This window comes from Castor canadensis, chromosome 5 (assembly GCF_047511655.1).
Source record: "Castor canadensis chromosome 5, mCasCan1.hap1v2, whole genome shotgun sequence".
NCBI lineage: Eukaryota > Metazoa > Chordata > Mammalia > Rodentia > Castoridae > Castor > Castor canadensis.
Window position 1 is genome coordinate 91373449 of NC_133390.1, and position 121896 is coordinate 91495344.

The 121896-nt window shown below is 36.4% G+C and overlaps 1 long non-coding RNA gene across 1 annotated transcript; it reads right to left on the bottom strand.

Moving 5' to 3' along the window:
* Positions 1-34447: 34447 nt before the first annotated feature.
* On the bottom strand, positions 34448-115017 carry LOC141423084 (uncharacterized). The gene is made up of 3 exons (XR_012447739.1): positions 114870-115017; positions 69211-69335; positions 34448-35451 (listed from the first exon to the last, which is right to left on the bottom strand). It is a non-coding gene; the product is annotated as an uncharacterized lncRNA (long non-coding RNA).
* Positions 115018-121896: the final 6879 nt, after the last annotated feature.

A 121896-nucleotide genomic window follows, 5' to 3' on the forward strand; every position in this document is an offset into this window, starting at 1 on the left:
ATAACACTTTGTATTTTCCTCAGGTTATAGACAAATGAACTATTTGCCCAAAGTGCTGCACATGTGTAATGCATCACCAGAGGAGTGCTACATGACGAGAACTGTGTGATCAATAAGAACAGTACTGTTGGTTAATGCCTTGATTGAGCCCAGAATTTCATCCAGTGAAATATCCCATATTGTTGACAGGGCATTTGGTTCAAATTGTCAATATTAACCACCTAAGCTTTCTTTCAAAAGATTAGTCCACACTTTCAAAGGTTGGGAAGTCACCTGGGAGAAGAAGAAAAAAGTTTGATGATGTGTCCTATTTTAGATCTTAGAGAGATGCTAAAAGAATAAGTGCTTATGCAGAGCAGACAAAAGTCATGGAGGCTGATGAAGGGGAAAAAAAAGGAGTCCTAGAGACGTTAGGGAAACGTGAGTACAGCAAGGGTGGACAGTGAATGACAAACATCCAGGAGTCACAGTACACCAGGAGATGCTCAGGTAGGAGACTATAGTAAAAACCCAAAGCAGCAAATGTATAACCAGGTGTACTCAGAGATGGGAGAGACTGTTTCAAGAACATTTTCTCACTTATACTTTTCTATGAAGGAATAATATTAGAGAAAATTAGGTGTTGAATATTCAGGAAGTGAACTGTGACTATCATTTTAGGAAATAATCAAGAAGGTTTGTAAATAATTTTTTTTAAAAAAGAAACTTTCCAACATAAGAATAAAACATAGACATTCAAACAGCATGCTATGAAGTAGAAAGTTTCATTTGAGTCATTGTATATTATTTATTCCAAACATTTATCATAGCCCTAATGATTGTCAGACCCTGCTCTAAATATTAAGGATACAGCAAAAGTGAAGGCAAATTCATCAGTTTTTTGGTGGTGGTAATCCAATGAGGCAAGAAAGAGAGTACACTCAAATACAAATCCATAATTATATACAGTGAAGCTGTAATAGCAATAAAAAATGGTTTAATGTGCTGGAGATGGTGTGTGAGAGAGGGTTTGGGTAAGCATTCTCTGAGCTGGGATGATGAGGAAAAGCCCTCTGAGGAGAAGGTAGCACTGGGCTGAGATCTGAATTACTCATAAGAAGGGACCAGCTATGCCAGGAGCTGAGGGAAAAGCATTCTTGGCAAATGAAAAAGCATTATCTGAACAAAAAAGGTCGACATGGCCACAGGATGTAAAGACTGTTGATCTGAAGTGTCATAACCAGGGTCAGAGTGGCAAGAAATCTGGAGAGGGTAGATGTTGTATAACCTTGTAGGCCACCATAAGGAGCTCAGCCTTGGGACACTAATAGAGGGTTTTTAACAGAAAAGACATAAAATCTGACTTACGTTTCAAAAGAATCATATCAATACGGGGATGTCAGAGAGGGATAAAGACAGGAAGCAAGGAGAATGTTTAGAAACAGTTGGATTAGTTTGGATGTATCTTTCATTAAGATAGGTGCAGTAGATTTAGTGGAAGTGTTCCATTTTGTAAGGTAAAGGTCTATGTAAGACTTGCTCATAAATTGGATATCATTGTTTTTTGCTCTAAGAAACTGGGTGAATGATTTGGAATAAGTTTAGAGTTGAAGTCAAATACTAAACTGTGTAGGTTTATCTTTGGGAAGTGTAAGTCCAAATTCAGAAGAGATGTAAGTTGAACATAGACAATTAGGATGCAATAACTGGTTGATATTTAACGGCACAGGACAGAATGAGTTTATCTAAGGAAAGAGACAGTTAAAGAACAAGACCAAGGATCAAATGTGGGCTTTTTGAGCCCACATTTTGGGATAGGTAAAAAGAGAAAGGATGTGCACTCAGAGTGAGTAAATTAAGAGGAAAAGTAGGAGGATTTGACCAACTGTGTCAATGCTGCTAAAAGGCTAAGCCATGATGAAGTCAAAGAATAAAGGACAAGATTCTACTAAGGTTGAGGTCATTGCTGTTGATCTTAATGAAAGCTATTTTGGGGGCTGTACTGCACATGCAAACCCTAGTAAAATGGGCGTGGAAACAAGAAGTAGAAAGAGGGGGTATAGATAATTGTTTCCAGGACTACGGCTTTAAAAGCAAAGAAAAAAATAGGTCAGTTAGATGGAGGGTGGAAGATATAATGTCAAGAGACCATTTTTTATTTGTTTTATTGTTTCCTTTAAGATGGCCAATATTAAGCCATGTGCATTTATCAAAGAGAGGGAGTGACCCTGAAGTAAGGAAGAATTTAATTCTGCAGGAGAGGGAATAATTGTAGAAGCAAAGACCTTGAGGTACTAAGAAAAGATGACCCTAATTTCCTCAGTGATGCACTAAGTATTTGTTTACTGTAAGTCTTAGCTAAGCTATTGAATAAATTGATTCTAATTTAATTGTTCTGGGCTGTGTCTTAGGCATCAATATATTTTAAAAGCTCCCCAGTTACTTCTAACATGCATTCAGGGTTGAGAAGAGGTAATCAAAACAGTAGTGCTTCATGTTTATCATCCCTTGGCTTTTCTTACAGTTTTTCAACATATATGTCCCAGAACTTTGCTGTTTGGTTTGCATGAATTTATGCAAACAGATTCACATTGCATTTATTCATGTATCTTGTCTTGATTTTACATCGCATTTTTTAGATTCATACATGATGATATGTGCTACCTAGGGCACCCATTTTCACTTCTCTACTGTTCCAGTATGAAAACGTACAATTAATCTATTTTCCTGTTGAATCTGAAAGAATTTTTTTCCAGTGTTTAACTATTGCAAATCATGCTGCAATGAAGACTCTTAAATATGTAATTGATTCATTATTGCAATTGTTTCTTGGGAAGTAAGAATACAAATTGTATCACTAATTTGGAAAAAATTTTGACATGTTTGCTTTTCAAAAATGGTAATTATACTTTATGTTCAGTTCTATAATTGCTGCTTATAATATATTATATTTTGAAATTATTTAGAAAAGCAAATGGTTTACACTTGGTTGCAGATCAATTTGGTATTTCTTTTCATTTTTTTTATTATACTATGCTTAGAAAAATCTTCAGCATTTAATCAGTTTAAAATGTACTTAGGGCTTTCTTGGTTCCATTTATTTTACAGTTAGCCTCAATATTTTTAAAAATTTTATCAAATAATATTAAAAGATAAATTATAAATTGGTGAAAATTTTGTGAGAAAAAATATTGACATATATGGGGTCAATGGGATGGAAATTTACCAAGAAAAATGAGTCAAGAAATGAACAGTGAATTTATAAAAAAGGGGCATAATTGCTAGTAAATGTAGGCCATGTTCAACTTCAGTAACTAGAGAAATAAAATATAAAAATATTAATGCAATAGTTTTCACGTGTCACAAGTGTAAGTCAGTCATTCTTGGTACAAGTATTTATTAATACCAAATTCTTGCAAAAATAATTTCATAATATGTATCAAAAACTGTTTAAGAAGCCATAATTAATATGCTTAGAACTCTATTAAAAGGAACATGTAGATGAGCATATTAACTGGTATCCACTGAAGTATTACTTATAATAATAAAAAGAAAAATGTTTAAAAAATGTAAATGACTCCAACTAGGGCAATCATTATATTTTTGCTGTCATAGTAGAATATTGTCATTAGAAATATATTTTCAGAAAACATGACATGAAAAAATGCTCACAACTAAAAGGAAACATATTAGTTATATAATTATATATGATCTCTATTTTCTTTTCTCCTTTTTAATTTTAACGTTTTTACATTTACTTACATGCGTATACATTGTTTATGCCACCTCTTCCCCTTCCCCCCCAACCACTTCAGGGCAGAACCTGCCCCACTCTCTTCTCTGATTTTGTTGAAGAGAAAATGTAAGAGATAGTAAGAAAGACACATCGTTTTTTGCTAGTTTGAGATAAAGACAGCTACATGCTTGATTCCTAGTGTTGCTTCCATGCACTTGTGTATTGCAACCCACATTGGTTGTCTCTACCAGATCTCCTCACTGCTTCCTGACCCCTCCCCATAGTGGCTTCTGCCAATTTAAGATTACTTTATTCACTCCTCAACAGGGAGTACATCAACCACATTCAAGTTTTAGGTTTCCTTTCACTATTTCTCCCATGCATGTTCTCCCCTTAGCGTGTGCCCCATATGCGATAACATTACTGCATTTTTGGGGGGGTCTATAATCTACATATGAGAGAGAACATGTAATTTTTGGCCTTTTAGCCTGACTAACTTCCCTTAAGATGATGTTCTCTAGTTCCAATCATTTACATGCGAATGACAAAACTTCATTCTTCTTTGTGGCTAAGTAAAATTCCATTGTGCATAAATACCACATTTTTTAAATCCATTCATCAGTAGTGGATCATCTTGGCTGTTTCCATAGCTTGACTATTGTAAATAGCACTGCAATAAACATGCATGTGCAGGTGCTTTTGTAATAACTTGAGTCTCATTCCTTCAGGTATATCCCTAGGAGTGGTATTGCAGGATAATATGGCAGATTTATGTTTATTTTTTTTAAGGAGCCTCCATATTGTTTTCCATAGTGGTTGTACTAGCTTGCATTCCCACCAGCAGTGTATGAGGGTTCCGTTTGCCCTGTATCCTCACCAGCATTTGTTATTGGTGGTGTTCTTGATGAAGGCCACTCTAACAGGGGTGACATGGAATCTTAGTGTGGTTTTGATTTGCATTTCCTTTATGGCCAGGGATGGTGAGTATTTTTTCATGTGTTTTTGACCATTTGGACTCCTTCCTTTGAAAAAGTTCAAGTCAGTTTAGTTCAGTTGCCCACTTTTTTTATTGGTTCATTAATTTTGGGGGTGTTAAGTTTTTTGAGCTCTCTGTATATTCTGGTTATCAGTCCTTTGTCTGATGTATAGCTAGCAAATATTTTCTCCCACTCTGTGGGTGGTCTCTTCAGTTTAGAAACCATTTTCTTTTGTTGTACAGAAGCTTTTTAACTTCATGTAGTCCCATTTGTCCATCCTTTTTCTTTGTTGCTGTGCTGATGGAGTTCTACTGAGGAAGTCCTTGCCTTTACCTTTTCCAGGGTATTCCCTGCTCCTTCTTGTACTAAGTGCAAGGTTTTGGGTCTGATATTAAGGTTCTTAATCAACTTTGAGTTGATACTATTACAGGGTGACAGGATTGACCTAGTTTTAGTTTTCTGCAGGCAGATAGCCACTTTTCCCAGCAATATTTGTTGAAAAGACTATCTTTTCTCCAAAATATGTTTTTGGCACCTTTGTCAAAATTAAGGTGGGCATAGCTGTGTGGATTCATATCTGGGTCCTCTATTTTGTTCCACTGGTCTTCCTATCTGTTTTTGTGCCAGTACCATGCTGCTTTTATTGCTATGGCTCTGTAGTATAGTTTGAAGTCAGGTATTGTGATACCTCCAGAATTGCTCTTTTTGCTCAGTATTGCCTTGGCTATTCACAGTCTTGTGTTTTCAAATGAACTTTAGGATAGATGTTTCAATCTCTGTGATGAATGTCACTGGAATGTTTTGGAGTATTGAGTTGAACATGTAGATTACCTTTGGTAGTATAGCCATTTTTACTATGTTGACTCTGCCAATCCATGAACATGGGAGATCTTTCCATATTCTGTAGTCTTCCTCCATCTTTCTTCAGTGGTTTACAGTTCTCCTTGTAGGGGTCTTTTACATTCTTCATTAAGTTTACTTTTTGATTTTTTTTGAGGCTATTATAAATTGAATTTATATATAAATAATATTTTTTGTCAATTTGTCCATCTTGGTATATAGAAAGGCTACTGATTTTTGTAAGTTGATTTTGTATCATACTACATTTCTGAAGCTGTTTATGGTGCCTTGAAGTTTTGGGGTACAGTTTTTTGGATCTTTGAGGTATAGGATCATGTCATATGCAAATAGGAATATTTTGACTGTTTCTTTATCTATTTGTATTCCTTTTATTTCTTCTTCTTGCCTTATTGCTCTGGCAAGGAATTCTAAGACTATGTTGATAGGAGTGGGGAGAGAGTTGGCACCCTTGTCTCATTCATGAGTTTAGGGGGAATGGTTTCAGTCTTTCCCCATTAAGTATGATGTTGGCTATAGGTTTGTCATATATAGCCTTTATAATGTTGAGGTACATTCCTTCTATTCCTAGTTTTCTTAGAGATTTTACCATGAAGTGTGTTGAATCTTATCAAAGGCTTTTTCTGCATCTATTGAGATGATCTCTACTTCCTACCAGAAGCACTAGTTCTCTTTCTCTTTCTTTCCATAAATATATGTATGCAATAAAAGTGACTGTCATTGGATGTAAGAAATGGAGATAAACTGGTAAATTTATTTTTTCTTTATAATTTGATTTTATATAGTTTTTTAAATACTGTAAAGATGCTTTCTGTGCTTTAACATAGTTGAAAAGTGTTTGATCTGCTTTAGAGTTGGGAATAGAACTCTCCTGATGGAGACTCAGTCAGTGTTACTCTATAAACACTGTAAATGCACATCTCTTTCTGAGCATTTGGGTCTGTCAAGACACCCTTTTTCACTCATTACCTGTTTTAATTTTTTCTTATTTCAAGCCTTCTATTCACCTCTCCAACTACCACTACAAGCTATTTGATCAGGCCTATGGGGCTGATCACCACTTTGGACATACCTACTAATCTCAAACCAAGTGAAGCAAAAAAGACTTAAAGAAAAGCAAGGCAGTTGTAGCCACACTGAGCACAAGCTTTGAGAATGCTGGGGCTATGTAAATGAGTGAACTGAAGAGACTCTGGAGTGTGTTGGGAAAACCCATAGATCCTGCAAAAAAATTTCTAATTAGTGTTGACTTTGGAGGGTCTCTTTGAGACCTCTTCATCTGTCAAATGGGGGATGGTACAACTTCCCTTTCAGGGTTTGTATGGAATTAAATAAGAGTAACTTAACCATATACCTGTTCAGGGGAGTTAATGAGTGAATGTTGCTACCACTACTTACATCACTTCAAGTCTTTATGTAGAAAATTCAAAGTGTGTCTCCTGATTAGACAGTTTAGACCTTTTAGCTAATACATTATAAATGGTGAGATAAAGTCACTGTTGACTTCACAGAACATATCAATCCTGTCTTGTAATAACATTCTTTTTTGCAATAACTTTATTTTTATGCCACATTATTGACCCTTTTTATGCCACAAAATTGACAGATTTTTATGAGATGAATATTGACATTACAGATCCTTTTCCAATATTTTATGTGTAACTATCCATTTTATTTTAATCTGGATGCATTCAAGATATTATTAAGTGTTGGTAACATGGGAGGAGACAAGGCAAGATGGCAAATTGTTGACATCCCTAAACCCGTTTGTAGACAAACTACCCCAAAGAAGAAGACACTGGGGACCCCAAAGGATGCCCAGGAGGTCCCATAACCATCATGAAGCAGAGCTGTCTTTGAATACACACATGGAGAAACAACTAACTACAGGAAAAAAGGGCTCACACATTAGCACTCCCAATCCCCTGCCTCTGAAGGCTCTGTGTGGTTTGACCCTCCACAGTAAGTCCCACTTCCCAGCACACAGAGGGACCCTGAGTTCTACACTTCCTCTGCTCCACTACCCCATGCCCTGAAATGCCAAAGAAATCTGCATCCCTGCACAAGCAGGCCTAGGGCCCCATTTTTCCATGGGTGCCAGAAGGCACGAGACTGTCAGCTTCATTCTCCCTTGCCTGCAGTGGCTGCTATGCTCAGTTCCTAGAAGCCCATGCCCCTGGACAAGCAGGCATTGGGAACCCCAAGTGCCAGAAGCCACAAATCTGCCAGATTTGTTGCCCCATGGTCACCATCAACTTGCTACTTAGCACTGGGAACCCACTGCCACATGCACAAGTGGACCAAGGTAGCTCCATGCTCCACTACTCTGCCAGTGCAGGGAGGTCTGCCTCCTCATGGTGTACAGAGGCTCAGCACTCCCCACTGTGCCTGCCTGCAGGAGAGCTCCTACTTTCCCTTCAAAGAGCAAGAACTCCAGTTCCTCCACTGAGCATTAATCTGTGGGTGCCAGGACACTTGCTTCTCTAAGGTACACAGAGGCCCAGTGCTCCCCACCACACTCAACTTTGGGAAAGTCTCTATCTCCCATCAGAGTGAGAATCCAAACTCCACTATTGAGCAGTAATCTGCTACTCTGTGGGCAGCACCAGGAGGCCTGATTCCCCATGGTGTACAGAGGCCCAGCACTCCCTACCATGCCTGACTACAGAAGAATCCTGCTCCCCAGTCAAAGAACCCAGCTCCTCCACTGACTGGCAAACTGCTACTCTGTGCTAGGAGGCCTGCCTTCTCACAGTGCACAGAGGCCCAGTGCTTCCCACCTGCTTCCATAAGGTGCACCCAGTGGTCCCCACTACATTCCCCTGCAGGACAACAAGACTCTCCCATCATAGACTGGGAACCCCAGCTTCCTCACTGAGGGGAAGAAAGAAGTAATTTGCACCACTACAACAACCTTGTCCTGGCACATGTAGTTTAAGTGTTCCAGCATGCCTTTCTCTGAGGAAAACTCTTGGAACCCCAGGAGAAAAAGCTCAAAACCCCAACTACAGGGCACAAGGTATTGAAACCCCAAACCCAAAACAATTCCAGATGCATAAATCTCAACACAGAATGAAACATAAAGACAACTGCTCTTCCTCAAAAGCCAACTATACCACTAAGGATTTAAACAACTGCATAGAGGAAGAAATATCAAATATTGAATTAAAAAAAATAGTAAGAATGACTAATGAGCTCAAAGAAGAGACACAAAAGATAGTTTCTAATATCAAAGAGGATGTGAATAAACAGTTAAATTAGCTCAAAGAGAATACAAACAAACAGATGAATGAAATTAGGAAGACCATGCAGGATATTAAAGAGGAAATCAATAAAGATATGGAAACCCTGAAAAATAATCAACCTGAAATAATCATCCCAATATCCCTAATAAAAATATAAATCAAAAACTTGGCAAACAGAGTGGAGCAAGTTGAAAATAGAGTATCAGGAACAGAAGACAAAGTAGAGGAATTAGATTAAACAGTAAAATATCATGAAAAAATGCTAAGAAAATATGAATGGAACATGCAAGACATCTGAGACACCATGGAAAGACCAAACCTATGAATCAAGGGTATAGAAGAATGAGAAGAGATACAGACTAAATGCATAGACAAACTATTCAATAGAATAATAGTTGAAAATTTCCTTAACCTCTAGAAAGAGTTATCCAGGTGCAGGAAATTTACAGAACACTAAACCATCAGACCACCTAAAAAAACACCCCCAGACATATCATAATCAAAACACTCAACACACAGAACAAAGAAAGAATACTGAAGCTGAAAAAGAGAAAAAACAAGTCAGGTATAAAGGCAAATCCATTTGAATAACAGCAGATTTCTCAACACAAACTTTAAATGCAAGAAGATCATGGAAAGACATAATTCAGGCCTTGAAAGAAAGCAGCTGTCAACCTAGTCTATCCAGCAAAACTATCCTTCCTAATTGAAGGATAAATTAAAACCTTCCACAACAAGGAAAAAACTAAAGGAAATCACAACCACCAAGCCATCACTGCAGAAAATACTTAAAGGACTTTTACGCACAGAAGAAGAAACCAGAATGAGAGAGAAAGATTCAAGAAAGAATAAACCTTTTTGACTAAGTAACCCAGTAAACAAGGAATAGGTAAAAAGTAATCAACAGGGGAATAAAAATGACTGGGAGCACTATGCACCTCTCAATAATAACAGTGAATGTAAATGGCCTCAACACCCTAATCAAAAGACATAGAATAGTAAAGTAGGTTAAAAAAAAAAAAAAAAAAAACAAGACCCAACCATGTGTTACTTACAAGAAACTCATCTCACTAAAAAAAAAAAAAAAAAAAAAATTAAAAATGGCTTATAGTCAAAAGGTGGAAAAATGTTTTCCAAGCAAATGGACCCCATAAACAGGTACTAGTAGCTATACTAATATCTGCAAAGTAGACTTAAAATTGAAATCAGTCAGAAGAGACAATTAAGATCACTTCATGTTAATCAAAGGAACAATTCATCAAGAGGAAATATCAATTCTTAACATATATGCCCCAAACATAGGGGCATTCATCTATATTAAAAAACAAAAATAAAATCTCTAATGAACCTAAGAGCACAGATAGATCCTAACACAGTGACAGTGGGAGACCTGAATGCCCCAAAAAGATCAACAAAGAAACTTCAGAGCTTCTTTACACATTAGACCAAATGGACATATTAGCTATCTAAAGAGTATTTCACCAAACAACCAGACAATACACATTCTTTTCTGCAGCACATGGAATTTTTCTTTGTGTATTTTAGGACACAAAGTAAGTCTCAAAAATTTCAAGAAAATTTAAATAACCCCCTGTATCATATCAGATTACAACAGAATAAAACTAGACCCCAACAACAAAAGAAACCATAAAAAATATCCAAACACATGGAGACTGAACAACACACTGCTGAAACATCAGTGGTGACTGAAGAAATAGGGAAGAAATTAAAAAGTTCCTAGAATCTAATGAAAATGAAAATACAACCTACCAGAATTTGTTTGACATAGCAAGACTGGGGACAGTATATAGCTATAAGTGCCTGCATTAAAAAAAACACAGACTTCACAAATAAATGACCTAATGAAAAAGAAGAACAAACCAAACCCCAAACCAGCAGACAATGAAAAACAATAAAGGTCAGGACTGAGATCAATGAGATGCAGACCAAAAACTATACAAAGAATCAATGTACCAATAATTTTGTTATTTGAATAGATTAACACATCAACAAACCCTTAGCCAACATGACAAAACAAAGGAGGGAAAAGACCCAAATTAATAAAATTAGAGATGAAAAAGAGGACCTAACTACAAATAATGACAAAATCCAGAGGATCATTAGAGAGTACTTTCAAAACTTATATTCAAATAAACTGGAAAATCTAGATGAAGTGAATACATTTCTAGATGCATATAACCAACCAAAATTGAACCAAGAAGATATTAACCACCTAAATAGATCTATTACAAGCAATAAAATGGAAGCAGTAATAAATAGCCTCCTTACAGAAAAGAGCCCAGGGTCTGACAGATTCATGACTGAATTTTACTAAATCTTTAAAGAACTAATACCAATACTCCTTCAAGCCTTTTTAGGAAATAGAAAGAGAAGGAACACTACCAAACTCTTTCTATGAAGCCAGCATCATACTCATTCCAAAACTCAATAAAGATGCAACAAAAAAAAAAGGTAACTATAGACCAATCCTCTCCAACAAATGTTGCTGGGAAAACTGGATATTCACATGTAGAAGACTGAAACTAAGTCCTGTTTTACACCCTGAACGAAAATCAGCTCAAAGTATATCAAAGAACTTAATATAAAGCCTGAAACTTTTAAATACCTCTAGGAAGTAATCGTAAATACACTAAAACATATAGGTACAGCAACAACTTCCTAAGTAGAATACAAAAGGCTCAGCATCTAAGAGAAAGAATGAACAAATGAGACTACATCAAGCTGAAGAGCTTATGCACAGCAAAAGAAATAGTCACTAGACTCAAGTGAGAGCCCTCAGAATTGGAGAAAATCATTGCCAGCTACTCATCTGATAAGGGACTAATATTTGGAATCTATGGGGAACTTGAAAAACAACCCCCAAAGAATCAACACTCTAATGAAGAAATGGACATGTGAATTAAACAGGAAATTCTCAAAGGAAGAGTTACAAATGGCCAGTAAACACATGAAGAAGTGTTCAACTTCCCTGCTTATAAAAGAGATATAAATCCAAATAACACTTAGATTTCATCTCACCCTAGTTAGAATGGCCATATTCAAGGCAAAACAACAACAAATGCTGGGAAGGATGCAGCAAAACAGGACTCTTTATACACTGTTGGAGGGAATGCAAATTAGTACAACCATTATGGAAAGCACTATGGAGATTCCTCAAGAAGCTAAAGATAAAACTGCCATATGATCCAGTGATACCACTCCTTGGCATCTACTCAAAGGATCATAAGTCAGGATACAATAGAGATACCTGTACACTGATATTCTTCACAGCACTATTCACAATAGCCAAGTTCTGGAAACAACCCAGGTACCCTACAACTGATGAATGGATCAAGAAAATGTGGTATATATACACAACGGTGTATTGCTTAGCCATAAGGAATAATGACAAGTGGTTTGAAGGTAAATGGATGCAATTACAGGACATCATGTTAAGTGAAGTAAGACAGGCTCAGAAAGACAAAGGCCACATGTTTTCTCTCATACATGGAAGATAGATCTAAAAGATAAACATATACACAAAAACAATAATAATCATATACAAACTCATATGTAGAACTGTGGAGAGCAGAGTACATAAGCACAGGTGTATCAAATAAACTGCCAGCTTGAATTGGCATAGCCTCAGCTGCAGAAGTGGGCAAGATGCAGTACAGCTGTTTTTCCTAAGATGTTTACGTTTAGAGAGGAGCAGTTACAGGTTCCTCCTGTTGCTGAGATTACAATGTCACGCCTCCTTCCCCAAGAACTGCCTCTCTACCTCGTTTTGCCATTGTATATAATAAAATCACTGGAGGTGGAGGCCGCTGGTGCGTCTCCATCTGAGCACCCAGCCTACATGGCCCCAGCTTTATGCATGTTTGGCCTTCTGTCTGTTGTCTTTTTTCTGTATCTCCCATCAGCCTCAGTTAGGTTTCTAGGACAAGTTCATGGGGACAAGTACATGAGACAGAACACCCTTGTAATAGTGGAACTTGGGGAAAGGAAAAGAGAATGGTAAAGAATCAGTAAATCATAACATCTGTAAGGGTAAAGAATGTAAGAATGTGTATTGAAAGCTATTGAAAAATGGGTGGTGGGAGGTAAAGGGGTAAGGGAAAGTAACAGAAGGGGTTGATCGGACTAAAGTAAAGCTTACCTGAGAAACCCCTTTGATCATCAACTTAAATATTAACAACAAAAAAACAGGACTGTAAAGCAAATGCAGTGTGTATATGGGCAGGTACTACTGGGAAGGGGGAGGACAAATGAAGGAGATTAAGGTGAGGTTATATGGTAGATAGACTTCGCCTATATAAAATAGAACAAAGCAACCTCTTGCAATTGCTTTAAGTGGAGTGGGGAGCTGGTTGGGGGGAGAGACAATGGGGGCAATGTAGCTAAAATATAATATAAGTGAAGTAAGGCAGGCTCAGAAAGACAAAGGCCACATGTTTTCTCTCATACATGGAAGACAGATCTACAAGATAAACATATACAAAAAAAATCATAATCATATAAAACTCATATGTAGCACTGTGGAGAGTGGAGTACATTAGCACAGGTGTATCAAATAAACTGCGGGTTTCAGTTTGGCACAGCCAAACTCACTGTGAACACCCCCCATATAAAAATATATCCTGATAAAAAATTATAATAAATAAATTAACTAAAATAAAATAAAAAACCCAAAAAGAAGTGCTGTTAACATATAGTGCTTTTCTCTGGAGCATGGAAAAAATTAACCTATACCAAGCAATTTTTTTGAGGTTCATGGAGAAGCGTGTGGGTGGAACTGCAAGCTCTTTTCTCCTCTTAGCACATAGGAGAAAACCTTAGTCCTTATAATTGTATTGGCAAAAGATTGAAGCTGATTTTGTTTCATAGAGGAGGGATGTTTCACAGAAATAAGTAGTAGACTAAGTCAGACTTTCATAGACCCAAGGAGGAAGAGAGAACTGAAGGTATTGGGCAAAGCAAAGCTGCAATGGGTCATGGTTGACTACAGAAATGTCTACAGACTATGTTAATCACAACAGGAAGTATGGATAAGATGCATGAGTGAGGAGAATTCACCCCTTTGGAGCTGGCAGTGATGACCAGAAAGGCCAATCCTGGGGGAAGTTACACACCTAAGATCTCTGTCCAGTGTGCAATGATGACATAGCCTCTGTTGATAGTCTGAGGCCACATTTCTGCAGAAGTTGCTCTGCTCATGCTAGGACAATGTTCTTTGTACAGCATTTGAGAGTCTACCTCAAGGAAAAGAACCTAAGAGGTGAAACCTATCCCCACCTATATGATGCCTTTCGGTCCTTCTGTTTCTGTTCTGAGATGCTTGCATCTTATCTTCCTTCTAATCAGAGTACCCACCCTATCTGCATAAAACATAAGCTTAGAGGGGTTGGGCTCTTGCCTAGCATGACTGGAGCCCTGGGTTCAATCTTCAGCACCACAAAAGGGGGACAGTTCAGAAAAGGAGCACCATATATCCATTCTTATTTCCTTCCTGTTAAAGATGTCAAAGTTTCATTACCCAATTAGAGAGATCAGAAATAACTTGGGAATACAGACAATCTATACCTTGTAAGATAGCCACTAGAATCCCAGTTATAATTTAAAGAGTTTTATAAAAACTCCCCTTCTCTGCTGCCCATTGGTCCCCAAGTGTCTTATCCCCTCTTGGTTGAAGACACTGAATTTCCCAGAAAATAGCACATTAAGGTGGCAATCACTCAGAACCACCTTAGCATGAAGTATTTGATGACCACTTTGTTAAATTCAGAGCCAGTGGAGAGAGCTGTGGCAGTAAAAGTGTGGAAAGAGAGACCCAGAACCATGGTTTCCACCTCTGCTATCTGATGAAATTCCCTGGGAAGGAGTAAAAAAGTGCTACTTCATGTCTCCATTCCAGACCTACCAAATCACAGTCTTATTTTTGGTGGGCCCTTCGCATGGTAATTTGATACACAGTTCAGTTTGGGGAATTCACCATGAGACAAAAGACCTTGAGTAGAAATTGTAGCAGCTAGAAAATCACTAGCTATTGATCTCTAAGTCAACCCGAGCCAAGCTATTTTCATTGCCTGACAGTTAGAGCAAGACCTCCTGACGTGTCCTGCCAGCACAAGTGGTTCTGAGCATCTCAGGACGTCCTGGGTACCCTACCCCATCTTCCCTGGAAATAGGCAAAAAAAAAAAAAAAAAAAAAGAAATCAAACAAAACTACCTAAAGACCTTGTAATGGGGGGACATTGATGAATCTGTGGTATTTCCATACAATGTAAATAATTTTAAGTGATAGTGAGTGAATACACTCATGTACTAAAAAGATGTCATAGTATACTGTACATGAAAAATTAAGTAATGAGTATTACATAAATTTTATATATCTAACATTACTAATATTTGCTTACCATTATACATATATACAAACTTACCAATATAACTGAAAAGATTACAAATAATTTTTTTAATATTTAGAAATATTCTTTTGGTTATTTCTCAGTAAGGAGAGTAAAGGTGATTTTTGTTTCTTCTTTTTCATTATTTTCCAACATACTTGCAAGGAACCTTTTTTATTTGTTGAGTTAGAAAAAAGAAAGTAGCACAACATTGTAAAGCCTCTGCAACGAGTTCTGACTCTCAGAATTTCTCACTTCAATGATCACAATAGCTTTCCCTGGAGTCCCTTTTGAGTTTTCTGTATAATTTTGCCCATATCTTAAAAAGCAAGTCAAGTGGCATCCATCCTCTTCAACCTCAATGACTTCGCATTAGCTGCAGAACAAAGTGTAGTTCTTTCATAGGTCATTTCGGTTTTTCATGATCTTTTTTCAATTCTGTTTCTCACTTTCATTGCTCCATCCCTTCATTTCTCTAGGGCTTTAATCTCATTAGAATATTCCTTGCACTTGACCCAATTTTTATATATATATACATACATATATACCTATATATATACATACATACATATATATATACACACATACATACATATACACATATATGTATATATATATTTTTTTTTTTTTCTGTTTTGGGTAAGGGTTGAACTCAGGGCCTCTTGCTTTCTTGACAGGTGCATTACTACTTGAGCCACTCTACCAGCCTTTTTTATATTGGTTATTAATATTTTTTTACATTGGTTATTTTTGAGATAGGGTCTCACTGTGCCCAGGTTAGCCTGGACCACAATCTTCCTATTTGTGCTTCCCTGCAGAGCTAGAAGGACAGGTGCACAGCACTGGGCCCAGACACTGATTGAGATGGAGGTCTCATGAACTTTTTTCCTTGGTTGGCCACAAACCACAATTCTCCTGATCTCTGCTTCACAATTAGCTAGGATTATAGAGTTGAGCCACCACACTCAGACTATGTTTAGTGCCATATACCTTCCACTTTTTCTATTTTTATTTATTTATTATTTTTAAAACTATGTCTTCCAATACTGGGCCTCTCTGGCAACACTCTTCAGAATGTTTTAATTTTATTTTAAAAGTTGTATTGACTATTGATAAATTATAATTTCACATACTGATGATGTATAGCAAGCATGTGCTGCAACATTTGTATGCAACATGGAATGACTGAATCAAGCTGATGAACATACCAGTCATCTCAAATACTTATCTCCCCTGCCCTTACACTGAACACTGATTAAATGTGCAGGTACCATCTACTTGCATTCTTCCTTGTTCATTATTCACAGTTCTGTTTCCACTGAGAGATAGGATTCTAAAACAAAATGATCTTTCTGTTCACCTTTTCACCTTCCATAGTTCCCAACTGAATGTACTGAAAGTTATACTCAATTAAAAAAAAAACTCATTGTATGAATTGGCCTAAAAGATTAAAATGTTAGTAGCCCAAATAATAACTTTCTTCCTTCACATATGCTTTTCAAAATCTCCAGAGATGGAGAAACTAAGTCATGCATACATTGACAAGCCAACGGAAAATTGTTAGGCCACTTTAGAAAATAGCTTGACAATTTAATATAAACCTAAACATAATCTGCCATTTGACCCAGCAATTGTACTCCTGGGCATTTATCCCAGAAAACAAAAATTGAAGTTCACACAAAAACCTTGTATTGACCACGTTTTCTGGTTTCTGTTTCTGTTGTTTTGACATCTGGGTCTGGCTGCTTAAGGAGAGGACTGTTTCTCCCCCAAGTAAGAAGTTAGGGTCCCCAAAGTTTGCAAAGGACTCTCAGACTCACAAGACTGTGCCTTTTATATACAAAATAACTATCTAAAACCCACACCCATATCTAGCCTGACTTACCTGGAGCCCTTTCACTTGTAAAGATGCTATTGCCCTGCCCTAATCATCCTACCTGTACACACTGAAGCATGGTGAAATTATTCAAATCAGCAAATTTTAAACTTGCTTAGGTCTTTTGCCCATTTCTTCCTAAAAAAAGCCACAATAAAGGATAACTTTAAGCAGTTATCCCTTGCTTTCTATCTCTCTGCATATGCCCATCTCCGTGTTATCTCTTGCACCTTGTCTAGTCTGGCATTCACCTCTCCTTGGGGAGCTATGAATTATACACTGTTTTTTCAATGACAACATCTCCCTGATATATTGGCCTCATCTTATCTTGAGTACATTTTAATACAAATCTGTGCACAGAAATTCATAGAAGCTATTATAATAGCCAAAACTGGAAATAATCCTTCAAATTGAGAATGAATAAGCAAACTACAATATCTAACCATGGATTATTTCTAAAAAATAAGAAGGAACAACTGTTGACACATACAACAATTTGGATGAATTTCCAGGGAATTATACTGACTGCAAAAAGCTAATTTAAAATGTTATGCACTTTATGATCCTATTTATTGTACATAACATCCTTGAAGGGACAAATTTATAAAAATAAACAAATTAGCAACAGTTGCCAGGGGTTAGGGGAATGGACAGGGACAGAGAGGAAGTTGATGTGGATATGAAGAGCAACATGAGGGACTCTTATGGTGGTGAAACTGTTCTGTATCTTGACTGTACCAATGTCATTCCACTTGTACTGTGTTTGTGACTTATCAGTGTATTTTACTAAGCATGATCTTATATCTAATATCACTCATCTCACAGATAAATTCTGCTCCTGATTATTCAGAAATGATAGCTGTGTAATCAAAACCCACATATAGATAAGCACATACACACATACGCACACACTATGCAATAGGTCTTCATAGGGAAAAGAGAAGAAAATGATAAAAATCATCTACAAATTATATCATAACATCTGATCCTGAGGAAAACTTAAGAAGAATAATACATAAAAGTGACTGATGGTATCAAAGTGATTATTTATTATACATTTATTATAGAAAAATCATTAAGATTAGACTAGTAGATCCAATCAAAGATTTTAAATACAAAGGGATGTAATTACCATAACTGTATAATCAAGAGACCAAGAAAGGCTCTGATAGAGTAGGGAACAACAGTCAAGGGCAAAATTATGTACAGACAGACTGTGTTTACACACTGAACAGTCCATCAGAGTCAGGTTCAAAGCACAATATGTGCTTGTACATTCCAATCAAAAATAAAACCCGAGATAATACTAGAGGCTTAAAAAATGAAACAGGAGCAATGAAAGATAGTTGTAGAAAGTGACAGTGAGTCTACCAAACAATATGTAGTACAGGAAATAAATAAGTAGAGCGACCTGGGGGTGGATTACTGTGTCACTTGGCCCTCTGTAATAGGGAAAATGAAGGCCTTGAGAGTCCTTTCATAGGTTTTGAGGAAATTCCATGGAAATCAGTAGAAAACATTGAACAAAAATGTAGGGACCACTTATTGGCAATGGGAGTTGGGTGCAGGGCAAGATAGAAAAGGTGGGTTGGGTGCAGGGTAAGTGCCAGGAAGCAGGTTCAGTGACAGCTGCTGCAGTTGTTACCCATTCTCTAAAAGGAGGGGCTTCTCATCAATCTGGTAGTCAGCATCTTGCACCCCACTGCAAGATTCTACCCCCTTCTGATGTCTGCTACAAAGACATAGACCACACTGCATATACAGGGAAGAGCAGTTGTGACTGGTTGGGGCAGAAGTCAGGAAAATTACTAGAAACTTGGCAGGTTCACCAGGACAATGACAGAGCTGGGGTGTGTAATATCTCTTAAAGCTAAATTCTCTCCTAAAGTCTGCGTCAGCTTTAGGTTTATTTAGACATAAGAGTAAAAGATCTCAGTTTGGTTTTTATTGTTTTGCAGTGGCACTTGACTTCTGAAAGAGAAAGTGGACCTCCTAGGATGATTTTTCTGGAGAATGTCAACTCCCATGACATGTTAGTTTGCAAGAGCTGCTATAGCAAAGTGACACAAGCAGGGCTGCTTAAACCACCTAAACTTGTTGTCTTATGGTTGTAGAAGCTAGAAGTCCCAAATCAAGGCATTATCAAAGTGATAATACCGTGTGAGGGCTGGGAGAGAAAGATCTGTTCCAGGCCTCGCTCCTTGGCCTATAGAGGGCTGTCTTCCCATCTCCTCCTCCTCCTCCTCCTCTTCTTCCTCCTTCTCTTCTCTTTCTTCATCTGGGGATTGAACCCAAGGCCTTAGCACTCTACCAATTGAGACACATTCCCAGCCTTCCCCCACTCTTTTTCTGAGACAGATCTTGCTAGGTAGCAAGACTGGCCTCAAACTCATGATCCTCCTGCCTCCATCTCCCAAGTAGCTGAGATTACAAGAATGTACCAGTACACCAACTTTTATGTCTCTTTCATATCATCTTTCCTCTATATATATTTGTCTCTGTGTCTAAATTTCCCTTAGTTTCACTAGTCATATTGGATTGGACCCTACCCTAATAATCTAATTTTAACTTACCTCTTTAAACACCTATCCCCAGATAAGATCATATTCCGAGGTACAGGGGGATTAGGATGTGAATTTTGAAGTACACATTTCAAACCATAAGACATGGGAAGCCATAGATGAGGCACTGGCAATTATTTAGGCACTTACTGTCCCAGATTACATTTATAATGTAATGATTTTGACCTACTAGATAAAAAGAAACTGGTCCAGAGATGGGTGAGAGCCTCAAACTATTTTGACTCAATGGGAGATAGGCAACCAAATTACTGTCCTACCAGACCACTGGAAAAGAATGCCCCCTAGACTCAGTGAAAGGGATTTGGGCAGGCAGAGTTCACAGTGCAAAAGAGAAGCTCTACCCTTGTGGGTAGAGCTTTTTAAGTGCTTTAATGCACAGTTGTTTTTCTGCTACATTTGACTCTGGAAGAATCAATGCATTACATGCTTTGTTACCTCATAAGTGCCAAAGAAGGTTCTCCATTTTAGGAAGAATCACAGGCAGAGATGTAGCAGCGCAACATACATATATGCTTACAGAGTAAGTACATATATGCTTACAGAGTAAAGTTTATGGAGACGATAGGGATAGAATTACAATTCTAATGCCTCTGAGAGTCAAGGAAAATTTGTTCTTTCTTCAAACCTCAATCATAAAAAATGAAGCAGAGCACCTTATTGTACTTATTGGGTACTGAATGCAGTGTATGTCTCACCTGGACATGAAAATGCATGAGGCTTTGTGGGAGGTTAGCTGTGATACATTTTATTCCTTTGAGGACTCACATCTCCAATGACCCCTTTAAGTTAAAAGTCTCTGTGATTAGGGGATTGGACTTTGATCACATGATGAGTGAGGATGGAGCACACAAGGGAGGTATGAGGATAGGCAATAAACCCAAAAAAACAAGATAGCATTTGATGTCCTCAATGTAAAGGAAATAATCCAGAAACTTTAAAGTGACAGAGGCCACTAGGAGAAGGGGACCAGGAACTAGAGAAAAGGTTAGTTGGAGAAGAATTAATTTAGAACGTAACACATATGTAACAGGAAAGCAATGCGAGTAAACTCCCTGTATAGCTATCCTTATCTCAACTAGCAAAAACCCTTGGTCCTTCCTACAAAAGTAGAGATAAGGGCAAAATAGTTTCTGCCTGGTAGCAAGGGGGTAGGGGAGAGGGAAGAGGTGGTGGGGGTGGGGTGGGGGGGAGGGGGTGGGGGGAGAGGGGAGAAATGACCCAAACATTGCATGCGTATATAAATAAAAGAAATTTTTAAAAAGTCTCTGTGATTGATGATTTCACCAACTTAAGCCTCAGGTGAAAGGAGGCAGCCACTGTCTGAAGGAGGCTGCCTTTTTTAATAAACAAATATTAAGTTGCATTTGGAGTTTTCTGGACATCTGACCAACTGACCAATAGAGACCTATGACCAGTCTGGTATTCCCCATTTGGCATGATTGAACATAATAACAAACAAGGTGGGAGGAACTTAATTAAAATAGTACTAGTGATATCTTGGATTTACATGAAAAAGTGGCACCTGTCTTTTTTAGGGGAAGAAGTTTTTCTAAAAACTTGGGTCTATCCACTTATGGTTCAGGTAAGCTAAAACTCAATAGTATCCCCTGACCTGCTCCAATTACTCAATCTCAGCACAACTCTGCAGAACTGAAAATGAAACTCCACTCAGTGCGTGAAACTCAAAGCCATTCTCTGAACTCTAAACATACTCCCCCTTGATGAACCTCATTATGTTTTTACGGACTCTTGTTTTGTTGCCAGTAGCCTAACTATTTCACCTGGCACTTGGAAAACTAAGTCTGGCAGATTAGGAATACCTCTGTTTGGGGCTAAGAACAGTGTACGTGAATCACTGCTGCTGATAGACTGTGTGGGTCATTCATGTGGGTGCCCACAGTCAATGCTTTTGCTCTTGGATGAGACTACCTGGAATCATACTGCTGATTAAGCCAGTACCACCCCACTGCTTCAGTTGCTACCTGATCATATCCTAATAGGCACAGAAATACATGCATCACCACAGAGAGCCACAAAGTAGAGAACCCAATGTTTCTGAAACAGAGGCTGCTACTGCATGTAGGACTTGGGACTGCTTTCAAAACTGATCAGTTTGCCTTGGGGCAAGGGAGACCACATGGCATGAAATATCATATCTGTCTGCTTCTGGTCATTGGACAACAAGGGACATGGGATGCATCATCACTCTTGACATTTTTTCTCAGTCTGTGGCTTGCCTTTCACACTCTTAATGGAATTTTTTTGATTAATAGAACTGCTTAAATTTGATGAAATCCAATTTACTAATTTTCTACGGTCAGCACATTTGCATGTTATTTATTCAATCACTTTTTAACTATGAAGTCAGCCATTTTGCATGGTTCAAACTAATGCATACATTAATTTATTTAATTTTCAAAACAAACCTAAAAGTTAGGCACCCTATTTTACAGATGATGAAATTAAGGAAAAGATATAAAGTAACTTCAGTAGACCACAGAGTTAATAAGTGAAAAAGTAGGATTCGGACACAAGAACTCTGTCTCTGAAGTCTGTGCCTAACCCCAGTTCTACGTTGCACATCACACCTGGTACTGAAGTACCAATTGATAAGGCTCCCCCTTTAGCCTTCAAGTTCCATGAGGGCAAAACTGCATTCCTGTCTTTGTAACCCTTATACCCACATCAGTACTTTGTACACAGTAGACAGAAACTGAGGAATGAGTAGGGGAATGAATAAGGAAGTATCCACCATCTCTGCCATCAGGGAATTCTAAGTTGACATTGCAGGGACAATGGTCGTGTGTTTTCAGCCTGGGTACATTTGATAATATACCTGCTGACCTTTGAAAATATATCACATTTTCTGGAACTTTTCCATTTCAGAGACTTCCTCATACATTAAAGCATCAACTATTGTAATATAAATATTCATAAGTATATGGTTACTGGATGTGGGAATCTCAGACCTATAGGGATGAAGAAAATCACATTGCATTTTTAATACTCTGTGTATTAAAATATTATCCCAAGGATAGAAAAATGTTGCATATGAAAGATTACAAAACTTAAATCTTATTCTCCCAATTGCACTTGAGGATCATTTCTACTTCTTAAAAATACCTGTATATCCTGTCTACTGTTATATCTAGCCATATCCATTACATCTAGAAAATATTGTTATGTGCATAAATGGAGTACAATCAAGCCAAAAAGAAATTAGTTTGTGACATATTAGTAATATTATTATTATCATCAAATTCATTAAATAGATTTGGAAGAATATTACCTTCTCCTTTTATTTCTAAAAAACTAGTCTTATTCACTCTCGATATTGCTGCGTGCTACACTGTTGTATTTATTTACGTGAGAAATGTTGTGAGTTTCTCTAAGCAGTTCAGTGACAACGCATATGAGTTATGTTATAATTTTGTATGATTAGCATTCATAAAAACAGGAACATAATTTCCATACAGGCAATGTGTAAAACTCCTCAGATTTAAAACCACTAAATAAATCACTTCTCCTTTGTGTCTTATAGTTGAATGCCATTGTGATTTACCAATTCTTATTTATGTCAGTCTGGGTGCTGAGGATACTCTGCAGAAACTTTAGCTTTGCAGCCTAACTTACATATCATTGTAAGTGGGGTTTACTAAAACCAGATGTGATTATTGTATAATAAACATAATTTTATTTGATCTTAGTAATGCGTGTCAAAGTATTTTACAGTTATTTGATTTGACATAAAGTCTTACCCTAATTTTCTAATTTGTATTCACCTTTGAGAGAACAATTTCCTTACCACACAGGTAGCTTGTAGGTGAATACATGTTTCATTTAAGTAAATGGTGGGAGTTCAATAGAAAAATACCCAGAAACATTTTTCATAATATTTTAGTTATTTAGAGAAAGATGCCTTGAAAATTCCAGATGTTGCAATCATTATTACTGTTGTCATTTAAATTGTTATTAGCAATATAGCATATTAATTACTCTTAATTGGGATAATAAATAAATAATAATAATGAAAAATAATTGCCCCTCATGAAGTGAGTTGCATTTTGTAATGTTTCTGGACAGGTACAGTTTAGTAGCATGATAAATTTTTCCAACATGCAATACAAAATGTAGATTAGAATATTAGGAAGTCCTATAAAAATTTCAAATGCATAATGCACCCTCAGCCAAATTCAAGGGCAATATCCTATGATTAGCTCTGCTCAGGAGAAATGCACAAATAGTGTGCTATATTATGCTTTCCTCCAGAAGTTAAGATACTAATGAAAATGACCAGAAATGTCAGTTGTCAAATATCAAAGACTTGATTGTCCACTTATTTTTTAAATGGAACTTCCTGGACTTTAGCCTTAGAGATTCTGATTCAGTGGGCCTGAATGGAAGCTCATTATCTGCAGTTTTCTGAGGTAACTGGGAGGACTCTGTTGAAGGATGTTCCATACCATACTGAGAAACGTGACCTGGAAAGACCAAAATATCAGGCAGGATGCCACAAGAGAGACTAACACAGCGCAAAGCTGCAACCTAGTTATCAGAGTCAGGTCACAGCGTCAGGGCCATGCTAGAGATTGGGCCCACTGCAGAGACTGGGCAAGGTTCCATCCTGATTCATGTCCCAGGTTAGATTTGTCTTAAAGAGTCAAATGGGGCTGAAGCTACAGGCAAGGAGATTATAAGCAGTCCTAGCTGAGGACAGAAAAAAGCCCAGTGGCTAGGAGACAAATCCTACTGCTCAGTGTGTCTATCTCTGCCAGGTGGGGATTTTCAGTCTAAGTGGAGTGCAGCTGTCTCCTCTCAAATCAGCCCAGACATTGAGTGTAGGAGGAGCTATTCTCTCTCTTCTCAAATTTGCTAGGGTGACCCTGACTCAGAATATTTTTTTGAAAAGGTGTCAAGTGCAAACAAAGAAGAATGCTGGAGGAAGAAGAACCCGGGGCTGGGATTATAGAGACACACTGATGGGTATACGTGTATATAAGTTGATTTCTGCTCTGTTGTTTCACATCTGTGAACAAAATGACTTCCCAGAATTCTCAGAAAGCAATGAAAACTAAACTAGTTTAGTGAAACATCAGAATCATCTGGGAAGCATTAAAATCCCTGCCCCAAATATCTCAGTTTAAGGATCTGTTTTTAAATAATGTCACAGCTAATTGCTATTTTCAGCCAGAATGAGAACCACTGTAGTAAAGCATATCAGAGAGTTGGCACATGACTGAACAGTAGCTTTGGTTTATCAACAGTTTATAGCTCTAAAATTCTAATAATTAATTCTATGCTTTTTAATTCATAAAACCAAGTACACAGTTTTTAGTGATATTTGAAATGTTGCTTAGTATTTTCATGTCTCAAATCATAATTCCAGTTAAGATGTTTTAACTACAGTCCATCAACAATCATTAAATTACTGTTTTGTGGTTATGTTGCTACTTCTGTTTTGCCTAATGATCTGTGGAAGACAACTAGAGTGTGACTGAAATTTTCATATCAGATGATAGTTCTCAGAAAGGGAAAGGTTGATATTGCATTTAAACATGCAAGATCAAAAGCAAGAAGCCCTGATATTCCCAAGACCCAGTTAAAGCCTAATCTTTAGCAAAATGCCAAATTGTAAAATGTAGATTTTGTATAATATATTCTTTTTTGGGATAATGAAGCATTCATTAGGAAGGGGAGCTGAGCATAGAGTGATATAGTGTAATTATATAATTATGATAGGCTGTGACCCTTACATGAGCAAATAGTGTCAAGACTGACATCAAGTAATGACCACCAGATTTATTTAGAATTTTTCCTCAATTAAGGGATAATGGTAAAGCAGATGGAAAGAGAGACAGCCAGGAAATTGGGTTTTGTTTTTCTGTCTAAAAAGAAAAAAAATGCTTGCTGAGGAAGCTATGTTCTTGAGCTAATTATGAGTGCTGAAGAAACAAAAAAAAACATTTCACTTTCAAAAGCAAGATATATGTTTAAAAGTTCATTTAGCAGAGTTTTAAGGCAAAATAACATCAAACAATAGATTTTTGGTCACTTTTGGCATGGACTGGAAAAGCCTATGATTCTTAAGAAAATCATGACACAAGCAATTTAGAGGAGAGTGCCATAGAGAACTATTGCAGAGGGTGCAGAATCTCCCTTTGGGAAGCACCTCATATTTTTCTGGAAACTAGTATCTACTCTCCAACCTCCCAAATCCATGCAAATCTATACAGTTAGTATAGTGCTCCCTTGATATTAAAATGTTACCCCATCTATTAATTACAGTTGATTACTCCTAAAGTGGGCATCTGATCCAAACACCTGAGCAAATCACTATTATCTTAGAATTTGGAATGAGGCTAAGAGATTTCTGTTTGTTTGGGCTGGACTTTTGAAAAGAAGTGATGAATTTCTCAGAAATAAATATAGAATTAACTTTCTCTCATAACAACTATAAAACAACAGCAAAAAAAAATCAAGTCTACAATATTATAGAAGGAATGTGCCAAAAGAGAAATCAAGACACAGAAAAAATGGCAGTGGCATCTTACATCTCTGTACCAGCCTCTCACTCCTCAGGTCTGGAAGCAGTCTCTCTGCTCCACACTGGTCTAAATCAATGTTCCTTATTACAAGCCAAAGATTTTAACATGATGTAGAGAGAGAAAGCATTAGGGATAGACAAAAAGGACCCAGTCCAAATACACAGAAAACAAAGGAATTTGTAATTACTAAAAAACTATACTCCCAGGCTGGGTGCCAGTGGTTTACCCCTATAATCCTAGCTACTCAGGAAGCAGAGATCAGGAAGATTGCAGTTTGAAGCCAGCTTAGGCAAATAGTTCATGAGACCCTATTTCAAAAATACCCATCATAAAAAAGGGCTGGCAGAATGACTCAAGTATAGGAAACCTGCCTAACAAGTATGAGGCCCTGAGTTCAAACACTATTACAGACAAAAAAATAAAAAATTGTATTCCCAAATAAAATGAACTGGCTGGCAGGGCTGAAATCAATTTGTGAGTAAAGATATTGCCAGAAAATATAAAGGAATAATCAGGCTATCAGGCTTAAACTACGATCACAAAGGTAAGGTGATGATGGCTGATACCTAATGTACTACTGGATTGGCCAAACTGCAAAGGCTTAACATAGCTATAGTTGAATGAGGTAGGCTGGTTCAGCATCCCTAGCTGAAAATCAATTTTCAGCTTCTGACTGGGACAGAGGAAGAAGTGCTGTGTTCACTTTTTAGAAGATCTTGATTCTAGGAGAGTTAAAACGAGAGACATTTCATGTTGAGCTTTGGTGCTATCTTTGCTTGTTATGACTGGTTTTCTTGCAATTCTTCTATCTCTTTTAAATATTATTTTTTCCATATGCACCTGAAGAATATGTGTCTAATTGTATCGTGTGTGTTAATCTCTTAATGATCTCTGTTTTCTAAGACTGAGTCAAGTCTAATCACTAAACAAGGTAATACCTAAATTATGAGAACTATAAAAGTGTCGGAGTTACAAAAAACTTCCTAAAGATGGGTCTTCAAAATTCAATGAGCTTATTGATAAGATATGTCATAGATTGTTCAGTTTGCCTCTTGTCCTATAAATTTATCTAGTGTTACACTTACCAAAGAGGTTCTGTGGGTTGTGGCAAATTTTAATAATCTTTATTCCTTCAAATTATTATTATTCTAATCCTTAAACTGATGTGTTAATAATACTTAAAGGGAAGTGGAGAGAGGAGAACTATGGTTCTAGGACAGCCTGGGCAAAATTAGTAAGTAAAAAAGAAACTATAAGCAAAAAGGTCTAGGGGTATAGCATAAGCAGAGAAGTGCTTGCCTAGCAAGCACAAGGCCCTGAATTCAATCCCACTACTGAAAAAAGAAGAAAACAACCTGAAGAGGTAAATTGTCCTGAGAAGTTACTAAACTATTTAAACTTAGAGAAATGGATTTTAGTATATTGATGGACATAAATATCACTTAGATTTTGAGTGCAGTAGGATGACCAGATAATCCAATAGTGTTTAATTCTATATACTTGATTTCTAAGACAACTGAGAAAAATATCCTAAGGCAATGACAATATGTGTAAAATTTTATAGGGTAAAAGAACAGTGAATTTGGAGTATGAAGAATAGTACAAAGAACTGTTTCAGTCAGTAAATTTGAGCTTCTCAGCCTATGAACTTCAATTATTTAAAAAATGAAACCATGTTAACATTCTGTTTCCTGCCCTCTTCATGGATGGCAGTGAGGAAGCCAAATAACACTGAGAAAAGATTCTTACAAAAAAAAAAAAAGAAAGAAAAGGAGGAGGAGGAGAACAAGGAGGAAGAGAGAAAGAGAACGAAAAATGAAAATAAAAAGAAAGACAAGTGAAAGAAACAAAAAAAGATACACCCACACACACATTTTCACCCACTCTGTCTCCTAAACTATCATTAAGTTTCTAGCTAATAACCAAGAATGAAACTGTGGGAAAATGAGGGTAGAAATTTTTTAAAAGTTAAGACTACCATAAATGTATTTAGAAGTAGGTAGAGGGGAAGGCGCTTTTGTGATATTAAATCAAATGTACCAAAATAGCTTCTCTTACTAAAAACAAAAATAAGAAAACACTGATCTTTTTGTCTTACTTTCTAATGCCCCAAAGTTCCCAAGATGAAATTAATATACTTTTTATTGGGGGGGAGGTATTAGCTCAGGGCATCACACTTGCTAGGCAGGAGCTCTACCACTTAAGCCTCACCCTCAGCAAATTTTCCTCTAGTTATTTTTCAGATAGGGTATTGTGTTTTTGCTTGGGGTCGGCCTCAAACTGCAATCATCCTACCTATGGTCTCCCACAGTAGCTAGAATGACAGGCATGACCACCACACCTGATTTGTTGGTTGAAATAGAATCTCACTAACCTTTTTTGGCCTCAAACTATGATCCTTCCAATATTGACCTCCTGAGTAACTAGGATTACGTGTTTGCACTACCACACCTGGCCCCAAATCTTTATTCCTAAGAGTATAAAGTTTAGTCTGGGAAATCTATACTTGTTAAAATTTGTTACCATTCAAAAAGATGACTTTTTATCTCACTTAAAGTAAAGCATACTCATTATAACTTGGTTTAATTAAGTTAGCACATGTTGAGTACCTACTGTGTGCCAAGAACATAGCTAAACTATGAAGAGCCAAAAATAATAAATGCAGTTCTTACTTTCAATATCAAATTTGTATCTGAAAATTGTGATATATAATGTAGCTAACTCTGTTATAGACAAACCCCAATGAGAACTAAGAGAAAGAAGATGGAGTTGGGAAAGGGTTTCTTAAAACCAGGCTTTTCTAGTTGAAGATGAGAAGAAAGAATTAGCATAAGGAGAGCCATGCCTCAGAAAAGAATCTATAAAATGCAGGATAATCACAGACATGAAAATCTTTGGGGAAAAAATGCTTTGCACTGTCGCCAGTAATATGATAAGGAATTTGGGCAGAGAGTCTTATTACCACCTAATCAGTCACAAAAGAAAATAATGAGCCAGGCGCCAGAGGCTCACGCCTGTAACCCTAGCTACTCAGGAAGCAAAGATCGGGAGGATCATGGTTCAAATTGAGCCCAAGCAAATAGTTCACAAGACCCTATCTTGAAAAAACCCTTCACAAAAAATGGCTGATAGAGTGGCTCAAGTGTAGGTCTTGAGTTCAAGCCCCAGTACCACAAAAAAAAAGAATGGCCAAAGAAGATTCCAAGAGGGGAGAAGAAATTGCGAATGACTGTCTTTCATGAAAGCTGAAAGTCTTAGTTGAAATAAAGAATACCAAGAGGATAGGCACTGACCAGCCAGGAAAGGACAGGAATCTCACACCATTCTAATGGTAAGATAAAAGATCCTATGCCCTTTGGGTGATTTCATATGCCGAGATCTTTTTTGTTTTAAATTCTCCTAAGTATATATTGTCAGAGCAGGAAAATAATATTCTCTAAACTAAAAATAATATGCTCACAAACACCTTTATAGGAAATTACTTTTCTTGACTAACAGTAACTGGCCTAATTTCTGTTTGGCAGTTGGTCAAATGTAGTCTTATCACTATCCCTGACTAGCTGAAAACTCATGAAACTTCTCCTTAGTGGCCCAAATGTAAATGTCCCAATTCCTGGCTTTTTATAATCACTTATTTGATGAGTTGTCAGATTTTTATACCTTATTGCTTTTTAATTTCATATACAATTTTTCTTAGATAGAAGAGGAAAGCCCTAAAGGATTTTTCCTTATTCTTTACTGCTCCAAGAAAATAACATTTAAAAAGAGCTATAGTTTTCCCAATGGAATAAAGGATGTATAACTTACAAATGGTTACAGCTCTTCCAAACGTTCTAGCAATGTCCTATATGCACTCAAGTTAAAAAAAAAATTACAGAACAAATAGAACTTAGATCCATCTGAAGTAAAACATTTCATTATATTTTATTATCCCCAAATCAATTCCTAAAGTAATGTGTGAATTAAAATGTTTTATCCAGCGTTTTCAAGAAACCAATTTAAAATTACACAGCTTATAACAAATTGCCAGAAAAATTGTAAGCAGCCATTAATTTACTACAAACCAATTAAATTCTACATTAATTCATGCAGTAATACACATCCACTTGTTCCTAATTTCCTTTTGTAATTAAGCATACAAAATATAGCCTTACTTGACAAAGAATTTTAATTCTCTTGTTTGATGACTTCCTTGTCTTCTCTGGCCCCCTATTAACAAGTGGCAAAAGTCACTTCATCTAGTATTACCCTTCTTTTTTCACTTATAGAAACAATTTCTTTAAAGCTCTCATGTATACTGTATAATATGTTTCTAAGCATCCTGAAATTGCCTGTTTTTTGGGACATATTCCTTCCTCAAGTCTATGGGGAGAAACTCCCAGAGGTTAATGGAACATAACCTTACATGTAATCATACCTGTAAGTGTTCCAGGACTTAATGTCAATAATTTGGGGAAAATGAATGGAAATTGCACTAGTTCTCAGTCAAGATCAGTTAATATACCATTCTTCGCTTTACATTTTCCATTGTAGGTAGAAATTGACCTGACCTTCAGTCCTGGATATTTAATATCATTCTGAAATCCATCCAAATATAGAGATTATTGGCCAATTATGGGATAATTATCATACCAATCATTAATTTCTAAACATCCAATAGAAATTGTTATGTGAGTAAAAAGTAAGGATATAAGGCTTTATAAAAATGAATCAAATTGAACAAAATTGCTTAACCCTTGGCAGTCGCAGGTATTTAGTACAGGAAAAGGGATTGCTATTGAATTCCCACTATGTCCTAGACTATGAACAACCTTGCTTATTCTCTCTCTCTCTCTCTCTTCCTTTCTTCCTCTCTCTCCTACACACACACACAGACATGCATACACACACACACACACACACACACACAATTTATCCAATAAAGAAATGGATAATTTGCCAGTGTCACACAGTTTGTGGAAGAATTATAATTAAAATCTAGCTATAACCTCAAGCTTGTTTTCTTTATACAATGTAAACACTTTACCAATGAAGTAACTCTTTCCATTTGGGGAAAGTTACTTCCGCATACATATGAACATTGCACTCACTTGAGTACAAGTATTGCATTCTGCTTTTTTTATTCACTTGACATTATGGCAAAAACAATTTTCCATGCATGTAGGTAAGTTCTAAAATGCTAAATGTCAACAGTTTTTTAATGTATTTCCTTGCTAGTATAATTTTTAAGCATTTGCATAATATTAAGCATCAAAACTATATCCAATTTCTTTTTATAATAGATAATGAACACATAAAGATATTTATTCTGTAAGATTTTTTTCTATAGAACTATTTCTTTAACCTACATTTTAGTTGTGAAATTCATAGGTCTAAAGAATATGAACATCTATATAGATCTTGCTACATTCTTACTTCTTTTTCCCCAGATGCGCTAATTTAAAATGAAATACTGCTACTTTAAAAGGGAGGTATTGTCAACACTTACATTCTACAACAGGAAGAACACCAAGGTTCAGGGATTTATTATGCACAATGTTGTTGTGGGGTGCCCTTGAAAAAGATAGTGAAAGATCTCCTCCCCTCCCTTAAATTAATGGTCATTAATTTTTTATTTTTAATATTATCTCTTCTGAATTTTCTTTTATATATTCTTGTAGGGTTGAAGTCCTAGCAATTCTGAAAGATCCCCAGGCATCTATAGTGAGCCTAGAAAATGTGAATCAGCTTTTAAGTTCCTGGAGGAGGATAGGTACCAAAAATAAGGGCAGTTATTAAATTACCTATAACATCACTTCTAATCATAAACGTAACCCTAGTGTTTTCTGTTCAGACAGTATTTTTCCCATATGTTTGATCCTAGAGAGGGAAAGTAGATTACACTGCTTCTGAGATGTAGAGAATTATGTACCAGCTATAAAGGTAATATCTCTGTCCTTGCCATAAAGCTAACAGTTTTGTTGGGTTAAAAAGGCATAATTACTTTAAAAATTAACTATCCCCAAAAGAGCAATATTAAATTCCTTATACATATAACAAATGTGTAAGAAAACAAAATAAGGAAATTTTAATTATTCTAGACTTGAATGATCAGGGCAGTTACTATTGCTAAGATGTGAAAAAGTACTTTTCAGAAAAGTCACATATCATGAGTATCCCAGGAAGTTAAGCCTTAGATACATTCTGGCCTTTCTGCTCTCTCACCGCCTCCTCAAATGGAGCCATTCTAGGGCCTTCCTTTAGGGAAGTCAGTAAAGTGCTGGAGTCCCATACTTCCTTGGCTGTGTCTGGTTGTCCACTCTCAGCAACTCAAGAGCACAAAGTTCCACCCACTGATCTTCCATTCCATAGTAAGCAATTTCTCCTGCATCAAAATCATTCATGTTTAAAAAACACGTCTGGGATGGGAAACATCAAGCTACAAGAACAGAGGTTAAAAAGAACCTGCTCATCCAGACAGACAATTAATACCTCCACTCATTCAAAAAATACTTATCAACTACTTAAAAGATACCTGTCCTGCCAGATACCTGTCCTGCCCTGGGTGTTTGTATACAATATTGAAACAAGAGGGAAAGTAGAATTTGATTCTAAGCATAGAAGAAGAAATTCATATGATTTATCCATAACAAGAGCAACAAAATTCATCTATTCCCAACCCATTATCATGACCATCAAGTAACTAAGACCACCAAAAGTAAAGGAACATGTCATCAATGTCAAAACCAAATCTTAGAACCCAGATTGGTCTGTTCTCGGGTCAATTCATTTTACTTGTATAATAGGGTTCCATGAAGATCCTTTTATTATCTTTGTGTTATTGAAATTTTCAAACCTTTTCTCTGAAAGACATGAAAAACATTTCTCCATGCACAAGTGACTTTTTACTATCTTTTTTTCTGTTAATATATTCTAATACTGTAAATTCTTTACCATCTAATATTTATTCTTCAATGAAATGAGCCTGAATAAATGGGTAAGCATCTATAATACTTCATAAACTGTTAAAGTGTTTCTAACAGTGATTAAAATATTGAGGTGTGTTGTTCAATATGATAGCCACTAGCTACATGTGGCGAATTACATAAAATTAATTATTCAGTTGCAGTTGCACTAGGCACATTTCACATATTCAGTGGCCACAATTAACTAGTGGTGATCATGTTGAAGAGTTACAAGTACAGAACATTTACACCATTGAAAGAAATTCTGTTGTCAAGTGTTACTTGAAAGCACAAACACATTTCTTACCCAGCACTGTAAGAATTAACTTACACAACTCATTTTTCATCATAGTCTGCCTTGAATAATAAGATATTTGCATAAGGATTATTGAAAGACATGTTCTACTGAGAAGCAGTACAAGAGAGAGACAATCATGTTCTTCTGCTTCCTCACTTGCAAAATTAAATGTGCAAATGGCATTCTTTGAGTGTTTTAGATGCTCAAATCTTTCTCTGCATATGACCATAATTTTGAAGCATTTCCATCGTCCCAAGTAATAGTCTATGTAGAAATAGCATTAATATTCACTACGGTCCTCATCCTATTACACGTTACATATAAAACAAAATACGTGTTAAAGGAAAAGCAAATGATTATTTAAGAAGGAAAGTTATTTAGAAATGAATGTTCAAATGAAAGGACATAAAAGATAATAGTTTTGATTACAATATGAAATTGAACACATCATTTTTCCCCAAAATGAACGAGTTTGAAGAAAATCATAGAAGCATAAATGTTTTTATATAATAATGCTTTAAAAAGTGAAAAATGTTGAAAAGAAAAACTTCCGTGGGCATCAATACAGTTTGAGCAAAATGAATAACCAATTACATATAAGTTGATATTATTTGGACATAAAAGAGAATGATCATAAAAACTGAAAGTGTAGTGGTTTCCTATAGGAAGAATGTGATCTCATATAAGGAAAACAACTGTGCACATAAAAACAAAATGGAAAGAGAATCACTAAGGTATTAATGTTGGGTACTTCTGGTCAATAGTGTTTTGGGTGTCTTTTATTCTCTCTCTCTCTGCCCCTCCCCATGTCTGTCTGTGCTGATTGTTTTTCTATATTAAATAAGTATTACTATTTTAATGAGAAATGCATAATATGCTTTCAAATTAAAAATAGACTTTCTTACCTAGGTACCATTAAAATTTAGAATTCAAATAATAAATACATGAATACATAAGCTAATGAATAAACACAAATTGAATATAGTTAACTTTCTCAACACACTTCAGATACAATGATCTTATTGTCATAGTTGTCCTCTGGTAAATAACATAGAGTTTTGTTTTTTGAGATTATTATACAACAAATCTATAAGAATTCAATCCTTTATTCCATTACTAGCCATGGTTAATAGTATGAAAGGGCCCATGAAAAGAATAAGGGAAACAAAACAAAAATAGAGCCAAGGACCTGAGTTATCTTTCAGTGGTAGAGCTGCCTACTAGGCATAAGATCCTGGGTTCAATCTCCCACACAGAAAAAAAAAATGGAACCTAGAATATACAGAATTATGCTGCAGCAATATGTCCTGATAGTTATATGTCCCAAGGTTCGAGTTTTAATTGGATGTTTAAAAAATTTCGAAAGGTGAAACATAAATAATTCAATTGTGCTCAACAAAACAGCCTACATTTCTATTAGTACAGTTATCAGTTTTCCCTATCTTTTTTATTTATTTACAGTGCAAATGATAGGCAATCTATGCATTTTCTAAAAGTCACCATTTTTAAAAGAACTGAAAAAAGTCATATGAATTTTTCCGCTCCCATTTTGAACCTTAATGAGATTAGGTAGGTACATATGATTACTACAGAGGAGGAAAGAAAGAAGACTAGGTGAAGGGAGGAAAAGTTCCAAGCTATTTCAGTGGAGTCAAGATCAATTTCATTTCAATATAATTTTTAATGGTTGTTCAAACTCCTATAATGCACCCACACAAAAGGCTTCAGTTAATGTGTGTGTATTTTGAGCAGTTCCCCTCTTCGACCCTTGAGTTTAATTTCCGTCCTTCAAATGAGATGAATGGAGCGTGAAGCAGGTCATATCTCAATGCTGACACATGGGTTGCAGATAGAACTCACAGCCTGGAGAAGCAGCCAGTTTGGAGATTAAATCAAAGCAGCTTTGAATAGATGGGAGGTCAGCCAGGGGCAGCTTTGACATTTGATAGGACCTTGTGATCAATCAGGCCTTTCTCCACTCTTCCAGGCATCCTTATGACAGTGGCCCTAAAAAACAGATGGGATATGTTACAAAGTGCAGGAGAAGCACTAGATTGTGAAAGGAGATAGGTGTCAATATTATCAAAGGGACACTGTTATTTGAAGCAGCCTGCAAATCAGAAGCCCTCACTTTGCTGAAATTGCCTTTCATGCTGTGAAATTTGAACCTCTGGACTGGTAAGAATTTTTAAACTGCCTTTTAAAAATTTTTACATGCTATGCATTGAACTATAAACTTTGAAAATTCTCCATGTTATAACATTAAATTTTGGCTGATCTTATGCTCTTTTTTGTTTCCTTGTTTGCCTTCTGGGGAACACACACACACACACACACACACACACACACACATGAAAACCTTTGGAAGAAAGGAATCAAGGGTGTGTTAATGCAAGGTGGTTTCAGGAAATCCCAGTCACATCACTAAGAGGGCCATGAAAAATGAATGGCCCCAGAGCATCACGGTGACAGACTATTTTAGTGAGTGGTAATGGCTATCTCTAGGATGAAAAGCAGGCTACCAAGTGTCACACCGTTCATTATGCCTGCCTGATTTAAAGGAAATGCCTTTTATAGGGGTGACACAGGAGCATATTATTTCCAAGAATATCACTGTTCTTTTCTGCCCCTCCACCCACCTCTCTCTCTCTTGCCTGCTCTCATCCAAGCCATATAAACATGCTTTTATAGTTACACAAGCACATTCTCTCAATTTTTCCTGTCACAGAGCATTTCATAATAGGACTTGTCCAGCCCAAAATTCACCCCAGTTTATAATGGGATGAGAAGGCTGGAATGTGGGAGCCTAGCCTAAGAAGGGCTTTGATAAGAAGGAATACTGCAGGATCACTTCACAGTCTCTCCTCTACCCACTGTCTCCTGGGGAGCCTTCCAGCCCAGGCTAGGTGGACTTAAAGACACATACTTGACTAATATGCAAAGTAAGTTTCTGAAGTCAGATTTTTTGCTTAACATGAACTCCATCATCACAGGAAAGGTAATGTTTGAATTACATCTTGTCCCTTGGCTATGGTGGTCTATCATAGGTAACGATGTGAAACTACTCAACTGTATTATATGTAATGAACTAACCAGTTCACAAAATTTCTCCCGGTATATTCCAACACTAATGCTTTAGTAGTGCTGGAAATTCTAATGAGATAGACACATAAAACAACCAAAACTTCCAACTAGCAGATCAGATTAATTATTAAAATTAGTCATTAAAAATCTCTAGGAATTTGTTGATACAGTCATCTCACTTTGTAGAAATGTGCCAGATTTCATTTTGAAAAAAAGAGTATTTGAGTCTATCAGAAGAGTTATCATAGGGTAAGTTGTTTATAATATATGACTTAGGTCATTTAAGGTATTACATTAAAATGTAAATTTTATATTTCACACTGGTCTACTAAGGAAAAGAGACATATAGCCTACTTGGAATCCAACAGAGTTAATCCAGCTGCCACTTTAATATAGCTGCAACACACCCATGGCCAATGTCAGGTTTTCCGAGTAGTGTTACCATGGTCTATGTCCCAGGCTTTTGTGAGGACACGACATGGTTATTCTGATGAAATTTACCAGGAAAGATCAGAACACATCTGGGAGGCCTTTTGGATTATCAAATGCATGTGTATGTGTGTACATTTAATTTATGCAAATTGTGCCCTGATTCTGGCCCCCAAAGGCTCATATGTTTGTGAGCATTTAGAGAATATTTACAGAGAGGCATTTTTTTCTGAATAATTTTATCATTGAAATGTGGCACAAATCTTCCAAAATGATAATTCTCTCTAGCAAGCTAATCCTTCAAGAGGTTTTTATGTCTCAGAGAAAGCTGTGCACAATCAAAAGACTCCACAAAATACATGTTGGTTTGAGTCACTCGCAATAATTCCATTTAACTATTGCCAACTCCAAAAACAGTCATAATTTCTCTGTATCTTGTGCACATCAGATAAAGTATGGAGAAAGAATTGGCAGTTGAATAGTCAAAACAGGAAGGAAAAAAATTTGGCTGGTGTTTTCCAACTAATTTTCCTTTCAAGTGAAAGTTTGAAAAGGAAAAAATAAAATGGGAAAAAAATGGAAATGACCTAAAAACTCTGATGTGATAAGAAATCTTTGGCCTTTCCATCACCCTGTGACTGAATATATAGCCTGGGTATGAGAAAAATGACCCAAAAAAATCATGGAATGTATTTTTCCAACTGTTATTTTTTAAGTTATGCTAACACTTAATGGTAAGAAGTACAAAGGATTTAACTTTAAAGAAATTAAATCTGTTGAGAAATTAATGAGAAGAAAAAGCAAATAAATGTTTAGTTAAGAATTTTAACCAAAATCTTACTTTAAAAATTATAGTAATGCCACATTTTTTTAAAAAGACCTGGCCGATCAAATAGAACAAAGAATCATTCTGAGTGAGGTTAGCCTGGCCCAAAAGACCAAAAATCGTATGTTCTCCCTCATATATGGACATTAGATCAAGGGCAAACACAACAAGGGGATTGGACTATGAGCACATGATAAAAGCGAGAGCACACAAGGGAGGGGTGAGAATAGGTAAGACACCTAAAAAATTGGCTAGCATTTGTTGCCCTTAACACAGAGAAACTAAAGCAGATACCTTAAAAGCAACTGAGGCCAATAGGAAAAGGGTACCAGGAACTAGAGAAAAGGTGAGATCAAAAAGAATTAACCTAGAAGGTAATACACAGATACAGAAAATTAATGTGAGTCAACTCCCTGTATAGCTATCCTTATCTCAACCAGCAAAAACCTTTGTTCCTTCCTATTATTGCTTAAACTCTCTCTACAACAAAATTAGAAATAAGGGCAAAATAGTTTCTGCTGGGTATTGAAGGAGTGGGAGGGAGAGGGAGGGGCGGAGTGGGTGGTAAGGGAGGGGGTGGGGGCAGGGGGGAGAAATGACCCAAGCCTTGTATGCACATATGAATAATAAAATAATAAAATAAATAAATAAAAAATAGAACAAAGACCCAATTCCTATCAGGGATACAACTGCATTTTATACTGCAACTGTCTTTTAAAAAAATAAGTCAATAGCACCTGTCAGATGGCCCCTAGACCCATACCACAACCGATAAATATCTGGAACATCACAGTTTACCAAATGTGCCAGTCTCCCTGTCCCTTGGAATGGTAGTCTTGGTTATGGACATCACCAAGGAGCTTTTGTTCCACTCAGCCAAATGTCTCTGATTTATCCCTTTTATGTACTCCTAATCCTGGAAATCAAAATAACTGTTCAGTTTAATTATCTCCCATATTCTGAACAGTGTTTAAGGTCAGCAAAAGTTTTCTTAGGAGCAGGGGCAATAACCTGGTGAGAGGGTTCACTTCAGCTTGGTCATGCACCCCTCCTTACAAAACATGGGGTTAGATTAAGGAAGCTAGATTCAAAATCCTCTCAGGCTGCATACATGAGGATAAGAAAAGGGCTGGTCCTGGTTCTATTTTGTAAGTTTTGGGCCAGTAAGTGAATACACACATTGCAGTCTGTTAGTCTGTTCTTGCAGAACAGTGCAGGAGACCCCTGAATGGAAGAATTAAGGGTTTAGGCCTTCTTTGCAAGTAGGCAAGCCTGGGCTTAAATTTCAGACCCACCTCTTCTCAAGGAGGAACCCTGGGGAAGTCTCTTTAGTAGAAATAATGATGATGCCTATTTCAAAGGGCTGTTATGAGAATTGACTAAAATATTACATAAAGCAAGTTTGATAGTCTAAGCACAGATAAAGCTTGACGTGGAGGTTGGTTACTGTTACAAATAAATTCAGTACATTTTTATCTTTGAGCATTCTGACCTTGGAGAATTCCAAGGCCACAAGGATATGCCATGCCCTCATGCCCTTTTCAACCATCATTTTATAATTTAAGAATTAATTAATCAAAAGATCAGTTAAGACAGTGGAGAAGTAAGACACCAAACTTGAGGATGTCAATCTTCAATTAGTGACTAAAAGATTCATTGATAATGTCATTGAAATTTCTTCATGAAATTTGTGTAATGGCAATTAGAACATTATCATATAGTCCATCCTCTAGAATATTAATGTATTTTTGTACATTTCTGCATGACATATTATCTCAACTCATTATTAAAAGCTGAAAACAGTAAGCATTTATTTTCCAACAGTTTCTGTAAAGCAGGTGTCTGTGTTGGCTGAGTATCTTGGGCTCTGGTTCCCTCAGAAGCTAAAATCAAGGTTTTGGCTGGGGCTGCAGTTATCACAAGGACTGTCTGGGGTTGGGGGGCTCTGCTTCCAATCTTATTCACATAGATGTTACCAGGGCTCAGAAAGGGGACTTTCAAGCTCACTCCCATGGGACTTGCCACAGGGCTGCCTTATGGCATGGAAGCTGGCTTCCCTCTAGGTAAAGCATTTGAAAGAGAGTAGGAGATGGTTTCCTTACCAGATGGAAACACCAGTCTTTTATCACTAAATCTCAGAATTAACAACATTATCTTCTGCTATATTCTAGTTGTCAGATGTGAGATCATAAGCCTACCCCACATTCAACAGGAAGGAATCAAAAAAAAGGGTGTGAATTCCAGGAGGCAAGGATCATTGGAAACCACCTAGAGCTTGCCCACCCTGTAACAAGTACTTAAAAACTGCTTTTGTTGAAAAGTACTGACTCCTTATTTGGGATCATAAATGAACTAAAAGCAGGAGAAAAGTTAAGCATCCTTGCCTCCATTTTGTATGTCTTTGCTCTATGCCATTTCTCTCTGCAGTCACTTTGCAATCATCTTGGGTTTCTGGAAGGACAGGACTGATTGACAATATCTTTATGACAAAGGACCAAAACTACCCTTAAGGAACAGCAAAACCCCCCTAGGACAAATCACTCACCAGGCAACAAAGACTTGTTCATCCTAGCCAGATTACTCCCCTCAAGGAATGACAGTGATAATAACTTCTCCTGAACCCTTTCAGAACTCTTTGAGAACAAGGACTATGAAAATGGCCAACTAGGCCACACCTCCTGTGACTACAGCTGTTTAATACATACCTTTTGCCTCCTGTCCTAATTCTTTGTCAATTTAAAGCTAGGGCTCAGATGAAGTTAGACACGTTCAGGGTGGTATGACCATATACATCATGTTAGGTGAAGTAAGTCAGGCTCAGAAAGACAAAGACTGCATATTTTCTCTCATGTAGGAGATAGGCACGATATTATGAGAAACAGTTTAACTAAGGGGAGTGAAGAAGGTAAATGTAGGCGATGTACTTTCTATACAAGAATGAATGTAGAATTTTTAAACCTGTTGAAATTACCATAAGAAGGGGACAAAGGTAGAAAGATGAAAAATAGAGGATATGAACCAATTCAGGTTATGATACATGTATACATAGAATATTCACAAGGAAACTACCTATAGAGCTATCCCAAACAAATAAAAATACCTTTCTTCAAAAATGAAGGACAGGAAGGCAAAACAGGTCCTGTCTGGGGGATGGTACCAGTGGGAGGAAGGAGGATATAAGGAATGGGTGAAGGAGGCTGAATGTAGTAGAAATATTATGTACTACTGTATGAAAATGGAAAATGAGACCTGTTGAAACTATTCCAGGAATGGGGAGAGGGGGAAATAAAGGAGAATGATGGAAGGGTGAATTCAACTATGATACATTGTAAGAACTTTTGTAAATGTCACAATGTACTCCCAGTACAACAATAATATAATTTAAAAAAGAAAAAAAAAAAGAAAGTTAAAACTCCTTTCTATACACCGAAGAAGGCTGAAGATGTACTGATGCCTTCCCTTGGCATTCCTATGATATGTAATAAACCTCCTTTCTCTGCCCTTCTTCATCTCTTTGTTTGGCATATAGGGGCAGGAGATTGGACCTAAGGCCTAAAACTCTGGTTTCAACCACAGCACATGCTCTGACCCTAATAACATATGTCCCTCTAGATACAAAATATACTCACTGCTCTCAAAAGACCTCAAAACTCTTGTTCCATTGCCGTATCACCTTAAAGTTCAAAATCTCATCATCAAAGTCAGGTCCAAGTGTGGCTAAGATTCCTCTACAGTTCCTTAAGCACCATTCCTTGTAATTTGTAGACCTATAAAATATCAAGGGCAAATTATGTACTCCTATTCCAACATACAATGTTGAAATAGGAATAAGAAAACTACTTTTAAACAGTCCTGCTCAAAATGGGGGTGAAGGATGAAAGAAAGGCACTGGGTTCAGGCAATTCCAAAATCCAGGTAGATGTTGGAAGGCCCATGACTAGATCTCATATCTACACCGTTTCTCTACACTGTCATCTGGGCTCTTGGTTCTGTCCTCTAAGTCCTTTTTTTTTTTCATTTTCATTAATATAGTGTTAAAATTCTGGTCATTCAAAGTTCTCTTCTTCATTCTATTTCTCTATTCGAGTGATAATGGTTCTGCACATCTCGCTTTTGAAAACTGAGACTCTCCTATAAAACTTCTTCAGGTTAAGTCCATTAGACTAAAGGCACTCCAATAAATATCTTCCAGATAAACCCCTCTCTACCGTGAACTTCTGTTGTGATCACTGAAGACAATGCCCTTCTTCTTTCTGTGAACTCTATTTTTTTATTGACTCCTCATCTCTTTAAAGGCTGTTTAGTTTGACTGGATGTTCTCTGAGGTACCTTTTTAGATGTTTTTGAGACGGTAACAAAATGATTTTACAGGATGCCCTGGACTTTTTCTTCCTTAATATGCTTTCCTGGCACTACCTTGGATTTGATCTTTGCTCAGAGCCATTCTTATTTTACTAGTTTTAAAATTTTTAGCAACGTTGAATTGTATAAAGTTTTCAAAGTCATTAAGTCCTGGCTTCTTTTTGTTTAGCAGTCTTTCCCCTAGTTTATCTGTCATTTCACATTTGGGGCAAGCAACAAAAAGAAACCGGGTAGCACCTAGTTTCTGGGTATTACTTAGATTTCCCTGGAAATCTCTTTAACTAGACCCCCAAGTTCATTAGGCACATTTTCTACTTTCCACATTACTGTGGACACAAGTTTTGCTAAATCTCTGCCCTTTCCTCCAGTTTCTAACAAGATTTGTCTCCCCCTTCTATTTGTCTCTTTGCCCTCACCAACAGCCTCATCATAGTTCAAAAGTCTATGAACAACATCATAGCACTTGAGACTTTCACCAAGATGTTCCTAAAAATTCTTACTGTGTCTCCATTTTCTATGTATTCTGTGGTTCCAAAGCCACCACACATTTTAGGTTTTGCTATGGCAGGACATCCAAATCTACACGTGAGGGGTTGGAGTTCATTCAGCATTCAGACAAACAAAACCACTAGGAGATACACACACACACACACACACACACACACACACAAATTTATTTTACAAAATAGAGTTTGACACTATACAATTGTAGGACATGGGTAAGCGGTCTTCGTTAGGTCATTGTCTTGTCTTCAGTTGGATACTGAAGTCTGAAGTCAAAAGAAAGCACTTGGAAAAGGAAGACAGACATAAAGTGAATGAGCTCAAAGACAAGCTGGAATTCACTAGCATAGCTGGAATCCATGAGAACAAATGATCAAATGTGATGTTAGTGTTGCTTCCCACGTTGGTGGTATGAATGTCCTAAAAAAGCTGGTGCCCTTGGTCATAGAGCTAAAACACACCACCTGGCCCAGAAGTTGGGGAAGCTGAAGGAAGATCATACTAAGATGGGGGATTGCAGGCCTAGTACCATTTTATGCCAGTGAGGACAGCAAGCAGCCAGCAGATAAACACAGATATTAGCTCCAGAATAGCTCACTTCTGCTCTCCACATCTCCTATAAGGATATATCTATGGCCATCCTCATGGAAAACACTTACAAAAAAGAATTTTGAAGAATTCAGTAAAAAAGTCCTAGAGCAAGTAATGTGTGTAGACTTTTAAAAAATCCTTTCCCCATTCATCTACTTAACCAAATCAGGCAACCAGTATAGGTGGTAGGAATATTTTTTTAATGAATAAATCAAAAATAAATTCATGCCTTCTTGGAGTCAATTCCTTATTTCATAACATGTAATAAATAAGTAAATTGTATTGTATCTGAGAAAAAGAAAAGTCAGGACAAGGGGATTACGAAGAGGTCATAGGCCTCATTGAAAAAGTGACTTTTATGCAGAGACATATGGGAGATGAGGGAGTTTGCTGTCCAGCTATCTGCAGGACTAGCCTTGAAAATGGAAATAGTGAATAAATAAAAAAGAATAAAATCAAATAAATGAGTGACTGAAAAAGCTGAGATAAATGCAGTGGGAAGAAGTTAGCCAACACATGAGTGTCTACAAGTGGAAATGCTATCTCCCCCAAGTTTTTCTAACAAATGAGTTATGTTTCTGCATGTTGTAGCTAAGATTTTTTAATTGCAAATATTGGCTTACTTAAAGATTTATTGCAATTATACAAAGAAACCAGGCCTTAGGCAGAAGGAATCAAGGTTATCCACCTGGTCTAAGTAAGAGGAAGAATGCATCAATAAGGACTCTCTTCAAGAGAAGAGAAGAATGAATCAGTAACCATGTTCCTTGTTTGTGTCATTCTACCAAAATTCAGATTCATAAGAGAATGTTTCACTGTTCAAGCATGGATCACGAGTCTATCCAATGGAAGAAACACAAGATACTTGGACTGATGGTGTCACCAAGATGGCATGTGACAAGAGTACTTAGTTCTTCAAGAGAAAAGCATGTGCCTCCTGCACACCCATGTTTATTGCGGCACTATTCACAATAGCCAAGTTATGGAAACAGCCAAGATGCCCCACCACTGACGAATGGATAAAGAAAATGTGGTATCTATACACAATGGAATTTTATGCAGCCATGAAGAAGAACAAAATGTTATCACTCGCTGGTAAATGGATGGAATTGGAGAACATCATTCTGAGAGAGGTTAGCCTGGCCCAAAAGACCAAAAATCGTATGTTCTCCCTCATATGTGGACATTAGATCAAGGGCAAACACGACAATGGGATTGGACTTTGAGCACATGATAAAAGCGAGAGCACACAAGGGAGGGGTGAGGATAGGTAAGACACCTAAAAAACTAGCTAGCATTTGTTGCCCTTAATGCAGAGAAAACTAAAGCAGATACCTTAAAAGCAACCGAGGCCAATAGGAGAAGGGGACCAGGAACTAGAGAAAAGGTGAGATCAAAAAGAATTAACCTAGAAGGTAACACACACGCACAGGAAATCAATGTGAGTCAACTCCCTGTATAGCTATCCTTATCTCAACCAGCAAAAACCCTTGTTCCTTCCTATTATTGCTTATACTCTCTCTACAACAAAATTAGAAATAAGGGCAAAATAGTTTCTGCTGGGTATTGAGGGGGTGGGGGGGAGAGGGAGGGGGCGGAGTGGGTGGTAAGGGAGGGGGTGGGGGCAGGGGGGAGAAATGACCCAAGCCTTGTATGCACATATGAATAATAAAATTTTAAAAAATAAATAAATAAATAAATAAATGCACCATGGTGTTCTGGATTAAATCCTGGAACAAAAAAAGGAAGTAAGTGGAAAAATCTGCTGAAATCAGAATAAAGTTTGTGGTTTAGTTAAAACAAAAAGAAGAGAAAAGCATGTATTATTACCAATAGAAACAGAAAAGGACACTGGGGTGATAAAAGCAATAGATGCAGGCTGGGTCTGGGTCTGGTGGTACACACTTGTAACCTACCACTCTGAATGCTGAAGCAGGAGAATCACAAGTTTAAGGCCAGCTTACAGAAGAAGACCATGTCTCAAAAAAAAGCAATACATGCCCATCACTCTTCTACCAAAATTCTTTGTAGCTGACCGATGATCTGCTATATGCAAAAAATACAAAAAGAGACTTCTTAGAGTATATGGATGCCAAAGGGGTCTGTGTGACTTAAGACAAAGAAAGATACAAGCTTTTACTTCTGTCCCCAGCACTAGGGACATCTTTGACAACCAGACCGGTTCCTGCTTTTTTTCTAGTTGGTAATATTGTATTGGAAACAAGGATTAGAAGGTAGGGAAGGAAAGAAATAAATGCCTTGAGTCAAACAGGATGATTAGAAACACCTGTCTCCTCTAGACATGGCCTTGGGTGATAAATTATCACTAAGATCATACAAAAAGCCGGAAGCACTATAAAAAGGATAAGCGTGCAGACTTTGGGACTGCCAGGGCTATAGATAAGGTTGCATGCTTCTTCTCAGTCTATTCATGTCAATTTCTTCCTGCTCTATTGCTAACACTTCTCAGCCTATATATTTTAAAAATATTAATTCAGAGCATGAATCTTTCCTTTCTTCCCTAAAATGTCTTTGGGTAGGTGATATTTTCACACAAAGGAGCTATTTTTGGCATTCAAAAATTGCTTTTCTTCCTGCTGGCAAAAAGGATTCACTCACTACCTACTAGTGCATAACACGTATTTTACTTTAAAAAAAGAAGAAGAGAAAAGGGGGAAAAAAACACCTCCTTCAATTGCTATAGGAAAAAAGAGAAGATACTCATTTTAAAGGACAAAATTCTTCCTCCTCTTTGCTCTGTTGTTTCAGACTATGAGTTACATAAGTGTCTATCTGCCACACCATTGTCTCTATGTGAAAAGAGAGGCAATGTCAGAGTGACTCATTTTACAGCCACACCCTTATTTATCCCCAGGGCTCGCTGAGAGGTACCACTGTGTGTTTTATTTTCTTTTCTTATATTCTCCTGATTTCCTTTTTTAAATCCTCATAAAAATTCTGTTTCACTGTGTGCATATATGTGTGACCTCCATGTTTATTCTTGAAATGGAAAGATAACATTAAGGCCAAGAATCAAAAGATTGGAATTCTCTTTTATCTAATAATGTACTGGGACCAATATTTTCTCTACACAAAGGAAATTTTGTAACCAAAATTTGTCTAGCCTGACCTTTAAATGTATAGAGATTAGAGTATAAAGTCATTTTATTTAATCTCTTCTTAAAAATTCTAGGTTGTATGCTAATTTAGACTATATAACTCTGTTAGAAAACTCTATAAACTTAAATATTTGGTGAAAATAAACTTTATTAAATGCTTCCACTGAATTTTGGCATAGAATGACATCACATTTTTATCAGCATTTGTGCTGAATTTTCCTGGGACTTAAATTAGAAAATTCCCAAGCTGTCTTAGTTTGTAAAAATTATGAGGGCACCATTTAGAGCACTTACACTCTTGGGATACTAATTAGTGAGCAATTGCTCTGGAAAATTAAAGATGTCTTCTAGAAAGTTGTCAGAATAAGGATTTTTTTTCAAGTCATCATATTGGGAGAACTAGTCTCAACTAAGGAACTGCTGAAAGAATGAATTGTTATTCTATGAGATTATTCCTTATAAGAGGAAATAAAAATGTTACTAAGATGACATTACAATACCAGAATATGATAAAACAAAATTCTACAGACTGATGTCTTCCACTAACCAGATGTGGTAATCTGGTATTACGCCTAACTCTTAGAAAACATTGAGGAGACCTTGTCCTGAAGAGACCATGCCTTGCCCTTTTAGGATCTCAGTTTTCTTTTGTGGTGGATAAGGAATTTAGAGCAATATGCTTCTTCTACTGCTATGGATTTATAGCTCATGGGTCATTCCTCCTTTCAGACATTTCATATCAGCTGCTATTTGCACTTAAATTCTACCTTATTTCACCCAATGTCTACTTATTACATGTCCAAACTCGTTTTCTCTTAGTTATTCCTAACACTTCACCTTGGCCTCTTGCTTTAGACATTTGATGACCAGGCTTTTTTAAGACAGAAACCATGTCTCATTCTACATAGTATCTCTAGCACTAGTATCTAGCCAAAAGTCAAGTACATAATAGAAATTAAGTAAATGTTTGATGAATGAATGATGTACAAAGAACAAAAGAAAGAAGGACATGAATGTTGAAGGGATGAATGATGAATGTCTGAGATAAAAGATGCATCTTTCACATCACTGGAAAAGTGGGACAGGTTTTTTTATGGTATCATTTTTAAACAAAAACATAGTACTATAGAAAGCCACTATATTTTTTTAAGTAACATAGCGCTCTACTTCATGAACATTTTAAATAAAGTAGTCTTTTTGTGGGTCAAATTGCTCTGCAATGAGAACTTAACACCTTGTAAAGTTTGAATTGTTTCTCTAGTTTCCAAAAAAAATGCATGCCTTATAATCTGCCTTTTGTATTGTAAGTTGGAGAGTATCAGAAAGATAAAGCAAAAATTAACTTTCAGTATTCCAAGTTTAACATGATTTGTGATGTTTTATGGAGACTTTAAATTAGCAATCATGGGCTAACAGAATACAGACCTCCACAGATCTAGGCATTTAGCATGCTGTTTAGAGAAGTGTTCCCATATGTGGAGGAGGAGAAGTGCTCTGGGACTCCAAAGGAATAATCACATTCCAAGGAAAGTCACAGGGAGAAGGTTTCAATTCAACTTAAAGAAGCCTCCCAAAAGGGGAATGGGGCTCTTCTGAATCAGTCAGCTCACCCACCATTGGCCATATTCAAGAAATAGAAATACTTTGTATTTATACAAAAGTTTAAAATTGACAGGAAGCTTACAATTAACCCAAAAGAATTCTAAGTCCTTCTCTATCCATTGATCAGCCACCCCAAAGGAGACCTTTTCGGATGGTCTTCTTTAATGGAAGGTGCAAGGGGCTTACCTAGTTCATCCATGAATCCATCCATCCATTCTACTTATCGGTTCAATGACTCACTCATTCACTCATTACTCTCATAAAAGATCTTCTGAGCCTGTTTTCCAGGAGCAACATTCTTGCAGGACCCACGAATCTCTCTTTCCTTGGTATTCTGTGTCCTCCTTCCCTCCTGCTGCTCACAAAGTTTTCTCCTAATCCAAGACCCTCTCCAGCGGACACTGTGGGATGTATGTATTGCAAAATGTCTAACTACCCCTCTGACTTCTTCTCCTCCATGAGATAAACTCCTAATAAATCTAGGGAACAAGGTCCTCCTCTCGTCACTCATATATTTATTTTTATAATACTTTCTGAAGAAGATAGTGTTAAGATTAATATCCTCATATTAATCTCTTTTTATGGAGCATGTTTTGGCAGTTATAAATTCAGGGTACTATTATTTAAGTTAGTTAAGACACTTTAAGATTATACAAAGAGGCCAATTTTATCACACTATTATTGCTATTGTGTCATTTTAGCTCAGACAGGTTAATTTAAGAAAAGAAAGTAATTTCAAAGGCAGTAAGCCACAATGGTATAGAAAAGACTTTGTCAGCTAGCTGTAATGTTCTGAAAATTAATGAAATCATCACCCCTTAAAATTTTCTCTACAGCTGCATTGTAAGGAATGGTTTCTTTCTAAACTTAGCTATTGGCAAACAGTCACTTTTAAAACTAATAAAATTTAGTAGTACTTTCCATACATGTTAGGGTATGTCTTTTTACTCAATAAACTTGCAATCTGAATGATTTTTACTTTGTGGAGTAAATGAATCAAGATGAGTTTTACTGGGGAACTAAAGAAAAACTCCAAGGAATGATCCCCAAATGTTTACAGGAGGTAATTCAGCCTGGGTTAGAAGAAAGCCAGGGCCTTACTTTTAGCCTTATATATTCATGTACTACAAATCTTTAAGTATCCAAGTAGGATAATGATAAATGTCGCAAAAGTCCAGGCAGAAGGAGGCTGTATAGATCATCAGTCCTCAGTAGGATCTTGCTGAAGGCCAACTTTTGGAGAATAAAACAGTTATGATCGTCATAAGTTTGGGAGCATAAAATGTATTACATTTGCATAAAATTTACATAAACCTACATAAATGATTCCAGCTGCCACAGAAAAAATATATGGACATATTCTTCCATTACCTTAAACCTCCTATACTTTGAAAATGAGAGAAGTGCTTAGAAGAACTTGCTTGCAGGGTTCTTTGAAGAATGCTTATAGTAAAAAATAAAGTATACAGTAAAAATTTGATTAAATGAAATAACTGCAGAAAGCCAATCTGTTTGGCTAATTTTAATTCAAGTAAATCTGTTTTTAAAAATCTTTATGATGGAGCTGGGAGTGTAGCTCAGTGTTAGAGTGTGTGTCCCGTGTGCACAAGACACTGGGTTCAATCTTCAGCACTGGAAAAAAAAAGAAAAGTAAAAGAGAAAAAATAGCTTCATTATTGAAAGTATGTCTAAATATGTCCTCCTTTCCTTCCTACTTTAATTAGTTCACGGTAGAGTGTGGAATATTATTAGGGGAGTGAGCATCTTTTAAGCGAAATTCCAGGTATGACATCCACTGGCTTTGGAATAGAGGCACATACCCTAAAGTCTTTCATCTTGTATTTTCTCAGCTATAGAAAAAAGATGGTAGATCCTCCAACCTGACTGCATAAAAAAAATCATCTGAGGGATTTAATAAAAATTTAAATTCAAAGACCTTGTCTGATAAGGGGTCCCAATTTAAGGGTAAGGAAAGGAGCCAAGGAATCACTATTTGCAGTCAGTACTGTAGAAGATCCAACAATAGTTGTTCAGGGTACCAGAGTTAGAAGTTGTTGGACTAGAAGACATGGAACATCCCTAACAACACTAAAACAGTTTATGGCCATGTAACTTCCCACTGTTATTAAGCATCTTGAAATTCCTAACTTCTGTTAAGATCAAGTACTTGAAGAATTTGTTATCAAAATTAGCCCTAGGTCAGGAATCAACAGCAAAACCTGGGCTAGAATCCTGGCATTGGGTTAATGGTGTAGCTCAATGGTAGAGCACTTACTTAGTATAAAGTGCTGAATTTAATCCTTATCACTACGGGGAAGAATTCTTGCATCTTCCATTAACACATATTTGTCGTTCACATATCTAAGACTAATTCATTTCCAACGACTCACAAATTTAAATTTCTATAAGAACAAAAGAACTTGATATGAATTAAAGTTATGAGACTCTGGTAAATTGTGAAATTGTGTGAAGAAAACATATCTACTTGTGAATCAATTCTCTATAAAAGACATTACAGAAAAAAATCTCTTTTTAATAGATACAGGCCTTGTGGATGGAAGCTTTAACACAAGTTAAACCTGACTCAAACCAAATTCTAGCCCTTCCTTGAATGAGATCTTTACAAATATCTCATATTCCTATTTTAAAGAATAAGTGCATGACCAAAACAAAAAAGAAAATTAAAGTTTGTTTAAATACTTTAGCTCAAAAAGCTAATTATTACATAAAACCTCTATTCAAGAACTCAGCCCAATGTACAAATCTAGACAAACTTTCTCTAGTTTGGGGCACAGGTAAAGAACTATCTGTAGTTTATATGAAGCCCTTTTAAACTTGTTGGCAGTGATCAATATTCTAGAGGCAGTAGAAAAATGGGTTTTCTGATAAGGCATCAGTTTTGCAATGAACACAATGAAATATGTCACTTTCAAGTTGAGTCCATTTTTGAAATGCAGGCAAAGCCATCACAGCCTCTGTCATGGATGCTGGATAATTGGGATTCGTTTCACAACCTAATTCTTTAAGAGATAACTGACATCCCTACAGTTTGTGCTATATGAAAGCAGCCACATTGTCAAAACCTGGGCAAAAACAATCTTCTCAAAAGGTTAATTGAAATTCAATTGAATACAGAGATATGGAAAGGGTTTTTCATAGATTTTTAATACGTAGTTTTAAAAGTTATGATTAGAATAAAGTATTTTATCTAGACTTCTATTGTCCAATATGGAAGTCTGAAGCCCTGTGTGGCTATATAGCACTTACAGTGTGGCTAATCTAAAATGAGTTCTGTTGTAAGTATAAAATATGCAAATTTTTAAAATTCAGCATTAAAAAAAGAATGTGAAATAGAGTGAATAGCATTAAAATCTTTTAAATTATTATATTTTCAAGCAATAATATTCTGGATATATAGAATTAACTAAAATAGAATGGCAAAATTACTTTTACTTTGTTAAACTTTTCAATATGACTATTAGACAATATCAATTATGACTGACTATAGTTGTATGTGTCTGTAATCCCAGCTACTCAGGAAGTAGAATAGGAGGATTATGGTTCATGGCCAGCCTGAACAAAGTTAGTGTGAGATTTTATCTGAAGAAATAAAAGTACTGAGGCATAGGGGCATGGCTCAAGCAGTAGAGTTCTTGTGCAAGGCCCTGAGTCCCTGAGTTCAACCTCCAGTACAGCAAAAAACATTTTCATATGATTCCCATTATATGGGAAAACTTTGTTTTGGACAAAAATCAAATGGTGTACTTTCTCAAGCCAGTTTAACTGATGCTGTTTAAAGCTCATTATCGCATTTATTCACATCTATACCATGTGAGATCCAGATAAGACTGTCACTCCATCCCAGTCTACTTGATATTAGACCTATACTGATGTCTCTAAGATATGAAATTATAATTTTTAAATTATTTTAACTTATGTTTCAAAAGACCTTATTATAACACAGTGCTTTATAGTCTTAGAAGTTCTAGATATGCTAAAAATAATGTATTCAATCTCACCTTTTTAGAAAAGACAAACTAAGAACCAGAGATTAACTGATCTCCTTAATTTTACTTAGGAGAAAAGCTAGAACTAGAACCTAGATTTTTTTTTTATTGTTGTACTGGGGGTACATTGTGACTTTTATAAAAGTTACTACAAGGTATCATCATTCTCCTTTATCTCCCTTCCCCCCATTCCTGAAATATTTTCAACAGGTCTCATTTTCCATTTTCATATATGAGTACAAACTATTTCACCCTCCTACAGCCTTTCCTTATATTCCACAACACACTGGTACCAACCACCACACAGGACCTGATTCACCTTCTCCTTCTCAGTTTTTGAAAAAAGACATTTTTGTTTGTTTCAGATGGCTATATGGGGAGTTTTGTGACATTTCCATGTATACACGTATTAAAACCCAAATTGGTTCGTCCCTCTATTTTTCTCCTTTCTACCTTAGTCTCCTTCTTACGGTCATTTCAACAGAAGAACCAAGGCTCTAGATTTCAAGCCACAATATTTAGGTTGTATCATCACTACTTAAATTTGACTGTGTTTCAAGGTGAAAATGAAATTACTACCTTTGTTTTCATGATGAATAGTCTTATTTTTACAAAAGAACTTCAATTCCAAAGCTATGTTTTTAAAAATTGCTGTAATTGAGATCACACACATTTAAACAAAGATATGTAATTAAAGTAATTTAACAATATCTTTTCTACTGGTCTTCTCCAATAAACATAGTTTGATCTAAAAGGATTTTGTGACATAAAGCAGTCAAAGCTTAAAATTCATAAAATTACCGAGAAGGCAAAATGTTTCTAAATAGAAGTAGAGATGGGAAGAACAAATCAGCTTGACTCAAAGCACAGAGGCTTAGAGCCTGCAACAAAGTTTGATGCCAGATGCCAGGAAGACTTCCTGCCCTACAAAAACTAAACTAAATAAAATAACATAAAATAAAATAAGGTAAAATAGTAACAATTCCCCTAAAGGGATAAAGTCAGATAAACAAAGGAAAGAAGACAGTGACCAATTTGCAGATGTTTTTTAAATCCTCATTAATTTTATTTGTCACAAAGGAAAAGCAAAGGAAAATTGTTACTTCTTTATGAGACAGGGACAGAAAATTCCCCTGCCTGAGTGTCCATGATACTGACTTGGGCTTTTTGGGAACACTTAACCTTTTCATGGTCACATGGAGGTGACTCCCCTGTCACTCTTTCTCTCTCTGGAATGCTAGGAGCCCAGTCACGCTTTTTACTGCCCTTTCATTGTTAAAAATAATAGTAATAATAATTGAGATTTCATTTTGTAGAGGTTGGGAAGGAAAGAAAACAAAATTAGTCTTTTTAAGGTCATTTTTTAAGTCTGAAGATGAAAGGTCATTCTAAATAGTGCTTGACTGAATTGGCCAATTGTTCCCAATTCATTGGAATGTATTCTGTAAAATGCCTCCCACAGGCCTGTTCACACTAGAGTCCCAAGTCTTAATTGTACCCACAACACTCAGAGATGCTAGTGTAAATAGAAGGTTAGAGATGATTAAGACTGGAAGAATCGAGTATCAATATTTTATTCCTTTTTAACACTCTAATTTTATTTTACTTCAACATTTTGATATATAATGCATCACATGTAACTTGGAATTAGTATTAAAATTATAAAAATATAAAGTATAATGAAAATCATTTTCTTATTTCATTTTCCCAATGTTTTCCCCCACAATTTCTCTTCTCTTAGCATTAGATTTTATCAAACATTTTAAAAATGTTACCTCAAACTGTTCCTAATCCTATTCTCTTCAAAGGGAAATCACTTTAGTGAGTTTGACAATACTTAGTGTTTAGTTAGAGCAAGATGAAATGGCATTAACTTCAAGAAAGACTCTTGGTCACCTAAGAGGGGCCCAAGAGAGTCACCTTGGGGTACCTCAACTGCAAAATGCAATATTGTCATTGCATTTAAAAGTGATCAGGCTCTGGAGGACCAAATCCCACTAAGAAAACCATTAAAGATCTGATGTAGAAGCCAGAGAATATTTGTACATTGCCAATGTACAAAGAGAAAAAGATCTACCAAGAGGACATGAAAGTTCTCATTGTTGTTCAGAAGTTCTTTTCCTATAACATAATATACATGAGAAGTTGAATTATGATCAATAACTTGCTTGAGGTAGCTGGTCCTAATGATGTATGTCATTGAGCTAGAAAGGCCAGATGTATTTTATCAACACTGTAGAATTTACCTGCCATTAGGTCTGGGGAATTTGTGGGATTAGCAAAAACCTTCCTTTCCCTTAGGAAATGCTGGAGGTTTTCTGACAAATATTAGTTCTTAACACTACTTTTTAATTATTATAAGCTAAACATCTCTCTTCTTTTAATATTGCCTTTCTATAACCATGTATCATAAAACTGATCAGCTTCATCACAATTGTTTTACCATTCTGCTTTTCTAAGAAGTGTCCTTGATTGGAGTTGTGGTAGTTATCAAGACTTTGCAGTTATCAAGACTTTGCAGTTCTACAATAGATAACTTTTGGTTTACCAGAAAGAATACTTATCACATCTGTTAATGTGTAGATTTTACCAAATTAACTCTGCAGGTGATGCTAGTAGCAATTTTTGTTTACATCTACTTTGCACACTGTATTTTTCACATACACTCTGTTTAGTAGCGGAACTATTGAGCTTCATTCTAAATAATTTAGGATATGTCAAAACACATTTTCTATGAGCAACTTTGTCCCATGTGATCACTCACTTCAGAGAATGCTGTATCATCATATAAAAATTCCAGATTTAGACAGCTGGAGAACTTCCTTTTGAAGGTCATTTGGTTTTCTATTTTAATTCTTTCCCAGCCTTCCAAGGCAAACAGATTTCTTACCCTGTTTTCCTAAGCCAAGTAAACATCATTAAGTGGGCCTTTGGCAAAGCTTTGGTTCATTAAGTGATATTTCCATTTGAAATTACAAATATAAAAACAATCCCCATGTCCCATCGGCCTGCACTTTAATGATGGATCTAGGCATTGACTTCACATTGTAGTCTAGATTCACGATGGTGTGTTGTTTATGTATCAAGACCATCTCGCATCTAAAGCCTGTTATGATTTCTATGAACAACTCACAACAAATTTTTCTAAGACAAAGTCACTGCATAATATCAATGAATATTTAATTCTTATATTAACTGCAGCTTCTAGGAGGAGTATAAATTATAACTTTTATAAATGTTGCATTGTTAGACCCTTTGAGATCTCTATTACATGAAACCAGGTTCTATCCAATCAGTACAATTGTATCAGAATTTTAATAAAAGAAACAAATATATGAAAAGTATCCAAAAGTCATAAGCAAAGGCAAATGAAGACAAAAACACCTCTTCCTCGATTTTTGCCCATAAAGGAACTGGAACCTTCTGGACCTGGACTCAACATCTTCCATCAAGTCATAAACCAAAAACAGTGACATGCAAGATGCAGACATGCTGCCAGAAGTAGGGCTGTGGGAACCAAGAGTAGGATGAGGACTTCCTCTCCTGGAACCTTTCAGAAGTCTAAAGTTATTATAGTTGTTAAAAACACAAGAGAAACATTTTAAGTACATGAAATCAGTTCAATAAATTGTGAAGCATGTTATTACTACTAAGCTTGAGAAATTGACAAATGTAGTTTTTCTTTTTATTAAGATAGAAAAAAAAATAAGAAAACCAGAAAAACTAGAAGCATATTGGCACGAGTCATTTGATACTGAAGCAGTTATTCTGTTCCCTTGCCACCATCACAAATGTGATTATTTATGTTCACATTTTTCTATGTTTACAATATTTAGATAACAAATCTAATCATTTTTATTATCATTTTAAATTATTAATTGTGAAATTTTTGCTTTGGTTACTATGATTCTTTCAAAACAATGTCAAAACCAATTTATCATTCTTCCATCCCAACAGACTCAACTCATTTTCCATCTCTTTTCCATACATATGTCCTCTCCTTTTATCACACTTCTGTATTTCCCCTCAACAAGTACAGAATTTCTGAAAGCAGTGAACAAAGACTATCTAAATACAACAAAAAGAAACAACTCTGCCATGATGAGATTCTGGCTACAATGAGTAATAAATTTGTTTGCTGTATTTCCACCCAATTTAATGAACTGTCCTCTGATTACAGTTTCCCCTCTTAGAACGTTTTGTTTATTAAGACAAGATCTCACTATGTATCCCAGGCTGGCCTTGAACTCACTATCCTCCTGTTCATCCTTCCCAGTACTCAGATTACCAGAGCACACCACCAGCCTGGCTTTGTGGAACTTTTTATACCCTACTGCCTCCACTGCTATTTCTCTCTGACCTGGTCCTGAGCTTGGCAATGTGCCCTAGTGTAGATCAGGAATGTCCGTCCAGCCAGCTACAATGAGCTTTAAAGACTCCAAAAGACACCTTGACAAACATCATCTAGGATACAGAAGGCAAAATTAGGAGACAATATGGAATTTGGAAAAGGACATAAGAGAAGTGAATTAACAAAACAAAACAATAAAAATTTTGGGTTTCAGCCTAAAACATAAGTGACTCCCTAACTAACATTAAAATGTGCCATTTCTGCTTCTCAACACTGTATGTATGATTTGACTTTCTTCTCAGTCCCAATAACAGCTATGGAATATTGTTGACTATTTTTGCTTCATAAATTTGGTTCCCTGATCCAATTTTTCTTTACAAGAAAAAAAGAAAAGAAAAAAACCTCAAAGCTCTTCCCTCAAATGAGATTATCTTCCCCTCTGGGTTCTCACTGATTTATAATTGCATCAATATTTCACATTTCCATTAAAAACACCACGTTCTGATGCTCGGTCTGGCAGAGGCTTCCCTTTGCATTTGACAGAGCGTTCACCAAATCATCCTATTATGGAGAGAAGTCAGTGTTCTGGGAAAATCAATAGGTGTTTAGCTCCTGGGAAGGCACGGAGGTGGAGAATGTAAGTGCAGGCCACTAGCAACTGCTGGGATGGGAAAGTCGCTAAAGGCTAAAATGAGGCCATAGGGCTGTGGATTGTGGAATTTTAGCACTTATATAACCACATTTGTAGGTTAATTATTCAGTCTCTTTCCCTCTTGTGCTCTGTTTCCTTTAGGGTAGCTGTTCCTGGGAGAGCAGCATTGTTATTTTCTTGTGAATTGCTGCATTACTGACCACCTTTTTGGTCTGAAAGGGAATGGCCTTTCTGAGAAACCTTATTTGTTTAAGTTTCTAATAACAAATCCTTGGCCTCTGTGATTCACGTTGCTTTGCTGTCAGTTGTAGACAGTGTTCAATTATACATCAGGGTGAAGACAGGCTTCTCTTTCAGGTATGCCCTGTCAAAGCCTGCCTCCCCGCTACTTGCCGTGGGGTTTCCATTGTAATCATTCTGCCAGCTGCCTTCTCCCTCATCTCCGCCTGAAAATCAAATCATCTACTCAAAAGTCAATGAAAGGTCCCATGCTGCCTAGGCGGCTAAACAAATCTGCTAACAATAATAGCTTACTGAGGAGGAATGTAGAAGAAATTAACTCTGTATTCTTCAAAAGGCATTCTGCAAAGCAGCCATGCCACACTAAAGCCCAGTTCTAAAATGTGACCTACAATGGTGCCAGAAGGATCATGCTTTGTGACTAGGCTTCTGTGATGACTTCTGTGGAAACTCATGTTATTGTCCCCGCTCCATGCCCCACCCCAAAGATTCTGACAGTGATGTTAGGTAGAAGTTAGCCGGGGGTGATGGATGAGGCAGGAGAGATAGATGAGGAGATAGGGAAATTACATTATTTTAATATATGTTGTAAGGCCAGACTCAGGCATGAAAATGAGAAAGTAAAAACTAAAAAGCTACAGCAGCTAGCCACCCCTTCCCCCCATCTCCTTTTAAATGTTTAACAAAAGAGCTGTCTCAGACTGGAGGTGTGCCTCAATGGTACAGCACCTGCTTTGCAGGCACAAAGCCCTGAGTTCAAATTCCGGTCCCAAAAAAAAAAAAGGGCTTTCTACATTCCAGGGCTATCTGCATCTGCCTTGTCTGTTTTGCTTTGAGACGTTGACAAGCTCCAAGGCTCCTTGGATGGGTGGAGGGACAAAAAGAATGAAGGACATGTCTAGTAAATGGAAGTCCACTTCTTGTCCCTGTGATTTGAGGAGGCTTCAATGACACCTTTTCTGGTTTAGCACCCATCTTACCCACCCAGATCCACTGTCTTAATGGTCATGTGTGTCCCCCCCAGCTCTCTGAAAGTATACAACTAAGAGATGGGGCTGCCGTTTTGAGTCTTTACTCCCATTTCCTGCATGGGGAACAGGAAGGAAATATTTCTCCATTTTCCCCTACCTCTCCCCACTTTTATCCTGTTATACTAAATTCCTTTCCTAATAAACTTTACTATCATTTTTACCATATTTTTGTACCCTACCTGAATTCTTTCACCATCACAAGAACCTAGGTATATAACAGCTCTGAACTAGCCGGTAACTGTAAGATCCAGCAACTAATTGCCAAAGTAGTTAGTGCTATTGTATAGCAAGTTTCCATTTATCACAAAGGCAAGGTCTTGAGTCTTGCTTTTTGTGATTAAGGCTTCCAAGCAGCAAACCTCACCATCAATAAGAAAGAACAGCCTCCCATGGGAAATAGCCAAACTTAAAATAAAATTGACTGAGCAGAGAGTTATAAATAATATTATTTTAGCAGGGTTTTGAGGTACAGCCAAATATTTTGGAATGTTCTCAGTCCAAACAAAACTAGCATATTTTTCATTTTTTCCAACCTCATTACTAAGACGAGATAAATGGAAAGGAAAAAAACCCTACAGTTTAAAAAATATATAATTAAGACAAAAATCAGACTGGGCAGTCATCAAAACCAGGTGGCAGGAAAAATTGGATTTGTTTATAGAGAAATGAACAGTATCTCCTAATAGGCAATCATTAAGGTGGAGAGGAAAGAACACACAAAAACAATGGAAGTAGAATGAAGTTCATATTCTAAGCCCACCACTCACAGTGGGTGGGCCTGAGTTGCCTTAGAATTTCTGAACCTAATATTGCTCATCTGGAAAATGGAGGCCATGCACTGATCTCCAAGAGTTGGAAGGATTTTTAAAGGGATTGAAAAGGGAAGCACCTAGGTTCTGTAAGGATTTCAGCTCTTACAGGAATGGCCAATCCCCTACTGCTTCCCTAGCCCTTCATTCCAGGCCCCCATCACTCTGAAAGAGCTGCAGACTTGCTCTGAATTCAAATGGGTTAAGCAGTTTGGGTTTTTTTGGTTGGTCGGTTGTTATTAAGAGTAATAGCTTAGTGTTTAAAAAACAAAGCTGACCCGGGAATGTATTCTGTGGCTGACTCCACACTCTGCAGCAGTATTACCTTTGAGAAGTGGCCCCACTTAGGCTCTTTAAAGTAAGGCCACTGGAGTAGTCCACAGAGAACCTTTCATTGGGTATTCCAAGAATTGCTAGGATATATGCTTATTTAAGGCAAGATTTCCCTATTTTTTTAATTTTTCCTCCTGCTGATATGCTATTTCAAAAAGAGTTTTGATATAACTAGTACTGGTATTTTTCTGTCATAAATGGAGATCTTAGTGAAGGCAAAGAAAATCTTGTTCTCAGATCATCATGTGGCTATCAAAATATGTTTGCAGAATTAATAAGTTACACTAATTAGGATGAAATAGAATGCTACTCTTAATATAAAACCATGGTCCAATTCCAGTTCATTGCTCCTCCTTAGTTATAGCTCTCCTGCCCACTACTTCATTTCTATGGAAGCATCAAATGTGGCAAGCAGCAGGTGTTTAAAGATTTTTTGCTTTGGAAACATTTTTTATCAGTAGTTTATAAATCCTTTATTGTTACTGTAAAGTTCAGGAATCTCCAAAAGTAATATAATTATCTCTCTTCCAAAATAATAGATTTAATTCTGTCAAAATAAATAACAAATTGATGATAAGGCTCCCTTTCCCAAAAACTCCTAAGATGAGAGAGAGAGACTGAGAGAGAAGCTAAAGTTTGGACTCTGGCTTAAATGTCTTGTATGGGCTTACAACAAACTGTAATATAGCCTTTCTCTCTGATCTAAAGCAAAAGAGAAATTTGAAATTCTTTCTCCTTCAACAGGACTTTCTGATGCAGGAGTTTTCTGTCACATGTATATCTGACCCATTGAACATGAAAATGTCAGGATTGATCTATTAGTCAAAGCACTTTTTTCATAACTTGAGAGTTTTTATGCAAGGACTTTGTACACAAGTGTTGCTGTTGCTGCTAGTTTTTGTGTTATCAACAAACTTGGTCCTGCTTGGGGTTCATAAGAATGGAAACAATTTGGCTGTGCTTTGGGGTAAATCTGTTCTAATTCTTCATATGTCCCTTATAATTTCCCACTTTCATGGATATTTTTGATTTCCACAGCACTCCTTTCTTCTACTAATGGGTTGCAGTAAATCTAGAAAGAAGCTCTTGCCAACCCAAGAATTTTCCAAAAAGAAACCAAATATTGTATCACCACTGGGTTTCAGACATGTTTGTTTGTTCAACTTTCAGGGTTTCACAAATATAATTACTTATTATTATACATCTGTGTAAAGTTGCAAATAAATTCTCTATGTTTTGAAATGTTCTAATTGTGATGTTTCTATATTTAGTTATATGTTTTCATTTTTGCTATCAGAAACTTAAGGAATTTTGTGATTATGTAGATCCTGGGTTGGTACATTTAATCAATAAAGTTTCTACCAAAAGTTCTCTGCAATATAAAAATACCATGCACTCATGAATTTAGAAAACAATTATAAAAATTTAGGCTTTCTTTTAATATTTAATACTACTTATTTACAGTAACAAGAATTCTCTTGAGAAGCACTGGGAAATTTATTCTGAATCTTCTAGGCCATTGGCAAAATAAAATAAGCAAAGAATTTTTTTTCATATACATTCAGTTGTATTAGTCAAATTTCAGTAGCTAGCCAGCTTGCACTTTGAATTTTACTCGACTTTGTTGCAATTATACATCATATTACTACACAATAGCTTTCAAGACCCTTTAAAATGTGCTAAATAATTTGCACTGACATGTGTTGCCATTACTCCTTTGCCTATTGTTTTAGTCCATATGGTCTGAGCAGGGTATATGCACTCCCACCTCTACACCTTTATCCATGTCTGGAATTTTCTACTTTTCTCTCTTTTTATGCTTGGCAGCAACCTACCTTTTTATAATATAAGTGAAAGTCATGCATTTACTTATATTCTCAAGGCCTAGCATAGTTCAGTACATCCACCAAATGCATATAGGCAGAAACTACCATATCTTATTTTCACTAACAACAAAGCAGTCTTAGAGCTTGGTTTTGTTTTATTTTGTCCTCCCCCGACCCCAAGGAAGAGTTCAGTTTATCATATTCCACATGTTGTCTATTTTTTAAGTTTGAATGATTTTTTCTGCTATATATACTGTCTTGGAATTTGTTCTACCATAAACACTATCTTAGAATACAATTGTTATATTGCTATTTTTCCCTTTAGATTTGTTAATAATTATTTTATATATTTAGATGCTCCAATGCATATGTTAAAATTGTTAGGTTCTTCTGATGAATTGACCCCTGATTAAGTAATCAGTGTCTCTGTCTTTCTCTTTTCACAGTTTTTAAATTAGACTGTATTCTATCTGATGTATTAGTCTTCCTGCTTTCTTGTAATTTCCATTTACCTGGAATATCTTTACTTTCATATTATGTGAGTCCTTAAAGTTGACCTGAATCTTATAGATAATGTAGGGTCAAGTTTTTCTTTTGGCAATGCTGGATACTGGGGTTTGAATTCAGGGCCTCATTCTTGCTAAGTAGGCACACTACCACTTGAGTCACTCCACTAGTCCCATGGTCAAGCCTTGTATTTTCTTATTTGCTCAGCCATTCTATGTCTTTTGATTGGAGTATTCAGTGCACTTAAAGTATTTACTGCTATATAAGAATTTACTATTACCATTTTGTTAATTGGTGTCTGTTTTTTAGTTCCTTTCATCATGTTTTGCAATTCCTTGGTGACTTGATGATATTCTACACTGATGTGTTTTGATTTCTTTCTCTTCATTATTTGTCTATCTACCATAAGTTTTACTTTGTGATTAACATGGGGATTACATAAAATATCATCCAGATATAACAGTCTATTTTAAACTGATAACTTTTATTGCATACAAAAAATCTACACTTTTACTCTCTCTCCCACATTTTGTTTTTTAATGTCAAGTTTACTTCTTAAAAATACTTTGCATCTATTAACAAATTATTTCAGCTATTATTTCTTTTAATACTTTTGTCTTTTAACTTTCATACTACACTAGAAGTGATGTAGACAATACCATTACAATATTAAGATTATTCAGAACTTGTCCATACACTTACTTTTACCAGTGAGTTTTATACTTTCAGATACTTTTATATTATTAATTATCATACTTGCTTTTCAGCTTAAAGAACTCCCTTTAGAACTGGGAAGGGGGACAAGGCATGGGAGGAGAAAAGGACAAGAGGAGAGTGTACATGGTCAAAGTACATATTTGCATGTATGGAAAAGGCACAATGAGACCTATTATTTTGTATATTTAACATGTGTTAATAATTATAACAATAAGATAAATAAAAACTAACTCTCTTTAGCATTTCTTATCAGGCAGATCTAGGGGTGATCAACTTCCTCAGATTTTCTTTGGTGCAGTCCTTTCCTCTTCTTCATTTCTTTGCCATCTTTGCCACATAAAGTTATTCTTGGTTGACAAATTTTTCTTTCAGCCCTTTGACTATATTATCTCATTCTCTCCTGACCCACAAGATTTCTGCTTAGAAATCTGATGATGTTCTAATGGAAGATCCTTTGTATGTGACTAATCTCTTCCCTTATTGCTTTCAAAATTCATTGTCTTTGATTTTGTGTGAGAGTTTGGTGGGGGGTTGGTGCTTAGAATTGAACCCAGGATCTTGCATTTGCTAAGCATGGCAAGCACTCTTCCTTTGAGCTACACTCTTAGCCTTTGGTGTTTTGAGATAAGGTCTTGCTATGTAGCTCAAGATGGCTTGAACTTGCTATATAGCCTAGTTTATCTCAAACTTATGATCCTCCTGCCTCTATGTCTTGAGTGCTGGCATTACAGGTATGTATAATTACTTATGCCAGTCTGCTTTGATTTTTACAATTTAAATATAATGTATCTCAAAGAAGTCCTCTTTGGATTGAAACTATCTGGATAGTTTTAAGCTTTGTGAATGCATTAAGGACTTATCCACTGTACCTGCATACTCTTGCAAAGGTACTCTCACCTGTGGCTGACTGCCAACTTCAGTGTACTGTGGACAGTGATAGCTGAAAACTCATTCCATCATCTTGCTGATGACCATGGATTTTATAACTCATATTAAGTTCCTCAAATAAGTCTGAATAAAAATAGCTATAATTTGGTATTCAGATAGAATTTCTTCATGAATATACATGCTGAGAGACCTTGATATGATTATTTTTATGCTGTCATTTCCTACAATGTATTCTTTGGATCATTAGTTCTGTTGCACACCCCTCAATGTAATAAGAATAAATTTAATTTTATGATTAAATATTTGAGAAAGTTCAGTTAAACATAATTAAATAGGCTTCTGTATTTCAAAACTGTAATATACTAATGAATAATATTAATTTTAAGAAAGAATATGCAATATTTCAAAATGTATTTAGCTTATTTGACTGTGGTATGCCTCTGCACTGTCTTTGCTTATTTTTCCATCTTAAGAGACTGAAATTCAATGGACACAACTTTAGGGGAAAAAGGCATTATATAAGTATGTACAATCTTGCAATTCATTGTATGAAGCTATGAAACACAATAAAATTGTTGAATGTTTTCAAATACATGAGTTTGTATTGTTAGAAATAGCTACACTTGTTTTACTACCTTTCTCTGTATTCTGACAGCATAGCAAATCATGGGAACCTATTTGTAGTTCCAATCCTTGAGCTTACTAATTTTTTATTTCATAGTGTTTTGAGTTCTGTTATTTAATATAGTATGTTATATATTGAGTGTAAGAAGGAATTTTCATTTGACCTTGATCATGTGAGAACTCAGACTCAAAGTACCCTACATCCTGTAGACAAGGAAGTAAGGCAGTATTATATCTTGTTAAAATAGTTTAATGAGCACTTGCATGAACTTAGGACAATCCTAAAAAGTAGACATTATTATTGTCTTTTTTAAAATAAATTGATAAATATAGGAAAGTTAAGTTTTTTCAAAGTCACCCAACTCATAGTTTGGAGTGTCTCATATAGTCACCTCCAGAGTTTGTGCATGTAACTATCATATTAAATTACCTTTCAAATATTAGATAGAGAAATATCACCTTCTGAAATTTCTATTCTTGCTACTTAAAATAGGTATAGTAATTGAAGTATATAAATCTCTTTCACAACTACAGATTGAAAGAAATTCAGTCTTTCTCACCCTGCTAATAAGGAAATAATCAAACCCTAAAGCTTAAATTCTCTTCCTTATATTAAAATCAACTCTTACATCTAGCCCTGCTTGAATCTTGCTTTTTCTGTATGAAAAGTCATACAGAAGATGCTAGCAGGAAGCATCAGCTTGATTTTATAAGACACTTAACAGAAATGAAATATTATTTTTAGGAAAAGGTGTGTGGCTGATTTTCTTCCTTTGTTCGTCATAGATGACATAGTCTAAAGGAATATTTTCACTAAGAACATTGATATGTGGCTTAAATATCATAGATCTAAACTTAAATAGGAAAAAAACCTGGACAAAAAGAGGGGGGCAGTTAACTTGAAAATTATTGGCCTCTAAGATACACCCTTTAATCATTTCTGAGAAAGGAGCTTAAATTGAGGAACACTTATTAGTGAATTATTTTTAGCTTTGAAGTGACTCCCTAATGGTTTACAGTGATGTTCTGGTTTAACCTTGGGATGAATTTCATTATCTCATCTATGGACAGAGCTCTTTCACAGAGCAGATTGAAGCTATAATTTTCAGTATATATATATACCATTTACTTAGATAAATATCCTGTATCTGGTTAATTTCAAAATTTGGTGACTATGAAGTCTTAGTAATAAGAACAGTAAGAGTACATACTCCAAATTTAATAGTACCCTAAACTTATAAGTTCTTTCCCAAGTATGTGCAAGGGCAATAACTAATTCTTCCTCTTGAGAGTAACCTTGAAATCCAGGCAAGTAACAGTCTAGTTCTCCATATTTTATAGAAAAAAGATCTGAGTCAGGGTAAAATGAAATGAATTATTTAAGGTCAGACTGGTGGTTCATATTGACACCCTGAATATATTCTTTTTCTTTAAACTCTATTTCTTCAAGTAACAAATGGAGAGATAAATAAATAGGGCAGTACTATATGTGGCTCTTTTTCCATAATTTAACAATAACTTATTTATGTGCATATATTTTCTTATACTTTGCTACCTTAGATTGAAAAAAAACCTAAGGTTATTATTGAAAGAGTAATATTTCTTCCATAGTCATATAATAAGGTTATAGAAATACAAAATGCTATGGTTTTTTCCTAAGTAAATAATTTGCATTGCATTATTTAACCATGATGACAAATTCCAGTGCTTGAGTATCAGATCTAATAAAATAGATACAGTTAATCTAAAAAAAATGGATAAAAATCTTCTTATTCTCATATTTTGTTGATATCTTTATTTGTTTAAGGATACGTATAAGACTCTGTTGTACTTGTCAGGGATTCAGTAAAGGAAACCAAAGCTACTCCAGTTATTTTAAGCAGGAAGAGATTCAGTACAGGGAATTCTGTTTAGACTTGAAAAGCACCCATGTTTATTGCAACACTATTCACAATAGCCGAGTTATGGAAACAGCCAAGATGCCCCACTACTGATGAATGGATCAAGAAAATGTGGTATTTATACACAATGGAATTTTATGTAGCCATGAAGGAGAATGAAATGTTATCATTCGCTAGTAAATGGATGGAATTGGAGAACATCATTCTGAGAGAGGTTAGCCTGGCCCAAAAGACCAAAAATCGTATGTTCTCCCTCATATGCGGACATTAGATCAAGGGCGAACACAACAAGGGGATTGGACTTAGATCACATGGTAAAGTGAAAGCACACAAGGGAGGTATGGGGATAGGTAAGACACCTAAAAAACTAGATAGCATTTGTTGCCCTCAATGCAGAGAAACTAAAGCAGATACTTTAAAACAACTGAGGCCAATATGAGAAGGGGACCAGGAACTAGAGAAAAGGTTAGTTCAAGAAGAATTAACTTAGAAGATAACACACATGCACAGGAAATCAATGCAAGTCAACTCCCTGTATAGCTATCCTTATCTCAACTAGCAAAAACCCTTGGTCCTTCCTATTACTGCTTACACTCTCTTCAACAAAATTAGAGATAAGGGCAAAATAGTTTCTGCCGGATAGAGAGGGGGTAGGGGGGAAGAGGGAGGGGGTGGGGGGGTAAGGGAGGGGGTGAGGAAAAGGGGGAAAAATGACCCAAACATTGTATGCATATATGAATAAAATAAAACTTTTTTTTAAAAGCGAATTCTGGGCTGAGCTTCCTAGAATAACACAAACCTCACATCTTGGGGAGCTATTACCTCTTACCCTACCACTAGGACTATTGAGTGAGAGAACACATCCCAGAGCAGTGCCCCAGGAAGGAGGATCAGAGACCCACCATGGCTTCTGCTGTCCCTTCCATAATTTCCTCTGGGACCCAGGATAATGGGCAAAGGCCACTAGAATGCTCTTATGGAGGAAACTGCTCTCTTCAAAACCTGCTTGCCAGTAGTACATGCACACACACACACTCATTTCTACCTATCAAATTTTGTGCTATCATCTATTTAACAAAATTCAATTTTCAACTTGAACTGTGGCAACATTGATGTTTAGGAAAATTTTAAGGGTTCCAACTTTTGCAGTACAAAAAGTACAGCAAAAGGAAAACAAGATCAAATGAGATGCTATACAATATCTATCAAATGTGAATTAAAATGTTTAGCTGTGATTAGCTTTAAATTACTTTTCATCAATTCTGAGCCAATATGCCCTCTTTTTATGTAGTTCTAAGGAAGAAAAATACTGTCCATTAAATTATGAAATAGTTCTAACATGCTTTCAATTATACAATGTAGCCAATTTCAGAGATAATAACATGTGAAAACATGTGCATGTCAGAATGAATGATATATACAATGCACCTGTCCTGATAAATAGTAATTGTATGTCCTTTTGGTGATGGTATGCATGAGTATACAGAGCAGTTTGCTGTTTTTTGAGAAATACTGAAAGGATCAAATAAGTTAACATTTTCTTTTAATTGACATGCTAATGCATAAGTAGAAGAGAACAAAAGGATAATCCAATTGTGAAAACCTGAAAGAGATACTTTATAATTTACCAGTACACAAATACTTTGCCAAATTACATAAACTATTTATGCCTTTCTAAGTCAAGAACAGATTACTTTCAAATTTTCCTAGAAAGAGGAAAAAGACATTTTGTTGGCAAAATTAAAATACATTAAATAAAGCCACCCAGTGTAACAGTATTCTGTCAACCTCAACCAATTATGACTTCTACACAAAGTGTTACCCTTCATCCTGAGTAGTCTAGGGCTTTCACTGAAGGACAGAGCAGTAAAAAGCCAGGAATATGTGCAAAACTTTAACTTGTCAGTTGTGAACTGACTGGAAGCCTGTTAGACAACCAAGACCCTACCCAAGACTCAATCCAGAATCTTAGGTTCTGCACATGGAATAAGACCTTACAGACTAATCTAGTTATAGGAGAAGCAATAAAAACTCAACAGTAATGAGAAAACAGGTAGACACTCTGACTGTAGCATGAGATAGACCCTTATTGAGTACCTACCACATACCAAGTACTCTTCCAGGTGCTTTTAGCTAGGGTGGAATCAGAATTCTATAAGATCAGAAAAAAATTATTCAGGGACCAGAGATCTCAGAACAAAACAGGCCCTGACAAATTTCCATGAAGTCTCCATTATCCCACTTTCATTGGAAGGTGTCAAATGAGCCTGCTGACCTGAGATCAGAACTTAAAGATCTGCCCCCCAAGGTGCTGAGAGGTCTGGACGTGTCCTGTTATCACCAGCAAGCATGAGTGCTTTTTCACAGCAGTAATAATCTGCTCCTGGGTACTAGCACCAAAATGAAAGTCAGCCTGCGGTATTTATGATTCATAATATATTTTGCTGTCAGTTCAAAGATTGCAGATGTCATTTGCCAACAACTTGCATGTTTGATTTATAGAATAATTAATTGTATGTAAGATAAGCAGTGTACTGCAGATTGGCTTCTATAATTAATAGATCCTTGCAGCAAAGAAATCTTTATGAAATTGTGAATGCAAGTTTGCAGACTACGAAACCAGTGTCCCTCAAATTGATTTGTCTCCCATTCTCTAGGTGAGGGACAAGGGCTCTTTATAGTCATTTAATGTTTTGTAATTTTTCAAAATGATTTCTGAAATATGCTGTTTGTTGGGTCTTCAGAACATCCCCATAATGAACACAGAAAAGGCATTTTTACCTGTGCCGAGGGGCTGAAGAAACAAACGCCGAGGGTTAAGTGACTTGTCCAAGGCCAATGTCAGAGCTGAAGGAAACACAAGTACAACAGCTCCAAAGCCTTGTGTAGTAATGCTACATGCTGTAGGATATTAAGAATACCATTTAGAAATATTTGGATTTAAACTGTCTCTTACATGCATGGCCTACTCAAATAAATCAATCTCAAGGAGCATATGTTTCCTCACATATAAAACAGGACAACACAATTTCCATTGCAAGTTTCTTGTGAGATTAAATAAAATAAAAATAAATAAAATAATGCCTGGAACATGAGAGATATCTAAAATTTAGCCTCTGGCTTCTTCCCATCCCTTCTCTCCCTTCTCAGCCTGGCTCACTGTTCTTCTTGCTCCCCACAGTTGTGGGACTTAGTTGGGTGCTTAACTCTTCAAAGGCTCCCCATAATTTTGCTCACATCAGGGGAAGATCAAACAGCCTTAAAGTGTATCCTTTTTGACTCTTTGTTCTTTGGAAATAGCAAATAGATCCACTCCAAAAAAGATTATAGTTCAAATAAAATAATATTTGAGCAGGTTCACACCTTTTCTAAGGCACAAAGTACCACAGTCTGAGCATACAGGCACACAAGCATGGAATTTTAAACATCACCAGTGCAGTAGCTGGTAGATATCTTCATGTCCATCTTCAAGGAGCCTGAATCCAATCCTGAAAAGGAAAGCATATGTAGTAACCTACAAGAATTATTAGTTATCTTTTACTCACTTGAATGTGAGAGCATAGATTCTTCACCTGTCTGCCCTTAACTTTCTGCTAAAGATTACACTTTTTTTCTTATAAATGAAGCGATGATTAAAAATACCTTGTGCTTAAAATACCAACAGTGCTTTTCTTATGAATTAGTGGATGACTCCCTCAATCAGACTACAACAACTGCTTTCCCAGGCATTCTGACTGCAAGTTGCAAGGCTTTTCTTGCAATCTCTAGTTCTCGCTGTATCTTTCTCTCCTGCTGGAATACATCCTATCAAAATCTTGCTGGGGTGTGTGTGTGTGTGTGTGTCAGAGACAGGAGAGTGTGAATGAGAGGAGAGATTGAATACATTGAGGAATATTTACAGTAGGAACACAACACAGAGTTATAGATGACTTATTGTTCTCTCTGAGCACATTCTCATAAGCATCAGAATACTTAGAGCGCAGTTTCCGAGTGTATTGTTTTCTCTCTAGACTGTGGATTATTATTGCAGCCTGAACTATAGAGCAGTAGTTTAAGATGTCCTAAGGTAACTTCAGATCATATGCTCAATAGGTTAGTCCATTTTTCCTCAAAGACCCACAAACATCAATTTTTCAGATCACCCCTCTGTAGAGTGTGGTTTGCGCCAATCAATTTAATCGAAAACAACAACTGAAATGCTGCTGAGTTGCTGTGTATGAGAAAATGAACAAAGTCACCCAGACAGTAATAGTCTTGTTGAATATATTTTTCCCCAACACTTCTAGGCAGTGTTTTCTTTGTTTTAAATTAAGTACAGAAAAGAGATCATTTAAAAGAAGAATGGAGTGATGATGTAACGTGAGTTAACTTTTAAGCAATTTAGAGTAGATCTCATTTTAACAAACATATAATCAACACCTCTCCAGATAATGGTCCTATCCCAGGGAATGTTGGTAGAAAGACAAGAAAGATTTAGTAAAGGCTCCTCAAGGAGCTCACTATCTAGATGGGAAGATGGGAAGCCAACAGTGATGATACCATAAGGCAAAAGCTTTGTGAGAGGAATCACAAGAAATTGGGGGACATGAGAAGCAAGGACAGGGAAGCAACTTTGAAGCGATGGCCATTGCATTGAAACTTTTTTTTTCTTTTATTATTCATATGTGCATACAAGGCTTGGTTCATTTCTCCCCACTGCCCCCACCCCCTCCCTTACCACCCACTCCGCCCCCTCCCTCTCCCTCCCACCCCCTCAATACCCAGCAGAAACTATTTTGCCCTTATTTCTAATTTTGTTGTAGAGACAGTATAAGCAATAACAGAAAGGGACAAGGGTTTTTGCTGGTTGAGATAAGGATAGCTATACAGGGCATTGACTCACATTGATTTCCTGTGCGTGGGTGTTACCTTCTAGGTTAATTCTTCTTGAACTAACCTTTTCTCTAGTACATGTTCCCCTTTTCCTATTGGCCTCAGTTGCTTTAAGGTATCTGCTTTAGTTTCTCTGCGTTAAGGGCAACAAATGCTAGCTAATTTTTTAGGTGTCTTACCATTGAAACTTGAAGAAGACTGAGTAGAAAAATAGCCTAGGAGCAAAGGGGGCAAAGGGGAAGAACATTTGGGAAAGCACATAAAAGCCAATTAGAGCATCAGCACGACTATGTACTAGTGCAGGGAACACAAGGGTGGGGAAAGGGGAGAGAGCAAAGGCCATCTCAGATCCTCACAGGCCTTGGATGGCCTTCAGAAGGATTCAAACAGAGCACATCGTCCAGTTTACTTTGAGAGGCATCTGTCTGGCAGTAGAACAGAGGGTGTGGATTGAGGAGGTCAGGGATGAATCCAGAGGCTGTGGCAATAATCATCACCATTGAGGGACTTGAATCAAAGCAGTCAGAGTAGAGCTGGGAAAGAGGCAACATAGTTCACAGTACATATAGGCCAGATGTGCTGGTGACTTAAAAAAATAAGATCACCTATAAGTTCACTCTTGACATAACAGTTCATCCTCCTTTGGCATCACTTGGTAATGCAATACCTGGTCTGTACATGAGGAAATTTAAATTTTCATAGTGAACTCATCATTTAGTATGTTGTATTTTTGTTTTTACCATACTGAAATCAATAACAAAAGGCTGGAAAGAAGAATCCTTGAATTCCTTAGGGTAACTTAACCAAGAACGCTTTCATTATTTACTAGGGAAGATATTAAAAGTTTTTTAGTTGTTAACATTACACTTCAAAGACATCTAACTTTTATTAGGGCTGCCATTGAAAGAAACAAAAACAGGAGTGGGACTATCAAGAGTAAGTTCCAAATGAACCTGTGGAGTGTTTTCTGAGAATAAAGCCCCAGCGTTACAGGGGATGTAGCTACTGACTGCAGCCCTGGAAAAAGAAGAATGAAATATTCTGTCCTACATAAAATGTTCATTTACTATTTTGTCCTTAAGAGCTCCCCCTTGTATTCATCTTATATATATGGCTCAAAAGACAGATTACGTTTCTGCAGCCTAATCTTTTTTTCTAGGTATCAGTAAATGATCAAGTGTACACAGTTTTGCTGTATGCAGGACAAGAGCTGTTTGGGATTTTTTTGTTGGGGGGAAGAGATATATCCATTTCCATGTCCTACCCAATATAGTTGAAACAAATTTTTCTTCTTAAATATATAATCATATCATACTGTTCTATTTTCTCTGAACAGTTATATGTTATAGTAAAGGGATTATAACTGCTATGGAAAATTTTTCTTCCTCATTAGAAGCTATTTTAAGCAAAATTCACATTTTATTTAGATTGAGATAAACTGTACAAAACTGATTTTCTTCACCAAAAATAACAGCTATCTTTTCTGTATTGTTTCTAGATAAACCACAAAGCATTTATTTTTATAGAAGTTCTGCTTATAAACAGATGAGACAGTAGATATAATCATGGAATAAGACAGAAGAAAACAGGCACATGAGTTGCCTGTATGATTGACAAAGATTCTGTCTTAACCATGAAGAAGTGTCCAACATTTGCCAGTTGAAAAGCTCACGAAATGGATGCTCAACAAAGGCATGTAAATGGCAACAACCAGATGTGAATATCAGCTCTTCTGGACATCCAAACTTTAACTATAACTTTTTCCTTTAAGCTCATTTGAGAAAGACACGATATACACTGAAATCTTTTTACTGTGAGCTCAGAAACTTCTCTTTCTGGTAATTCCCTTAACTGTACATTACAGATCATTTTTTTCGATGCTGGGAATCAAAACCAGGGCCTTATACATGCTAAGCAAATGCTTAGCCCTTGGCTATATTCTCAGTCCCTGGCTATATAGCCTAGGTCAACCTTGAACTCATTATGTAACCCAGACTGGCCTTGAACTCTCAATCCTCCTACCTTGTCTCCCTAGTGCTGCCATAACAAATTTTTAACACTTAAAGCTCCTACTAGTCAAAAGTCAATGGTTGGCTCCATTATGACATTTTATAAAATGTATCCCTTTTTTCCATACCTCCTCAAGATTCATTTCCTCAAAGAAAATTGATAACTCAATACCTGACAACTGAATTCATGGTGATAATAAATGTTTCATCTAAAATGACTTAACTAAAACAATTATAGAATGTTGAAGGCTATTTTCATCTAAAGGATGTCACATTTTCTTTGCCCAACTCAGAATAAACACAGAGAGTTTAAACCTGCTTATCTTTTATGGGTGTGTGTGTGTGTGTGTGTGTGTGTGTGTGTGTGTGCATGGTGAAATGATGGATGGTGCAAAGAAAAAAAACACAAAATGTTTAGAACTTAAAATTATAGGGATAAAAGTTCCTCTAAATATTTAAATAGATAATTCTTGTGCCTTCCTACAAGGTCTCCTTTTTAACATTTCAGGTATAAAATAATGTATCTCATTCCTGTCAGCTGTAATCATTCACTACACTTTAATAAAACTTGTCATACTTGTCTATAGTGCTAGAGGCTAATGGACATTTAAAGAAGAAATATCTGGGCTTTGGATGTAACTCAGTGATAGAACTGAGCAAGTGCACAGTGTAAAGATCAATCCGCAGTACTGCTGAAAGCGATAGAAGGAGAGAGATAGAGAGAGAGAGAGAGAGAGAGAGAGAAGCTTCATCCTCTCAAAACCCATACAGTCCCAATATCTGTAGAATAGTTACAGATATTTATATGAGCCAGATGGTGAGCCAGAGAAAAATGAAACAACAGTTCAGCAAAAGAACAGACAATTCTACTTTCCAATCAGAAAGTAGAATCATGATGACTAGGGTCTGAGAAGGGTTCAGGGATGGGAAATATCACACTGAACCCCATTAATATGTGCAACTAATATGTGTTAAATTTAAAAAGTAATTGGTGCAGACTGGATAGTATTTGAAAAATAAAATGTCAATGCAAAAAAAAAAGAAAAGATCACAGAAAGGAGGGATTGTGTTCATTTGCAGGAATTCAGAATGTCTCATGAAGAAAGCAGTTTTGAGTAAAACTTGAAGATGGGTAAATAGTCTATGAATGAGAATGCAGACATTTCATGAAAAACAGAAGCAAAAGGACAAAACCAAGATGCTATGCTGTGGCTGGAGCACAAGGTCCAAGTGTTAAGGACTTGGTCCTCAGGGTGAGGGTATTGGGAGGTGATAGAACCTTTAGGAGGAAGGGCATAGGAGGTCCTTAGGTCATTAGGGGGCATGTCATTGAAGGAGGTTATTGGACCCCAGTCTCTTCCTCTTCTTGTCTTCTTCCTGACTCCTAGTCAGGAAGTTTGCTTTGCCTCGTGGTCCCACCTGTTACCATTCATATCCCTACCAGATGACCAAAGCACTGAGCCCATCCTGTCTTACACTGGAATCTCTAGAACCATGAACTAAATAAATTTTTTTCTCTTGTAAATTGATTATCTCAGGTATTTTGTAGTATTAACAAAAAGCTGACTAACACAGAAGGTAACTGGAAAGAGCACATTGTACTGCAAGTGCATCAAACAGCCACATTTGGCTGGAGCTTCATGTAGAGGATAGCAGAATAGGAGTCCAGATGGCAGAGTTGGGCCTGCACATGAAGTTATCAAATCAGGAAAATGCATTTGTGGTAAGAATAGAGAGCCATTGAAAGTTTTGAGTAAGGAAATGACTATCAAAATTATGTTTAAGATAATTTATCTGGTGCTTATATATTTGAAGAATCAGAGAAAAATAGTACTTGTGTATTTGAAGACTCTGGATAAATTTTGAAATAAAGCAGTTAGAAAAGCATCTCTTTAGGAAAGAGATATTGAGTAGTTTTGAAGAGAAATAATCACAGCTAGAAAAGAGAAGGCATATACATGCACATTCTTTCTGTGCCTTGATTAGTAAATCATTTTATTATGAATGGCAAAACTACTTCTTCATATTTGGTTTCCTTGATTGGTGATCCACTATGGAGTATTTCAGATGTAGATGAATGATTTGATCCTTCAAATTTCCTGTAAAGGCCAACTCATTCATTAGAACTCAGGTATCTACTACTGAAAAAAATGCTTATAAACTAATTTTTTCTTTTATTTTTGTGAACCAGAATGAAATGGAAGAATCCCATGGAAAGAAAGCAGACAGAAAATCATTGAGAATTAAGTGTTAAAAGGCTTTGTCCTTTAATCAGGTATTATATGTGTCCATAGAAGCAAGTTCCTGGGGCCTGGAAATCAGTGTTACTCAAAGGCCACATGTTGATAAGACAAGCAGAAAAGAAAGTAAAATAGGAAGTCTGTGCTGGGAAACATGTAGGGTAATTATTTGATAAACATGTATTAAATATGCACTGTAGTAAGCACTGAGGGCAGAAGGAATGATGACTTTATCGGGCACAGAGTAGTGTGTAAAGAACTTCAACTATAGTGGGGGATGGGGAGAGCATGGCATGATTGAACACATCTGAAGCATGTTTAAGTGCTACACAGTAAAACAAGTTGAGAGACAATGACTGAAACCATATATCTTTTTAAAAAGTTTCTACTTTGGGCACTTCATTTATCTAACTACTGAATGAGGCGGTTTCATTTTGTGTCCTAAAGGAAGCTGTCATCTCACAGAATGCAGAAGTCATTGCTGAGGCAGAATTAATAGGACTTGCATGGTGAGGAGGCAGGAACTGTCCAAGAAGCCAGGGAACCTTGATCCTGGAAGATCGATCAGATGTTAAAAAAAAAAAAAAAAGGTATCACAGTGACCATGCCATTCCTCTCCATTTACTCTGAAAAAAGCACACCTGCCCACCTTTGTTCCCTTCCCTTTGTGTGTTCCTTGGCCCATATATATATTTGACAGAAAGGACACATGCACATTTGATGAAAGAAAGGACACAAGGGACTAATTTTAGGTGATATTTCCACACATTCGTAATTTGAGCCAAAGACAATCATTAGAAGAACCAAAGTGCTGATTCTTCTCATTACCATTTTCTTACTCCTTTAATCAAAATTCTCTCTCCTTAGGCCTAAACCTTATTCTTTCTCACAGTGAATTCTAACGATTGTCCACATTACCTTCTTGAGCCTTCTTTGACCATCTCAGTTTTTCCTTTGTAAATGTAAATTAGAACCTATGACCCTTAACTTTTTCCATATGGACTTAATAGTTATAGTTCTTCAAACTCTCTGTGCTTTTTTCAAAAAATTGCAGCACAAAGATATTTTAGTCCAAGAAAAGTATGTTTTATTTTCCTTTGTATCTGCCCTACCTCCCATGGTACTACACTAAATCTGTTGCTGTACACCAAAGATTCTCAGCCTTAGCCACACGTTAGAATAATTCAGGACCTTCTCAAAAATCCCAATGCATAGGCCATACCAAAGACCAATAAATCAGGATCTCTAGAGATGAAACCCAGGCACTAGTGTTCTTAATGCTTTCCAGATGATTTCAATGGGCTGCCAGGGTTGAAAAGCACCAATTAACATCAATGCCTAATCAGGTCCCAGTTCTCCAACTGGTATGTACTTTCATGACTCTTTTGTCCATGCCTTTTTTTTTTTTTGGCATCAAATGCCTTTCCATATTTCACCAACTAAAATAAAACAAAACCCACACAATCATCACAACGCAAGTCAGATGCCCATTTCTACAAAGTCTTCTTCTCACCCCACACCAGTTTGAACTTCTTGTTCCCCCACACTCATTTCTCTCCCACAATGACTGCGATCTGCACTTGACACATGGAATACTGGATTTTGGACTCTAGATAGTGTCACATGACTTTTTCCTAAATGGATTTTAGGCTTCTTAAAAATAGGGATTTAAGCTTATGTTTTTGCACAAAGTGAGTGTTGAATTAAATATTTTGAAATCAAATTAAAATTTCCAAAAATGAATGATGTAAGCAAATTGAAACCCTTCTTATATATAGTGTTGGTGATGACTTATGCCTTATATTAAAAATGAGCTCTTCCTCTAAGAAAACTAGGAATAGAAGGAAAGTACCTCAACATTATAAAAGCTATATATGACAAACCTACAGCCAGCATTATACTTAACGGAGAAAAACTGAAACCATTTCCTCTAAAATCAGGAACCAGACAAGGATGCCCACTATCTCCACTCCTATTCAACATAGTACTGGAATTCCTAGCCAGAGCAATTAGGCAAGAAGAAGGAATAAAAGGAATACAAATAGGTAAAGAAACTGTCAAAATATCCCTATTTGCAGACGACATGATCCTATACCTTAAAGACCCAAAAAACTCTACTCAGAAGCTTCTAGACATCATCAATAGCTATAGCAAGGTAGCAGGATATAAAATCAACATAGAAAAATCATTAGCATTTCTATACACTAATAATGAACAAACTGAAAAAGAATATATGAAAACAATTCCATTTACAATAGCCTCAAAAAAAATCAAATACCTAGGTGTAAACCTAACAAAAGATGTGAAAGACCTCTACAAGGAAAACTACACACTTCTGAAGAAAGAGAATGAGGAAGACTATAGAAAGTGGAGAGATCTCCCATGCTCATGGATTGGTAGAATCAACATAGTAAAAATGTCAATACTCCCCAAAGTAATCTACATGTTTAATGCAATTCCCATCAAAATTCCAATGACATTCATTAAAGAGATTGAAAAATCTACTGTGAAATTTATATGGAAACACAAGAGGCCACGAATAGCCAAGGCAATACTCAGTCAAAAGAACAATGCAGGAGGTATCACAATACCTGACTTCAAACTATATTACAAAGCAATAACAATAAAAACAGCATGGTATTGGCACAAAAACAGACATGAAGACCAGTGGAACAGAATAGAAGATCCAGATATGAAGCCACACAACTATAAGCAACTTATCTTTGACAAAGGAGCTAAAAATATACGATGGAGAAATAGCAGCCTCTTCAACAAAAACTGCTGGGAAAACTGGTTAGCAGTCTGCAAAAAACTGAAACTAGATCCATGTATATCACCCTATACCAAGATTAACTCAAAATGGATCAAGGATCTTAATATCAGACCACAAACTCTTAAGTTGATACAAGAAAGAGTAGGAAATACTCTGGAGTTAGTAGGTATAGGTAAGAACTTTCCCAATGAAACCCCAGCAGCACAGCAACTAAGAGATAGCATAGATAAATGGGACCTCATAAAACTAAAAAGCTTCTGTTCATCAAAAGAAATGGTCTTTAAACTGAAGAGAACACCCCCAGAGTGGGAGAAAATATTTGCCAACTATACATCAGACAAAGGACTGATAACCAGAATATACAGGGAACTTAAAAAACTAAATTCTCCCAAAACTAATGAACCAATAAAGAAATGGGCACGTGAACTAAACAGAACTTTCTCAAAAGAAGAAATTCAAATGGCCAGAAAACACATGAAAAAATGCTCACCATCTCTAGCAATAAAGGAAATGCAAATTAAAACCACACTAAGATTCCACCTCACCCCTGTTAGAATAGCCATCATCAGCAACACCACCAACAACAGGTGTTGGCGAGGATGCGGGGGAAAAAGGAACCCTCTTACACTGTTGGTGGGAATGTAAACTAGTACAACCACTCTGGAAAAAAATTTGGAGGCTACTTAAAAAGCTGGACATCGATCTATCATTTGATCTAGCAATACCACTCTTGGGGATATACCCAAAAAACTGTGACACAGGTTACTCCAGAGGCACCTGCACACCCATGTTTATTATGGCACTATTCACAATAGCCAGGTTATGGAAACAGCCAAGATGCCCCACCACTGACTAATGGATTAAGAAAATGTGGTATCTATACACAATGGAATTTTATGCAGCCATGAAGAAGAACGAAATGTTATCATTCGCTGGTAAATGGATGGAATTGGAGAACATCATTCTGAGTGAGGTTAGCCTGGCTCAAAAAACCAAAAATCGTATGTTCTCCCTCATATGTGGACATTAGATCAAAGGCAAACACAACAAGGGGATTGGACTATGAGCACATGATAAAAGCGAGAGCACACAAGGGAGGGGTGAGGATAGGTAAGACACCTAAAAAACTAGCTAGCATTTGTTGCCCTTAATGCAGAGAAACTAAAGCAGATACCTCAAAGCAACTGAGGCCAATAGGAAAAGGGGAACAGGTACTAGAGAAAAGGTTAGATCAAAAAGAATTAACCTAGAAGGTAACACCCACACACAGGAAATCAATGTGAGTCAAGTCCCTGTATAGCTATCCTTATCTCAACCAGCAGAAACCCTCGTTCCTTCCTATTATTGCTTATACTCTCTCTACAACAAAATTAGAAATAAGGGCAAAATAGTTTCTGCTGGGTATTGGGAGGGGGGAGAGGGAGGGGGCGGAGTGTGTGGTAAGGGAGGGGGTGGGGGCAGTGGGGAGAAATTAACCAATCCTTGTATGCACATATGAATAATAAAAGAAAAATGAAAAAAAAAAATTAAAATGAGCTCTTCAAAAAAGCCACAATACTATTTCTTATTAAAAGCATGGGATATGATTTACTATTCCTGCCAACAGCTGCTGCTCGTCAATGATAACTTTGAAGTCATTGATGACATAATTCAGCAGACAAGGTGGTTCTTAGCCTACACCTGATGCCATATGGCCTTCAGTGCAGGGAGACTTCCTGCTCGCACAAGTGCACTCCATCTTTTGTTTTGTAAAACTTGACTTAGAATAACTAAGCAAAGCATCTAAGTCCTCCAAAGATAATGTCTATAGGCTAAATGCTGCAGTGTGTGCGTGTATGTGTGCATGTGTGTGTGTGTATTGTGAGTGTGGCACATGCATAAACCAAACCTTTTTAGAAGATACAACTTGGACATGACTGAGTTTAATTCTAAATGTGACCAACTCTCTCTGGCTAACAAATATGAAACTACTTGAAGGTAAGCATCATATTTCATTCATTTTTTTATACATAGCATCTACTTATCACAGTTCTTTTGACACAAGAGTCAAAAGATGTTTCTGGATTAGTAACTGAAAAAAAGGAACTCTGCAGGAGTAGCTCTTTGATCACAAATAAGCTTTATTGCCTGCAGACAGCAAGCACATTTCATGCCACATCTACAGACAAGTGACTTCAATAGGTTCCTGATTAGATATTAATACCTAAATAAAAAGTATTAAATACACAACTGAAAAATCAAATATTACTTTTTTAAGGCATATTACCTCAAAGTGTTCAAAATTTATGCTATAAATTTTATTTAAAACTGCTCAAAAATCTTAAGCTCCAGTTAATTTCCTCTAAGGTTGGAGCTAGGATGGAGTAAGTCAAGTGCTCACTTGCAAAAACATTCAATAATCAGGGCACAAATGCTGTGTACACATGTATGTAAATGGAAAAATGATATCTGTTGAAACTATTCCAGGAATGGGGGGAGGAGAGCATGAAGGAGAATAGTGAAGGGATACATTCAACTACAATATATTTGATATATTGTAAGAACTTTTGTAAATACCACAATGTACCCTTACCCAGCACAACAATAAAAAGGTAAACATACTTAATTCAATAGTTTAAAAAAATCAAAGTTAATGCAAAAAGTCTACAATGAACAAAATAATCATAATTGTAAATAAAGACAAGACCCCTATGACATTGATTGTGAAAATATTACAAGCATTATTATATTATAAACAGTATTACATTAAACATTATAAGAACTTTATTACATAATGATGCTAATAGAGCTCCAAACACAGCAATAACAGCCCACAGGTTTCGATGTACATAGATTTTAAACAGCAACCAGCTATGCACACACATGGGCTTCATTATAAAATGAAATGATAAACAGTTTAACACCAAGTATTCTATTCCACAAGAAGCAGCAAATTATTTTTCATGTTTAAGTTATTGGTCAAAGTATCTTATTTGTTGGCAAAGAAATTGTTACTGTCCCCACTACAGAGCTCTAAAAAAGTGTTTGTCAGCCAGACACAGATGATTTGCAGCTGTAATCCTAGCTACTTGGGAGGCTGAGATCAGGAGTATGGCAGTTTAAGACCAGTCAGGGCAAATAGTTTGCAAGACCCCATCTCCAAAATAACCAGAGCACAATGGACTAGAGGTGTGGCTCAAGCAGTAGAGCACCTGCTTTGCAAGCACAAAACCCTGAGTTCAAACCCAAGTCCTACCAAGAAAAAACAATATTTGTTTAAAGACATATGTTTTCTTTTAACTATTGAGTGTCTAGCACTGTGCTAAAGCAGTGAGACTAATACTCTAGCCAGCCTGGGGCCACCATCCCTTTAAGCAAACACTGTGATAAAATACTGAGAAAGACACAAGAGAATGAGCTGGGGTTACCATGGAGATGGCATGACTTCCCTTTAGAGAGAGGATGAGGGGACAAGCAGAAATTCCAGGTCAAGGTAATGTAATTAGTTAGTTAACATAAACCATATAAAACTGCATTTTTTTTTCTTTCTTAAGATCAACTTATTTTACCCAATGCCTTACAATGAGTAATTCTCAAGAAGCACTTCTATTTCCAAGAAATTCCCTCGAAGAAAAGTTAAGGAATGAATACAAAGTTTTCTCTCCATGAAATTTCAGAATTTTTATCATGTAGTAAAAATAAAAGTATTCCTAACTAGCCAATAATATGGCAACGTTGAGATGTATCCATTGTCTAATGGAAGACCTAGAGTGATTAAAAATATATTGGCAAGGAATCAGAAAGACATGAAATGGTGTACACATCTATATACATCTGTACTTGAAGTGTGTTCTCTGACCAGAAGAACTACTTCCCTCCCCGAGGAGCTTGTTGGAATGCAGAATCTCAGGCCTTACCAGACCTAAGCTGAACCCGTATTTTAACAAAGATTCTCCCAAATGCTACTCACATTACCATGTGGGAAGCACTGCTCTAAACAGGTCCTTTTAAGCAAAAGAATAGAGTAGACATTATTATTTGATTTTTGACCCCACCCAAAATGTTACTATATGAATAGAAAAAGAGTGGATGGATATAGATTGAAATGGTTACGGGGGCTATGTATTTTATTTTCTCCCTTTCATATTTTCTAGATGTTCCACCACAAAAGTGTATTACTTTGCTGTAAGAAAAAAATGTAAGTTTTCAAAGTGTAATTTCTCTGTTTTTCTTTTAAAATGATTGTTCATGGTAGGTGAATTATTTTTCTGTAAGATAAAAATTCAGGTCAGTTGCACATTGACATTTGTCAAATTAAAATATAATTTCAGGCTGGGGTATAGCTCAGTGATAAAGAACTTGACTAGTGGGTTCTATCCCTAGCACCAAATAAATAAATAAACAAACCCAAATGTTAAAAGTATAATTTCACAGCCAGGTGCAGTGGCTCACACCTATAATCCTAACTACTTGGGAGGTAGAAATTTGGGAGATCTCAGTTCCAGGCCAATCCTAGGCAAAAAAAAGTTTGTGAGACCCCATCTCAACAGGAAAAAGCTGGGCAATGGTGGCATGCACCTGACATCCCAGCTATCTAGGTACCATGCTAAGAAGACCATGGTGCAGGCCAGTCCTGGCAAAAAACGAGACCCTATCACCAGAACAACCAAAGCAATAAAGACTAGAAGTCATGGCTCGAGTGACAGAGCATCTGTCTGACAAGCACAAGTTAAAACCCCAGTACTACCACTGCCAAAAAAAAGACAAAAAGTGCAATTTCACATCAGTGGGTTCTATGACCAAATATTTCATAAACTTGTGATTCAAAACATTTCTTCACATTCTTTCCATAAGAATATTTAGATCTTGTTATTCCTGTGCCCTGTTCTTCTGCCCTGATAGATATGAATATGTTTGCACAAGTCTCACCTTCACAGGTAAGCACTCCCTCAGATAATTTCTTGGTTTCTTTGGGACTTTATTCTCTTCCCTGATGCCATCTTAAAACTGCTAAAATATGCAAAATGTCTCCTTTTCTCTTTCATGTTGTTTTAGGCTTTGAAAAGCCTCCTTTCAAAAGACAGGTATAATTAGCATAGCAGGTGTGATTAGTATGAACTCTGTGTTGGGGCTGTTTTTATTCCCCTCTCCTTCCTTGGAGGACTGTGAGATCAGAGCACACAGAAGATGTTAGGTTTGTAGCCAAGACAAAGAGGAGGAAAAGATCTCCTTGCTCCGGTGAGTCTTGGTAGCACTAAATACACTGAAACACAGCAAACACAGCAGGGGGAAGATATCAGGAAAAATGAAGGGCCTACCTCCAAAGCTTACCTCCAGCAGTCTGAGCATATTCCAAGACACTTAAAAAAATACAAATAAAATCCCTTCCCTCTGCATAGCTATCCTTAACTCAAGTAGCAAAAACGCTTTATCCTCCTTATTATGCTTATGTCTTTTCTTCAACAAAATTTGTGATAAGGGCAGAACAGGACCTGCCTGGAACTGAGAGGGGGAAGGGAGAAAGGTGGGGGAGAAATGATCCAAACAATGTATGCACATGTGAACAACAAAAAAAAAATCCCTTCCCAGTACAAACCATTTTAGCGTAACATGTTGTTGTTAATGAACCGCATACATGTCCTCCAAGAAGGCACATAGCAATTATGCTCTGCTCCTCTCGTTCCATGCATCTTACAGAACAAGGAGAGCAGCAAGTCTGGTCTATGAAGCAGCCTGATTAGAGAAAACCTCGCCCTCGTGGACATCTGTGCTCTTCTCTAGCAAGGACTTTAAGCAATAGCAATGGGAGGTAAACAAGGCCGAGAGGCTGGGTTTCAGAGAAGTCGCAGGTGGAGAGGATGAGGTACGTTATTGAAAACATCCTAGAAGAAGAAATCAAAATGGAAAGGAAGTCAAATCTGCAGAGGAATTAGGGCAGGCTTTTTCATATATCAATCACTTCATTTCATACTCATAGCAGACAGCGCATGTGAGCTGGCCAAGATTCAGTGAGACCATAACATCCCCACATTCACCCACCTCATAGATGGCAGAATAAAGATAGCAGGAGACCAAAGGACCACAGCCTTCCCAGCAGGCTGCCTAGTGTCTGACACAGTAGAGCGCTAACACATGTTTACATGTTTACAACACTGAATGGCACGCAAGGCTCTTAGTGCCCAAGCCACTCATCTACTCTAATTGCCACGGAAATGGGGTTAAGACAAGGAAAACTCTTGCATGACTCCATGAGGAGACAGCTTCAAAGAGCAGCAGAGGCTCCCAGAGGAACAGGGAGTCAGTTTGTGACATTATGTGCAAAATAAACCCATGTGTGCTACTCCCACTCCCAGTCACCGTCGCGGACATTTTAAATAGAAACGTGGGTAAACATGAAACAAATCTGAGTTTTCCCCTTCTGCGTGTATCTATTTGAGTATAAAAGAATGTAAAATAAAAATTACCAAAGCAAGGCCCAAGCTCCTTTGACATTCTTGACCTTGAACATGGTTCCAGAGTTACACATTTGTGTTACAGACAGAAAAGTGCGGCCGAAGTCCATCTTGGATAGCACTGGGTTCTGGTTGAAATTTTATGGCCCAGAAAGTGACACAGAAGGATTTCAAATCCTGATGACACTCTTGCTAGGTCTGTGGCCTATCCTCTGCCTCGGTTTCCACTACTCTGAAATGAGAATAATGCTTGCCTTGAGGGTATAAGTGAAATACTATAAAGAAACAGACAGATGATCTATAGATGCTGATATTATTATAGAAATTAATTCATGAAAAGTAATAGGATTGAGTATGGTTACAATCATCTGTCCAGCTAGTCACCTTGCTTTTCCACTGGGCTGTGATCACCTAGAGGATGCTAACTTTCCTTTGTGCAGTTATGAACCAGGCACTGAGTACATTGTCTTGTGCTCACTCCCCAATAAATGAGTATTGAGTGGATGAGAAAATTGGAAATATGTCAAACCATGCTAACCCCTCTCGTTCCCAACCAGTCCCTGAATGAACCTGGGTAATCCTCTTCCTTCTTCCACACCATATTCACACTAGGAAAGGGAGAAACATCAAGCCTGTTGAGTGAAAACTGGTCCTAATGCCTTCCTTCAAGGCTTATAAAAAAAAAAAAAGCTACAACACATTCCTTGAATTGAAAAATCAAATCATGCAAAAGTGTTTTCTTAGCAATATTGTAATTTAAATCTCCCTACTTCAAACCTTGGTCTGCTCTTTGGGGGTCAATTATGTTCTAAGTAACTTGCTCTGAGACACAAAAATAATTAAAGTGTAAAATTTGATCTTGCTAAAAGAGGGAGTGCCATAGAAAGCTGGGATCTCAAGTCCCCAAATAAACACTAAAATTCTGTTATGTGCCAGGTGATATTAGGCACAGAAAAATTTGACTGTGTAAGACATGTTCCTATTCAAAAATATTATTCTTGCCACCTAATAAAAAGAGTAACATTTTCCCTTTCCACTTTTATTTCTCTAAATTTGTAAAGTTCTCAGTAACTTGTTTAAAACTGCTACCTCTACCCCTCCTCTCTCATTAACCCACATTTCTAATAGAATTGTACACGATATAAATACAACGGCTTGTTTTAATTCCTCATTAATCAACAAGTATTTACTTTGCAACTATGTGCTGTAAGCCCAGCTTTGTTGAAATATAGACACATGGCTGACACATGCCTTGAATACCTACGAAACATTTCAGTGCTAGTCTGTGTGCTTTTAAAATGCATGTACTTAAAAAGCAACGCAAGATTTGTTTTTAAACATATGAGAGCACAGTATACTGTCCATTTGTCCAAATTAAAAATGAACTTTTTCTTGAGATATAATTTACATAAGATGAATTTGACAAAGACATACACTTAAATAAAAGCCACATTTTTAGCAAGATTACCCATCCAGGGTCATCCCAATCAATCCTTACCTTCACACACACATACAAGAGGCAAGCATTGTGATTTTTATCCTTTTAAGTTTTTTTTATCTGTTCTAGAACTTCATGTAAGTGGAATCATGTAGCATGTACTCTTTGTGTCTCACATTTTTCTCATTGCTATGTCTTTGAGATTCATTTATGTTTTTGCCTTTACTAGTAGTTCTTTTTATCAATGGCTAATACTCCATACATGGATATACCATATTTGTTGAGCCATCCTTCTGTTGCTGGATGTTGTGGGTTATTATTGTGGGCTATTAGGAATAAAGATGTTAGAAATGTGACTTTATACCAAGTTTGAAATGAAATAGTGAAAATGAGGCAGTGTGGTTCTTTATAAAAATTATTTGGGATGTTTTAAGTCTATATAAATTTTTAAATCAGATTGTCAGTTTCTAACAAAAAATGAGAGGGGCTGCTAAAATTTTTATTGCAATGGCATGTAATCTTAAACCTTAAATCTATAATTTATGTTTTTGTGATATTTCTTTTGATAAATCAGTTATTTCAATGTGTTTCTCAATTTAGAAATGTTTGGAAAATTTTTTAAGTTTTTTTCTCACTGATTTCTAATTTCATTCCACTGTGGTAATTTTTAAATTTATGACTTACCTTATGACCTACCTACCCAGTTTCATCTTGTGACTATTTTATGTTTGCTGAGAATAATATTTACTTGGCAGATGTTGAATACAGTTTCCTTAAATATTAGTTATATTAATTTAATTAATAATGTTTAAATCATCTGTATTCTTACAATTTTTGTATACTTGTAGCAATTACTAAAAGAGTACCAATAAAATCTGGAAGTCCATTTGTGGATTTATTTATTGCTTCATTTAATTCTGTCCATTTTTTTACTTATATATTTCAACATTTTGTTATTAGTTGAATAAAGACTTAAAGATTGTTAGCCCTTTTGGTTTTTTAATATTGTTTTTTGGATGGGTGCTACTTAACTTTTCCTGGGCTGTCCTCAAACTCATGATCCTCCTACATCTGCTCCTGAGTAGCTGGGATTGCAGGCCTGAACCACACCCAGCTTGGGACATGTTTTTTTAATCAGTCTGACACACTCTGCCATTAAATTATAATATTTGCTTCAATTAAATTTATGTAAACATAATTGAGTTTCAGTCTTTTTTCTTCCTGTTTGTTCCACTTGTACATTGTTTTCTTTCCTGCCTTCTATTAGATATATTTAATATTTTGTACTTCCATTTATTTCTAATTTATGTGACTTCAGTACTTTCTGTATGAATCACAATATGCATCATTGACTTAATCTATCTTGAATTGTTACAAAACCTCCTCAGACATTATAAAAACTTTGTGGGGGGGAGGATATAAGGACAGAGTGTAGGAAGGTGAACATAGTGGAAATATTATGTACTCCTGTATGAAAATGAAAAAGTGAGACCTGTTAAAACTATCCCAGAAATGGAGGGAGAGAGGCTAAAGGAGAATGATGGAGGGGGTGAATTCAACTATGCTACATTGTGAGAACTTTTATAAATGCCACAATGTACCCCCAATACAACAATAACAATATAACAATAAAAAGGAACCTTACAATAGTGTGTTTCCATTCTGTTTTCCACCTTCTGTGGTTGGTGCCATATATTTTATTCCTACCTATGTTGTAAAAACCATATTACATTGCATTTGGTTTGCTTATTTGTTTTAATAGTAGTTGTCATTTTAACTGCAAAACAATGTATTTTTACTTTCTAGGTCTTCAGTATTTCCAGTGCTCATTATTCTTTTGTACAATCTCAATTTCTGTTATCATTACCCCTCATTCTAAAGAATTTTGTTTAATTTTTTTATACTATAGAACTGTTTGTGGTAAATGCTCTCCACATTTGTTTGTCTGATAATGAATGTTTTTATTTCACCTTTAATTTCAAAGAACATTTAATTGCACATAGACTCTAGGCTGATAGAATTCCTTGGAAATATTGCCCCGCTGTCTTTTAGTTGTTTCATTTTGATGAGAGATCCATGCTAAATTTCATCATTGCCTGGCAGAAAGCATTCTCTTTTTTCCCTGTCTGCTTTTAAAATTTCTTCCTTACATTTGGTTTTCATCAATTCAATTATGAATTGTCAAGATGTATTTTTAGTGCTTAGCCTCCTGGAATTTTTTGACCTTCCTGGATTTTTTAGTTTTTCTTTTTCTTTTTTTCATCTAATATGGTCAATTTTTGCCATTATTTCTTCATTTTCTTCTGCTTTAATTTCTAGTATCTATACCCCAATTGCATATATGCTAGACCAGATGATATTATCCCAAAAATCACGGAGGACCTGTTTATTTATGTTGAATCATCTTTTATTTTCCATGATTCAGTTTGGACATATTTACACTTCAAGTTCAGTATTTTCTTTCTCCTTTTCCAATTTCCAATCTGCTATTAATTACATCCAAATGTTATTCTTTCTGATTTTCACTTTTCAGCTCTAGAATTTCCACTTTTTAAAAATGTCTTTCATTTCTTTGCCTGGATACCAAATCAGTTCGCTTAGTCTATTTTTCTTTTCTTTTAAATTCTTGAACAAATTTAAAATATTTATGTCAGATTATTGTCAGCTAATGCCAATATCTATAATATCTCTACATCGTTTTTCATTGACTGCTTTTCTCCTGGTTATATATGATATTTTCTTGTTTATTCATATTTTGTTGAGATTCCAGATTTTTATTATCTTCTTTAAAGATTTTTAAGTTTTTTGCTAGTAGTCAACTTATTTACTGGTGAGTAGTCTTGATCCTGTTGACACTTAATTCTCGATTTTGACAGGTCGGGTCCAGAGTTGCCCTTACTGTTTCTAAGGTATGGCCTTTCTGCAGTCTCAGTGAATCCCCAAATTTCACTCTGGCTAGTTGGACTTCGAAGTCACCTGGCACAGTGAAATCTTTAGGATCACCATGTTCAGCTCAAGCGTCTCAGTAGTGATTGTCTGCCAGACCTCATAGAAGTTTGCTTTATATGCACACATCTTGCTAATTCAACCAAACACTCAAGCCAGTCCTGATGCAGAAATCTGGAGCTCTTTCTCTGGAACATTCTCTCATCTTCTTACCTACTCCACAAGATAAATTCAAAACTATACTCTTTGTTTTTCTCTATCTCACAAGACTATTGCCTTCCCTGGGTGTTACAGCCTGAGACTTCACTTGTAAAAGTGTACCCATGAAAAATCCTGAACGATAAAGAGCTCACTTCATGTGTATTTTTCCTATTGGGGATCATAGTCCTATGTCATATTTTGTTCAAAGAACAAAAATACTTGCTTCATACAGTTTTACTAGTTTTATCATATTTGGAGGCTAAGTCTAAAATCTTTTTGTCCATCATGACCAGAATTGGAAGCCTAGGTCTTAACTACATATTTATAAATAAAGGCAAAATAAGAGCTTAGAGCAACAAGAAACCTATAATAAAAAGTTACTAGTATCATCTTTCATAATGGCAAAGTTCTGTGAAGTACTATCATTCCAAAGATGAGAAAACTGAGACTAAGAGAGGTTAAGTGAGGTCATTAGTAAATGGGAAAGCCAGGGTTTGAACCAAGACAAGTCTTCCTTCACAGTTTACATTTTTCCTACTTCCCACAATGCTTAAAGTAATCAAAGTTACTTGAACTGAGCTTTGAAAGATTTATAAGCTTTGGTTTGGTGAACAGTTACAGGGAACAGAAAACATGCTTGGTAAAAGGAACAGAATGTGGTAAGCAGTGGTTGCGAGCCAGACCAAAGTCAAGATTTCATGTGGAGAAAACACTGAATTACTTGAGTTAGACCCATTAAGATTTTATAGATTGATGTTTATTGTAATATTTTGGTAATGATAACTACATAATTTTACACACTCTTATAGAATCTTCTCTTTCTGTGTTTATAGTTTCATAAATACTGAAGTCTCTACCAATTTTATTTACACAAATGATTAAAGATGAACTCTAGATCTCTAGATTCATGTCTGGTTGGTATTCATAGTAATGTAGGAAATTTTTCCAAGCCTACTCAAATATCAAAAAGCCTTGAATTGCTGAAATTCCCCTCCTGAGATACAGGAGATATGTTGCCTCTCCTCATTTAGCTAAAATTTTATCTACAAAGTCCTCTTTTCAGCTCATGACCTCCTCATCCAGGAGGATCACAATCTATTTACAACTATCAGTTGAGCAGTCTCTCTGCTGCAGGCAGGGTCACAGACCTGCAGTCTCAACCCTAACGTTTGAAGAGAATTTCCATTCTTTAGCTGTACAGAATTGCTTTCTCTATATGGAAATCAAACTGTTTGTTTGGTTTTCATTATTTGAAATTTATTTAAACATCTGCAGAATAGTTTGATTTTTTTTCCTGGATAATATTTAGAGTCAAATTCCCTCAGCACTATGTTACTCAGTCTCTAATTTTGTTAATAATACCAGTATCAGTTAACTCAGACTCATCATTTGTGTCAGAATTATGACATGATCTCACTTGATCTTCACAACAGCCCTGTTTTATAGGTTCTGTTATTATCATTCCCATTGTGCAGATAAAGAAACTGAAGTTTGTTAACACTGGAATGACTTGTCCAAGAACATCTAGGAATGAATTGCTGTATTAAGAGTTGAACTCAGAACATTAAACACTTGAAAACAAAATCCAATCCCCAAGCACACACAAAGACAACAAAGGTAATTTTCTGTGAGAACTTCACATACAACTGAGGGCTCTAAAATCATACCATACATGAATTCAAATTATGTCTCTCATTTTCTAGCTAAGAAACTTTAGGAAATTATTTATTATCCTGTTTCTTTTTTTTTTTTTTTCTTTTGGGCGGTACTGGGGTTTGAACTCGGGGCCCTACACTTGATAGGCAGGTGCTCTACTACTTGAACCACTCTGCCAGTTCTTTTTTGTGTTGGGTATTTTTGAGATTGGGTCTCATGAACTACTTGCATGAGCTGGCTTTGAAGTGTGATCCTTCTGATCACCTCTGCCTCCTGAGTAACTAGGATTATAGGTTTGAGTTACTGGTGCCTGGCTACCCTGTTTCTTTATTTCTACAATTCATTTAGTTTAACAGCTGTTGGTAAATTCTTTACCTAAATATTTTGAGCCTTGCTTTTCCTCATTTGAAAAGGGAAGAATAATAATTACTTGCTCATAAATTGTAAGAACTAGGTGAACTATATAACAGTCCCTGACACATCCTATGAGCTCAATTTGTTATCTATTATGGTGACTGTTACCATAGTTAGAAAAAGTGGTACAGTAGACTTGTTCAAAATTCAATACACATGAGAACCAAGTACAGAAGAACTTGACTTAGAAAAAAGTCCAGAAAATCTTTGAAGACATATGTTACTTGGATTTCCTTCCTGACCCTGCCTCCTCAGACTCTTGCTGCATCCCACAAAGAACAATAAAGTCCTATGGAAGAGCTGCACCATAGCAGAGCCATGTGAACCTCGCTTACAATGAGGGAAAAGCCATTCTTCTCCCTGCACTTCACCATTGAATAGCAGGGACCTTGGCCACAGTGTTGGCTCAGTGTCTTAGAAATGAGAACTGCTGGAACAGTAGAGGCAACCCACAGTATCCAGGAGGGCAGCAGGAGAAAGAGACAGTGGAAGGGACAACAGCCCATAGAGAATCACTAACAACAGAATAGCAGCAGGACATAACAAGGAAAAACTTGTTGAGCACAGCTAGGGATTGGCAGAAATAACTGCAAGACTTTTCTGAGAACCCTATTACACAGGTGGAGGCAATGAGCCAGAATAATTTGAATAATGACTAATAAGGTGACCTCATTTATATCCATAGACTGTTAAGGCCTGGAGAAATTCAGGTTGCATTATAATAAAAACAAGTAATTATTACTATTATTATGGTATAATTTCATTTGAAGCATGGATTTTGCTATTAGTTGCTTGCTTGACAATTTGGGGTTGCAGCAATTTTCTAGTGGCACAAACCCAATTTTCCAGTGGTTTGAGTTTTGACTTTCTATTGACATTATTTAGTGGGTCAACATGAGTAAGCTTAGAAGAAATTTTGTGTTTGTTTCTTAAGTATATTTTCCTTTTTAAAATGCTGAGGTGTTTTTCCATATGTCTAATTAAAGTTCACATAAACTCTCATGTTTTTACTTTCCCTAGAATCCTGTGAGAATAGCTTTTTAAATGACCTAATTAACATAGAACAATTAGGAACAGGAAAATAAGAAGGGGTGATTTTTCATTATTAATGAAAATCTAAAAAAAAAATTTCTCTTAAGAGTTTCAGCCTATCCAGTGTGATTCACACAGTGAACACATCAGAGAGATCAGGATAAAGTAAACTTTGATTTTTGTGTTGATGTTTTATTTTGTTAAGTTTTTGTTTCTAAAGAAAGCCACAAGCTATAGTTGTTATGCTTTAGGTCTCATATACATAAAAGTAGAGATAAAAAATAGTTTTAATCAAAAAGCTAATTAATAAATTCAGTTCTGCCAAAGTAGAATATTGTTTTTGCTTTAGTTAATTTCTCTATAAAGTAAATCACTTCCCCCCTCACCCCTCCCAAAAAAAAAACTCTCCAAAAAAAGGTAAATAATCTGTGAACCGATAGTGAGGTTGCTCAAGGAAATAAGGGAAATGCTTTGAGGAGAAAATAGCAAAATACATATGTCTTTTAGAATTCGACCTCAAAAAGTGAAGTGTTTTTGGCAAACTGTTTACAGAGATAAACTGCTTCATAAAAAAAAAGCAAGGCCTCCTTTCTATGAAACTGATCTTTATCAAAGCTGAATTGCAGAGATTAGTGAAAACACTATCAGTTACCTAACTGGTTGAAAACAGGCTTCCCCAGATATTTCTCATGTGCCAACTGGTCTCCTACTGGTGAAAAGTACAAGAGCCTCAGCATTGAGCCAGAACAGAACAGCTTCTGCTTCTGAGACATGCTCCACCTTGAGGAGCATAAACCCAGGGAGAAAATGAAGTTTCCAACACATCAACAAGTATTTCTAAGCAGAGAAAGTACTGTTATCAGACATTTAGAGCTACTAAATATTTTACATAGATTATATTTTTTAATAATAGCTATGCAGGGAAGGTGCTATTATGATTTCTATTTTACAAAGATGAAAACTGAGGTAAAATAATCCAGGTTACACCAACAATTTCAAAGCCACAAGTCAACATGTGGATCATGACCTCACAAACTTGCTCTTACCTACCAAGTCATCTGTAAAATATTGTGATGACAGTTAAGTGAGAAATGGAAGATCTTCCAAGCCTGAATTCCTGCCTTGAGTTGAGTATAATCCCATATTCAATAAAAGGAGAAAAGACTATATAACAGTATCATTCCAGCTCTACTGAGTTTGTCCCAAGACTGCCTCACTCCAGTGCTCCACTCGTTCCAAGACCAGGTGTTCAGACATTTGGGGAGGGAAACATGGAGGCATTCTACTGCCTGGCCTCAAAATAAACCAAACTGAAAAATTAAATTTTCCTGAGAACATCATCACAATTTAACATGACTAGAAACCTTATCTGCTAATAAATCTCAAGATTCAGGAAAATACTACAGAGTTTTTAGAAGGCAGAACACCAACTGCTCCACAGGTCTTACTATTTGTGTGCTATTTTTTCAAAGTGAGTCATAGATTAATTCTTTAGGTTCTGAAGAACGTTTTTCTCAGTATATTTTGACTATCCTGTGTAGAAGTGACCTGAATTAAAATTACATAGTCTATTACTGATTTTTCCCTCTAAAATTACAGTTGTGCTCTAATGTGCAAATTTCCATTGCTCTTCAACATGAAATTAAAATTACAAAGTTATTAAAGAAGAACCTCAATTTACAATTTTTGAAAAGAAGTTTGGGACTTTAAAGTATAATTACCTACAGCTCATTAAAATGTAGGATTATTAACCCAGGAACTCAAGTTTCTAGTAATAGTGGATCTTTTAGAAGAGGAATTATGAGTCATAAATGTTAAGCATGAAAGTGACACTCTATACTTAAAGGGAAAGTGTGTGCCTTCATCTTTAGCAAACTTAGTGCTGAAAGAGACAATGTACAGAAGACAGCAGAATGTTAAAAGGCTAAGCACTAGCCCTATGTTTGGAGTTTTTATTAAAGTAAGACATTATAATACAGTGTTCCAAAAAGTTCTATGAAAAATCAATAGACAAATATATATTAATTAGTGAGAAACGTGTCTAATTGCACCACTCTCCTAAACTATCCTGGAAAAATGAATTCAATTAGGAATGTATATTTAGTACAATAAGAACTGTATTTTAAAAATAAAGAATAAATGACCACAATGAAATAGGCTTACATAATAATAGCAGTAATCTCAGTGGTAGATTTATGGGTGATATTTCCAATGGTTTTAATAACTTTCAGTAATTTCTCATCTTTCTACAATGAGCAAATATTTCTTATAGCTATTAATTTTTTTTTAATTATAGTTTTTATTTCCAGGATTTCTAGTTTTTTCATAACTGTCTACTCTTGTTTTACATTGTTACATTACCCCTTACATGTCTCCATAGACATTTAATTAATTAGATCCACTATATTTTGTTATTGCTGTCTCTTTTTAATCTAATCATCTTCTACATCTGTTCAGCAACTTTGTCTTAGGGAGGGGCTCAAGAGACTGCAAACTTGCATAGCACAAGATTAGGAGTGTGTGTTAGTAAGGGCAGGAGGAGAAAGACAGATGTGCCATTGGGCCATGTGGATCCTCTTCTGGGCTTAAGGGCTTCTTTCTTTCCAGATTATCACCAACCAGGAGGAGCACAGCCTTGTCTCTGTTACCCAGTCTTGCACTCCTTGCTCCCATCCAGAGGAAGCCAATCTCATTTCTGGCCCTACCTGGGTCTCCTCCTGCCTTTTGCTTCCACAAACAGGCATGGAACATTCCTGTATTCTTTTCTCTTTGTTTGGCACTTCCCTCCCTAGATTATGATGTCTTTTTTCTCTTGGGATTTTTCCCATTTTGTGATAGAACAATAGTTGTCTGGGGGAATAAACTACATATTTAATCATGAAAGCAAATGAATAAAAAATCTTTCCTGTTATTCCTGAATATTTGGATTGAAGAGACAGACTACAAAATGTGTTTAGTTTGCCATCTTGAAACCAAAAATTAAGTAAAAAAATGTTTAATGTTGCTTTCAAACTACTATTCCTGTAGTATTATATTTTTGTTAATTAAACAAAGATAAAAATAGAAAACTAAGTGATATCTAAGGCATCTAGTTCTTGGTGGTATGATTTTTCTTTCTGATCATTCCTATTTTCCTTTTGGTAAATGAACATTCTTCTCTTACAAAGTGACTCTTTAAGCATAAAGTTATAAAGAAACAATCAAATAACCAAATAATAATTAGATTTTTTAAATAACTCATGATTCTAAATGCATATTAGGCTTACCAATGACTTGAAGCAATGAAATTTATGAAAACTTGCTTACTCATCATGCCTATTTACAAACACATGACAAAGGCTAGATTAGTCAGACAGAGTTAGTATGTACTAAAAGAAAAATGTCAGCCAGCATTTTGGATTAGTCCTCTTCAAAATGCTAAGAATATAATTTTACTTCAGTTCTCTTAGAAACCTCTTGAAAAATCAGGTCCAAAAGGACTCTTGTTTTAATTTTGAGTTAGTCAATATGGCTTAAGGTATAGTCAGTACATTTTCTATAAAAGTTTTACTTTTTTCTTTTTCTAATAAAAATTGAAAGTCAAATAAAAATAATAACCATAAAAAGACATGAGCCTTAGCTCATGATTGTGAAATTTTCAGATTGGATTTTATTATCTTGAGGTTAAGTTCTATTTACAGTTAACAAAATGAGAATTCCTAGTTGCATAAAAAAGGGAAAGCCCCAAATTCTTTTCAACATCAAGCATGTCTTAATAAACTGCATTTGACAATTTAAGGGTAAAGGAATCAGACAGATTAGATTTCTTTTTAAATGTACATGGGTTAGAAAATAAAGGTGGAGAGGCTTGGCACAAAATGACTTTGGCTTTGCCAAAGCCTAAACCATTTAGTCAAAAACATAGCTTAAATAATTTTCCAACTTCTAAATATGGTTTATAAAAAAATCTGGCATTAACTTTTTCAAAAATGAACTTCAGCTGTTAATTATAGGATAATATAGCAGACAGTTTCTAAAATGGAATGAGAAAGAATTATAAGAATTGCAATATGTTAGTGCTGACTAATCTTTGCTTGAGTTTAACTCAAAGAATTGTAACTTACAAACTTAGAATTGGGGCAGAACATTAGCAGAGATTTCATCTTACATTTTAATACACTGTTTAGTTGGTGAGGTTGGTAAACAGAAAACTTGCAAGAAGAGGTCTCCCAAAAACCAAGGTGACTCATATTTACTAGAGAAACAAAGGTGAAGACAGTCTTTGAATCTGATCTTAGTTATTACAATGGGAGCCGTTGGGCTGCACTGATACAGAAGAGAGGCAGAAAATGCTCTGTGATCATTTTAACCTCTAGCTTGGCTATAGCTAAGAAGCAAAAGAGATCATCTTGTACAAATGGACAACAAACAAGTTACTGAACTGCATTACTCATAAAAAAATTCTACAGTGAAAGAATGAAATAATTTTCATCTATCAGATTGGCACAGATTACAAAGATTGATAGAACCTAGTTCAGGGAAAGTGCAAAGAAATAGCATTTTCTTATAGAACTCTTGCCATATCATTTCTGGACAGAAAGTTGACACAATGCAAAGAAAAATTCCAAATCATTCCATATATATAAAAGTTTTCTTTAAAAAATAAAGATATCTCTCACCCTTCCATTCTAAATATTACCATTGTTATTATTACAAGCTAGAAAATACTTAATTGCACACAGTACAAGGACAGTAACAACACCAAGGACAATGACGGGAAGACAAAAAAAACAGGGAAACCAGTTTCCCCACAGCAAAAAATCAGTACAGAAATCAGAGGGAAATGAAGAAAACAAATACTCAGATCCAGACTCCAACAAAATGAAGATAAACTACACCAAAGGACCCAATGAAGCCCACAAGAATAATCTAAAAGAAGACAAACTACAGGTACTCAATGAGAATCTTATAGAGATGATACTGGATATGGTCAACCAAAATATACAGGAGACAATTAAGAAATTCCAAGACAACAAAAATAGAGAATTTGAAAAAGCAAAAGAAGAAATAAAGGAAACCATAGAAGCACTGTATAAACACCAAAGTGAAACAGAGAACACGATTAATAAACAGATAAATGAGCTCAGGTCAAAAATAGACAACATTAAAGAGGAAACCACCAAGGATATGGAAAACCTCAGAAAAAAGAATGAAACAGAACTGCAAAACAAAACGGAAGGCCAATCCAGCAGAATAGAACAAACAGAAGACAAAATCACAGAACTTGAAGATGAAATGGTAATAAAAGGAAAAACCAAAGAATTATTAATTAAACAACTTAAGACCTATGAAAAGAAAATGCAAGAACTCACTGACTCCATAAAAAGACCAAACTTGAGAATCATGGTCATCGAAGAAGGAGAAGAGGTGCAAGCAAAGGGAATGCGTAATATATTCAACAAAATAATAACGGAAAATTTCCCAAATCTAGAGGAAGATATTCCCATACAGGTGCAAGGGGCCTCCAGGACACCAAACAGACCACATCAAAATAGAACTACCCCACGACATATCATCATTAAAACAACAAGTTCAGAAACTAGGGAAAGAATATTGAAGACTGTAAGAGAGAAAAAACAAATAACATACAAAGGTAAACCCATCAAAATCACAACAGACTTCTCAACAGAAACATTAAAAGCAAGAAGAGCATGGGGTGAGATCTTCCAGACACTGAATGAAAACAACTTCAACCCCAGGATACTCTACCCAGCAAAACTATCATTCAAAATAGATGGAGCAATAAAAGTCTTCCATGATAAGCAGAAACTAAAACAATATGTGACCACAAAGCCACCACTACAGAAGATTCTTCAAGGGATTCTGCACACAGAAAGTGAAACCCAACTTAACCATGAAAAGACAGGCAGCACCAAACCACAGGAAAAGAAAAGGCAAGAAAGTAGAGAGTAACCTCAACTTAGATACACACAATCAAACCTTCAAACAACTAAGACAACTAAATGACAGGAATCACCACATACCTATCAGTACTAAAGCTTAATGTTAATGGACTTAATTCACCCATCAAAAGGCACCACGTGACGAAATGAATTAAAAAGGAAGATCCAAGAATTTGTTGCTTACAGAAGACTCATCTCACTGACAGAAATAAGCATAGGCTTAGGATGAAAGGCTGGAAGAAGATTTACCAAGCCAATGGCCCCCGAAAACAGGTAGGAGTAGCAATACTTATCTCTGACAAAGTAGACTTCAAACCTACATTGATCAAACGAGATAAAGAAGGACATTCCATACTAATAAAAGGGGAAATAGACCAAAAGGAAATAATAATCATCAATCTGTATGCACCCAATGTCAACGTACCCAATTTCATCAAACATACCCTGAAAGACCTAAAAGCATACATTAACACCAACACAGTGGTTGTGGGTGACTTTAACACCCCATTATCATCAATAGATAGGTCATCCAAATAAAAAATCTATAAAGAAATCCAAGATCTAAAACATACAATAAATCAAATGGACCTAGTTGATGTCTACAGAACATTTCACCCAACTTCTACACAATATACATTTTTCTCAGCAGCCCATGGAACCTTCTCCAAAATAGATCATATCCTAGGGCACAAAGCAAGCCTCAGCAAATATAAGAAAACAGAAATTATACCGTGCATACTATCTGATCACAATGCAGTAAAAGTAGAACTCAACAACAAAAGTAAAGACAAAAAACATGCAAACAGCTGGAAACTAAATAACTCAATACTTAATGAACAATGGATCATTGATGAAATGGAAGAGGAAATTAAAAAGTTCCTGGAAGTCAATGAAAATGAAAACACAACCTACCGGAACCTATGGGACACAGCAAAGGCAGTCCTGAGAGAAACGTTTATAGCCATGAGTGCATATAATTAAAAGACTGAAAGATCCCAAATCAATGACCTAATGATACATATCAAACTAGAAAAACAAGAACAAGCAAATCCCAAAACAAATTGAAGGAGAGAAATAAAGAGCTGAAACCAATGAAATAGAAACCAAAAAAACACATACAAAGAATTAATGAAACAAAAAGTTGGTTCTTTGAAAAAATAAACAAGATTGACAGACCCCTGGCAAACCTGACTAAAATGAGGAGAGAAAAAAACCCAAATTAGTAGAATCAGGAATACAAAAGGGGAGATAACAACAAACACCATGGAAGTCCAGGAAATCATCAGAGACTACTGTGAGAACCTATATTCAAATAAATTTGAAAATCTTAAAGAAATGGACAAATTTCTAGACACATATGATCATCCAAAACTGAACCAAGAGGAAATTAATCACCTGAATAGATCTATAACACAAAATGAAATTGAAGCAGCAATCAAGAGTCTCCCCAAAAAGAAAAGTCCAGGACCTTGATGGATTCTCTGCTGAATTCTATCAGACCTTTAAAGAAGAACTGATACCAACCCTCCTTAAACTGTTCCATGAAATAGAAAGGGAAGGAAAACTGCCTAACACATTTTATGAAGCCAGGATTATACTTATTCCAAAACCAGGCAAAGACACCTCCAAAAAAGAGAACTATAGGCCAATCTCCTTAACGAACATTGACGCAAAAATCCTCAACAAAATAATGGCAAACCGAATTCAACAACACATCAAAAAGATTGTTCACCACGACCAAGTAGGCTTCATCCCAGGGATGCAGGGGTGGTTCAACATACGAAAATCAATAAATGTAATAAACCACATTAACAGAAGCAAAGACAAAAACTACTTGATCATCTCAACAGATGCAGAAAAAGCCTTTGATAAGATCAAACACCACTTCATGATAAAAGCTCTAAGATAACCAGGAATAGAAGGAAAGTACCTCAACATTATAAAAGCTATATATGACAAACCTACAGCCAGCATTATACTTAACGGAGAAAAACTGAAACCATTTCCTCTAAAATCAGGACCCAGACAAGGATGCCCACTATCTCCACTCCTATTCAACATAGTACTGGAATTCCTAGCCAGAGCAATTAGGCAAGAAGAAGGAATAAAAGGAATACAAATAGGTAAAGAAACTGTCAAAATATCCCTATTTGCTGATGACATGATCCTATACCTTAAAGACCCAAAAAACTCAACTCAGAAGCTTCTAGACATCATCAATAGCTATAGCAAGGTAGCAGGATATAAAATCAACATAGAAAAAACATTAGCATTTCTATACACTAACAATGAGCAAACTGAAAAAGAATGTATGAAAATAATTCCATTTACAATAGCTTCAAAAAAAATCAAATACCTAGGTGTAAACCTAACAAAGGATGTGAATGACCTCCACAAGGAAAACTATAAACTTCTAAAGAAAGAGATTGAGGAAGACTATAGAAAGTGAAGAGATCTCCCATGCTCATGGATTGGTAGAATCAACATAGTAAAAATGTCTACACTCCCAAAAGTAATCTACATGTTTACTGCAATTCCTATCAAAATTCCATTGACTTTCATTAAAGAGATTGAAAAATCTACCTTTAAATTTATATGGAAACACAAGAGGCCACGAATAGCCAAGGCAATACTCGGTCAAAAGAACAATGCTGGAGGTATCATGATACCTGACTTCAAATTATATTACAAAGCAGTAACGATAAAAACAGCACGGTACTGGCACAAAAACAGACATGAAGACCAGTAGAAAAGAATAGAGGACCCAGATATGAAGCCACACAACTATAACCAGCTTGTCTTTGACAAAGGAGCTAAAAATATATGGTAAAATAGCAGCCTCTTCAACAAAAACTGCTGGGAAAACTGGTTAGCAAAAAACTGAAACTAGATCCATGTATATCACCCTATACCAATATTAACTCAAAATGGATCAAGGATCTTAATATCAGACCATAAACTCTAAAGTTGATACAAGAAAGAGTAGGAAATACTCTGGAGTTAGTAGGTATAAGTAAGAACTTTCCCAATGAAACCCCAGCAGCACAGCAACTAAGAGATAGCATAGATAAATGGGACCTCATAAAACTAAAAAGCTTCTGTTCATCAAAAGAAATGGTCTCTAAACTGAAGAGAACACCCATAGAGTGGGAGAAAATATTTGCCAGCTACACATCAGACAAAGGACTGATAACTAGAATATATAGGGAACTTAAAAACCTAAATTCTCCCAAAACTAATGAACCAATAAAGAAATGAGCAGGTGAACTAAACAGAACTTTCTCAAAAGAAATAATTCTAATGGCCAAAAATCACATGAAAAAATGCTCACCATCTCTAGCAATAAAGGAAATGCAAATTAAAACCACACTAAGATTCCACCTCACCCCTGTTAGAATAGCCATCATTAGCAACACCACCAACAACAGGTGTGGTGAGGATGCGGGGAAAAAGGAACCCTCTTACACTGTTGGTGGGAATGTAAGCTAGTACAACCACTCTGGAAAAAAATTTGGAGGCTACTTAAAAAGCTGAACATTGATCTACTATTTGATCCAGCAATACCACTCTTGGGGATATACCCAAAAAACTGTGACACAGGTTACTCCAGAGGCACCTGCACACCCATGTTTATTGCAGCACTATTCACAATAGCCAAGTTATGGAAACAGCCAAGATGCCCCACCACTGACGAATGGATTAAGAAAATGTGGTATCTATACACAATGGAATTTTATGCAGCCATGAAGAAGAACGAAATGTTATCATTCGCTGGTAAATGGATGGAATTGGAGAACATCATTCTGAGTGAGGTTAGCCTGGCCCCAAAGACCAAAAATCATATATTCTCTCTCATATGTGGACATTAAATCAAGGGCAAACACAATATTGGGATTGGACTTTGATCACATGATAAAAGCGAGAGTACACAAGGAAGGGGTGAGGATAGGTAAGACACCTAAAAAATTAGCTAGCATTTGTTGCCCTCAATGCAGAGAAACTAAAGCAGATACCTTAAGAGCAACTGAGGCCAATAGGAGAAGGGGACCAGGAACTACAGAAAAGGTTAGATCAAAAAGAATTAACCTAGAAGGTAACACACACGCACAGGAAATCAATGTGAGTCAATGTCCTGTATAGCTATCCTTATCTCAACCAGCAAAAACCCTTGTTCTTTCCTATTATTGCCTATACTCTCTCTTCAACAAAATTAGAGTTAAGGGCAAAATAGTTTCTGTTGGGTATTGAGGGGATAGGTGGGAGAGGGAGAGGAGCAGAGAGGGTGGTAAGGGAGGGGGTGGGGGCTGGGGGGAGAAATGACCCAAGCTTTGTATGCACATATGAATAATAAAACAATTAAAAATAAATAAATAAAGATATATTCTAATATGTATGCATAGGAACATTCATTAAGACTGCTATAATATAGGAAAACTATAAGCAGCTCCAAAGACTGGCAATAGAAGATTGCATTCATAAGATAGCCATTAATGGTGACATTTTAGGATTACTCCCCCCTTTCTGCACTTCACACCCATCTCCAAAACCTTGAACTGGATAGAAACTCTCTCAAACATAACATGTCCAAAAGCAAACTCCCAAGTTCTTAATACCATAAAAGTTACTTCTTCCAAAATCTATCTCAATCTAATTAATTCCAACTCTACACTTCAAGATACTCAAGGCAAGCAACATTGGAGTCATCCTTGATTCCACACTAGTTTCTATATCTTGCTTCCATTTCCATCAGCCCTCTTTTTTCCAATATGGGTGGAATCTGACCACTTATCTTACTTCCACTGATACCACTCTGATCCAAATCAATACTGCTGCTCTCCAGAGTTATTATAATAGCCTAATCTCCCTGTTTTTCCTCTCTATTTTCTATTCTCTAGCAACCAGAGTCATCATTTTAAAACATAAGTCAGAATGCATCACTGGTCTGCTCAAAACCACTCAATGACTTCCTACCTCATGTCAATTAAAAGCCAAGTCATCCTAATGGACTATAATGCCCTATTTTATCTGAACAATCCTTATCATTATGACTGTCTTCTATCAATTTCCCCTTTTCTCTTTCTAGTCAAGCTATACTTGACTCAATGCTATTTCTTCTACCCAAAATGCCTTACCTAAAAATGTTCATTGTGTAATACCTCCTTTAGGTCTTTCTTCAAAAATCAAAATAGGGCATTCTCTAAACACTCTATTTAAAATATAACCACTTGGCCCACGGTTACAGTAGAGTGTTTACCTGCCACATATGAGACCCTGAGTTCAATCTCTAGTACTTCAAAAATTAAAAAGTATAAAATAAAACATGTATTTAAAATACAACCATCTTTCCTATCTATCCTCTCTATCCCCCTTGCTTATATTCTTTCATAACATCTATTAAAAATTGATACTACATAGTACACATCATATTTTAACTGCTGTGTCCACAGTACCTGGAACGATGCCAGGTATACATAGTAGGTCCTCTACTACCATTAAATGATTGGGAAAGATGAATTATAAAGTAAGGGTACTTACCACTGGCTGGTACATTTTGGGATAGTTTTTCTCTCTTCTTTTGCTCATATATTGTTTTTTAAATAGTCTTTATTTCTCAGATCAATTTTAGACTCACAGGAAAATTGAGTGGAAACTATAAAGATTTTTCATTTACCTTCTGTCTCCATATCCCCACAGCCTCTCTCATTATCAGTATCCCTACCTCAGGACGGTACATTTGTCACTGAACCTACATTGACACATCATTATCACTTAAAGCCCATAGTTTTAACATTTGGGTTCACTCGGTGTACATTCTATGGGTTTTCATAAATCTAAAATGACATGTATCCCCATAATATCATAATATCATAGAATAGTTTCATGAGCCTAGAAGTTCCCTGTGCTGAGTCACCTTGCCCTCTCTTCTAACTCATTACAACCATGATATTTTTACTCTGTCCAAAATTTGTACTTTTCCAAAATGTCATATAAACTATAAGCCATGTGGAAGTCATACAGCATGTAGTCTTTTCAAATTGTCTTTTTCCACTTGGTAATGTATAGTTAAGTTTCCTCCATGTTTCCATAGCTTGGTAGCTCATTTCTTTTAGTTATGAATAATATTCCACTATGTGCTGAAAAACATCTTGGTTGCTTTTAATATTGGGCAATTATAAGTGAATGTTGTCATAAACATTTGTGTACATGTTTTTGTGAGGACTTTAATTTTCTAACTTGTCTGAATAAATATCAAGGAGTATAGTATACAATTATGTTTAGTTTTGTAAGAAATTCTCAAACTGTCTTCCAAAGTGTCTATACCATTTCACATTCACATCAGAAATGAATGAAAGATCCTGTTGCTTCACATTTGGTCAGCATTTGGTATTGCCAGCATTGTGGATTTTGGCCATCCTAATGGGTATGTAGTGGTATCTCACTGTTGTTTTGATCTGCAGTTCCCTATTAACATGATTTTGAGCATCTTTTCAGATGCTTATTTGCTATCTGTATATCTTCTTTTTAGTGAGATGTTTCTTCCGGTCTTGGCCCATTTTTTAATAAAGTCATTCATTTTCTTATTATTGACTTCTAGGCATTCTTTGTATATGTTAGGTAACATATACAAACAGATATGTTATATAACAGATACATCTTTTCCACATCTGTGGCTTGTCTTCCCATTCTCTTGAGATGAGTTTTGAAACAGTCCATATTTGAAATCATAGGTTATAGATCATCTGCTAAATGAGTATTATTTCAAATTATTAATGGATATTTAACAGCTATGCTGTGTCAGTTATACCATAGACAGTATGCATGAATCAATATAGCCTGAATCATTATAACTTGATATTCTCTCTGCATGTTTATTTTATAAACAAATGTAGCCATTGCTGGAATTCCTTGCTCCATGCACTCCGTGTCGCATTTAAGTTTTTATAGGTGCAGCAAAGGGTTGGACCCTATAAAGAAAATGCTCTATTCCTCAACATAGCACCTGCTTGAGTCTGGCTTTTTCTACCTGGTGAACTGATCGGCATCCTCTCTCTCGGTACAGATTCATCTTGATATGCCTGCAATGATCTTGAGTTGTAACTGCCATGATTGTCCTGGAGTAACCCTAGCTAATTTTACCCTCATAATCTCCTAGTTTACTATAAATAGACAAAACCATAAAGAATGTAGTATGAGAAGCTTTACAACTGAACCCTATAAGGTACATACATTCCTTACTTTTTGATATAAGCTTATGATAAGCCAGATACCTTCCAGGTTGGAATCACTTTTGTCCTTACCACTTTATAAGTCCTCCTTGAGCAGGCGTTAGTGGTACAGTGGTGAGCATAGCTGCCTTCCACTTTATAAGTCTCATTTTTCTGACCAAAATCATGGGGATCCATTTGGTCTTGCTGCCTCCCAAAACCATGATTTTTGTCAGTAAATTCCCCAATTAACTTGAGCTCTGTGACATCCTTGACCTGTCTGCCTCTTTCATTCTCACAGCACGTTGGGGCCAGTTCTTATACACTGGAACTGGGTTGTTCCAGAACACTTTCTTTGCCTGGAACAGAAAGTACCTCAAGCAAATGCTCCATTCAACTTCATCTGTGGACCTGTGCCATGTTGCAAAACCACACATGGCTGCCTTACCAGAAATCTCTGTAGCCCCAAACAACCAAGCCACCCAGGGCCAACTCAGCTCAAAGGTATTCAAGGAGTTCACAATCCCAGATGCCCGAAGTTTCCAATCCAATAGTCTGAGATCAAAATTCCAAGAGTCTAAAAATCCTATGTCTGTCTTCCCTCCCAAGACTTCCAGCCCTTTAAAAATTCTTAGTTGTGCAACCTTTTCTTTGCCTCTACTAAGACTTGCTATAGGGGTAAGAGGAAAATACTTGATCATCTGCCCTACTTTCTGGCCAAAAGACTCTCTGCCAGCCCTTTTCTGCCTCTGACGTAAAATGTGCTACTGAGGGTCCGTTAGCAGCTGAACCTCAGCAATTGATGGATCCCCATTTCCATTTTGTTGACACTTTCATTTATAATCAAGGAAAATATTTAGAGATTGATTAGCAGTTTTTCCTCAAGCCACACAATATGGATGGTACCAGATCTCCTTAACAGAAACATATTGCATGGTAAAATGAGAAATCTCTAGAACCAAGGCAAAGCTCTGAGACTCAGCTCTGAAATTACTTATCTATCTATCTATTTTCAGGTGACAAGTTATAAACTGAGGCTTAGTTTCTCATCTGTATATGAGAATAATAATGTCATATTTATATGACTATTAATGTTGAAGTTCTTTGCAAATGCTAACTTCCATAAATCACAGATACCGTCTGTGATTTTAGTTTTATTTAATTATGACTGAATAAATTAGGATAATATGTGCACTATCTGACAGACAAAACTAGTCTTCACCAGTGAAAGTCAACATAGCCTTAAGAGGGTTCTGACATCTTTTCAAATGCACTGCCCAATTAGGTGATATATCACAAAGATGAAGGAACTATGGATTCTTAGCAAAACTGCAGTGATACTGTAAAGGTTGGGACCTTTGCTAATGGAATGTTTGCAGAGAGTAAATATCTTCCAACTGTCAGCAAATCAAATAACAGAATGGCAGGATGTCATTGGAATTTGAAAGACAAACTATGATGGATCAGTGGTAATTATAAAGAAACCAGTCAGAAGATGAACAAACCCAAAACAGTTTAATGTCATATTAGTTACTGTGTAAAAGTCAGAATTTTAAATCCAGAAGACGGGAATCTTGGAACTCTCATAGCTAAATCTTAAATGAGGCCCAGAACTGTGAAGTGGTTTGCCCAAAGTCACACAAAAACATTGAATAAAGATCTCAAGATAGTTTTGAGTGAATTTAAGCTGTTATGTTTTTTAAAGTTTAATTGAAATGATTTTTTGCTTTGCATGTAATGCAATACTAGTTCTTTAGTGTTTATTACAAGCCAGCATCACAGAAAGCATTTTACATATGTCATCTCATTATTTTCTCTCAACACCCCCAGTGAAGCAGAAGCTACTCTGTTCCCCATTTAAGAGACAAGGAAACGGATTCTCTGAAAGGTCACAAGCTGGCTTAAAATCACAGAATCTGTACGTGGCAGAGTCATGCTTCAAATGCAGATGTCTGATTCCACAGTGGGTGCTTTTTGCATTATCCTGTCTGTTCTCAACTTTTGCAAAGATCATTGGTAAAATATCAAAATAATCACCATCTGGCTATTTCACAAGAAAAATTTAGGGTTGAGCCCTTCTGACACATTATCTCTGAGCCTAAAATGCAAACCCCCTAGCAGGTACCATGGGTGCTTTCTCCTGATTCCTATGATGAGCTTTTGGTTTCTATAGCTTCAATAAGGCATTGGAGAACAAATCAAGCCATCTAGTCTATAGAACAAAAAGAGCCCTCCCCAGATGCACGAATATCCAGCATGCTTCTGCAAATATTGTTAGAAAGAAAATCAGTAAGCAGATTCTGTGATGGCATGAGTGGTATTCCAGGATTAAAGCTGGAAGATCTGAGTATAAAAAAGACATACTGCTTGCCTATACAACCTTAGAATAGGTCTCCTAACCTCATCTGTAAAATGAGACATTTTGAAAGGATTAAATGAGATAATTCAAATATCCTTTGAAAAGTTGTTAAAATAAATCACAAACAAATTTTTATAGAATTTATAGAACTGAACATCATTCCGTTAAAAAGATAAATTACTGCAAAGGAAACTACTTCTGCCATGTCTAAAACATTTCCTGTTTTCAAGGAGTTGACCAGATAGGCAGTTATAGGAAAACCAAAACAAAACTAAAGTCAGTTATCTGAGATTCTTTTCCCATTATTTCCAGGTAATAAGTGATGTTTATATATTGGTAACAAAACTTTTCTTTTGCCCTTTAAAAATTTTTAGGATAAATTTCTAATTTAAAATGTCTATGTTTTACTGGTTTAAGACATGAGTTTTGTTACCTATTGATGTAATAGTAAATCATCCCTAAACTAAGTTGCTTAAACAAAAACTTTATTTTTTTCATTATTACTCACAGTTCTAGGGGTTGAGTGGGCTCATCTCAGTCCTTCCTCTGGATGGTCTCAGTCAGTTGGGAGCATTTCATAGGCTTCCTCATTCACAAGTCTGGTGGCTGATGCTAGTTGCAGACTGAGACATCAGCTGGGACTTCTGCTCAGAACACTTACACATGACCTACCCATGTGTGCTCCCTTACTTCTTTGTGCCATGGTGCCTGGATTCTAAAAGCAAGAAACCCAGGCAGAAGCCATATTATGTTTATGGCATAGTATCCAAAGTCATATAGCATTACTTTGGTTATAGTCATAGACCCACTTAGATTCAAACATAGAGAACATTATCCATTCTTTTCAATAGAAATGTTTATATCATATTTGAAGAAGAGCATCCAGAATGAAAATATAAACTCCCATGGTCCATAGTAAGCTAAATAAAAATTGTGCAATGAAAATTTACCCTATATATGTGTGTAAGGAGTGTGTACCAGTTAAAAAAAATAGAATTCACTTTTATACTAAGATATTGGGGTAAAATAATCACATAATTCTTCCAAATGTCTGCTGTAGCTACTGTTTTTCTTTCAAAATACTCACTCTTGATACCAGATCATTTGTGGCCAGGCTGAAAACTCAGATAGGGAGCAAAGAAGTGACATAAGCCCTCAGGTGATTGAGGGACCTCAGTAGTAGATTAAGAGTCTGAGTCTTTGTGCTTTAGGTGAAAGAAGAACAGACAGCCATTGAAAAGGTCAGTCAGTGTAAGGAAATGCTTTGGGAAGATCCATCTTAAACTAAGCGAGGAAAGCAGGGCATGTGGACAAAGGCAGCAGCTTAGACTCCAGAGAGACAAACCAATGGTAGAAGGGGAAAGCTGTTTAAGAAGAGATGAGAAGAAGAAAAAAGGAAAGGAAGTGGAAGAAATCAAAGACATGTCACAAAATGAAGGTATGAAATTTGGAGACTGGCAAATTGTACGAAGTGATAGAAAAGGAGATAGGACAACTCCAAGGTCACCAAAACAGGTAACTGAGAGGTTCTATGAATCACTCACTGACCTAAATGGGAAGGTTGAGTAAGGGACAAGGAGCAAGTATCAGGGGGAAAATGTGTAATTCTTTATGTCCTCCCCCTACCACCCTGATCCTTTACTAACAAGATTTGAAGAAACAAGTATAGAGACATGTTTGCTAATCCACATTAATCTCGCTTAGGGCAAACTTCATTTTCAAACTTGGTCTGCCCTTGAAAATACTGGGTTTTCTCTCTCAATCAACATTTCCTTGTACACTCTTCACTGAAAAATTTCTACTTCATGTCTCAGTTTAAAAATCTCTTCCTTGGGGAAGTCTTTTCTTGCTCCTAGACTAAATTTGATTCTTCTGTAATACACAAACACAGCATGCTGCCATGCTCCACCACAGCTCTTAGCACATTTGTAATTACTTAAGTATTTGTAAAACAATGTTTGTGCTGTGTTTCTTACCAGAATACGAACTCTAGTAGGGAGGACCACGTCCAGTGGTATCTTCACTGTCCCCAATTGGCCCGGCACATGTTAGATGCTCAGTAATCGTTGCGCACATGACTGCCCAGTTCTACCTTCTGAGTTATCTAGACTAGGTATTACCAACTCAAATAGCTCTAGGGTAGGAAGGTCAGAAGTAAAGGAGGCCAAGTGGTGGAGACTGTAGTAAATTATAGCACAAGTCCATCCAACACATTCAAATTCTCACTTAAAGCAAAACAACAACAAAATAAAAAAATAACACCATGTGCTAAATAAAACATGTCAGCTATCTCTAGCTCACAGGCAATCTTCCAGTCCTGGCTCAATTTGTGTTCTCCCAGGCAGAACCACCTCCTATATTAAGAAATAGTTGATCATTAAGCATGCACAGATCTTCCAGAGGGCACTCAGATTTAATGCAATGGCCGTGGTTGTCACTACTTTTATTTGAACTCTGAATTTTAGCAAGGGATGCTTTTTAAACCCTGTCCCCACATGCCATCAAAGGCCCCTTTCTATGACTCTCTTCCATTCACAGAGCTTTAAGACCTATAGAAAAACTAAGGCATCATCAATTCACTCAGAAGAAACTAGGGAGAATGTCACAAGCAGTCATTGGAGATGTGGACACAAAGATAAGAGCCCAAATTCATCTCAGTGAGGTCCAGAGTTTTCCTATGTCACCATAATATCTAAAATGAAGGTCAGGCTGGCTTTTGAAACTAAAACCTATGAAAATACTAAGTGTACAGATAATTTTATCATGATACATATTTTAATATGAAATATAAATAAGTATACGAATAAACACTTTCACACATTGCTCTTTTTTTATTCTTGGCATGACCCAGATTGAGATCTGGAATTGATCCCTTGCTAATGAGGGACAACTAAAAGCAAAGATTTAATGATAGAAGTTGTTTGTAGTTAGCCATAAATAATGCAATAATAGAATATTTATTGATCCTAGGTTCAGGAGCTCAAGTGAGTGATGGACTAGGAAATGCCTGCCACTTTCTGAAGCCTTCCACACAAGCACAATCTACCCTATTAACAGACTGTGTCAAAGCTCAGAGCCAAAAATTGACTGAAATAGCTGACCAGTTCAGGCTGACTCATTTACAAGATGGTTCTTTTCTCAGATTCTCAGGATAGAAAAGACATAGTTTTGGGTTTTGTACATTAAAAAAAAATGATGTGACCTTGGTTCCTGTTAGTGCTGCCATGCTGAGGAAAACAGAGGTGTCAAATGACCCAAAATTTAAGTTCATTTCATGGCCCATCTGGCTCACCAAGTACTGGACTCCTCCTCTGAGGAGCCTCAGAATCCCTGTGCCACTGTGCTGTGTTTGCATTTTAATTTCCTTAGAGCTCTAGAAAAGATCAAACCTATGGCTTTGATGCCTTTATTCTTTCCCCCACGCCTCTCTGGCACCAGTGCCAAACAGAAACCACCTTGCCGCCTCCATTTAATCACAGAATGACAATATTTCAACATAACAGAGGGACTGTTTGTGCTTTATCTTTTACTGCATTTTTATGGGGAACAATATATTTTCTTCCTTTCCTCCCTTGATACTGTAACAATGTTTCCTAAATTAAATATGTAACAAATTTCTCATACAACTTTATTCCCAGGTCCTTTTTAAACCATCATTAAATATCTTCATGCTGTTTGACAGTTATTTCTCATCAGTGTGTAACCTTAGAGACTGTCTGATATAAATGCAGGTTTATAGTGTTCAGAAAGAGACAGAAAGAGTGCTGAGGAGGAGACAAGAAAATGGCCAGATTCACCCACTTTAGGCAGGGAAAGTACAGTCTGGCCAGCAGAAGGTGACATCCAGAAAGGTGCACATTTGAAAAGCACAGAGTATATCCCATCCAACAGTGAATCCCCAGGACCTAACTGAGCTGTAGGCACAGCAAGTTTCTGTGAAAGGAGCTGGTAGAGAGAAAAGAGAGAGAGAGAAAGAAAGGGATAGGGATGAAATGGAAGAAGACAAAAATGGAGGGGGCAGAGAAAGAGTCTGAAGTTTGGGGTGATGCTCAGTGAAGGAAGAAAACAGGTAGAAAACGCCACACCAAAGAGATCTGGGGAAGTCTTGGAATCATTCGTTAATTTGATCCAAGACAAATTGTGGCTAGTGCTAGCAAAATGTGCTTGCTCAAGAACTGCAGCTGCTGAAAAGGACTGTTTTTAGAGCAACCTAAGACCGTGCTGTGCACTGTATACAGGCTGCCTTGGCTAAAGCCTCAACCCTACAAAAAGCATCTTGATAGACAGGAAATGGGCTCAAGGGGGAGGATGCAGGACTGAACTATATTGCTAAGTCACTGGATCAGGTGAAATATGTACCATAGTGAGACTGGACCAACAATAGCCATGATACCTTGGAAAAAAATAGGAGTCAAGAAAGAAACATGCATAATCTTTCCAATAGTTATAATTTTCTCAATTTATTGATCACATCTCTGATCTTATCTGAATGACAAGGAAGCAAACTAGAATTAGATACTGGCCAGATACCAGCTTTGTGTCAGGTTTAATTTATAACCACTCTCTTTGACACCCAGTCTTTGTGGTGTAAAGCAAGAATTGGTAGTGCCTATAAATGACTCATGCCTATGACTTCAGCATGTATGTGGACTTCACATAATGCATCATTAAAGAAAAAAAAAAAAAAACACCTGGGTCAGGTGTGGTGGTTCATGCCTGTACTCCCAGCTACTTGGGAGACAGAGATTGGGAGGATAGTGGTTTGAGGTCAAGCCCAGGGAAACAGTTAGCAAGACCGCATCTTAACCAATATATCTGTGTATAATGGTACATGCCTGTCATCCCAGCTATGTGGGAAGCATTAATAGGAGGATCCAGGTCCAGGCCAGCCTGAGGAAAAATGTGAGACCCTATTCAAAAATTAACTAAAGCAAAAAGGGCTGGGAGCATGGCTCAAGTGGTAGCATACCTGCTTAGTAAGCTTGAGGTCCTGAGTTCAATAAACCCCCCCAAAATGCCTTGACACTTGAGCTATTTTTAAATCTCTGAGGTAATAAAATTGTGTGTAGTAGTGTTATTTTGGCACTTTTTATATTTGCTGTCAGTCCAGACATGTGGATGCTTATAAAATTAATTATAGAAGAGGGGAATATTTTGATCAATCTTTAGTGAGTAATCTAGCTCAACCAACATTTCTTGGCATCATGTATACTGCTGCCCACAGGGTTATGCTTGTGTTAGACTCCCAACAGGATCTGTTATGGCATACTATAAATGATAATGGACTGTTTATAATAGAATGAACTTTCACCTTGGAGTTTTGGCACCATGTTCATTAGTAAATCTGTCTCAAGTGTCTACGATATAGCTTGTAATATAGAAGGTACCTTATTAGAGGTCAAGACACCTAGCTCTACTCTCAGCTTCCCTACTAACTGAAAACATCATCCTGAACAAATTCCTTCACCTGCCCAAGCCTCACTTTCCTTATCTGTGAATTAAAAGAGCTGGACAAACCAGGTCATGGTCAAGAACTCTTCTAATTCCAGCATCCTTAGATTCAGACATAAAATAAAGAACAACATTAGAGGCCATAATCAAAATCACAAATGGCATAGAAAAGACAGGAATCATCTCTGTAAGGTCTCCACTCCTCTGCCTTGGAATGCATAACCTTGACAAAGATGGTGAGAGTAATCACTGCTTTTGATAATTACATAATCCCATGTTCAAAAAGACACCCTTTGATACCTGAAAATGGTAAAGTAGTAAAGAACACAAATCATAGTCAAGTACCACTCTGATCTTCATCCATTCTCTGCTGCCTGACCAATAGCATTCACTGGGAGAGAGGAAGCAAAAAGACAAAGACAGCAAGAAGACCACAGAAACTGAAGGACAGAGCATAGTCAAGGCCTCTGTTTTTTGTGGCTATTGTTGCTGCTGTTTTTGTTTATGTAGCTTCAGGGTTTTTAAAGAGAGTTTTTAGATATATAGAAGATTGCCTTAGATCCTTTACCCAACTTCCCCAAATGGTAACATCTTGTATAACCATCATACAATTTTCAAAACTAAAAAATTAACAACAGTACAATATTATTTACTAAACTACAAACTTTATTTCAATTCCCATTTTTCCACTAATGTCCTTTATCTGTTCCAAAAGCCAATCCAAAGGCTTGATTTGATAGCAGAAATACAAGACTGCCTTTGCAAATAACAAAGCAAATAGAGTTCTTCCGTCATGTGGTCCCCAAAACTTAAGCTTTATAGCTACCAAGCCCTTGTCAGTCTCGTTTCTTCCTGTCATCCCAAGCCCAGGAGTACTGCTCCAAAGATAGAGGCTCAAACATGTTGAATGACCAGTTATAGCACCTTATTTTCATTTTCACTGAAAATAAATTATTTTCCCCTAATTCCCAAATATTCTTGGTTACTTCAAGATTTTCATATCACATTAGTTAGCATTACACTTGAATTACTGAGAATGCTGGAGACACAGGTCACATTCACAATCCCACTATTAGCCAACTGTTGTCTAAACCCACAAAGTTAGGCTATATAATTTCAACTAAGGGAAGTACATCACCATGCTTATCATACTGCACTGTCATTAACTGTGCACTCTAGAACAAACTTCTGAGTGACATAGTTTTTCATCTGATCATACAAAATATCTCATAAAATTTATTGAACAAATGCATGGTAATATTTTCAGTGCACCCACATTACCTACCCACCAATGTTAAATACACAAAGTTTTTTAAATTATCATGACTGATGCTAATAATTAACAAATGGTTGGTTATTAACAATAATATAAAATTTTCTGTGAGAAAACTGAATTTCAGGTCCAGGTTTTCCAGAAAACCCTAAGGGAACGTTTATTCTATGACCAAGTAACAAATCTCTGACCTTTCTTTTACCTTCTAACTTATTTCTGACTTGTAAGTACACTTCTGCTCTTCACATGTTTGGCAGTCTTGACTACAAACAGAAGGAGCTGGTTTATTTTGACTGTGCTTAAAACACTGTCACACTCTATAAGCTACTCAATAAAAAGGACTATCCTTGGTATAAGGAAAAAAGAGCAGACAACATGAAAGCCATTCACTGCCATGTTCCCAATGCTTTATGGCTACTCTTTAAAACCATCATTCATTCTCACAGTGTAGGAATGTAGGAGTCACAGTGACTCCTACAAACAGACACCCTCCTCTGTGATGGGCACAGTAGCCCTTCTAGTTTGATCCCACTCAGAGACAGGGCCTCGTGGTGGGAGTAAAGATGTTTCAAAACTTTCAGATCAGGCAGTTGGGGGGTGAGACAGAGCTCTGAGTAATCAAAAACAATTCACTCATGAGTACAGGTGTATTCACACTGTAAGTAAATCTGTCTATAAACATAAAACAAACTAAACTGGCAAACCTCATCATAGAGAAACAGAACTAAAAGGACTCATGTAGGGGAATACACGGGTTCCCAGAAAGGGAAAGTGACTCACCTAAGATGACACTATGAAAGGTCCTGTTGGCAGTCTCAATATTTCAGAATGAAAATCATTGTACTGATCTTTTCCAAAATCACTGCTTCAAAACTAGATTCTAAAGGTAAGAGCAGCAGCAGTTATTGCAAATCAGGCCATGCTGTTCCCTTGCTAGAAGCCTTTTAGTGGATTCTGATTGTGCTTAGGAGCCAAGCTTGTCAGCATGATTTACAAGCACTGTGACGCTCTGGTCTCTGCTTATGATGCAGGCCCATCTCTCATCATCTCCTTGCACTACGCAGGCTCCTATTTGTTTTTGATGTTTGATATCTGGTTCCTGTTCCATGTGGTCATTGCTCACTGTTTCCTTTGCTGGAATGAATGTCATCTCTGTCAGATCCCCTTTTCTCAGTTTCTGTTGGGCCCTATATTTCCTTACTTTACACTGCTTAGACCAGAAATAAAGTTGGTTTATTGTCTTTGCTTTTCTCCTCACAAAATGACAAGGAATTTGAAAGCAGCAATCATGACTCTCTGATTCATTGCTTTATCTCCAGGCCCCTGTGCAGCACGTGACACATGATAAGTAATAAATAAATATTTTTTCAGTAAATGAACAATTCAAGAAAGAAAATAAAAATTCCTGTTACTTATCTGCATATAATTATTAAATAGCCCATGAATTTCATTTTCCCTTTAGGAAAATACTATATAATTCTAAAACCAAGCTATCTGATATTTTATAGGGTTGGTTTGCTATAAATAGAAAATTACTTAATATCATTATAATTATTTCCAGACAATAATATCTATACATTTTAATCAGTTAGGTTATCAAGAAGTGATACCCACCCACTCTGTTGTCTACAAAATGATATTCAGAAGGCAATTTCAACATTCTGGGTCCTTAGGGATCTGTTCTAATTTTGGATTTGAAGTCATCTCCATATTTTTTAAAGGAGAGAGCCTTTGATCCTCAGCACCTGAATTCCAGGTATCTAGACATTGGACTGTGTGTCTTGGACCCAACACACCTTGCTAACCCTGATGTAATATGACTGAAGTACCCATTATATACATTATTTCTGCTGTAAAGATCTTCTGTAAAATGTTTTATAGCACACTGGCATTTTATACATATAAAAGAGCTAAACTTTTATTCTTTTCAAATTCTAAGGTTTGAAAAGACAATAAAGCTGTCTTTCTACAAGTATTTACATCTCCTGTCTTCTGCATGTGCATAGAGGATTGCATTTGGATCTCTGCCAAAATAAGTCTTAATTGATTTTTTCAGGTGTTTCCTACTGCCATGGCAACCACAATCAAATCTCTTTTCATGAATAGCCTTGTCAGTTGCAATATAATATTCTCACTGAATATGGTCTCCAGTTCTCTTTCTGCAAAGCTCTCTGGAGCTTTCTCTTTTTTGACCTAACATTTTCTTCAGGCCCCATGTAAATACTACATTTAAATAGTGTGTATGGTTTTTTTTTTTTAAAAATAAGAACCTCTTATGATTTCCATCAGTAACAACACACACAAGATAAAAATAGAATATGCTTTCAAAGGTAATAGATATTTCATTATTGGCATGATTTGTCACATATCTGTAATCTTTCTCAAATCACCTTTAACAGTGTATTTCATTTTTTTCTCTCCCAAGAAAAATCATTATTCATCTTAAGAGAGAACATCTTGTCAAGTGTTGCAGTTCAACAAAATAAGGAAAACATCTCTGCCAAATGCAGCAAATGTGATTACACAAGGCCAAGGAGAAGCCCATAATTAGATCATTACCATGGAAACAACCTAATTACATGTGTAAAGCAGTGAGGGCTGAGTTGCAGATCTGAATATGTTAATACCATTGTCTATTATAATACTTCTGCTACTTAGCTTCCCCAAAATATAAAATATAAGCCATATAGATAAATCCCAACTCAGTTAAATGAATGAAAAACTACTGTGCAGTTATGTGAATGGAGTTCAAGGATATTCACTCTGTTTTTTATAAACACACACCTATACCCTTCAATGAGAAAGAATGTTTCATAGTGCATATTAATAATAAATGTACATTAGCATGAAAATAGCTGAATGGCCTTAAGTATGCATTCTGGAATTTCACACTGTGCAAAAATTATTTATAAGAACAACCAGTGATAGGGCAAAGTAATTCAATTTTTTCAAGTGTATATTTATATTGAGGAATCATTTTATGTGGTCTGCTCTTAGTCATTTAGAGGCCTGTTGGTTTTTAAGGTCTCATTTGGTCTGTAATGTCTAAAATGTGAATATCTGTTTACTGTTTAGGCCACAGACAAAGGTATATGCCATATCCAGAGGGGCAGTGGAGAAGTTACCCAAAATGATTTTATAAATATAGAGATGGGTTGGGTTTGCTTTTTTAAATTATCAAATTGTGTGTGTGTGTGTGTGATATCCCATCAGTCCCAGATATCAGCTAGTCCTCAACCTCTCCCTCCTCTCCCAGTAATAGCATGGCTTCCAAAGCCATGGGTGGCAAGAGATGAGAGATTGCTGAGTCTCATCCTCCAGCCTCTTATTCAGACACACATAACCAGACTCAGAGAGAGAAAAAGAGGCCTGAAGTGCAGAGCTGAGGGTCAGGGCGTGAAGGGCTTTGTCATTTTCTGGCCATTCTACATTTCTCAGGCCATCTATACCAGAGAGTGTAGCAATGCCTCCCTCCTGTTTTCATTCCCACTCTTTCTGCAGTTACAAGGAGTTGGTCTCTTGCTCAGGAAGAGGAAGATGAAAGAAGAATGAAGGGAACTGTGGCTCTCTTTGGAATGGGTCACAAACATTTTGGCATAATCTTCTGCATGTCTCTCTGACCTTCTTTTCCCAGTGCATCTCACATTGCATTTCTGTCTCCTCTCTCTCTCTCTCTCTCTCTCTCTCTCTCTCTCTCTCTCACACACACACACACACACACACACACACACACACACACATACATACACACAGAGTTTGGAAAGTGAGTAGAAGATGTGGAAAGTCCAACAGTGACTCCCTATAACTAAGTCTTTGTAGCAGAGAAACCAAAGTGGATGGACATAAACAGGAAATAGCTGGCAAGAGTAAAGCCCATCAACACAAGCACAGATTCTGAGGAAAGACTAGAGGTTGACAGAAGGATACAGCTGGGCTAAAGGCAGATCTTGATCCTGTCATTGGGTTGTCATGTTGTGTGAGTCAGTGTCTCTCTGAGCCCTCAACTGTCTCTCCCTGTAAGGCCATACCTTGGAACTGGGTGACACTTAGATCTTCTATGAGCCTAACATTCTGAGTCTATGGCTGTCACATAGTCTGGGTCAATCCCTGCTTCCTGCCTTCTCTCCCACATCCCACCTACATGGCCTTAGGCCAGGATACCAAGCTTACTCCAGTTCCTGGTCCTTTAGCCACCCAGCTATAGAACACACACACACACAAACACACACACACACTCTTTAAGGATGAAAACAAAGATCCTGAGATAGAGACACCATTTGGTCCTAAGCAAATCACATAGTCTCTATAGGCCTTAATTTTCTTCCTTATTGAATGATAGCAACAGGAAAAGCACACGAAGGAGGTAGAAGTAAGGGTGTCTCTGCATTCCTGTCCAGGTCTTCTGCTATAATAATCCATAAGGAACAGCAGCACCTTTCTGCAGTTCCACTGCATACTCAAAAACCTTCAGCTACTTCTCATTTTCACAAATTCCAAATATAAAAACTGCCACCTATCTTTCAAAATGTCCTTTAATCCAGCTGCAGTTTTCTTGCTCAATCCTGTTTTCCATTCTACATCTTTCCCACCATTCCTTATTTCCAGTTCACCAGTCTAGCAGATTGTTTCACAGATCTACACTTTCTCAATCCATTTTCTCCCTATCCCAGTACTACTTTATTCATGAACTCCACACATGGAAGCACTCAGTAGGTGTTCAGGGCTGGACTGTTGAACACTCTGTCTCCTATCATCCAGTCCCAATCCAGTTCTCAGGTAAGATGCAGCTTCACTTCTATGAGGCTTGTCTTGATCCACCTGGATCAAGATCATGTTCTCCTGTAACCCACAGAATTTGTGTTGCAATACACCATTTAGGAACTACAGTAATGAACTAATCACTGTTGAATGTGTGTAAAAAATCGCCACTCGCTGACAAGTAAACATTTTGAATAGTAATGGAAAGTATTCTATGTCTTCATAATTACTGTATCACCTAGCTCCACACTGACCCTTGATCAGTAGTTAGGAAATATTGGGTTGATAGGTTGGGAGGTGCTCTAAGAGCATTTTCCCCATGTGGGATGAATATCGCCCCATCATTCAATCTCCCCTTAGCCAAAAAAAAAAAAAGCTCATATTTCAAAAAGAAATTCTGTCTCAGTATGGTCTTTTCTACACTGCCAGGCAGAGCTTATCTTTTCTTATATATGTCTAGTGGCACTTGTCACATTGCTATAATTATTTCTTTATACATTTGTTTCCCAACCTAAACAGTGAATTCTTTTCCTTTAGGAAAAGAACCAAATTTAATTTTTGTTGTAATCCCACTCACATTCCCATAATATAATAAATTTTCAATAATGTTGAATGAATGTATACTCTTTAGGGAAGGAGTGAATTTTTGTCTCTCTCTCTCTCTCTCTTTCAAATGTAAAACCAATTTTTGACAATTTGAGGTGAAGGGCTAACATTAGGCATAATACTTAGTTATTTTATAAGTTCACGATCTAAGTTGTACAGAGGGTCAGGGGTTATTATCATCCATAGGGTTTGTAGTATTTTTGACAAGCCTCTCCTGTTACCTTTAACAGTTCTGAGTTGGCTATGCACTGATAGTATACTCTTGACTTTCCAAATCGACATTAGAGAATCATTATTTAAAAACTACCATTAAGAAATTAGGATTGTTAATATATTAGGGTTTAACTTGTTGCAATATTTTCTCCTGGGGTGGTCCTTAGATTGCTGACAAACAAATTGCTTCCTTTAACACCACACATGAACCCCTCATCATAAACATGTACTTTGAATTTATTAAGGTATTACTTATACTTTCTATTAACTGCATAGTCTTGGGACAGTTTTAGACACCTGTCTGCTCTCTGTAACTAATGTACTAATTTCTGTGGGCCAGGGGCTCTGTAAACAGTTACTAGATGAAGCTATTAATGACTTTATTCCAAGTTTCTGGTGAATATTTTAAAACTAAGCAACATGAGAGAAATTACTCTTATCACAATGTCAGCAGTGACTATCTTTTCCCTAAGCAACTAGTTTGCTTTACATAATGATCTTGATGAATTCTATCATCACTCTTAAAGTTGTCCACCAGACATCTACAGCTAACTTGGCAGACTACTTGGAACAAGCACATGGAGCTGCAGGATGTGATTTTTTTACACTAAAATCTTTTATGTTCTCCACCTTTATTTCCCTTTTATCTATTTTTTCCTAATTTCAATTTAATAATATCTTGCTATATAATATGTATCTGTGTAATCTGTCTTAAGTTAGTTTTAGACTAAACAATAATTCATGAACATAAATAGATATGTAGATATATTTATAAATATTAAGTATCAAACATGAGATTTTCTTGATTAACATTAATTTTTGATTAAACATCATTCTCATATTTGATATGGGAAAATGTCTTTCAACTGTTATTACTGAATCACAATTTTAATCACCTTATAGATTATTTTTAATTTTACTTATATTTAAGAAATTACTTTTGTTTTCTATGTAATTATTTGGCTTCATTACTGTACACTTCCAATTCAGACAGTGATGTTATAGGGGAAAAGTGAGTGAGAAGATGAATAACAGTTTTTAAGATTAGTTTTAAGGGTTGGGATGCAATAATGGCCAAACACAAAGCACTTACCATGGGCCAGCATTACACTAAGAACTGGTCATCAGTTAATCCTCACAACAGCCCTAAGAGATGGGACGGTATTACTATCTTTCTATATGAGAGATAAAGAAACTGTTAAAATGTGGCACCATGAGTTCATTACAGAGCCAAGTAGAACCCAGGCTCATTAGCTCCAGAAGTGTGCTTCTAACCACTTTGCTACCCAACCTCAACTACCTTGTGTCTTCCAAGTCCTTAAAGGGTAATTAAGGTAGCAATGACCAATAAAGAAATGGGCACGTGAATTAAACAGAACTTTCTCAAAAGAAGAAATTCTAATGGCCAAAAAACACATGAAAAAATGCTCACCATCTCTAGCAATAAAGGAAATGCAAATTAAAACCACGCTAAGATTCCACCTCACCCCTGTTAGAATAGCCATCATCAGCAACACCACCAACAATAGGTGTTGGCGAGGATGCAAGGAAAAGGGAAACCTCTTACACCGTTGGTGGGAATGTAAACTAGTACAACCACTCTGGAAAAAAATTTGGAGGCTACTTAAAAAGCTAAACATTGATCTACCATTTGATCCAGCAATACCACTCTTGGGGATATACCCAAAAGACTGTGACACAGGTTACTCCAGAGGCACCTGCACACCCATGTTTATTGCAGCACTATTCACAATAACCAAGTTATGGAAACAGCCAAGATGCCCCAGTACTGACGAATGGATCAAGAAAATGTGGTATCTATATACAATGGAATTTTATGCAGCCATGAAGAAGAACAAAATGTTATCATTCACTGGTAAATGGATGGAATTGGAGAACATCATTCTGAGTGAGGTTAGCCTGGCCCCAAAGACCAAAAATCATATGTTCTCCCTCATATGCGGACATTAGATCAAGGGCAAACACAACAAGAGGATTGAACTTTGATCACAAGATAAAAACGAGAGCACACAAGGGAGATATGAGGATAGGTAAGACACCTAAAAAACTAGCTAGCATTTGTTGCCCTTAATGCAGAGAAACTAAAGCAGATATCTTAAAAGCAACTGAGGCCAATAGGAAAAGGGGACCAGGAACTAGAGAAACGGTTACATCAAAAAGAATTAACCTAGAAGGTAACACACATGCACAGGAAATTAATGTGAGTCAA